This window comes from Drosophila ananassae, chromosome 3L (genome assembly GCF_017639315.1).
Source record: "Drosophila ananassae strain 14024-0371.13 chromosome 3L, ASM1763931v2, whole genome shotgun sequence".
Classification (NCBI taxonomy): domain Eukaryota; kingdom Metazoa; phylum Arthropoda; class Insecta; order Diptera; family Drosophilidae; genus Drosophila; species Drosophila ananassae.
The window spans coordinates 19196221-19317809 of NC_057929.1; the positions used below are offsets into that span (position 1 = coordinate 19196221).

The window sequence follows — 121589 nt, forward strand, 5'->3', positions numbered from 1 at the left end:
AAGGGAGCTGGCTACAGCTGGTGGTGGCTCCCACATAAATCCGCTTACGTTAAATGCTGATTAAACATCGACCGACAGCAAAGGCTGGCTGCAACCGACGTCTTTCCATCTGTGGCGTTCAATGGATTTAATTTCCTGCAAAAATTCACGCTGAAGTAGCAATGAAACGCACTCGATCCGACGGGGCCACACTTTAGTACCCCGATGCCCATGGCGACGCCCAATCCACTCGAGTGCAGACAAATGGAGATGCTGGAATACTGACAGCAAGACCCGGGATAGACAGCTGAAGTGGAGTGAAGAGCTCGGTTGGAGTGCTTCTGCTGATAATCAGGCTAACAATTGTTGCTGCTGGATCCCCGCCCAGTGCCTCGGATGATGTGTTCAATACTCCGGCGATCAGCATTGCTATAGATTCCATAATTGATATCTATCCCAGGCGGATTTCCCTAATTGTAAAGAGAAAAGGTGCACAGGTGTCTCCATAGTCTTAGTTTTTAACAAAACAGAATTAAAATATAGTCAAAATCTAACTTTTCTACATTTTATTCTATTCTATATATTTTATATGCATTTATTAATTAATAAAAAGTTGTCAAATTAGCTCCTCAAATTTTTGCTGGGTAGAAATCGTAAATTGCTTGTTTGTCTAGAACCTAAAATGTTCACCTTTTTCACTTAACGTACCAGATTATTATTCCCTGGAGCACAGCATATACGTATATTCCCTGATATGTATATTCCCTGCGGAGCACAGTACTCCTGGGTTTACTCTTTCGTCGCCATAAAGAAATAACAGTTAAATAAGCAAAAGTTTCCCAATACCCGCCGCCATGAGCCTTGATTTCGCTGAGAACCCATCTGGGCCCCCGCATTGCCGAAGAATCAGATGCAGGCACGCATTTTACCGTTTCGGCTGGAGAATGACCCGTTGCGTGTTCGGACCGGATTCTCGAACATTCTCATTTCAGTAGCAGTAGATCCGCGTGCGGAGTTTTGTATTCTGATGCCCTTACAAAGTGAGACGTAGATAGAGACACGATACTGATAGGTTCTGTGGTCGCATGGCCATGCTGGAGGGATTGCTGAGGATATATAAGAGGCAGTTAAATGAAGGGCATTGCAGTTTCGGCTCATTGGCTTCGCTTTCTGATTTCGGTTTTTTGTGCGGCGACCGTTGTTGCATATTTAACCGCAATCTCCTGAATGTAGCAGAACAGAAGCGCGGAGAGAGAAAGGAGCTGCGGTTAAGACCAGTTCGGAGTTCGGAGTATTGAAAAACTTTCGGTTTACGAAATGTGGGGGCAGGGGCTTGCTGCATCTGATTGGTGGAAACACACACATTGTAGCTAACATTTGGCAAGTAGCACGCAGGTAGAATTGGGCCATTCATTTTAATTGGAATATTTTTGAAATTAGAGCCAGATTACATCCCAAATTAATACGTACTTTGTTCAAGAGTTTCAACTCGAATTCGTTGGGTTGCTGGTGGCAACTTAGCAGATGATTTATGGCCCTCCCACCTCCCGACCGCCTTTGTTTGCCTTTCATGAATTAAGCGTTCAAATTTATTAGGCAAGCCACCAACAACCTACATAAATGCTAAAACAGTTGTCGGTGGTGGGCCTATAATTGTAATGATGGCCACTGGCAGGAGGCAGCACTGGCCACGCCAACAATGATCAATATCTTTTTAACCAATAAATCAAATTTGGCGTTAGCCTAATCTATAAATTAAATGCTACAAGCACAACGCAACGGCAGACACAACTAAAGCTGGTCAATAAAAGCCTGCAACAGCTAAATAATCGCTCGTAAATCCCCAGTGACAATAAAATTGTTTATTCACCGAATTAAATGCTCGAAATTTCCTTCATTTAGTTTTTATTGCGACAATTTAAAAAAAATGTTCGCATAATTATTAAATTGCTTCAAATAAATACTTATCTAACACACTTTGGACTTTTCTAAATAGTCGGAGGTGTAATGTGAAAAATTTATCCATCAAAGGAGTCCTACAACGTATTCAGAATCTTTTATTGCGCTTTTCAAATCCCCATTGAAAAAGTGGCGTAATTATATTAGAACAAGAACGAAAAGGAGCTTTGGGCGGTGTCGATGCTTATATACCCTTACAGGTGTTAATGGTGTTAATACCTATTAAGTATCGGATTTACATTGTAGGCCGATCCTGCAAAGAAAAAACTGTTTCGTAAATTGTAAATTTTGAAAAAAATGTCAAGCCTTTTATCAATGTGTCGGCATCTATCTCTCGGTGATTCTGGCTTATTAAAAACGGGTTCAAAAGTTATAATATAATATATAAAACATTTTTTTGTTTGTCTATCTGTTTATGGGTTTGGTGTATTTTCTCTTTAAAAATTTAGATTTGGAAATGTTTGTTACTAAAATTTAAGCAACTTTTGTTTTACAATTTCTATATTTTTTCTATATCTATTAAGATTTACATAAGACCAAACAGCTAAGTAGTAAGAAAAAAGAATTTTTTGCCGATTTCTTGCGCAAGCTACAAGGTAATATCCAGTTTATACCATTATATATATTTTAAATTCGATATAGTATGCCCACGCGTTAGAGAATTTCGATATTAAATCAATACAACGGCAGTTAAGATCGCGTTTCCCGATTGTTTGATACTCGGTTCTAATCTTTTCCACCCAAACTTTATTTAAACTTTCAAAGTATAAATCCTCAAACGTTTTTGTTAAATACTTTTTTATGTTTTGGAATAAAAAACTCAAATCCGTTTAGCTCCTTCGGTGGTTGCTTTATCACGATCCATATTTCTTTTCAAAATCCGTTCAGTTTCGGCGACACAGCACTGACTTTCCAAATATGTTTTTAATATTTCAAAACTCTCTTCAAGAGAAAACATGTTGTTTAGTACAGCGGATGGTATGATTAATGAAATGTCAAATTTTCGAAAACAATGATATTCAAAAACGTACGGATTATTACGTTTAGTAGCCTTTATGCAATTTACTATACTATACTACTAATACTATACTAATATCTCTATTGGTAATTCTTTGGATCCAAGTGCTCATACAGGTACGGCTCAGACGGATAGTCTTGAAGACGGATGGACAGACGGATTAAATGCTTAAAACGGACATGGCTGCGGATCAAGAAGATTTTTTCAAGGCATACTATGGTTTCGGAATAGGTCAGCATGAATGTGTAAATTTTACACTTAAAATGGAGTAAAATCCATCAGAATCAAGGAAAATTTTATTTGAAAATTTAACATATTTCGAAATTGCCGACCTATGATTTTATAAATATGAAAGAGATTTTTATTATATAAGCATAAAATAAAATAAAGAAAGAAAATTAAAGCAATTTGAATAAGCATTAAATGGTATTTCAAAATTTTCAATTAATTACAAATTTAAAAAAAAGAAATTGTTTTCAGCGGAAAATTCAAATGAAAATTCAGCGGAAAATAATAAATTTTCTTGAATGTAAACATAATTAAAAGAAATACCTTTTGGGATTTTAAGAAGTGTATAGATGATTACATATATTCTACATATACATATGTCGGAATGCAATAAATGCTTTTATTATTTGAAAACGGATATACACCTTTTAAATAACTACGCGACATTTATCCAACAATCCTATTGATTCAGTCTTATTCAAAAAATATTGGCACGTACACCCTGTGAACGTTTAGGGGACCACTAGAAGGTGGTAAAATCGATCTAAAAGCACCACTTAAAAATTCTTTGCTGTCAACTGCAATTATTTGGAAATGATCTAAAAGCACGGGGCTTAAACGGGGCAAGGCAAAACAAAGCAGTGAGTAGTGAGTAGCCCGGGCGCAGTCAAGCAGAGAAGTCGCTTCGCTGTCGAGCAGTATAACTAATAACAAGAAAGGAAAGCTAACTTCGGGCGGAGCCGAAGTTTATATACCCTTGCAGTTGAGTCGCAGTCCGCTAGGTGGCGCCACGCATCTTATATTATTAGATATATAGCGGATCGTATATAGTTGGCCGATCCTTATGAAACTTGGCAAATCGAATTATTTTGCCAAAAGAGGAATCCATTGAAACTCCCATCCTTCTAACTTGAAAAACAACGAAGTTATAGCATTTCCGATCAATCAGTTATATGGCAGCTATAGGATATAGTTGGCCGATCCTTATGAAATTCGACAAATCAGATTGTTTTTCCCAAAATAGAATCTCTACCAAATCCCATCTTTCTAACTTAAAAAACACCAAAGTTATGCCAATTTCGATCGTTCTATGACAGCTATAGGATATAGTCGGCCGATCCTTACGAAATTTTGTACATAAGATATTTTGGTCAAATATAACATGTGTAGAAACTCCCAACCCTCTAACTTAAAAAACACCAAAGTTATGGCATTTCCGATCAATCAGTTATATGGCAGCTATAGGATATAGTCGACCGATCCCGGCCGTTCCGACTTATATACTGCCTGCAAAGGAAAGAAGGGTGTGTGCAGAGTTTCAACTCGATAGCTTTAAAACTGAGAGACTAGTTTGCGTAGAAACAGACAGACGGACAGACGGACAGACGGACCGACGGACAGACGGACAGACGGACAGACGGACAGACGGACATGCTCATATCGACTCAGGAGGTGATCCTGATCAAGAATATATATACTTTATAGGGTCGGAGAGGTCTCCTTCACTGCGTTGCACACTTTTGACCAAAATTATAATATCCTCTGCAAGGGTATAAAAATCATAATTTCCTCTTGATAAAGTAAAGCGAAACGGAAAACTGTCCAACCGCTTGGCTTTTAAAAGACAGCTGAGCGGCGGACGTTGAAAGAACGTTGAAAGAACGTAGCGAGGCTGGGTAAACATGAATAAATAAAATTAAATGCAGCTGCCCACTTAAGAGATGAGCATGCAATTTTAAACAAGAATTAAAAGCATAGAACTGTAAAACGACACAAAAGACTGATTGTGAGCCGGAGTCTGGGCGAGGCAGGAGAAGGGCTTTACAGTTTCAAGTATTCCATTTGTCTATCGAACCGAAATTTTCGAAACGGTCACCGGTCACCGGTGACTGCAGCGGCTACAGTGACTGCTGCGAAGGCGGTGGAAACCTCTGAAGGAATCTTCAATTACAAAATTGATTACCATTGAAAATTGAGAATTAAGTTCAGTTTTGGGTTTTCAGCATAATTGCAACTGATTTATGTGGCAGGGCGGTCAAAAGTGCACTGTCATTAGGACGACCAGAGGGCGGGGGCGGTGTCAGTTGATTGTTCTGCTGTGTTTGCTGTGGGAATGATAAAGTAAAATAGACAAAGTCAGCCCGCTCTCAGCGCTGTTGCCCTGGTTTTGGCTTCCAGACTCTAGAGAATCAATCAAGCCAGACGTCAATTAAATTTACCTAACGTTCAAGTGGCATTATGCGCATTATGCAAGACTTGGGCAGTCAAAGTCAACAGGAAAAACAGCAATAACAAGTGGTATGAGGTGCGTCGGAGATGACAGAAAACTAGTCAGTTGAGTTGAGTTGAGTGTCTTGATTATGGATACGCTCATTTATTCAGAAGTTACTATTTCCGTTACGTAATTACTTCTTATAGGGGCAGGATGGTTTGAGACTTTAAAAAAAAATTTTTTCCAGAAATTGTTTATATAATAGAACATTATCTTAGGAATATCCTGTGAAAGTTTCATGTCGATCGGACTAAAACTTGCTGAGATACCGATTTTCTAGTTTCTTTCTCTCCATATACTTTCCATTGCTTTTAAACTTTAGACGCGTTTTTCTCAAAACAACTTTTTCAAGTCGGTGCGTAACGTAACTCAAAAAGTAATGCTCGGATCTAAATAAAATTTTGCACACATCTTTAATACAATAAATACTTGCGGATGAACGAACGCTTTTTTTTTTTAAATTTTTTTTTACCATTTTTACGGGCAATAATGTGCGGATTTTTACGTAAAAATGGTACTTCCGACTTTAGAACCGCGCCAAAAATTCAAAATCGCATATTTTTCAAAATGGTTTCGTTCATCCGCACAAGAAACTAATATTTTAAGTAAATCAATTCAATTTTTTGATTTCCGATAACACTGTAAGGCCTGACTTTACGCACCGCAAGAGACCAATTTTTGGAAGCGACTCCGGCCGACTGCTCGTCACGGGATAAATTATAATTATTTCTTAAAAATAAAAATTCCTAGATACTCTCCAAATATAGCCATTAATCGTGTAAAAAAATTGAATTGATACATTTACTCAGACATAAAAAAAACAAATCGCAAAAATCTGCTATTTTTCAGCCTCTGAAACCACCCTGCCCCCTTAAGGAGTTACTAAGGACAGCCTAGAATGGAGCCAAACTCTTGTTTATTTGCCAATCGCTTACTAATTGTGACAGATTAAATTATTCTCTGGAAGTCTAAGAAGTAAATAATCCCAAATAATTGTAAATACTTAGTCTTCCATATTGATGATACACGTTCAGAAAGCTCTTTTTGTAGAATTCAAGTACACATGTACCTTATCCACTTACCACAAGACCACAAATGTGTAGCCAATAGATTTCAACCGTATTAGTGAACCGTATTAGTTTACGGAGAAAACGATCTTACAATATGTAAATGAAATTATTTATATCAACTGAAACTCGTGTATATTTGTCAATTGATCGATATGCATGCCCCTGAGTATAGGGGATAAAATTCTCGATGCTTTAATTTTGAAACCTGAAATATTATATTGACATAAAAAACCTAATATTTTGAGTTAAAGGTGTACCAAAACTATTAATGAAAACTTAAAACCTGAAAAAAAAACATTTTAGCATGATCATCCATATATAGTTTGTGGTAAAGATTTCATGTATGTATGCCTTATCACGAAGTGTCAAGTCATCCAAATGATGAATCGTATATCTCTTGTGGGTTACTTCTATCCACGGCGTACTCGTAGTTCCCATTCAATGTGGACTTCTATCAGAACGCAGAAACCGAAGCCAAGTCGAAAGAGTGAAAAGTTAATTATTGCTAAAACCGTATCTGGTATTTTCAAAGGTTTGCTCTTTCATTGCGATTTTCTTTAAGTCAGCAAGCTCTATTCAATGGGCTACAGAAAGACAAGTCTATGAAAAATACATATCTTGACAAAGAAAGTCAGCGAAAACATAATAAATAAAGTGTTAAGCAGCTAACAAAGGCCCATAAAATACGGCTGGGCTTGTATTTCGGGCTTGTCTTTTTGCCAGTCCGGAGTCCGGGCAGTGGGACTTGCCTTCGCGTTTACAAAGCCAAGCTCAAGAGCGGAAAAAGTTTATTCTAGTCAAGCGGCTTCCGTCTGCGGAATTGACCCAGAAACACAATCCAAATTAATAAAAACGAGAAAGGAAAATTGTCTTTCGCGTGGAGCCGGACACCATATACTCTAGCAGTTTCGCTTGGAAAAATCTAAAAATATTGTAACCGGTATTGTATTGTAAAGTTACCCGTCCTTCCAAACTGCCTAAATATGATATGTGTTAATACCCTTGCTGAGGGTATTCAAATTTTATTTTATTTTTAGAAAATATGTCAGTTAACGATAATTATCTAACTTATATATTTATATATATTTATATTGGTACATCCCTACATATTTTTGTCTAATAGAAAAATTATTTTTGATCATTTCTAAGAATAATCCATTCTTAAGTAATCAGACTTAAAAGTCCAATGATGTATGAGGTAGTATTTCCGGTCTCTAATTTTAAGATACAAAACTAACACATAAGTTACACATTTTTTTAGAAATAAAGCTTGATTAATTTAATTATGTTTTGGTATAAATGTGCGGTTGGTGATTCTGGTTTCCAATTTAATGAACGAAAAATAATTAAATTTTGCCAAGCCGAATTATTGTTTCCGGGCTTACTTGGTGTTCGTTTTTGGCATAATAGAAATGCCGTGACGTTTTTACTGGGCCGTGTAATTATGTTTTCATTTGGAAATCAAATTTAATAGCGTCAGAAATAAAAAAAACTACTCTCGTTTTGTTGAATCGGCTGGTTTTGATTTGATGGAGTGGCACTTATAAAGCACTTTCCCCGCCACCTAGCCGCCTCACAGACACCCATCCCACACGCACTCCAATTTATTTGCACTTTGCGTGAGGACAGAGACACTAGCCCCCAACACCCACCCAGTAACCAAAATCCAGCCATCAACCGGGGGCAACAGTCAACGGCCAAGAGCAACAGCGGGTAGCCAGAAAAAAAATCAAGATGAGCGGAATGTCCGAGTGGCAGAGTCAAGTCCACGTAAATTGTCAATAATGCTGCTTCGGCATTGTTGTTTTCCACTTTGGCTGTGATTTGATTTTGACTCCCACCTCCACTTCCACTGCCACTGGCACTTCCACTGCCATTCCACCCGCACTACCCGCCCCGTTTATCGCCGGCGCTTGTTAACTTTTCCCTGGCTGAGTTTATGCCAATAGCTTTTGGCCAAAATGTCACTTTTTTATTGTCTTTTTATGAGCGCAGCGTGTCGTTTGGCTTTTTTCTGCCGCTTGTTTTGTTGGCCGCCGCTACGGTTTGGCCCCAGAAATGCCGTCAAACGTGCGTCGCAACTTTCGATTAACGAAAATTATTTTACTACTTTAGTGTCCAAATGCGAGTCTTTCCCCACGCTGCCCGCCTTAAATTTCGCCCTATCTAAAGGCCCTCACTGCCCTGCCATGAAAATTGACTGGAGCGATTTAGTTTTTCAGACGAGCTTTGAATTCCCCTGTGCGCACGATCCTCAAGTGACTCAATTGGCCAAGTTAGACGGTGGCATTTCATGTTTTGTGAGCGCCCAGCAGATTTCTAAGGTAGATGTGCGCCCGGCATTTCAATTGCAGCCTTTTGATAAATACCCAGCCAGTGGAGCATTGGCTTTCGTTGGCTTAACTTCATTTTTCGAACCTATGTAGTCGAGGCTGCCGTGGGTGAAAATGGCCCGAATGGCATTCAGCTTTCGCCCTTTTGAAAGCATTGCCACAAAGCAACCATCACCAGCAGGCTGCACCGCTCTGCTCCAAGTTCCTGCATTCAAAGAATTTCTAGCTGTGTTCAAAAAACAATTTCTGGCGCAAGGTCAGCCCACATTTTTTAGTCCTCACGGGTCTCGCATAATTCTAAGCCTCCCGGACCAGCGACACAAATTACGTGACGCCCCTATTTATCACGTCCGTTTCAACCTTCGGTAGGCAACGAGGCAGCTTCATTTTCAGGTGCATCCGAAATCAGCGTCCAATACCAATTGTCTCTTCCCTTTATAACTAATTAAATTTTAGTCCTAAAAAAAATTAGCATCTGTCAAGATACAAGAACAGTTTACTAGATCATTACAAGTACCAAGGGTATGTCGAGCATAGCTTACATTTCAAACATTAATAATATTCAAGAAATAAAAGTTTCATATAACACATATTCAAAAATATTCATAAAAAAAATGTAAAAAATTCATAAAAAATGTCATAAAAAAATTATTTCTCGTACTCGTAGAGTAACATACATAGTATTTGTGTATTTAACAGGGAGAAGGAATCTCCTCCGGTCCTATAAAGTAGATGTTTCTTGATCAGCACCAACAGCTGAGTCGATTTCCGAGTCTGTTGGTGCGTATGAAGAAGTGGATCTCGCCGATTTTCAGAGACAGAGCTACCCGATTTTGCATGAAGACTTTGCATGAGGTACGGGTTGTACATACGTCAGACACGGCTAAAACGGCTTGCTCGGATGCTTTTCATTAATTTCTTTTTGTTGCAGCATGGCTGCAAAATACCGAGAAGTTTTTTAAAATCCGCGTGCTTTTTAGAGATCTAGATATCTATATAGGAGGATTATAGAATTTTTTTAAAGAGTGAAATATAATTTTAAATTTTAAAGCGAAAAAAGTACCTGAAGTACCTCGTTGAGGAAAGGAAATGTCTTCAAGCAGCAGTGGGGCTCAGCTACTTTGTGGTTATACCTTATACTGTCATTATGTTGGGTCGGCTGCGCATGCGCCTCACGTAGCCCACTCACGTCCGAGTGCTTTGTTTGCTGGCAGCAGTCAGTCTGTGGTCTGTGAACTTTCGTGAAAGTTCTGCTTCGGCAGTGATAAATCTCCCAGATGGCTGATATAGTTGTATCTGGATCTGCATCTATAACTGGTTCCCTAACTATTTAGCGGCTATGTAGCTGAAAACGGGTCCCACGTTATCGTAGATACCTTCCCCTGTTCTGGGGCTTTCCATAATTATGATTGTAATTTAAATGCAAATTGCCCCAAAAAGATAGCGGGGTTCTTGAGTACTTGGATTCGGGGCTGCAATTTGACAACCGCTGACCCTAATGAACGCGCGGTGGAGCAATACTGTTAATATGAACTTATTGGCAAATGGCAGTGTGAAATCTCCGTCACTTCTTCCTTGTCTGTATTTTTTTCTATTTTATAACATCTGCAGCTGCGGCAACGGCGAGTGCTACACACTCATAATGGGAAATTATGAACGCGTCCGTCGTCACATTAAAACAAACATAACAACTACGTGACTAATTATGTTGATATTAAACTTATTCCCTCCCCCTGTGCCCCCATTAAAGTTCATTCTCTCGGTGTCTGTACGCCAATGCAGAAGAAAGTGAAATTAATGTTAAGTACGCGTGAAACATGTGAGTTTGCTTTCATATCCATAGTACGTGTTTCGGTTTTAGTTAAAGTATATTTAGAGACTGCTGACAAGATTAGCGGAAAAGTCATTTGTATCCAGCTATTCCCCATCTCGTGTCTGAACATTAGTTCTGAAATGGCTGATTGCGTTTGCAGTCTAATTAAAATGTTCGGGGGATGTATGTATGTGTATATGACTGTACCCTTGATACCCCTGATAAATTAATCGACGTGCTAAAACATCAACTTGGTCTCTTCGAAAATCGTTCTACATATCTCTTTTCTATTACCAAAAACTTAAATGATACGATACTTTCAAGTACTTAATAAAAGTTAGTGTATTTTTCGAAAAATTAAATTTTTAGATCCAAGTTCTGGTTAAAATTTATTAAATCGAAAGTTTTGGCAAATTCGATATCCATGCTTATGGCGGTTATGGGATATACTGGACCAATGCGACTTGAGTCTTCGTAAAAAGAATATAATTTTGACAACGTAAGACTAGGTTTGAAAAGAAAACGAATACCGGCAGTCGCGTGTGTTTGTATCACCTCGAGAAGTGAATCTAATCCAAATTTTGATAAACTATCGGTTTATTTTGAATGTATATCAACACTGTGACTATATTGCACCTTCTGTTGCCCGGGAGCTGTCACCGTCATGAGCTTCCATGAAAATACGCGGCCAAAATAGTAACGAGGTGTGGATACAGAAGCCCCGAAATGCACATAATAAATGTGTGCACGTGATTCGCAGAAACTGAAAGCGAAATTATACGGAGAAGCAACACTAAAACATTCAAGAAATGAAAAGTGCCTGAAAAAATGCATAATACCGAAACTTAGAAAGGAAAGCCGAGAGCGCGTGATTAATTTCGCTTTTCATTTTAGACAAATTAAAAATGCCAACCGGGTATCTGACCAGACCACTTGTTTGTGGTCGTACTCCCAGTGGGAGTTACTTCTTTTAAAATGAAATTTTTTCCATGGCAGCTGAGCTATAGCCGGACATTCAGTGAATATATATTTAATACCCTTAAAAACTGTTCTGATTCAATGGAATTTCAGAGTGTTGCGTTGGCGGGTAAGGACGCAAGAAGGGTAAGGCCAAATCTTTAAATCGGGTCCGAAACTATTGTTACTTCGTCGCAAAAGACTTCTTTAATAATTTATTTTTTAAGAGGAAACGGAATTGTTCCTAAAAGGCGTTGCGTCGCTTATTTACCAATACTTCCCAATTCAAATACCATAGCAACGTCCGATAAGGAACACAAGTGCGTGCGGTTTTGATTCCATGGCTTACGGTTTGATTGTTTACATATGTACATCGCTCAATAGATTGTCAGTAATACCATTGATTGGCAAACCATAAACCAAAATAAGAATTAAATGCACAGTTTTGGCCAAAAAAACTTAACCGGCCGCTAACCCGTTTTTTGCTTTAATATAAATGCAAGTGTCTGTTTCACTATACTATATATCTAACTATTCATGGATGGAGTAAAAATCTTGACACCCTTTAAAAATACTTTCAAATGTATATCTGGCTGAAGACCTAAGTTTTCCCATTTCTTAATTTTTCAAAACTTTTTTTTAAATAATGTTACATTATATCCTGTCGTCGACTTTGACTCCACGGCACTGCGAAATTATAATACCCCCTGAAAGACTTCAAATATCGTATTGATGGGAGTGAATGAAGAGCTTATGTATGTTTGTCATGAAATTAAATCGCATCGGAAATGGGGAAATATTTCACAGCAAACAATCAAACTAAAATAGGATTAGTATCGCTCTGTGCTTAATTTCTCAGTATAAACGCTGATTTCGAATTGGTTGTATTCGGACAAGCGCCAAGTGAAAACAAACAATAAAAGCGCTAAATTAAAGCAAAACAATTGTCAGTCCGTTGTACGAAAAGCGAAATTTTAAAATCTCTATAAAATACCCGTTTGTGAAAAGACTATTTTGTATTATTGTGGGTCAATAAGATTTTTTCAGATACAAGCATCTATCAGCATTTCGGGACAACTCTTCATCTATTTTACTGTAAAATTATATTGCTGGAATAAATTTATATTATCAAGAATAAATTCTTTTGACTTTTTGAGGAACTTAACTAATCAATTTTTTCCCAAGCTAGTTGTATTAGACAAAGCACTCGGCATTTTAAACTCGCCCAGGCCTTGCATCTTACAAAAATCATAAATATAACGCTTTAGTGGGAAACGAATAAAAGTTCCAAAAATGCCAAGAGCATTGTGTGAGGTTTGCTTTCCGATGTTGGACTCGGAATTATGAGAAACCATCTAATCAAAAACATATAATATGTGATTAGAACCTTGCAAGAATGAGCCAATTGGAGGAGCCAGAATTTTTTTAAGGTCTCTCGGTTAAAATGTGTAGGACCCAATTCGATTCAACTATATTTTTGGCTTTCATCCAATTTCTCCAAACATTTTTAGCTAAAAGCTAGGTTTTTCTAAAAATTTGACCCACTTTGCATTATTCTGCGTTGTTTTGTGTTAAAACATCAGAAAGCGCTAGTTGCACAAATTTGGAGTGCTTTAAACATTACAGTTGGGGGTAATGCTCTTAGTTGGTAGTTCGTATTAATAAATCCAATCTTTTTGAAGTCCCGGTTTTAATTGGCGATATGGGGCTGCCTCGGCTGGTGAGTGAACTTTGAACCGGAGGCTCTCCTGCTCCTTAGAATGCGCCCACGTCAGTCCAGCCGGGCTAACTTTAGACGGCATCCGCAGCCAATGCTCCGTATCAGTATTCTATTTGCCATGTAGAGCAGCGATAGGCAGCAGGAGCAGGAGCAGGACCTCGAGCTCAACTATCTGCGAAAATTTGCTCAGTTACTTTTGTGCAATCCCCAAATCCCAGTTCAATTTTATCTATGTACGTATGTATCTATCTGAAGCGGGAAGGGGAGGTCCCTTGCCACCACGCCCTTCCTGCCTCCGGCTCCGTGTGCGGCTTGAATGGAACTGTTGACGTAAATTGACAACAAAGCCAGGCACTCAGCTGCGCATTCTTATTCTTTGCCCTCGAAAAATGAAAGTGCATGCTTCGGGTAATGGCAAATGGCAACTGGACCCATTGCCATGTTTATTGCATTTCGCATCACTCTGTGCCAAATAAATACTGCCCGCGTCCCAAAAGGTAGCTGCAACTGCTTAATTTTTTGATTCCATCCTTCTATTTGTCTGCCAGATTCAAAGGACCTCACCACAAAGCTGCATTGCTTTAATATGCACCTTTACCTGGGTAAACAGAAACTTAATTGGCTCTCCCCAGCCTCCGCCCATCACACCCTTCCCTCATGTGCCCGCTCATTCATCCACTCTTACTGGGGCGTGTCTTTGAATGGCGGATGTGAGCAGGGTTCTTTGTTTGTCCAGATTGATGCTAACTACAAGCACTTCAATGTTGCTGTGATGTGTTCGGCTGTGCTGCTGGTCATCCATTCATGTTGCCTTTCTTCTTTAGTTTTCCAGACCGCAGAGTAATACGTGAGGGGTTCCAAGCCAAGCATCCTGAAATCGGGGCGTATACGCAATGCTGCCTCTCAATTAGGGAAGACTTGTACCTGTAATGCAGATCGCAGTCTTTCTGGGAATCGATTTGTATTTCTTTCCCTTCGCAGTTCGAGGCCAAAACTTATTCATATTCTTCTGGGTGGTACTGACGACATACCCCAGAGAAAATGCGAGAAATGGAAAATGGAAAATGAGAGACGGTGCATAAAGCAAGCATTTTTCGCACAGTTTACAAGGGTTCTAGTTTGACGGCAAATTTTGTTTGTGCTCACATAAAATTCCCAGCAATAATCCGGCTGCGTGCAACCCTGCTTCGTTACCGAGCCAACGAAATCATATTTTATTTTCGGCTTTAAAGCCAATTCTGACAGAGTCTGGATTTCGTATTACAATGCACCATCAGAGATGAACAATCCGCACAGGAAAGTGCACACACTACTCGTATACACACATGTGCACATGATGTGTGTAATAACTGGAGCATAAATGCGAGTATATTGCTGCTCAAAGCACTTCGAAATATTTGGCTCCAGGTTGCAAACACAAAGCTCGCTTTATGTGCCTTAACCAAATGTATTCCCAGACGATACGTCACTCACCTGCATCGCATACAGGTACGCATGCTGAAGTTTGGAATTTAAAATTCTGAACTTTTTGATTACATATGTAAATGGGGGACTCAATGCAGTCAGCTGGTTCCTTTTAATGGGACGAAGCATACCTAGGTGAGGAAGTTATCATTCTATTAACCGGTGTCCTCTCTCAAAGTAAATTAAACTGCTCGTTACTGTTTTCGCTTTTAATAATTTACCGAGGAGCCCGACAGGTCTGCATGAATTTTTAATTTTCCCCTTTTATTGAAGCTGCTGGCCGAAGTAAAAGAGTTGTCTGCGAAAAGCAATAAAGTAAACATTAATAATATCTGATGGAAAAGCAAATTAAGACAAAATCTTGAACGGAGTGTATGTTTCTACCCTGATGTCATCGGGAGAGAAATTTCTACAAGCATCCGAATAATTCGTAAGCCAATCAGGACAATAAAATTGGACATGATAGACAACCAGGGCCAGGATTTAATTTCTGTTTTATGATCATTATTTAGATTCTTCCTGGGATATCGAAGGACGGTAATTAATACGCTGCCAAGTCGAACGTCAAGTCAGGACCAAGTCAGGGACAAAGATTTTGGCATTGGCTGGAATACTTTCGAGCTGCTGGTACTTTGGCAGTATCTCAATTATTTCAATTTGGCATCGGTCAAGCATTTTTAATAATGGCCAAGAATCCTGGCAAATAAAGGATCTGCCAAGAATGGCAATTCCGAAACTTTCTCTGTTCACTTCTCTGGCTTTTATTACGGTGCATAAACTACCAAAAAATTTGCAAGCTAATTTCTTAGTCGGAAAGTCGGGAAGTCGGGGAAAAGTTAAAATTGTGGGGTCAAATGAAAAACGAGGGCCAGGAAGAGCAGAACGGGCTGCAGGAGCTAAGATAAAGTTGCGCCGCGCCAAGAAATAACTCAATAAAGGGTATTCAATGAATGAATTGACAAGAACTTGGCAAACTTTGGGATATAAATGCTTATAGATGCTGCTCCCCAGACAATAAATTAATGCCGTCGGAGCTGAACAAAAGGTGACAGCAGAAACAGGAACAGGAAACGAAGGAAGACAAAAGCGCAGCGCGGAATTTTTTTTCATTAAGGACATATGTGAGTGTGGGCAAGGGCCGACGACGATTCGGATGATGTCTAGTGTCCCTCGGCTTTCTCGCTCGCCTCTGAGATATTCTGAGCATATTCAATGAGCACTGGCCCTGCTCAAAAAGCGGCATTCAATCAGCTCCCGGTTGCGGACCAGCGGGCATTAAAAGTCAAATGGGACGTCAAGAGCCCGCAACAATGGAATGGGCGATTGAGCCGAAGTCTGGACTCCAAGACCGAGTCAAACTCGGAGTCCCACATCGAGTCCGATTCCGAGTCCCTAGCCCCTTTCCATGGTCGCCCTCACATCTCCGTTCGCGACCATTCCGCTCCACTCCATTCTCCGGCGGGTCCGTTGGGGAAATTTTACTAAATCGCTTGTAATCAATCAGTTGAAAATTAATTTCTCCAGCGCCAGTTTCGATTAAGAGTGACGCAGTGCTCCAGGATGAAAAGGAACGCAGTAAGAAAGTATCTGATTGCAACATTGATGTGCAACGCAGCACAATGAAAAATAAATCAAGAGGAAAAATCACATGTAAGTTAATTTTTTCTCTTATCCATTAAAAAGATACAAGGATTATGAGTATCATTTATCTTTAACCCAAGAACAACATAAAACTAAATAGTAGCTAACTGAAATTACAAATACCTTAAACTTCTTAATCATACATTCATACCTTATGAAAGTATGGTATATAATAAAAATAAATAAATTTTCCAGTACATTTTCAACCTAGAGTGTTCTTCCAAATAGGGCATCCATTTACCATCAACAGAACGTCACTTTGCGTTGCCAAATCCAGCTCCAAATTAATAACTCCCGCAAGAGCCAATGGCCCTTACCATCAGCTGGCCGTCATTTTTCCATCCTGGTCGTAGAAGTCGTCATGATGGCCGCCATTGAGGCACGCGTCCCTCAGTTGCTGTGCGTGAGTTGAAAAATTTTTATTGCATACATTTGGGCCGTCAGCGTAATTTCTCACTTTTGCAGAGAACGCGGGCCAGTGATGCTTGCGTGAAGTTTATATGGCGTCGGCACGCGCTGACAAATGGGCCCCTGCCCTTGGCCCCTTCTCCGTCCACTGTCTTCATTCGCAGCCTCCTACGGAAAACAGGCTACAATGAATGACGATTTGGGGCTAGAGCGATGGCTGAAGGCATCTCCATTACTGGGTATCACGGCGTCTAGTGAATAGTGCCATTTAGGCCAGCAAGTTTATGTCTCGCGACCCACTGGCGCTGCGGACAAAAATTTGCTTTCTTCCGCAGCTCGCACCAGTTTATTTTGACGCCTTCGGGCTCATAAATAAACTTCCAGAAACTCAAGATGATGAATTGTGTTGACGACTCTTTAGGGATTATGGTTTTCCCTACCTAATTTACCCCAAAACCTCTTATATTCTTACTGGGAGTATTTTAAATTTTTATACCCTTGCAGAGGGTATTATAATTTTGGTCAAAAGTGTGCAACGCAGTGAAGGAGACATCTCCGACCCTATAAAGTATATATATTCTTGATCAGGATTACCTCCTGAGTCGATATGAGCATGTCCGTCTGTCCGTCTGTCCGTCTGTCCGTCGGTCCGTCTGTCCGTCTGTCCGTCTGTCCGTCTGTCTGTTTCTACGCAAACTAGTCTCTCAGTTTTAAAGCTATCGAGTTGAAACTTTGCACACACCCTTCTTTCCTTTGCAGGCAGTATATAAGTCGGAACGGCCGGGATCGGTCGACTATATCCTATAGCTGCCATATAACTGATTGATCGGAAATGCCATAACTTTGGTGTTTTTTAAGTTAGAGGGTTGGGAGTTTCTACACATGTTATATTTGACCAAAATATCTTATGTACAAAATTTCGTAAGGATCGGCCGACTATATCCTATAGCTGTCATAGAACGATCGAAATTGGCATAACTTTGGTGTTTTTTAAGTTAGAAAGATGGGATTTGGTACAGATTCTATTTTGGGGAAAACAATCTGATCTGCCAATTTTCATAAGGATCGGCCGACTATAAACGATCCGCTATATATCTAATAAAATAAGATGGGTGGCGCCACCTAGCGGACTGCGACTGAACTGCAAGGGTATATCAACTTCGGCTCCGCCCGAAGTTAGCTTTCCTTTCTTGTTTTAGCTGCGTGTGCTGCCCACACTTGTGGGCCCGCAAAGAACAAGACTAAACCTTTGATTCCTGTTAATTCCAATTAGCTTATTGTACTCTTCCCGAGTCCTACTGCCACTAAACTTTAACTCACATTTTCGTGCCTTGTAAATCGATTCCCGACTTCAGTTAAGAGCGTATAAATTCGACGACCCATCTTCTGTAATCGTCGGCCACATTATGGGGTCTCAAATCCGACATTTAATTCCTTGACCACCCTCAGTTGATTGGTTAATTAGTCTCATTAGCGGGGCGCTTTCGAATGGCTTTGCAAAGTAATCGTCGCTGCGGTTCATTTTATGCTCCAAATAATGGAACCCCCGAAGCAGATGCAGAAAGGTGCATTGCCCTGAAAATTAAAGAATATTTTTATTTTCTTCGGGAGTAATAACAACCAATTTCTAAACAAAACTGTTTTGTGAAGATAAACTTAATAAGCGTATGACACCCTTTAAATTTTTCGAATTTTTTTTTTGATTTTTCGCTTTGTTAGTCACTTGAGAAGAAACTACGTTGAGGCCCTAGCAACTGTTTGGCCTCAAATCCTGGGTCAACCGCTTTATTTCCTATTCAAATAGTAGTTCGGGACCTGAACTGTGCTCGAGCAAATAGTCACTTGCTCAAGCTAATTCAACTTTTCTTTGGCTCGCACACCGACTTTCTCAGCCAGGTCGAGGCTAAATAAATAGAAAAAGAAGTCTGCTCAATGGTAGGGCACGGATTCTCTCGAAGTTATTACGTGAGGCAGTTGCCCTAAAAATTTATGCACTCCCGGCGCACAGGACGCAGAAGTACGACTCCTTGCACGCTGACGTGCACAGGTCGAGCGGAAGTAGTGGCCCATAATGGCTCAAATCTGAATTATGTGGCAAGAAACCGGAAGTCAAGGAGCAGAGGAGGCCGGGCCGCGGCAATAGGAATGACATGCGGACATCCGTCATAGGTCAGAAATCAGCATGCTAAGCACTTTACCCGACTCCGATGTCTCAGAAAGCCCTCGTCTTCAGCCATCGGTTTTATCAATTATGCAAATGGCAAATTTAACACCTCAGCAAAGTGGCATATACGAGAATGCAGTGTGAACGAGTCGGGTTGGGAGCTCTAGTTGGTGGGACTTACTAAGTCGGTGAGACGAGGAGCCGTCGGCCATAAATCTTGAGCGCAGTAAATGCAACGCGACGTTAGCAGGCCGGCAATGAATTTAAAATACTTTTTGTTCCTGGTGGACTTTTCAAGTGCTGCGGCAGACCAACGCTGCCGACCGCACTAAGTTGCTTAATTTTACGGTCGCGGTCTCGGTGCCGGATATCACGGCAAAGTGGAATTTTCCGTTAAACACACATAAATTCTGCAAGAATATTAAAGCATAACCAGGACGCAGTGAAAGGCACTGCCCGAAAGGCGGACGTGGAACTGCAGTGTTCATTGGACAGGGGAAATAATGAGACGCTGCTTGCCGTGATGAAGATGGAGTTGATTACGTGTGGAAATATTTTATGCGATTTCAAAAATGAAACACAAACGGCTCGAGGGCTATTAATTTGAATTCACGACAGGAGCGAAGCTCCCGGTTCCCGACTGCCGAGTCCTGAGCTCCAACTCCCGAGTTCCGAGTCGTAATATTCGTTTTCATAATTCGTTGTCGCTTTGCTTGCATAAGCATTTGTTTTATGCTCTCCCACATCCTTGCGTCTTGAATTCTTCGTCAGCTGCTGCTCCAGCCGGAGGACCTGCTTTTTCTTCTCCTGCTGAGCTCAGCACAAAATGCCTTCGCTTGTAATATTAAAATAGCCGGAAACGGAAATTCAAAACGCCATTGCATGCCCGGGTATTAGTAGGTGTATAGGTGAACCCAGAACACTGTAAACGTCCACGTCCAAACGTATTGCACATGTGTTGGTATTTTTGCATATTTCATTTTGCTGAAGAACCCTATGGGCACCCTTGCATGTCGCTAAGTATTTATAAAACCTGCATACAGGCATGCCAAAATAAACACCCCGGGGACTCCAGACGGACGTCCAGGTCCCGTGCTCATCCAGAATTCAGCTGTAATAAGGCTGGCACCCCGATTTTTCCTTCGGCGCTATTGATTATTTCCTCCGCAACAAATTATAAGTACAAAATGGTGAAGGCTTCCCGGCGAGTGGGTGCTTCAGTTACGGTGGCTTGTTGGCATAACAAGCACGTGTCAGGACAAAGAGGTTGGTCGGGGACGGGGGGCCAATTGGGAAAGCAGGAAATCTAAAATCCTGGCCTTTATATAATGAGTGTAGGGAAAGGCACTTGCCGCACCTGACAGATCAAGGATTACGGGGTTGTCAGACGCTTTTGGAGACTTTGTCCAATTCGTCGCTTATGTGCACTTTGACTCCATGCGTGCTATGCAAATTTAATTGGTACTCCAATGTATTTAATTGGCAAGCCTTGATCATTGAAAGTGACTACAATAACCGGTGCTAAGAAGAGGCACATGTCAGGTAGTTTCCTTGATATCCTTGACTCAACGTCTTGAAGTCACCAAATAAATAAGATTTGTGTACTTAGTTGTGTACAATGTACACAGTTTACTAAAATAATGGAATATTTTTGTACATAAATTAATCACCGGTTAAATAATTAACCAAACTTATGAACTTTAAACATTTTTTCGATCAAAATTTAACAAATTACTCAAGAAATAATGGTTTTTGCTTCATTTATAGACCAACGGTGGTTAAATGCAACAATTTTTACGTTGAAATTCTAAGTATTTTGCTATCGAAGTATTTTGCCATCCCCGACACGGGGGCAGAGGAGCGATAAAGGGCGAGAGCTTGACCGTGGCTAGGGTGAAATACCGCTTGGACGTGATGATGCACTCAGCATCGAACGGTGCGCAAGCCATCGATGATAATTTTTTTCAGCACTTGCACTCAATACACAAATGTGCTATAAAATATGTGAACAAATATTTCTTTTTTTACGGGATGGGCAGTGCTATAAATGGCTTGCGGTTGTACTTTATGTGGGGCGCAGACCCTGACTTTCTCCACCCTTCCCCTGCCGCTTGCACTTTCCCGCTTCTTGGGCTCCCGGCCCTATGTTGTGCAGTTTCTTCCCCCAATGCTCCGCACGGTTGCATCATCAATTATGCTTATCAAAACAGTGAAGGCTAAACTTTTGCTGACCAACTGATGCCCCTGTTGGACGATACGCTACAGCACATCCACTCTCTCACTTTAGCTCTTCCGACCGCCCTTTGCCATACTCCGCTTCGGTCTACTCCGGTCTGCCCTGTCCTGCCCGATGACCCCTCTACAACGACTGCATGTGATTTGAGTGCACTCGCCAGGTAATAAATATGAAGTGCTAAACACGAGATACGCGCATTTTTCTGCTCGCAAAACTTTTGCCACATTGTGGCCAACAATATTGCAAAAGCTTTTAAACAATTGCAGAGGGCTCGGGCGGGACTGATTTAGAGCCTTAGCAAGACACAGGGCCACAAAAGGCACCGATACGGACGCGGATGCGGATTTATTATAGATTCCGATGCCGTCAGAGAGCTGGCGGAGAGTGCTGGCAGGCCAAGGGCAAAGGCAAATGCAAAGGCACAGGCTAGGTGGCCTGGGCGGATCGAACTGTTCTCACCCCGTCGCTTTCCAATCAATTACAACTGGCACGAGTAAGTGCGGAACGCAGTGAGAACAGCACTCGCGGGTGGCTTGGATTTACACAAATGCACAATAATTTCTAACATCAGCGGAAAACATGACTGCTTAATGCCGGAGGGCCAGCGGCGGAGGAATACTCTGCCAGGTATGTGCACACTTGTATGCGCAATTTGAATGATTGTTTTGCGTTCTGTTTCGCCATTTTCCCATTCGTCGCTTTGCCGCTTTGCGCTTTGATTGTTTGTTCTTGCCACGGGAGAGTGGAACGTGTGTTGATTACAGTTATTGCAAGCTGTTACGCGGTATTCACGGAGTGTCTATGAGGGTGTTGTAATCGTACAAGGACGAGCTACGTAGAGAAGTAAAGATTCCCACGTTTACAAATTATTCCCATATTACCTCCAAAAGACACCACTATTTTGATCGATTTCTTTATTGTTCTATCCAGAAATGCTCAAATCTGTTACTAATTGTATCAGATTTAAGTAATAGGGAAAGAAGCGTTTGGTCGAAGCGTTGCTTTTGATTCTTTTAAAATCCATCAGATAAAATTAAAATTATACCTGGTACTCGTAGACTAGAGGCCCAGTCGATATTGGCATATCCGTCTGTATCATGCGATTAGAGATTATAGAAGAAGATATATGCATAAGATAGAAGTATAAGATTTTGCATGTAGGCTTCTATCGCACGCAGATCTAGTTTGTTTCAAATTTTTGCCATGTCCCCTACCGCCACAAAAAATGACATATTTTTTAGCGTTATTTTACTATTGAAGAAACAATTTTGAAAAATTTTGGTATATACTACTTTGATTCCAAACTAATTGTATGCCTAATTTATATCTGGAAATCCAATTTCATCCAAATCATCTGAAATTTAGAGGAGTTTTAGATATTTATATTGTGGTTCTGGCTGGCTTGTTCTATTTTTTAACCCGTGGGGATTTCAGAGACTTTATGAGATAGAGCTGACTACAGCCAAATCTTCTTGGTTTAAGATATGCCAATTACCATATAATTCACTTTTCAACCCATTGCAAAATTGCTACACAACTGAAGAATAATAATATTTGGATTATCTCCGATCTACAAACCATAATAATGATTCTGTTGAACTTTAGTTCCGTTGCTTGTGATTGTGTGCCGTACAGCATATATGTAGTGCCATAGATGTAATCCAAATTTTCAAGATTATTTTTGCTTTATACGCACATTATATGCATTTTATTTTTCTATGTGTCTATGACGTATATGACTGGTTCTGATCCTTTTATATATAGGGTATATATATGTATTAAAAGCAGTTTTTAATGTGTTTTGATGCCAAGCTATTCAGACTAATAGCTCTAATAGCAATAGCTAAATTCAGTCATCGATATCGGACCATTATTAAAGAAGTTATAGACATTTGATTCTGCTAACTTACTGGATTGTTTTAGTTGATCCCTCAAATATTCATAGGCGATATATTTTGAATAATTATTTTTTTTAATATGGCTAAATTCGACAAACAAAATCTTTATAAAAAGAACTTAATGGACATACTTGTTTTGAAAGCGCAAATCAAAATTTTGAAAAATAGAAAATTGTCCCGATCGATTCAACTTTTTTCAGACGGACATGCTTTATTTTTATTAACTCGATGTCTTGATCATAAATATATATACTTTCTGTGGTCGGGAATGATTCCTTTAATGTATTATCTAGAAAAATGAACAAAATTAATTTACCCCGCAAAAGAATAAAAAGTCCTAAACAATGAAAATTTTTAAATTTTGTTATGTTCTTAATTTGGTAAACGAGGAAAAATAGTTGTATAAAAGGTATTACCAAAAGCTTTACTTTACTCTATATTTCTGGCTCCTGCGACGGAATTGGAATGGGAGCCATTTGGGGTCGCTGTCATGTCATTAAAGTTAATGCGTTGAAAAATTCGATAATTTAAATGTTTATAACTCGGCTATAAATTGATTTTGAGCTTTTAAGCAAACAGGCCTCATGGAGGACCCGGCTTAACAGCTGTCATCCTGCGGCGCTGTGTGGTTATGGAAAGGATATGGGATGTGGGTAGGCAAGATACGAGTGTTTGCCAATTTCCATTCCAGCAGAGGTGACATTCCGGGGCTGAATTATACAGCGTTTTTGTGAGCGACCTGGATCTTGGAGTTTTCGCGTGAAACTTTTTAATCAAAACGGCAAATCGAAAATAAAAATAGCAAAGTTTTCACTCAGCAAACGTCGAAGTCTTTCGGCAACTCAACTTTGGCTGTCAACAGCCAATTTCGCCCATTTGACTGCCGCTCTGGCGAAGTGTGCAAAAAGGTTCCGGCTGCGACTCAATACATCTTGAGGGGCCTCGGCAGGGTCTCTCGCTTGTGTGTACACTATAATTTCTTGTTGAAAATTCTCCATTACTTTTGCAGTTCAATGTTTTACTTTTAAGCCACCCAATCGACCCACCGAGGCAACGAGCCACCGACCAAGCAACCCACCAAACCATTGGCCATGGGCTGCTCTGGCACTTGTGCATGGCAAATTTACTCGGGTTCATTTCATTTGGCAAAACTTTGGTGGCCACAAAAGTTTGCTGCTCGGGCCAGGCCTGGTGGCAGCATTCAATGCATTTGATTTCTCAAACACACTTAGCCAACTTCCAGCGTGGAATTTAAGGCAGGACGGGCATGGCTCCGAGGGCTTCTGTGTACTTAAGTGCAACATGTTCGCTGGCGAAACGGCAAAATGGCGAAATGAGAGGCGAAGGGCACTGAATGAAATGCTGACAGAAAGTAAACTGCCGGGCTTAAGGAAAATGTCGAAAAATAATTGGCGCGCCGTTTCGAAAAAGCTAGCAACTTTGGCAAATAGGCAGTCGATTCTGTACGGGGTGTGTGGTGTGTAGAGGTGGGGGTGGGGGTGGGGGTCCTGAGTTGTGCCAACAATGGGGTCTTATTATAGCGTGTTGACGCGCAGCCTTTACAATAGCAACGATTTGGCACTTTTCGAAAAGTTTTTTGGCCACCGGACGGAGCGGCCTTCTTGATTGGCAATGGCTCGATAACTTACCAACACTGCTTCTCGCCCACTCCCACCACCATACATAGTAAAAAGGATAAGCCGGGACAAAACATAGTTATTGTTTAAATTACATTTATTTTCCATGATAATCACTTGATTTATTCGAATGCATTCGTATTGGTTTCCATACTTTGCTGGTTTGGTTGTGTCTCCTGTCGCCTTTATTCCCCCTTTCCGGGTGTGAGTGGGTGTGTGTGTAAGCACAATGTTTTATTTGGTTTACTGGTAATTTTACTATTATTAAATTCATATTCGTCAAATGTTTGCAAGTTGAAATTGTACAATAATGCGCACGAGCATTTACATTGAAAACATTTTAATCATTTTAAATCGATTTTTCGTTAGGTTTCGCTATGGCCTTCGTCCATACAGAGAGTACAATACCTATTATAAGATTTCATTTGTCATATGTGACTTCATAATTAACAAACGGCCATTACCGGCCGTTCGATATACATATGGTAATATGGTAATACAAAATATTTACAGTGGAAATGCTTAACAGTGAGAACCAACTAAATGCTCAGAACATTGCATTTAATTCAATCCAATTAATTACTTATTCCAAAGGACCTGGGGCATTCGCATACACATACAACACATCAAGGAGACGAATCCACAGTTAGTATTTTGATATTTTCAATATTCTTATTACGTTTCACAATCAGTAAACTACATTTACTTAATTTTTGGTTTTATTTCCGGTTTACACTAAGGAATCTATTCAAACTTCAAGTGGTATTGTTTAACAGTTTGTTGCTTGTAAATTACGTACCGATTATGAACGAATGTTGGCTTAAATCTGACCATCCATAAGAGGCGGAGGTGATCTCCTATATTGTATTGTATTCTATCGTATGTGCCGACCACCCGGGCCAGCTCCCGGGGAGTCAACCGTGGAGTCGAGTTCCGTAAACAGTCGAAAAGTTGTACATAATTCATTACGTAGATGCTTTTTCTTGATTGAGGTGTTGCAGCCGCTGGCACAGGCACGAAAGAAATGCGATTTGCAGAGGAATGCGAAAAGAAGGTGTTGAAATTTCAACTTTCTTCCTTCCCCGCCCTGCCATGCCCTGCCAGGAATGACGAAGAAACGAATGGGAGCTCGACATGCGGAGGCTTTAAGGATTTCGTTGATTTAGACTCCTTTCAGAGCACAAGGGTCCTTTGCTGGCCAAGTGAAGTGCCGTCAGTAAAGCACATGGGGTGGTCAGTAAAACCCACTCGGCCGTGCTGGTCCGGCACTCACATCCGCCGAGTGTTCCAAATTAATTACTGAATGATTTTGACAGGTTGAAAGTCCATAAAGCATCCGCATGCTCGAAGCCCGCAACCTCTCATCCCGATTAATAATATTGCGCATTTTCAGTCGGTTGTGTGTCTTTTGGTTGCTGGTGTTGTAGTTGTAGCTGAATGATTTCCTTTTTATTTACAAAATTTGAATTACTATATTTTTGCTGCATGCGGCGTTTGTCCTTGTGTGCACGTATGCTTGCGCTGCCGTTTGCAGTAAAATGTATTTACAAACTTAATAACACAATTAATTAAAATGGGTTGATTTCGTCCTCTTACTCTCGTCAGGGAGTATAATTCGTGCTGCTTGCCCTGGGCTCTTCTTGCGCTTATGCAGCGGATGTCCTTTATACTATGAGTTTTCAATTAGCAACTAATAACAGTTATAACGGCTTTTTAATGAATGTTGCATTCGTTAAAGAACTCGTTTAATGGACTTTGATTGGCTACTTATGCAAAAGGCCATTTTCGGGGACGCAAAGCATTCAACTGGCTCAAAAAAGGATACATGTTTGATATTCATTGCACTTACACGTGTTATAAAGGCAAACCCAAACTTAAGCTTAAACTTAAACTAAAACTTAGACTTAATTCAACGCATTACCAAATAAAGAAACAGTTCACATATTTGTCTCCAACCTCCAATCTTCAACCTCAAACAGACTGTACACAATCAATGGGAAGTGATTTATAACTAAACTAGGTCTTATCTAAACGTCTGGATGTACGAGTGGATGCCAGGCATACATACGCTACACACATATGCGACTGTGATTGGATTACGTTGATTTTTACACTCCAGTGCTTAGCTTAGCAATTATCCTAGACTCGGGTTATTTAGTTATTAACTCTGTGTCTGGTTTGTTTAGGTCTAACACTGAAATAGCTTAAATAGGACTTCTTTGTCGCCAACTTCCGCTCATTGCTCGCCGCTCGCCGTTTAGGTCAGAAGGATGCGTCTGTTGCAAGATATATAGATAAAAATACAAGTTCTGTCACTCGGGATTAGTGTACGTCCTTCGACTTACCTCACAACAACCGTGTTCAGCAGCAGGCAGGGCGCCAGCATTGACCTAAATATATGCGTCAGACGATCGGCCGAGGAGGTCTTGCGTCGCGATATAGCCGCCATATTGTCGCCTGAAAGTGACAGCGGGTAAATTTGAATTTGAATTAGTGCCAGAATTAGTTGGGTGCGATTGCAATTATGCGCGCCAACAGCCAAGCCATCCCGTGCCGGGCCGTGCATCTTGCCCTCCCACTTTTATCCTCCCGTTTCCACATTTTCATTTTCAGCATCTGCAGGCGTCGTCTCATTTGCATATTTTCATTTACACGTCTTATCATCATTATAAAATTCGCACCATGTCCATTTAAATGCAAACATCACAAGAAACTCAATTTGTGTCACCCTTTTTGCAAAAAAATATAAAAACTTAAAGATGTAAGAGCTTTTAACCTATTTGTTTACATGGAAATAGGAGACAATTGGTGAAAAAACAACGGTAGAAAGAATATGGTCTTGAAATTGTCGACCTTTATCATTGAATTTGAATCTTAAAATTTTTCGAGTGTACTTCGTAATGTATTTTCCATATTTTCGTACCATATTTTTATTAACTCTTTACCTTTGTAATAAAAATCTGTATAAATGCAAAAATTATAATATTTGAGTACGTCCTTCTCACCTTTTGAGACAAAGACGTAAATGCTGGCCGGCTCCGTGTTACTGGCCGAACAGGTGTAGTTTCCAGAATCGGTGATCTGTGGCTCCCGGATGATCAGACGGCTCTGCGTTCGGGGCCCGGGTGTCGTCTCAATGGTGATGTCTCGTCGGGAGTCAACGTAGTTGATCAGACGGTCGTTCTTCTGCCAGTACACGTACTGGGGTGGTGTGGGGCTCTGAAAGGGGGCGGGAAATCGTCTGAGAGCCGAAAAAGGCGGCACGTGGACAACTTACCTTTTCAATAATGCAAACCAAATTGATTGTTGAGCCCATGTCGACATGCAGCTCGCCAGAGCCCAGAATGAAGGCCTCCGGCACAACCACTTGAAGATTCACAAAGTGCGAAATGATTCCAGTCGGGGTCGAAACCTGGGTGTTAAGTTTTATTTTGAGTGTAAGGTGAGAAAAGGAGAGGAGCCATGGAGCGGAAAGAGCAAGTACGGCAATTGAGTGCGATTGGTATACGTAATCAACTCGAGTCTTAATGCTTCAGTAAACTCAAAGCAAAAACCTTTCCCCGCCGGGCTGTGTTGGGAAATCGTTGCGAGTGCAAGAAATGTTGCACTCATTGAAATGCAAATCAAACAATTTCAATTTGGCACACAAAAATGAAACAAAAACGAACGGATTCTATATAAGTGGAGCGCTTCCTACACGTTCAGAATAGTTTCTATCTGAAGTGGGAGCCGGAGCGGGAGCAGGAGCAGGAGCTGACGACGCCCCTACTCACAAAAATAACCGGCAGGCAGCAGTTGCTATTGCAGCTTCTACGGTTCCGCTGCCCAATGGCAGCAATGGAGAAGGAAATAATCATTTCGGCATATTTGCATGCAGCTCTCGTTTGCTACGTAGTCCCGGGTCCAGAGACCGAAGACCGGAGTCCGGAGGGGACATGCCCGACCCACTGACTCTGAGCATGACTCGATGACTGACTGGTTTGCCCTGGCATGCGGCTTCTCATATTGAAATTGCATGCAAACAATTTTGAAATTGAAGCTACGTTTCCGAAATCGCTCCGCTCACCGCCCGACCCTGCCGTTCCCCCAGCCCTGTGTACATCCCCACCCGCCATCCTATCCATCCAGTCAAAGCAGCCCGAGTGGCACTTGCGCTGCTGCACAAACAGAGTTACTGTCAAGTGTCCATTTCAGCAGCGTCTAACTTTGTTGCTTTTCGGTTAGTTGTCTTCCCCGTCTCTGCCCCTCTCTATCCCTTCCGTTCCTCCGACCCTCTTAAGCTGTTTTCCTTTTCATTCCGTGCCGGGAACACGCCCCTTCCATATTTGCATCCGCATGACTTTCGGCTTCTTGTGCATTAGTTGGCAGGATGGAAGGAACGTCGCTCGAATTTGTTAGTGCCCGACTTATCTGCACCCGTGTGTCAGCCAGTCAACCGTGTTCCTGGGTGGACCCTGGGTCCAATGCTACACTATTTCGGCTGGCCGGGCTTGTCAGTGTCAGCCAGACGATTTCTGATTCGGACCTGGGCTCGGTCTCCTGCTCGGACTCGGATGCGGATGCGACAGTTCCTGATTGTGACAGCTGACCAAATAGTCGCGGGCAGTTACCTTAAATCGAACCTTTGCATATAAAACTTAATTTGCATATTACAATTAAATCATGCGCAGGTACGCGAACCGACGCGACGTGACGTGACGTGGCGCAAAATCAGCGTGGAGCACAGTGCCTCCCGTAAAAACCTCAATACTTTGTCCACATACGGTCGTTACGGGGTAGGAGCGGAAAACGAGAGCGTATGCAAATGCACTTTAGTTTATTTCAACTGCGCTGCATGCATAAAATATGGAGCCATCATCGCAGAGACTCGCATCCATCTGCGCCCGGTTCCTGTTCCCGACTTCCACCACATCCGCCCACTGGCCGAAGGGGAACCCGCTTCCTCCTGCCCCTTCCCGAGGACTTACCTGGCACTCGTACATGCCGTGATCCCGGCGCTGCACAAACTTTATCTGCAAGGTCCACATGTTGGATCCGGGCGTGTGCAGTATCGCGAAGCGCTCGTCGTTGGTGTAGAGTTGGGCCCCCGACGACAGGATGTGCCAGTCCCGGCGGCGGATCCAAGAAATTTGATTCTGTTGACGAGAGCCAATACCCAGCCGTGTTATTAACAAAGCGAACAAATTGGAAATCGAGTATTATGCGCACAGATAATTAATAGCACTACAAAGTAGGCAGCACAAAGCCGCTCATGCAATTAGCGAAACATGCGAATGCTTCTCGAAAAGTAATTAAAAAATGCTCACATGCGGCCCTCTTTGCCCTCTCTGTCGCTTGCCACCAAACCACCAAGCGTTGGCTGGGTGCAGCGGGGATTGAATTACAACTTGGGCTTACACGCGGATAAACTATTTTTAATGCCTAGCAGGTGCGCAGTCAGGAACGAATGAAGCTGCGGCTGGATAATGTGGGTCAAGGGATTTCGAGCTACTGATGAGTCTCGACGAAGGATACCCCGCACATTGTAGTGTATGAATGGCACTTCTGCGTTCGATTTATAAAGGATTAAATGTCAATTAATTGCCTCCATATTTAGTAAGCATTAGATATGAACTGCCAGGAATTTTATTTGAATGGGTATCGGGTGATTCAATTTAAATTCATATTATTCATAATTCATAAAAAGAGAAATAATAGTGATAGACATTTAAAAAAAATGTTTCAATATATCTGTTGGTGGAATATCATCATTTGATATCATCATTTATTTGTCAATGTTGTGAATGGGCATTTCATGAGACTTCAAACTGCATGTTCTGAAAAAAGCTCCTTACGCACATGGGATACGTTTCAGAAGAATGTTCGGGGGTATCCTTCTAATTAATTGACATTTTTTAGCCCATGTATTGAGAGTCCCATCAAGCATTGTGTGCCCGTTGTGGTGCTTAATTGCTTGTTAGCCAAACCGAATGTCAAACAGTGTGTCCTGAAATTGTCATTCTGCCGAACGTTTGCTTTCAACTACAAATTAAGCTCTTGTTCGGCTGTTGTTCGTACTTGGCTGCTCAACAAATTAGACTTTTGCGTGCCGCATTCGAGAAAACAATAAGCGAAATGAAAATGCCATATAATTAGACAGGAAAATGAAATGAAAACGAAAACGCAAACGGAAACGGAAATGGCAATGGAGAGGGAGTGGTAGTGTGAGTGAGAGTGGGAGCGGTGCGGGTGTGGGTGCGGGAAAAAGCAGAACAAGTTTTAAATAAAATATGCATGTTGCATTGCAGCAGCAGTTGTGCTCGCCAGCAGATCTGTCCCGTCCTATTTGGCGGTCTTGAACTGAATTGAATTTCGCGGCTCCGCCGGCTGGTGGGAACCAATGGGTCGGACCTGCAGGAGGAGGAGGTGCTAGCGTTCACCGTGAACTGCACTGAACTACTGCTAGAATGCGGGAGTGTCCTCGCGGTTCGACGAGGCACAATTAGAGAGACAAAAACAAACCCAATTTACACCCACTCTGTCCACGCCGGAGACCTTGCAGACCAGGAAGGCGGTGCCACCCAACTGGACGGTTGTGTTGTGCGCCATCAGCTGTTGCGAAAGAAGAAAAGAGGGAGGGGAAGAAAACACACAAGACAAAAAGTTAAAAGTTCATTGTAAGGTGTGGGGTGGGTGTGTAAACGGGGCTCCAAACGAAACTGGCTCCGAACCCAGCAAAACACCGCCACCCCGTCGCTCCAGTTCCTGATAAATCAGCGTCGGATTCGAGTCTTTCGCGCAGCAAAGAAGTGAGTGTTTGGGGGCCTGGTGAGCTTGCTATTTGGATAATTAGATTCGAAGCCAGTGCGAATGAATTATAAATAAGCACTAAAGATTAATTAGCCGCGGTTTAGATCCAGGCTCGTCCTTTACACTCTCTCTAGGGCGTAATTAGCGCCAAGCCGCTTGGGTGTTATTTCTGGATTCTTCCTCGCAGGGTGCATTCTCCTTCGGCATCATTAACATATTGATTGGGCTTGCGTCTTACCTTCACCCTCATACTATTCATCTGCGACTGCAATTGACTGAAGTTTAGAGCGGCACCGGGCGTGGCACTAGCTTATTGCATTTGGAACAGGGGGCTATGAAGGTCAATCTGTCATCGGGACTTACCTCGCTATCCTCGAACATTGGACTGTCACTTGAGTCAAGATTATTATCCAATTTTGAGTCTGCCCCCACTCCGCCGCGCATCCATAGCTTCTTCCAGTCGTTATCTGTTAGTATTGACTTTTGATCTGCAATCAGAAAAGAGTAGCCACGAGCGTAAGTCGCAAATTGTGTTAAAGTTCCGATTGTTCTGATTCGAGTGCAATCAGCAGAGTGTCTGGGTGTGCTGCTGGCAAGTGAATGAGATTGGCCCCGAGCTTGGTGAGGGCTAATCCCATCCCAAATAGCATACTACTCTTCCCCAGGATATCTCCAATCTGGGCCTGTTGAAATGATACATCAGGTACTTGATGGACCTCGCAATGCTTAGTCTTGTATCAGGTTATTGACTTCTGACTGCCTTTTGATAAAAAAAAACTGCCGAATCAATCCTACGCGGATATACCTCAATCTATTTCTCCGAAATACAATGCTAGAGGAGCTCCTTAATAGGTTTTGGAATTATAAACTGGTCGTTGCTGCCCTTTGAACGCAGAAGTGGGGCCGTCAGGCTCTCCTCAATGGCGATTGTGTGGAATCAGTCAGGTGAAAAAAGTTGTGTCTTAGAGACCTCCAATTTGCTGAGCGGAGAAGCGGGACGCAGTTCAAGTCAAAATGTGTAATAATGTTGTCTGCAGGATCTGCAGATGGAGGTGTGCGCCCACCTCTGGAATTCGACTATAAAACCCAGCGAAGCGAACTCGCAGTTTTATTGCCTCGTAAATTTTTATAGTTCATACTTTAGGCATGCGTATGCAGGACTCCAATCGGGAACATACGAGGACATGTGTATGTATTTTCGGGTTTCTTTTCCAGCGCCAATGTTATTTTTGTCGGCAGAGACCGCACTGACGTCAAATACTTTGGGCCACGATGCATTGATTTTAAAATGGGCCGTTCGCCTCAGAAGTGTTCTGTTTACGAGTGTCCTCGCTGGTGGTGTACACACACAGCCTCATGGCGTAGAAGGTCCTGCTAATGCCCCACTATTAATTATGTGGAATGAGCCAGGCAAAGCCAGCAGAGACGGGAGCAGCATGGAAGCGGCAGCACAAAGGCGAGTCCACTTGACTCGAGTCTTCTCGTGGCGGCTTTATGACAGGTCAGGTCGGCTTTGCCATCAAACATAAATTATTATACATACCCACACGCGTTATCTTTGCATTTGTATGCATGACAGTCGAACACACACAGCCGAGCTCTGGGCTAGGGGCAAGTGGAAATATATTGCGCATGTTTAAGGGAATGTAAATGCTCGGGCAGAGACTTTGGCTGAGGTCAAGTGTGGGTGGAATAGGCGGGGTGGAGAAAGTGGGTGATGGGCGGTGGGTGGTGGGCTGTGGGCGGCGGGCGGCGGGCGGCGGGCCGTGGTGAAGGCCAAACACGATAATAGTGAAAGAACACGCACTGCTAATAAAACGGCTAGAGCCGCGTATTTCAACGCATCCTGTACTCGGCGGTACGTGCGCATGTCAGCTGCCTTCGGCTTAGGCGTGTGAATTATATTATGCCTGAAAGTAGGCAACTGTAATAAAACTTGCGCAAAAAGCGATAGAAAAGGACACACCCCTCGCCCGCCGACTCCGAGCTAACCGGATGCCGCAACAAAAGTAGCAAAAACTGGCAATACATGAGACTCCCTTCGTTCCGTTTAGTTTCCTTTCGTTTGCCGAATTTTTCATTTCATTTACCCCCGCCTGCCAGCGCCCGCTGCTAAAAAGCGATAAATAATGAAGTCAGCAAGTGCGGCTGGCATGCTCGCATGTTTATTATTAATAATAAATATTTCTTGTCAATCTCTCGCCCCACGCCCTCAACCGCTTAAGTTATATGGCCAGCAGTCACGACACACTGGTTATTGTCCCTGTTGTCGCCAGTATTGGTTGTTGTTAGTGTTTCTATTGTTTTTTCTGAGCTTCTTCCTGCGACCTGTCGTGTTTTAAAATATTATTTATCTGTCTCCGTTGACTGAGGTCTACATGGCATATACCTAATATTTAATGCCTTGCCAATATGTCTGCGCTAAGCTCCAAATCTGCTTAGGCCGACGGAGCGCTTAGCACTTTTGAAGCAGCCTGCCAGGCGCTCCGTGACCTGGCGGTCGCAAAAGACACCCCCCGCCCGGTCCCCGTCTACAGGCCAGAGGTCGCACCTCCGCCCACCCCAGACGCTTAATTTGAAAACCGCTAAGCAAATTTGCAATACTGCTGACTGAGGCACACCCACACCCCACCACAAACCCTCACTTTTGTGCCCCACTCGGAGCCACCCACTCAGCACTTCCAACTCATTTGCACTTAAGACTTGAGTGCGAGGATACGCGAAATCGTGTTACGAGGTGAAACGCACGAGAAAAATGGAAAATCTCTGGAAAATGCTAGCTTTTGCCCCTTGTTTGTTTGCAGAGCAAAGAGTGTGTCTCTCCCTCTAGCGACCTTGGGCCCCAGCCAATGTGCCACGGCTATGCCCCTTGGAAGGGCTAAGCTCGCCTTGGTCGACATGGAGACTTATTTTTTCGACGACGCTCTGCGAAGAAGCCACAAAAGGCGTCTGAGAAAACTTTTGGCATGGTCGAATGGCGATGAGATATTTGGGAAATATAATACGAAGTGTTGGATGGAAAACATAAGCTTAAATAACAGATAACTTTCTAGAAAACAAAATAGTGGTACTGGAGCTCGTGCCTTCATGAATGCATTAGGTGTGTAGTTTGTACTGATATTCCCCAACAAGAAACTTAAAAATTCCGAGAGAGAGGTCGTGTGCTGGGGAACTTTCTGTTAGTGTCATGGACAAACTTTCAAATAAACTGCAGGTGCGAGTCCCTAAGGGAATTCGCTGTCTGGCAGCAGACAGCACAAGTTTTTGAGATTGATTAGTTTTCTTTAAATATCCGGCACTAAAATAATAAATTCGGTGTGATTCGACTCATTTTGACGTAAGTGACAGTCTTAAACATATCATTGGAGCCAAGGATAATTATTCGCTGGCAAAGTAAGCATGAAATCTTGTGGGGAATGAAAATAGGCGCTTCGTCACTGAAACTTGAAAGTTTAATTTTTCCGAAACCGCCAGTCTCTCCCAGCTGGTGAGCTTACATCCACGCGCCCTCTTTACACACTTTCCGCCCCAGCGCCTTCCGCACTTTAAAAGTCAATTTACAAAGTTTTTTCTGACAACGATTTTCAAGCCACAAGGCGTCGCAATAAATTTTCAATTTTTGCACTGTCACGCGAGCTTCGTTTGTTTTTCGACTACGGTTTTGACTGCGACCCTCTCACCCTCCCCCTTGCCGACGGCGTGGCCCTTGCAAAGTGCCCGCAGCCACCCACTTTCCTCAGGAGGCTGCGTAATGAGCGGACCTCTCGTTTCGATAAGGTGTCGCCTTTGCCGTGTCGGATAATTTATGCGCAACGCGTTTGGCGAGCTGCGAAAAAAGCAACAGAAAGCGGCAAGCTTAGGGGACAGGGGTGTGCCCCGCCGACGACCCAAGTTAAAACCAAAGCCGCAAGGGCAGCAACTACGACGACGGCCCCATCGCCCATTGCCCATCAACAAGGTGGGTCGCCCTCGGTGCTAATCTTTCCCCTGTGTATTTTTCATTATCCTTATTATTTGTGAATGTTACGTGTTGGCCATAACTTTGGAAGTCTAACGATGCGTATACGTGACGTACCAAGTGCTCTGGGCTTGGCTGCTTCGCTTCGCTGTTCGGCAGCGACGCCCATTTAAAGTAAATTAGCGAAAGGTCAAGCGATGCGGTGTGGATGAAAAATTAATAACTGTTTGCAAAGCAATCGCCGAAAGCCTAAAGTTACTTGGCTGCACTTTGGATTCGAGTGCCCAGTACCCACCCGACCTACCCCTCGTATTTACTTGGCATCGTTTGGCTGCATTCCATTTGCGAAATGAATGGCAAACAGTCAGATGTGCTAATTGTTCTTGCCACCAAGTCCTGCCGCCGTATTCAAAGTATTCCGTGCCAAAGTTTGGTCCGCAGGTGAAAGCTTTCGGATTGAGCCCGATGCCTTGGCCCATCCCTGATGATTAAAATTCGTGGCACAATAAATCCGTAAATTGGCCAAAGTTTTAGGCCGCTTTGGCCGTGCGTCTAGGCCTTAGACTTTAATTGTTGGCCTGCGGCCTTAGGGGTGTTTTTGCAACGATTTGTAGGCTCCGTGTTAATATTAAAATAAACTGCTGCATACTTTGAAGAACTGACTGAGCACTCGGCATAAATTTCGACTTAATTTACATAGTACTTCCCCGAATAAGCCTGCCGCTTCGACCGAGGAAGCCCCCTAATTAAATAGTGAGAGCGAAAGTGTGACAGGGAAACGGGTGCTCGAAAGGAAGGGTAATGGGATTTTCAACGCACCTGGCTCGAGAGTCGTGGCAAGAAGCAGGGTCGGCAGACACAGCAGCAGGATGCGCAGCTCCATGAGGTGCATGGGTCGCCGCAAGGGCAGCAGCAGTCGTGGCAGCACCATTGACGGTTCCTTTGGCTTCTTTCTCTTCCTTTCCGATCCGACTTTGCGACTACTCCCACCGTCTACGCCTATGGCCGCTGTACCGCCTAGAGCTTAAATCCCTGAATTGATGGGGCACATCGATGGGCGGCAGTGGAATTGTTCGACTCGTTGTTGTGGCTGCTTATTAGGGTTAATGGCTTTTTGAATGAACGTGCAACAATGTCGGCATCTCCGGCCCATATACGCCTCACTGGGCCAGCAAGGAAAAACTGTTGTTATTGTTGTTGTTGTCTGGGGTTGCTAGTTCCTAGTTGCCAGTTGCCAGTTTCCAGATGCTAGGTCCTTGTTAGATGCGATGCGCCGCTGATAAATGAAGCTGGTCCAATGTGAGCACTTTTTTCCTTTCCGCTGTCGCCTGTCAATGCGTTGTCTGCTGTCTAATGTCCTTCGCCCGCCTGTTGTCCTGTGCAACACAATGCGCCCTCCCCGCTTCACGGGCGCCTTATACTGCCGTATGCAATTCGTTGGGCGCAGAGCGCTCTTTCTTTAGGCTTTTCTTCTCTAGGGAGCTTCACACGAGGTCTCCATCATTTTTCATGTCAATGCGTGTTAGCACATTAAGCCTCGTCTGGCTGTATCTATCTTGTATTGTGTGGCTGGCAAAAAATTAACACCCGCTTTTTATGAAATTACATTCAATTTGCTATAGTGGCTGTTCGCGTTGCCATGAACAATGGTGTAGCGTTGTGGCAATGATGAATCGCTTCCAACGTAATGTCCATTGAGGACTCTTGTTTTCCCGCTTTCCGGTCTCCGCTTCCGCTTTTCCGGTCCTCCATTGGCTTTTCTTTCTCAGCGTGGTGCTCAGCGAGCTGAAACAAGATAAATATAGAAAAGTGCATGAGTGACGGAGTGGCAAAAAGTAACTAATTTCTGAAAATAAGTATGCGTTATAGAAACAAAAACTAACACTGGGGCTAATTAAAAGCGTAATTGACTTCATGGAAGGTCTCTGGTTCAATGACCCCAGCATGTGCCCCCCTTGCCATTCGTTTCCATTTTAAACAAATTTATTTATTGCCGAGGAAAATTCGTCACATTATGTATTTCTGGGTGGGTTTGGTTTTGGGGAGACGAGAGTGGTAGCAGGACAATTGGTTTGTTCAAGATTATGCAAAGTGGTCGCCGAAGACGCCACTGTAATGGCTCAGCAATTGGCTGGACGGACAGGATGCCAGGACCCAACGACCTTAGAACATAACCTCAGAGCGGGATTTTCCATAAATTTGTATTTATTTGCCCGCACGCGTGAGTGAGTTTATTTAAATTTTTATGCTGAGATGCATAAAAAGAGATGGCCACTGGCAACTTGGTCAAAGTTTTGTGGCCAGTCATAATTTTTATCTGCAGCTCGGCTCTTTGTTCTACGTCTGCTTTTTATTGTGACTTTACATTTTATAAGTTTTTATATTTATGTCGATATTTTGGGGGCTTGGGCCGGAGCCAGCTCTTCAATTGGATGGTATCGTGGGGACTGGCGGCGCGAGTGAGCGTGGGTTTGTTCAACTCGCTGTGCAAATAGCGCTAATGAATCCGAATTTTGCGAAGCGTTGTGCACATAAATTAAAATTGAAATTCGGCCGCAGGATTGCCAAAGCGTTCGTTCATTTTAATTACAAAACTATGTGGTTTTCTGAGCATGGCGATTTTCTGGTTTTGATTTCGCTCTGCAGCCCGCAAGAATGCGAGCTTTTTAATTAACACTGCTGGTCTGCTGCTTGCTCTCATGGCCAAACATTAGGAAATGTCATGCGGCCCGAATTTATGACACACTCGTGTACAATTCATTTAAATTGATAAGGGTGGCACAGCTCCAGCTTCCAGTTGCCAGTTGCCATTTGCTATTTTGCTATTTGCTGCCATTTTGCCTTTTTCGGACTCGCATATCGCATCGCAAGTGCAGCAGTTTAGAGTAATTCGCAGAGTAAATGTCATGCCAGAGGAATTCTTGTTTATGCATTTGTGTTCTCGGTGCGAGTGCGAGTGCGAGTCCTCGCCCAAGTGTAAGTGCAAGTGTAAGTGTATGTGTGAGTGCTGTTCAACACAACTATGCACTTAAATGCAGTCACGTACACACACAGAGACGTCCATATTATTATCTTGACACAATGGTGCCATAAAACTTAAAGACCCCCACAGCATTTTGCCTTTCCGAATGCCTTTGCCTTCGCTCTAGCGAGGGCAAGTGCTGAAGGACATGGCGTTTGCCTTGCCTCATGCTGCCTTTGCCTCTCTCTGTTTCTGTTTCTGTTACTGTTTTTGTGTCTCTTTCTGTTCGCCCTCTGTTACTGCCTTTGTCCGCCCTTTGCTCCCCATTCACACACTGCACACACATATGCGCACTTGTATGCAATCCGCGCACACAAATACACAGCCACCCAGTCGTCCTGCCCTGCGTCCTGTTTGTGCTCCCCTATCCCTGCGCTCTGGAGGTTATATGGAAATTGTAATAAGTTGGAAACCAAAAAGCTGATGTCATGAGGTTAGTTGCTGAGGCTCAAGTTTCAAGCGACAATCATGTGCTTTCTTTTGTGCTCGGCTCGGCTCGGCTCTGTTTTGTTTTTCTTTGCTCCTGCTTGGCTCCCGTCTGCTGACCTCATACTTCATTTTGTAGCTTTTGTTTGGCTTGTCATCCGACTTGCTCTGAGCTCTGAGCTCTGGCGCTCTGCTCCAGCCCCCCGAGTCCCAGGATCCCCGAGTCCTCTGGCCGTGCATTCTGCATAATGCACTGCGATGGCGCTATGATCCCGCCCGTATTGTTATTGCAGCCGCTTGGCCATTCTGTCGGAAATGTAACTGCGTGCCACCATGCGGGCACTTGCAACACCCGCTGCCGCTCCGCCACACTCCGCAGGAGCCATCGGAGCATGCATAATTAAGTATTGCCAAGGACCCTGTATTATTATTGAAGTCGAGTGCGGGCGGCAGCAAATTGTTCAAGTTTTTATTCGGCGGTTTCGCGAAGCCCTGACATCACTGCGACCTCAAGAGAGCCACCATGGCGTATGCTTGTTGTTGTTTCGGAGTCAGACCATATTCTATATCTGTTAATTGATTGATAATTTGACGGAATTCTCGAGCGTCTTAACTTCGATAAAGGCATATTTTCTCTATTTTTGGATGAACCTAAAATAAGAAGATTTTTGCTGATATACTGCAGCTCTTTGCGATGTTTCCTATGAAGATAAGGACTCGTGTGATTTCTTTGCCATGCGCCGAAGTTCTTCTTTACCTCAAAATAATTTTTTTAAAAAGAATTAATTTAAAAATTTCAATGCTGACAATAAAGAGAAAGGAAAAATAATTATTTACTATCAACAAATTAAACAATTTTTCCTCTATTCATATGTACATTAAATCATATTATTCAGCCAGTTTTCATATTGGCATTATCTCATGTAAGGCTGCAAAAAATCAAATTTCCCCACAGAGTGCTGAATAATCAACTAGATGAATAATTTATGATTCTTTATTCTGGACATTAGTGTCATCACAATGGAAAACTAAGTTTTTGGCAAGAACAACGTTTAGCGAATGATTTCACCTCGTTGGGATGCACAAATAAATTATTCAGGACATTCAATATAATTGAAATGTATACACAACGCTCGGGAGTTACGGATATACTAGAGGACCTCTTCACATATATTTGCCAAAAGTCTCCCAGAAGGGCTGCTATTCATGAATGTACCAAAAGTGGTTCGATTTTGGGAGGAAACTCTTAAACCATTATTGTGGTTGCACTAAATGGCGTGCGACCGCATTGGTCGGCTTTATAATTAGAGCATTCGAAATTAAGGCGATAAGTGTGGCAAGCGGGGAAATTGGAAAATTATTGCGACTTGGCTGGCCGATTGAAAATTAGTATTTGCCACAAGTACTGGGGAATTTATGTGGTATTGCAATACAAATGCGACTAAAATCCATAGCAACGTCCATGCTTGCAGCCAGATAAAGTACTGCTGGTCTCCTCGCTATCCCAATCCCAATCCCGATCCCAATCCCAGTCCGAGTCCCACACAACCACAAACTCATACCAATGGCAGCGCTTACCACTTCCTCCTTGCCGGCACATTCAAATGAAAATGCACGTTACGCATTTTGATTGCACTTGAGTGGCTGCATAAAAAAAACATTATATAAATTTCGCCCTTTAGATGACGACATTGTAGCCCCATTGCTATGGCCATGTATCTGCGCATACGAGTGGGTTGCATGCTCTCCCGCCTCCAGCCTCCCTTGGACTGGTAATTGTTTTGCGCACATTTCCGTTTCCGCTACGCCGCACTTCAATGGCCTTAATTTACACTATTTTTATTTACATTCTCTGCTCTTCACAAGTGGCCAATTGTCGGGTCCAATCCAAAAATCTGCATACTTTCGAAATTCATGTTTAATGACAAAGGAAGTATGTGAATTCACTATAAAAAGCTCATTTATTCTCTGGCTGCTTCCTGACCATGTCAATTTGCGTTATTATTTATTGCTAGTTATTAACAATTTAATATTTCAATGTCCAAAAAATATTTTAAAATTTTTCATGCGAACATATTAGGTGCTTAACAAGATACTTAAAGGGTTATAAGGGTTATTGGTTTAGGCCTCGCGAAAATGAAGACTTTGCGAATGCCAAGTATTATATGCCAAGTAACCAAGTGAAGGAGAAGACAGTCCTCTTAAGGGAAGCTCGGAAAGTGATATTTTTGAACCGCCGGTGTTAGCTCTCAATGGCAGTGCTTGCCGTCTGCGGGAAAACTTCGTTCTCTGCCCGGGGGTGCACTGAATCCTTTCCTGGAACTTGTTCACAACATTTAAAAGCGAAAGAAACTTGCAAGTTGCAAACTTTTTCAATTTAAGCCCGCTGCGCCCTCTGTCCCATTGTCCCGCCACCACCTGGCACACCGCCCCACTAAGCCCACTGCGAGACCATAACTGCAAGTTTTGTACTTGTTAATTTACCGTTGAAAAGTGCATTGGCCACATTCGCATTATTCCGTAACGTTGCGTGTTGCGAGGACAGTTGCTTCAATTTGTCTGGCGTGCCCCTTCCGCCGCGCCCGCCCGGTCGTCGCTCATTTGGCTTTAATTAAAACTACGCCAGCCGAGATAAACTCGTAAAACGCCAAATATCCGAGATGTCTTTTCCCAGCAGTTCGTGTCGGAAACGGAATCGATCATCCTCCCTGCACCACCGGCAGCCATCAGCCCCTAAAGTTGTGGCAAAGAAAGCGGGTGGCAGTCATAATAAAAACAAAACTATTCTCGGTGTTTATTTAAGTTTAGAAATCGTGCAAATTTTCATAAATTGTTTTGTGCTTTGCACGCTTGTTACAGGAAAGCGACGAAACTTTTCCCAGCCATGGCCCGGGTATTTCTGAATGTGTGTGCCACTACATTAAACTCTTCCCATCATTTTCCACCCCGTTGTTGTGTCCACCTCCATGCCATGCCTCGTGTAGCATTTGTTTCTATTTTTTTTATATTTTTTTTTTAGCTTTGTAGTTTCTGTCAGTGTGCCGTGACTGCAGCAAAGTTTTAGTTCGGCAATTTTGCCTTTCCGTTCGCTTCGTGGGTTATTTTTCTTTTCCATTTCCATTTTCATTTTCCGAATTTCTTTTTCGGTGGCGGGGCTTAGCTTTTTTCGTCGCCATTTTTGTTTCGTTTTGTGCTTTGTTAGTTCCGTTTCCGTTCCACGCTCGCCACCAGCACACACCCAGAACACACACAGCTCACAGAGGACTCACCCGACACGGCAGTGCTCTATTTTCGGGGCCGCCCGCTCGTTTTTATTTCATGTGGTGTTGTCAACTTATTCCTACGTTCGGTGATTTATTCTCTAAACAATTAAGGCAAAACAGAAATGCAAGTGCGCGGAGATAGCAGTGGGCTGCGGGAGTGGGGGTGGGTGTCTGGCACGGCTTTATGAATTTTTCAGTTGAAATATTTACAGGAAAAACGCAGGATAACGGTCGGCAGGGCTAGGCACGGGTCAATAAAAGCAACTGGCAGCGTTTTTCGCAAACAGCAAGCTGAGCAACAAAAACGTTGCATGTCACCTGCATGGGAACTGTATGCATGGAAACTACAAGGACGGGAAAACTAGTGGATAGATAGGGTATCAGGGATAATCTCCGCATTAGTCGCTAGACCAAAGACCTTTTGGAGCCATCCTGCTGGGCCAAAATCAATGCATCTCGGCAATTTCACCAGCCAGCTCGGATGCAGTTTAAAACAGCTTGATGTAGCTTAACTAACAAAACGTGACTGCACCATTTTCATACAAAATTAATTTCGCTTTCTGCTTTCACGTGTGCTGTGTGTACCCTGCGCCAGTCAACCGGCACATAAATCCTGACAGGTATTTCATTAAGTCAGCGTCGCAGCGCCTCGCTGCTCATAAATAAGAATGTGCAGGTGCCCCGCAGGTACGCCCAGCGTCCCGAGAGTGCATGCCCCACACGTACAGTCCACAGACACACCTATAAAGTCGTGTAATCGTCTTCATAATTCGCGCCAAGACAACTCGACTCGGCCCACCTGAACCGCCATTCCGCCCGAGAAAGCCAAGAACCAGCGCCAGCCAGCCGGCATAATATCCAGCGCTGCGCAGTGAACAATAAAGCGCAGCAGCGAGACTATTACATTCACAAACACACCGAACACACAACCCCTACCCCCCACGCCGACATCCAGTCCTGGGGGAAAGCCTGAACGAAAAGTTTCCTCGCAGCTCCTGGAGAAACTACAGAAATTATGCGCATTTATCAAAGCAACGCTGCAAAGAAGACTCCAGCACACACATCCAAAGGCGCAATTACGTATACGCCGTGGCGCGTGGGAAAAAGTGCATGTAATTTTGTGTCAGAAATTATAAACTCGACACACACACGCGGAGCATAAATGCATCCAGATCTCCAAAAGGTAGGGCTGCTCCGGAGTCGCTCGTTGGTGTTCCTTGTCAGGAGTGTCGGTTAGTGGAGCAGCAAAAAATGTCTACGCCCCAAAGCCTTTTTATTGTATCTGCGCCTGAATTCTTCCAGAAAAAACATTAAATTCTTATCACAAAATGGGTGAGGCGGTGATCTGTTTATTCTTCTAGCGAGGGGTTCCGAGCTGCAATCTATAAGAGTTAAAAATTCGAAATTAGGGGAAAATTGTATCAAATTTTCGTCTAAAGGATGAAAAAAGAAGGGGTGGTAACTGCTGTGACAATTGCCAATAGCCAATTTCAAATGGCAGATAAATAAATAACAGACAAATTTAGACTGTAGATTTGTAAGCGGATTTTCTTTATAAGCTTCATATATTTTACTTCTACCAGAGATGCAGAGGTGTTTCTAAGTCTCCTTTCAATAACTCCAAAATTTCAACTGGTAGTGAGTTATATTGTGGCTTTGAAGATCCTAAGGTACGAGAGTTATCTTCTTGATTAACGCGGAGTCCATAATGTTAGGGTTGACGAAACCCATTTTTCGTTTTCGCACCGGCCTAGGTCGCAGTTTAATGCAAATTGTCGTCCCGTGTATTTCATGAATGCATGAAATTAATTTCGGCCCCAAACCTTCCCACGTGCATGGCTGGATGGATGTGAGTGTGGGTATGCGTTTTGATTGATTGCTCTCACTTTGCGGTGAAAGCTTTGGGAAAAGTTTCGGGACCGCTCCTGCCAGGACTCTGCTGAGCGTGAGAAATGCATTTGAATTTACAATGTGTCAGCCCAAGCACCATTAATATGCCTTTCTCTGAGCCCTTGCGATTGTGGCAGGGCAGGGCAGGTCAGGGCAAGTGAAGCCTGATTTCGGGCCTTTATGAGCCCGGAGGCTCTGTGATATTTATGACGGCCGGGCCGCAACTTTGGCAATGCATAAATATTTCCACACGCCGACACCTCCCGGCCAGATAATAACGACTTGAATTTACGATAAACGTTTTCCAGGCCGGATTTCTTTTCCTTCTGTCTTTATTTCGGGCCTCCTTTTTGTTTTCGTTGTCCCCTTCGCTCCGCTCCATTCTGTTTCGTTCCACGCCGGAAAAGCGGAGTACTTTCAAGGACACGACGCAGGACGCAGGGCAGGCCGCATTATGTGAACCGGTTGCCATTAAAAAGGGTCCCGGCCCGGGTACGGGATCAGGGGCCGCGCCGCACAAAGGTTGTCCGGCAGAAAATGGTTCTCCTTCGCTTTCGATTAAGCGGCGGAAGTCCGCGGTTGGCTGATGTCCGTGGCCCTGGAGCTCTGGTTGCTGGTCTCCGGCCATTGCGTGGTGGACATCATTGCCGCCATTAAGCTCTAATGACCGTAATAAATAATAATTTATTTTACCTGCAGGCCACTAGCCCCACCCCGGCCATGCATGAGGATTTGAATTCGATTGTGTAATGGGGAAGGCAGAGGATCGACCCGGTCTGGAGGGCCACTAAATACAAAAGGTTATGGTTGCATTCGCAGTATTAATTGTTTTCCTCGGCCGGCGTCCCTTCTCACTGCGATTTAAGTGGCATTTTATACCCCCACTGTGCTAGCCAGGCGTCGGGAACGTGCCCAGATTTGGAAAAATCCCCTACCCGGAGCCGGACCCGATCCAAGCCGATCCGGATTCCGGACCCAGCCCGTTTAGATAACTTGGGCCGGCTTCCTGCTGTCTGAGCGGTAATTACAAACACACCAAACTTTTGGGTCTTCTTAATGCATGCTTATTAAAATTTCGTGTCATTATAATGGACGGAAAAGTGGCTAGACCAGGCGGGGCCATAATGGTGAAGGCAATGGAGGCCATTGCGTGACGGCGGCGCACCTAATTGTACACCTGCCTCGGCCGAAAGGAGACTGCTGGCCCGGGGGTCAAATCATTTAGTGAGCTGTTTATTGGTCCAACCACTCAGTTTCTGGTTGAATGCGAAATCGATGCATGGGCGCATGTGAACTACGACGGAGGAATTTAATTAGGTTCTTGCGAAACGAACTCCCAGCAAGACGTGCACCGCCAGCAACCAAAGCAACGGCTGAGCCGAGATGTGCCTGAAATAAAATCAATAGACGAGAAACATCCCCGACAATGGCAGCATATGCTGCATCGCAATAAACATGGGCGTGAAAACCACAAAATTTTATGCAAACTCATAAAATGATTTTTACAGCTAAGCAACAACGACCAAAAAATAATGCCCATTGTGGCACAGACAACCATAGCCCAGAGGCCACATCCCAGAGCCCCGGGCCTGGAGCCGTCTATAGATAGCCACATAAAACTCGCAACAAAAAGTGCAGTTAAACATGGGCCCCAAACGTGTTTGGTTTTGGGTTTTGTATAGCCCGGGGCGCCAAAGCCAAAGCCGATGCCGATGCCAGCGCCAATATTTTTCCTAAGGCGCTTTGCAGGAACTCGCCAACAACCGCAAAACAGCAAACGGATTTTTATACCCATCCGCGTTCAGATTGTGTTTGTGCTCATACGTTTTGCGGAAACCGATTGGAGCCGGAATATACGGGGTGTATGGAGTGGAGTTGGCATAAAATATGGAGGTTGAATCGGTAGAAACCCATATGTATAGAAACCGGCTCCCCATGCAAGCCAATCCCAAAGTTTGCCAATCGCGCCTACCAGTATGCGTCGAGTAATAGAAATAGGACGGACCACGCCTGGCCTGCGTCCCAGAAGCGCCATGCTAGTGCTTTGTGGGTGTGGTGGGCCTGCCTTGTCAGCTTCTGGCTGACCTCAGAGGATTTGGCGTTCAGTCGGACAGTCATGACTATTGAACTAATATCCGGGCCAATGGGGCAGGGATTTGGCAGGCCAGAGCCAAATGCTCCCCAAGCGAAACAAATTTTACCATTTTATGACAGGCATTATCCGGGGATGTTTCTTGGCATTTGCCAAGGGAAGACAAAGCCCTGCCAAAGATGTGTGACATCTACATCTGCGATCAAAGCAGCACTGCATCGGGACGCATGCAGGTTAATTGGCTATGCACAAAGGAGGATTATGCAAGCCCCGTATTACCCGCCTAGCCCCTCTGCCCTGAGAGCTCTGGCGGGTGACCGGGTGACCTACCCGGGTGAACAAACAAAGGTTGAGTTAGCAGAACATTGAGAGCGAAACTACCATCACCGCCATATGGGGGCGAACGTCAAACACATCTGCCGCACTCGCATCCTTGGTTGGATAGGTGCCACATAACTTGTGTCAGTACAATCAGCCTGGCAGCTGTTGCGCTCGTCGCCAGATTTGTCATTTAACTCAAAAAGAAAGTGAGGGAGTATACTTTCAAAATTTTTGAATTAAAAATAAGTTACAAATATTTACATTAACAGGTCCTTGCCGAGTTTTACCAGGAAAAAGATTGGAAGCAGTTCCCTTGGCAGCCATTACTAGGAATAAACTCGCTTCATTTTTTCTATTTCCGTTTCGCTTACCGTCTTAGTGCAGCGATGAATTGCTTTAAAGACAAAGCATTCATTTTTAGACAAAGCCTCTTGCGAAAATTGAATTATCTTTATGCGTGATGATCCTGGCCAGCGTTAAACTATCAGTAGTCACTTAAGACCACCCTTGATTCTCGCAGCCAAAGTAATATTACTTTATGAGAGCTGTTTACAAACATTATGTTTTTCAGGTTGGGGCACAAGATGGCCGGGCCCCATAAAAGTATTTTTTCATACAAGGAATAGTCCTGTCTCCAATGCCTTTGTTTTTATTCGCATCGTCATTGCAATTGCAACACGGCCAAGTTGGGATTCCTGAGGATGCCGGGACGGCGCTAAATTATTTTGTTTCCGCTTGTCGGCAAAATTATTCTCTTCAGTTAATTGCGACTGGGATCAGAGTCTGAACATGGACAAGCACACTATTAAAGGGGAACATAGCTCAGAAGTGGGAACGACACAAAGGATGAGTTCCATTTAAAAATAATGAGTTTCCGACTATTTCGCTGGAAAAAGCAACAAAATGGGGCTGGTGTCGAGTCGCACAACATTCCCAAAGCAAAAAATTAACTTTTCTCTTAATTATAAAGCTAGAACGCCGGAGAAAAATCCCGAACCAAGTCGAGCCAACTAATGGGAGATGAATTTTAGATAGCTGAAGGGATTCCGTATCCCAGGAGTCTCCTCCACAGATAAACTCGACGTCCAAAGGCCAGGTCAACGACAACAACTGCTTGGGCATTGAATATTTTAATTAATTACCAGGCGCCACCACTGAAATATAATGCGAAAGAAAGCTCGGTCCTGCCCAAAAGTGTCTAATTATTCAAATGCAAATGAAAGTGAAAAGCGAAAAATTAGTGCTCTACTTGGAGAACGTTATCATAAATATTAAATTCCCTAGCCCAGAACCGGCTGTAAATAACAGAAGATAATGCTGGAATGAAACTCAGAAAGTTAAAGCTATAATATCAGTTGGCGGAGCACTGTGACTAGGGTGTCCCGACTATAGATATACCCGTTATCCACTTGCAACATGCTAAATAATAACCACATTGCGGCATGCTAGCCAGAATGTAAAAAGTAAATAAAAATTATCTTCTGTTTAATGTGATTACGGAAACAGCATACTCTTACTCTATTTAACCACTCAGTACTATCAATAAAAGTTTGTTTGTTTGTATTTCTGAAATTATTTCTCTTCAAGAGAGGGTAAGGGTCAGGCCCAGACTCCAAAGCCCGGGTCAGCTCTTATTATTCTACTTGAGCTATTCCTTGGCATTTTATATCCACATTTGAATGCGAATGAGTTTCCGGTCGTATCTCCACTTATTTTTATGATATTTTGAATGTAATTGCCGCACATTATGCAGATGTATGCCGAATATGTGTGCTTTAGTTATTTTCCCAAACACTGCAGGATAACAAATGGATTGCCATTTAATTTTCAGTTACTTATGCTTAAGGTCTGCATGTAGATCGGCTAGTGTTCTAGCAGATAAATTCTGCAGCATCCTAATTTTTCTACCTTTTTAAACATTTTCATAGATTTATTTTTCCTATTAAAACTTTTTTCCTACTATCTTCATACAACTCGGAGATGCCCCACTCCGAGAAGTGGTAGGCGGCAGGTAAGCTCCACAAAGCGCAATCTATGCTAGGACTGTTCCGCCTCCAATTTGTGGGATTTTCGGCAATGGAAAGCAGACATGGGTCGAGTACCCTTTGCTGAAATTCAAATAGTTTTCGAAAAGCAGTCAATTTTATCGTGCTTTTCCTGAGAAATTAACATGCGGCCTGCCCTTCGTGGGCCTTAGAAAGCCCAACTAGCTCGTTTACGCTCCCATTCCCCAACACGGCTGTAAAAAAAGGCAGTCCGTCCGCCTGAATGCTCCTTTGTGTGCGTCCGGCTCAGCACTAAACTTTTATTTTAGATTAAGTCAATTTGCCCAACAACGTATCCTCACACAAGTATCCACCCGTGTTTAAATGTGTGTAAATGCGGGATTGGGTAAAAGTTTTTTTCATTTCTTGCTGCTCTTTTTATTAACAACGCCGCATCCGAAGATATTCGAAAGCAAACTATTTACACATTCTGCCGCACACACAACACCATGTGCTCCGCCTTGGCGGTCTGTCCATTATTATGTACGTTACGTATACGCACCGGGGTCTCCAAGGTGTAATCGACAAAGTTAAACTTTGCACTTTTGTCGGAAACTTCTTGGGCCAGGCCCAATTTTCGATTTATTCCCCTAGCCGTATTTCCCTGCCTCCTTTCGCATCGTTTCGCTTCCGTATGCCTCCGTAGAGCCTCGTTTTTAAACGAGTGCAAAAACTCCATAAATAATGCCGCGGGCTGCGTGCACAGTGCTCACTGTAGACGCACAGCCCTTTTTCTTTTTACGCGCCTGATGGCTTGATTTATCCACTGTCTTTAGGCTAAAGACTTTATTGGAAAAGTTTGATTGGAGCTCTCACGGCTCACAGCTGAGGGGATGCTCATTGGCGAGACTGTGGATGCGGATGGCGCTGTGGCGGCTCTGATTGCCTCATTTCGGAGGACGTTCGGCCAACTTTGTACATATATGCACAGCCTGATTGACGTCGACTCCCTGGACCCATAAATCATAGATGCACATGCCAATAAGGCACAATTTTGAAGTGTTTAAAAATTAATGGGCCCCCGCAACAGTAGTCCATCAATAAATAATAAGCACGCGAGAAAAAATTGCTATTAAAAATTCATTTTACCCACTATCCCATGAACCTGGATCCTGGGAGATTGATCATGTCGAATTTAATTGAGCTTTGGTTTAACACAATTTACTTCCTTTTAGGTCCGGAAATTGTGTCGTAATTCCCAGTGTTGATTCTGCATTAAATTACTAGTACATTTACCATTAATAAATTTTGAGCCAACAGAACAGAAGAATCCTTCAATTCCTATAGTTTGTATTGGAACTTCTTCTGACGCCCCCACAAATACCCTATTTTTACAGCCAAACTATTCCAATCCAAAAAACAAAATTCATCCAAACTGACGATTTTAGAAGAGTTTATACTTTTTCTCCTTTTCTTCTAGATTTTTTCAGTTTTTTGTTCAGAAAAACTCAAAAGTATGCAATAAAAATGTCAGTAAAACTAGTCTCTAACTGGTTTAAAACTATCGAGTTCAAACTTTCCACACGCGGTATTTAAGTCGGAATAGATGGGGTAGGGCGACTATATCTTTTAGCTTCCATATTACTGAACGATCGGAATGTCAAAGATTATAAACAATTGGTTTCATTATAAAATTCTCAAAAAGGGTTGGCCAACTATGTATTGAGTTCTAGCAAAATTGCCGAATCCGTTCTATTACCTAAGTATACGTATCTGTTATATCGTCAAAAAAAATCTTCGAGCAGTTGTGGGGCGATCAAAAAAAGATTTCTTTCCTAAGCGATAATAAAGCAATTTTTAAAACATTTTTTGAGGCGCAATAATACATATGTTATTTGTCTATCCGATAAACTAGCAAAGAAGGGGACATGATGAAGATTCTTCGAAAATTATGAAGTGATCGGTATGCAATATCGGCATACCTATCTAACAAATCCTTCTGGTTTACCACGATTCCAATGGTTATACATTTTAAATAACCACTGAAAAGTTTAAGTTTAAGGAACGAAGTTGTATCCAATTTTTGAAAGGTTTTACATTTTGAAAGAAGTCCTCCTTTGAAACAAACCGTAAGTATTTAAAAAAGGTAACAAGCGTTATTGAAACACAAAATGAATAAATAGCTTGAGTTTTATAAGTTTTTTCAAATAAAATGTATTGGTATAAAAAGAGGTGAATAGTTTATTAAAAATGTATCCCTTTTATTTAGGTGTATTAAAAGTAGAATACAAATATAAAAACAAGAAAGGAAAGCTAACTTCGGGCGGAGCCGAAGTTTATATACCCTTGCAGTTCAGTCGCAGTCCGATAGGTGGCGCCACGCATCTATATTATTAGATATACAGCGGATCGTATATAGTCGGCCGATCCTTATGAAATTTGGCATATCGAATTATTTTGACCAAAGAAGCATACATTGAAAATCCCATCCTTCTAACTTGAAAAACAACGAAGTTATGCCATTTCCGATCAATCAGTTATATGGCAGCTATAGGATATAGTCGACCGATCTTTATGAAATTTGGCAGATCGTATAAGTTGGACCAAATAAGAATCCATAGAAAGTCCCAACCTTCTAACTTGAAAAACAACGAAGTTATGCCATTTCCGATCAATCAGTTATATGGCAGCTATAGGATATAGTCGACCGATCCCGGCCGTTCCGACTTATGTACTACCTGCAAAGGAAAGAAGGGTGTGTGCAAAGTTTCAACTCGATAGCTTTAAAACTGAGAGACTAGTTTGCGTAGAAACAGACAGACAGACGGACAGACAGACAGACGGACAGACAGACAGACAGACAGACGGACAGACGGACAGACGGACAGACGGACATGCTTATATCGACTCAGGAGGTGATCCTGATCAAGAATATATATACTTTATAGGGTCGGAGATGTCTCCTTCACTGCGTTGCACACTTTTGACCAAAATTATAATACCCTCTGCAAGGGTATAATAAGTTGATTAGCCAACCCACTTTTTTACTTTCTGTTAATATGGCGGCTTTAGGAGCTTATTTGAAACGAATATGACCTGGCCCGACCATTTTTCACCCATTGTTTCCCACATCACTGAGGCTTTAATCGTGTGCCATTGCCCCCGGAATGTAACCTGCAATAAAAAGTATAATGCAAACTACCTTCTGCGTCCTCCAAGGGGCTTCTTTAATTACAATTGCCGGGTGGTGTCCCAAACTTATCTAGTCGAGGCAGAAAGCGGGCACATCCCCCAATCGTCACCTCGCCTGGCATATGCAATTGAATGTTCAATCCCCTCCTAAGGATACAGGCACTTGAGACTGCCATTTGGGCTTTCTTTGTGGCTAAATTCGGGCCGGGAAGGGGTTTTAAGGGCTGGGGCTTGCCTTTGTTTCGGCAGTGTTTGTTTATGACCTTTTGGTGCTAATGAATGCCGGCAAACACCCGACCAAGAACGTAAACCACCCACGTGCGTGCCAGTTGGCAAGTGTGTTTGCAAGAGCTTTGGGTCCTCGCCGTGTGGTTTTTATGCCAGATTTGCAAATTGTCTTTTATAATATTTAATATGCCATGTTGCCGCAAGCACTTGCTCCGCTCCAGCCAGCCTGCCAGAGCTCTACTTTTATTTTATGCCCTTGACAACATTTTTATTGCTTAATACGGCCAAGGCGAGAATTGTCGCCTTGCCGACCAGGTCCTGCCGCGCGTTGAATTGAGGCAAGCAGGCGGAAAGAGGCACTCTGGTTTCCCAAGGGTCTTTAATATGCAATTAATGTGCTAGCGGTCTCTAATGATACGGATTATTTATTTGTTTTAATAAATAATTTGGGCCACATAAATCATACGCTTGAACCGCACGGACAATGCAAATAAATCATAGTCAGTTCTCCGAGAACGGTGAGTCCCCGTGCACCCAAGAGTCCTTCACACGAGTCCCCGATCCCAAAGGGAGGCCGAGCTCCTGATTGAAGCCCCTCAAAGTAGTTCGAGTCTTTGACTTCTTTGTTCTCCACGGCCAAGTTGACATTTTGGCCCCTGGGATGCCTGACGGTTGTGCCAACCTCTGCGCTAAAAGATTTATGGCACACCCCTCTCCCTTCTTTCAGCATCGAGCTCAAAGTTATCCGTGCCACATCTGCTGCCCGGAACCTATCAATGGGAAATTGCAGTCGCTTAAAATATGCTCAAAGTTGAGGCAGCGAAAGGGGCTAGAAGGCACTTTACGGCTTGATTGTGCGCAGCCCCCGCCCAGCCAAGCCGGGCCAAATTAGGGTTCCTGAGCTGACCAGGGTATCGCCTAATGTCAACTCATTAGGAGCCAGCTTCTCTTTTTTCCCGGTTTTAAGTGTCTCCCGCTTTTGTGTAAAAATAAATTTAAAAACAGATACAAAGCCAGACCAGATCCAAGCGCGCCATCGCAGAATGTGCAACCATGCGTATAATTAATCTGTTGGCATTAATTGCGGCAATGGGTGAAAAACCGCATTGCCAGCAGTAAAAAAACCGCGGTAGAAGTACCATATAAGAGCGGGGAGGAGGCAAGAAGAGGCTTGGAAAATCCAGAAATTATTTTAACGCTCAGCTCTGCGAGATAAACTAAAGCAGGCACTTCTCATTCGAAGGCAGTCGAGCGTAAAAGCCAAATATAAATCTGCTGCCTAGCAGTGGGGGATTGGGAATCGAGCGCTTCAAGAGCCAGAGATGCCTTGTTTGTTGGAAAAAGCCAACTAATAGACTTAAAGTACCCTGGGTGAAAGCTTATTTTTTTTACATTATAATTCTTGGAAGTTTTGAGTTTTCCAGTTTTTATACAGGGTACTCGTTATTTATTATACCACATTAGTATACTACAGATCAGCATCAACAGCCGTGTGGATATAGTCACAAATAAAAGTCAAAAGTATACTCCCATATATTATGGTTATATTCTTTTATTTTTGTTTGTTACATATATACTTTTTTTACATACTTTGCTTTTATTCGCGATTATTTTAGGTAAACACCCTTGCAGGTCAATAGCGGACTCTATTGTACGATATTATATATATATATAAGGAATGCATACATGGATATCGGATGTAGGGCTGCATAGACCGACCCTAACGGGAATTTTTAAGACCATTTTAAAATAATAAGAGTGTTTGAATATGTCCTAGACTTTGGACACGCGTTATGGGAGAATCACGAAGCTTTTTCGTTTATGGTCGTTCAATTATATGGTCGCTCAAAAATATAGTCATGCCGTAGAAAGTGTCAATCTATATTAAAAAAAGAAAAAAAATTGACATTTCCAATCGTTTCAGCAGAACATAAATATGTATGTTTGACGGCTGATCTCGACCATTATACACTGAGAGCAAAGTTTGCAGTGAATAGATTGAAAACTGAAAACCGAATTCGCCCAAAAAAAAATAGACTGACAGAAATGCCCAAACTGACTCAGGATGTGATCCTGGTCAAGAATACAAGAGATTTCTGTATATTTTAATCGATGGGAGATACTTTCTTCATTGCGTGGAACACATTTGACCAAAACTAAAATCCCTGTCGGTATAAAAGTATTTTTGTTAAAAGTAGAATTGCAGAAAACAGAACCGCGAAATCTTTAACTGAGAAACCGAAAATACATATAATCTTTCTTGTTTTTGTATAAAAATAGAATACCTTCTCCAAAAACCTGGACGGTCCTAAAGTCTAAACCAACCCCAATAGTCAATAGATAAAAAGAAAATTTATTAAGGGGAAAATCCATGGGAGTTGAGTTTTGAGATTTATAAAAAACTTGGAGAGTAAACAGTATTCGGCCACGTCCTCCCTTCTTGTTTCGATGCCAGATGTACCGCTTAATGGTATTTAAAATGGCTTAAATTCAAACTGTGTGGCGTCCTTAATTGCTAGCCAGGTGAAGGTGGAACACACACCAAAACATTCGCACTTGGACGAGCTCAAGGTAGAACGTGCAAAATGAGAGCACAATTTATAAAAGTCAACACTTGAACACGTTTCAGCATTTCAGGAAAGAGGGTAGTGCTCGCCCACCAGGTCACTTCATTTTATTATCAAGCGTATTTCTGCTCGTAATTGTTTTGACGTCACTTTGCAAATTGTCCTTTTCGCCGCTTCGTCGTGTTGTCCTGTCACCGTGCTCGTTGCCTGCCTTTGCCCTGCTGTGACCTCAGTCGATGCTATCGGGTTTAGTTTACCTTGTTCATCAACTAAAAGTATCACAATTAATGTTCATATGTCAAGCCACCGTCTCGGGCTTACGCATGATTTAGATGGTTACCCGACACGCTAGCCTGGCTACAAACCGATCGAATAATGAGTCCGCCTCGGGCTTGATCCCATTTACTTACCTTCCAATCAGTCAGAAAGGGTCGTTACCTAAAACAGAAGAACAAATTAAATTGAGAAATGATTAAAAGTTGCCTCCTTAAATGTATTTGAAAATTAAAAAACACAATTTTAAAGAAATTTCTGCCCAGGATCTCAACCCCGCTGTCTACACATATTCAAAGAACTATAGAAGGACTCACACCCATATAGCAATACCCGTCGCGTTGCGCTGATTGCCGACTGATGAGTCAGGCATGACAGCTCCAACGTCAGCACTTTGCAGTCCATTGTCGGCAAAGGAGCCAAAGTACACGAATCCGACTCTAAATCCGAGTCGGCCTAAGGGGCCCGAGAGTGAGTCAGCTCCTGCATCCTGCCCTTGTCGAGCGATGTGCAATCAATCCGGCGTAAGGTCATAATCACTGGCTCAACTTCTGCATGCAAACCACTGGGCTACATTGAACACAGATACGTCTTGCGATGCTGCTCCAATTAATTATTGGAATCTTTCGCGAAAAAATAAATGAATTAAGTGGCTCCTCCGCTCATCTGGACGATGGAACCCAAAGCAACAAAGCTTTAGCCAAATAATTAAAAAAGGACACGACGGTCCAATCCGAAAAAGTAATTATTTGACTCGGCTCCCCTTCTCCAGGATTCTCCGCCTCTAAAGGAGTGGAGCCGAAAACTTTTACAGAAAATTAAAATTAATGAAAATAAATTTTCAGAATGATTTAAACCCCTTTTTTCAGTGGGCCCAGGACGCCGATGCCAGCTCTTGAACAATTTAAGTGTAATAAAGCAAAGCAAACCAAATCAAAGAAGGGCCCACTGAAGGGTCGAAGGGTTCGTTCCCCTCCTTTCAGCAGTCGCCACCCATCTGGGCTACCAGCCTGGGCCGTGAAAGCACTCAAGAAATTGAGTTCTTGTTCTCAGCCTTGTATTTGAGGTCGTTCTCGGGGTCGCGGCGACCTTTAACATACTTCGCCAACTGTGTGTTTGTTTAGCGATCAGAAATCTCGCAAATGCTTTTGACTTTGGCTTTCAGCCCGCCTTTGTTCTACCGACCGCGGGAACAATGCCCCTCGGACCTATGCTAATCTCCGAGCCGATTTGGGATGGCATAAAACTAATTAAATATTCGATTAACGGAAAGGCCAAGATGGACAGCGGACACGACTGACAAATTAAAGTCCATTAATTTGCCATCGCGAAGCGCTCGTCCCAGGTTTTCTAGATGTATTCATTTCACCAAGCATCCTTTCCCAATCCTGCCAAAAAATCCCTTAGCCCGTTTTGCTTTTCTCGCGTTACATACACTTATAATGCGGACACGGGCAAATGCGCGCTGCCATTTGTTTATTTAATTAGTCTCATTAAATGGCGGCTACTTTGAGCTCCAGCCCCTCCGGCTGGTGGGCTTAGGCTGTCCATATGCCGACCGGCCCTCCCGTTATTCACCGCCCCTCCATCCCATTGCAGAAGGCAAGCCGTACACACATGCATAATTAATGGGCGGCTTGGTGGCTTCATCTGATTATGAGCATATTGAGTTTTGTTTTGGCCATATTGTGCTTGGAACTGGAAGCCCGGACGCCTTTGGAAAATGTTGTGAAAAGATTTTGTTTTATCCCTTTTAAGCCGCCTCGACTGACATTTAAAACGCCTAATTAGCTGCGGGCCCTGCCCCTCTAAGTCCCAACCAACCACTTTACCCTTCATGCAGATCGCCCTTCCGGTCCTAATGAAATTATTGGAGCATGTCTGTCATGCCTCCGAGAATCCCTATATGTGCTAGCAGCAGACTGTCCATCCGCTCGTCCGCACTCCTGGTAAGGAGTGACCATTTATTAAGCCCGCCCAAGCACAGACAAATTAAATTTATTCAAAATGAGACACATGGCGAGGTCGTATGTCCTTACCGAAACTTTCAGTGGTCAAATGGCCCCATCCTTGTATGAGCCCAATTCCAGTCTGACCTTTGCCCGACCCGCCCGTATCCGTGGAAATTTTCGTGCATGAGCACACCTTGGAGTGGAGTGTTATTTAAAAAGAAACAGCATATACTTGGCCCCACAAAGACCCGGACCTCACGGGCAATTTCATTTGAATTGTGAACGAGCCCCTTTTAATGCCTGCGATTATTTTATTTCTATTTATTCGACCCTGTGGATGTGAAAGCCTCATAAGAGGAGCCCCATAAATAAGTGCATTTCGTGCCTGACAGACCCGTTGCCTATTTCCCCAAAGTTTATTGAACTTTATGAGGAGGGATTCCACGCGAGCGGGACCAGAGATATGGGATACAAATAGGAATAAGAAAGACTCTTGTAATTTACGAGCCTACGGTTGACTGACAAGTTTATGTTTTTCTTTTTATTCAACACCCAAATGTATACGAATGGGGGGTTTAAAAATAAGTGCTTGTGAATTATAACACACAATTTGATGTTATGGGGCTTATCCGCCAAATATACCTGCCCCAAATTATTGGTCGAAGACTTAGTCCTTCCAGGATTTATTCAAATATGAGGGAATTCATTACGTCCCCCACCAACTCCCCTCAACCAAGTCTATTTATAAACTTGTTTTCCAACCACGTTATAATATGTGAGTCGCTTCGAAAATTGCCTTTAATGGCATTATTCACACTTGGATGCATCATGGTCCATACATCGGTTTCCACTATTCGACTCGGTTTTGCTTTTCCGCCATCCTGTTCTCGAATTCATAAACTCAAAAAAAACTCGTTGTTTGTCCAGGTTTAATGTTTCTTTTTTCACAGGTTTCGAGCTGAATTCTTCTGCTTCGAGAGCTTAATATTGGTTTGTGTATTTAAGTCGGAAAGCTGTATCAAAGTATATTTCTACTAAAAAAATCCTTCCTTTTATAATCGAATATAAACACACACCTTAGGTTTATTATTTATTAAATGTAACAATTATCTGTTATTTTAAAATAAATTGTTATATATAAACATTTACTTATAACAGAGACCCATAAATATATTTTACAGGTATATGTTATATAGTGTATAATATATCTTCAGCTATATATAGAGTCTCCTCGCACCTCACGCCTCACGCCAAGGCATGCAGGTCGTCACCTCAAGGACTGCCGTTCACAGTCATATAGTTATATAATATAGTACATATAATATAGTATTACTGAGCTTTCAGGCAAATCTAGTTTAAATTTATTTAGAGCAGAACGTTTTGTCATATATCTTTACTTATCATATCTGTGTGGATATATAAAACTAAGCATTTATATCACTGTGGACGGAAGTCCACGAGGTGACGACCTGCATGCCTAGGCGTGCGCGAGGAAACTCTATATATAGCCGAAGAATTAAAAATTTTCTGTAGGCAACCAATCTAAATGAATGATATACCAATCGAAAGGTATTGTTTCAATTAGATAATTTTTGTCGAAACATATTCCAAAAGTTATTTGGTTTGGGAGAAATTAGGGTGAAAGTAAAAAAAATTTTTATCACTAAAGTGGAGCTGGTGGACACATTTTAGTCCCCAGATAGAATATTTTTATATATTCGCATTCTAGAGCTAAATACGCGTCGATTGGCACCTCAATCGACCCGATCCGACATTTTATTCAGAAGTTATTCGAAAAATTCGATTTTTTCTTCTTCTTCAAAATGAAGCCAGTTGTCGGTTTGTCGGTTTGTCTGTTTGCACTATTTTTTTCTTAAAAATCCTGAAAAAAATTGGAAAATGTTTGTTACTATCATATGAGCAACTATTGTTCTACAACTTTTTGAAATACCTTAAGCTTACGTCAAAAAATTAAAAAAACTTTGTTAATGAAAAAATTCATAACTTTATAATTAAGAAAGATATTAAAAAGAGCTTTACACCGTTGAAATGGTTTTTTAAATATCAATTTCACTTTCTTTGAGACCAAATGTCTATATGGTACACAAAAAAAAATACACTGAAAATAAACTTTTTTTTTAAGAAAAAAAATTATTTTTCAAAATTTGGTCGACTGATCCTTTTTATATTGCACGTGGAGATAGCTTTTGAGATGACGTAACTTTTGATATACCGCTCATATCTGGCAAAATCCGTTAACTCAAGATATAGTCCTGTAAGTGCAGCTACCCATTTTGTACAGCCTCCTGTGAAGCTTGCATTTACTTATACATGTGTGTGTATTTGATTGGCAACTTTGCTTTTTGGAGTCTGCATATATTTGGTCAATACCCTAAAAAATATGGAGTATATCTTTTCAGATTTTAGTTTATTTATTTAAAAACAAGAAAGGAAAGCTAACTTCGGGCGGAGCCGAAGTTGATATACCCTTGCAGTTCAGTCGCAGTCCGCTAGGTGGCGCCACGCATCTTATATTATTAGATATATAGAAGATCGTATATAGTCGGCCGATCCTTATGAAATTTGGCAAATCAGATTATTTTGTCCAAAATAGAATTTGTACCAAGTCCCATCTTTCTAACTTAAAAAACACCAAAGTTATGCCAATTCCGATCGTTGTATGACAGCTATAGGATATAGTCGGCCGATCCTTATGAAATTTTGTACACAAAATATTTTGGTCACATATAACATGTGTGGAAAGTCCCAACCCTCTAACTTAAAAAACACCAAAGTTATGGCATTTCCGATCAATCAGTTATATGGCAGCTATAGGATATAGTCGACCGATCCCGGCCGTTCCGACTTATATACTGCCTGCAAAGGAAAGAAGGGTGTGTGCAAAGTTTCAACTCGATAGCTTTAAAACTGAGAGACTAGTTTGCGTAGAAACGGACAGACGGACAGACGGACAGACGGACATGCTCATATCGACTCAGGAGGTGATCCTGATCAAGAATATATATACTTTATAGGGTCGGAGATGTCTCCTTCACTGCGTTGCACACTTTTGACCAAAATTATAATACCCTCTGCAAGGGTATAATAAAAAACAAATAAAAAAGGGTTAAAAAAGTAAAACATAAACATTGACTCAACTAGGACTCGAACCCAGGCCCTCCGTGTTAGGAACCACGACGCTCTCCACTCGGCTAACCTCGAACTTTGTTGCTTGATGGCAACTTTTGATGTAATTCTACTTTGTGTTTCAGTGTCTCATGTCTTAATGAGAAGACTCAGAAGATTGGTACTTCAACCGACCCGGTCCGACATTTCTTTCAGAAGTTACACAGGCCGACAATTTCCAACTTTTTTTTTCCTCCACGCATAATTTTACCTGCTCCATAATCTTTAGGCTCCCCTGAACCAAAGTCCAGAACAAACATAGGTTCTATCACCCACCGTTTCCGCGGTACACCTAAGAGAAGAAATTGATCAAATTTTACCATATATTGAATTATGTAGGCCGTGTAATGGCTATGACCATCATTGTTTCCAGTACATTTCATGTTTGAAATGTATGTGTACCAACTAAAATTAAAAAATGGTATCTAGCAGTTACCATATCTTTGGAATACTCATCCAAAGTTGAAATCTCAGATTTTCTACGTTAAGTTTTGGTCTTCTATGATTTTTCCCCAAACATTTTTCTATGGAAGATTTTTATTTTCTTATTGAAATCAGTAGATCATACCATGTTTTAATTTTGGATTTAAGGAAAAACTCGAAATAATTTTATTGAATTTAATATAGGTGGTTCAACAATATTTTCTTCAATTAAATTGGAGTTTTTAATCTCATATTTTCAAAAAGTCATGGCTATCTACAACTGTTTCTATATTCAAAACGTATCTATTGCAGGTTCAGCTTGTTTAGTAAAGCTTTACAGAAGTTGTAGATAGCCATGACTTTTTGAAAATATGAGATTAAAAACTCCAATTTAATTGAAGAAAATATTGTTGAACCACCTATATTAAATTCAATAAAATTATTTCGAGTTTTTCCTTAAATCCAAAATTAAAACATGGTATGATCTACTGATTTCAATAAGAAAATAAAAATCTTCCATAGAAAAATGTTTGGGGAAAAATCATAGAAGACCAAAACTTAACGTAGAAAATCTGAGATTTCAACTTTGGATGAGTATTCCAAAGATATGGTAACTGCTAGATACCATTTTTTAATTTTAGTTGGTACACATACATTTCAAACATGAAATGTACTGGAAACAATGATGGTCATAGCCATTTCACGGCCTACATAATTCAATATATGGTAAAATTTGATCAATTTCTTCTCTTAGGTGTACCGCGGAAACGGTGGGTGATAGAACCTATGTTTGTTCTGGACTTTGGTTCAGGGGAGCCTAAAGGTTATGGAGCAGGTAAAATTATGCGTGGAGATTTTTTGCTGTTGGCCTGTGTTATTCAAGAAATTCGATTTTTACAGTTTTTTCAAAATGAAGCCAGTGGGTCTGTTTGTCTATATTTTTTTCTTTGCAATACTGAATAAAATTGGAGATTTTTGTTAATGTCATATGACTCATATGATATAAGCAATTATTGTTCAACTTTTTGAAAAAGCTGTAAAAATCTAATTTCTGGAATAACTTCTGAAAGAAATGTCGGACGGGTCGGTTGAGGTACCAATCTTGAGGTCCCAAAGAAAAAAAAGAAAAGAAAGCTAACTTCGGGCGAAGCCGAAGTTGATATACCCTTGCAGTTGTGCCATTTCCGATCGTTCAGTTATATGGCGGCTATTGGATATAGTTGGCCGATCCCTATGAAATTTGGCCAATAAGATTATTTTTCCCAAAATGGAATCTGTACCAAGTCCCATCTTTCTAACTTAAAAAACACCAAAGTTATGCCAATTCCGATCGTTCTATGACAGCTATAGGATATAGTCGGCCCATCCTTATGAAAGTTTGTTCATAAGATATTTTTAAATATTTCAAAAATAAAATCCAAATAAAAAAGGGCTTAAAAAAGCAAAACATAAACATTGACTTAACTAGGATTAGATCACAGGCCCTCCCGTGTTAGAAACCACAACGCTCTCCCCTCGGCTAATTTCGAACTTCGTTGCTTGACGGCAAATTTTGATGTAATTCTGCTTTGTGTTTCAGTGTCTCATGTCTTAATGCGAAGAAAGCAAAATTTTATGAGTGGAACGCTTTATATGCATATGCCCCCACTGAGCATATAATGCATATAAATAAATGTAGCCACCACCGTTTTGGGCCAAACCATGAATTAAAAGCAAAAAAAAACCAGGCAAACCAACTCCGCCAATACTTTTCTAATATTCATTATATTATATCGCACACCCAAAATAAATTGTTACATTCAACAATTGGTTTAACTAGAAAAACTGGAAAAACGAAATTTCCATTTTTTTTTATTTTTTTATCTTTGCGCATTTATTTTAGATATAATACATGTTTATTATATGATTGAGCGGATATGCCATAACTTTGTTTTTTTTTTTATAAGTTAGAAGGATGGGACTTAGTACAGATTGCATTTTGGGAAATCTTATCCGATTTGCAAAATTTTATTAGGATAATTTTCTTAACCTTGTTGTTTTTGAAGCTAGAATGATGGGACTGTGTACGGTTTCCGTTTTGGGCAATCTAATCCTATGTTCATAAGAATCGGGCAACTATATCCTATACCTGCCATATAACTGAACGATCGGAAATGGCAAACCTTTCTGTTAATTTGTTAAAATAATTTGGTTTCCCACAACGACGAAACAATACATGGATTTGGATTTTAAATACATTTTTCGGCAAATTTTTAATTAAAATTTTTAAACTAACCAAATTCCAAAACCTTTGTAAATTAAAAATACGTGTAACTTCAGAGCCACTGAAGCTATCGAAAAATTATTTACGTCTTTGGAAAGGTTTTTAATTATTCCACCTTCTTGAATGTCAAAATCTATAGAGTTAAAAAAAAATGAGTTTTGAGGTTTATCCTTACAATTAAAGTATTGCTAACTGTGTGAATCGCCTGTCCAGAGGTTACTTCCATATATATATATATTCTATATATTATGCGTTCTGTTTTAAATAATTGAAGATCAATATATACAAAAAAACAACTGATATCATATAAAAAAACCTCTTGACGAGGTAAAGTACCGGTGACAAACCTGCATGCGAAACCCAAAATATCTGATATCAATTTTAGTGACGAAAATATGCTATATAGGTGTACAAAATTGCATATAAAAAATATTCTTGTTCGGCACGTGCAAGAAAAACAAAAAAAAAATCAGTCACGTGCCGAACAAGAATATTTTTTATATGCAATTTTGTACACCTATATAGCATATTTTCGTCACTAAAATTGATATCAGATATTTTGGGTTTCGCATGCAGGTTCGTCACCGGTACTTTACCTCGTCAAGAGGTTTTTTTATATGATTATAATATTATTAAATATTGTGCTGATATAGAAATTTTGGAAAATTCAATACTGCGGTACAATTTTTTAAGACTTGACTACCTAGAGTTCCATTTAATGGAAGAGTTTTTGGATGATGTACGATTTTGTTGAGGAACCACTTCGTATCGATTGAGATTTTGCCCACTGTGCTTCAAGCGACTTGGCTTTGGCCAGGTTCGACCAACTTTACTTTGCTTAACTTAACCCATCGCCTTGCGAAAAGGCTTTCAGCTTCAGCCCTTAAAGGAGCGGAATTGAATTTGCCAATCTCGTTGTTTTTTCCCTTCCTGCAAAGTGCATTTGGCCGCATTTATTGTAGCCGGGCGCTGCTGCTGCCAAGTTGCCCTGCTCATTGTGCCGGAATGACCAATTTTTGTGATTTTCAATTAAGTTAACGGTGAGAGGAGCGACTGCGCTCCGCCCTGACGGCTTGTGTTTTTGTAACAGTTTAAACAGCTGCCGGCAGCACTTCTTCCTTATTCCCAGCACATCTGAAGTCTCGGACCCAGCCCGTCAGCCTCCAGCCTTCAGCCTTCCCCGCTGCATATCCTCCGCGGTTCCATGCGGCTGTCCACGGCGCTCGGCACCATTAGTCTCGAAATTTATCTACATGCACTTGACAGGTGACCAGTCTCAGTGGCCGGGCGGAGCAGCAGCAGCGGCTACAGCTTGATTTAGTCGAGTCGGGTGAGCTGGCATATTAAATTGGTTCGCCAGTTGACGTGGCAGCTAGTCCAGCTCTCGAAGGCAGACCCGGACTCCGACCCCAACGGACAGACACATCAAGCTTACGGGCAATTGTGAGCTCTGGTTTTGGTGCCGTGGGTATGTACTCTGCTAAGTGCCGGCTGCAGAATTGGTTTAAATTCAATAAGTTAATGGCAAACCGCTCCTGCCACGCCTCTGACAGCTGCTAGCTGCTGCCCATTGCACCCAATTTAATTTTGCATGTGGCACATGTTTATTTTGGCAGCTGCCATCAGCTCTGATTGCATTAGGCATTAAAATGGTGTGTGCTCGGTGGTCAGCTCTCAACTTGTTGTCGGCCATAATTTCGGCCACCGCCTCTCATCCTGCCGCTGCTGCCAAGCTAACAAAAAATAAATCAAGCAAATGGCTTCACTTCATTTCCACAATCGCCAGCCAATAAAATCGACTTCCAATGCCATTTGTCCCTGTCAACTCACAATTTACGATTGACAAACGATGTACGCGCAAATAACCCGCTTCCAGAAGCCGAGGGCAACAAATAGCGCTCGGGCCTGAGTTTGCGTTCAAGTTTGAGCGAAAACGCAACAGTCCGCGTCAAAAATAATACAAATTATGGCACTCCACCCCGCCCCGTTGAAAGCTCCAGGTGTCATGAATGGGGCGTTGGCACACGTGATGGGAAAAGAAAAGGGAAGCGCAGGCGGGAGGTGAACCCTTTTAAGATGTCAGGTTGCGTTTCCCGCCCGCCTGCCGCTGCCGCCTAATGAATGCTGACGCGGCACTGACACTGATTTGAGGGGAATTCGCCGGCCCCTATGTGGGACGCTCTGCCTGTTTTCATACTCAATTAGCCTTGACATTGATTAATACTGACCGTAATTTCATTAAATCGCCTTTTGATACAGCCCCTGAGCTCCAGCGGCCGACGGCAATCGACATGGCAGCAGAGGAGGGACATTCACTCTTCTGCTAGGCTTTCGGTCAAGATCGCCGGTCTGGGCCGTGGCATAACTTCGTTACGGGTCCCAGCCGACTTGCAGTTCGCCATTAGTGTACGCCCACACCTGCGGATGAGCCCGATTGGGTGAGGCAATCATTAATTTTGCAAACGTCGACAGCCACAAGGCCATCGTTATCGGCAAAGTTACACACGAACTCTATTTTTTCGGAAAAAGAGACTCCTCTTAGGGCCATAGTTCGTTCCGAACGGCAAATAAATTAATAAGGCCACGACCTTAACGATAAATGCTCCTTTGATTTTATTTGACGCCCGGTGCCCATTGCCCATTGCTCATGTCCGTTGAGCCCTGCGTTAAATGTGAGATAATAATGTCGACCTGGCCGCATATTTGCGCTTGTTAGCTGTCAAAATAATTGACATAAAGTGGCATGTGTCTTCGGCGTCGTTATTTACGAGCCATACACATATAGGAGGCCGCAACAAAGGACCTGCTACAAAGGACTCACCCTCACACTGACCCACTCGCACTCCGAGCCACGCCCCGAACTATAAATAAATGTAAAGGTGCCGAAGTCCTTCAAGGAAGCAAAAAAGTCGACAACCTGGTTTTACTGCTCATTCCGGCGAGCCAAGAATTTATTTCCGTTGGGGCTCTGCGAGCTACAAGGCTCCGGGACTTCGAGGGTACTTGATATGCTTTGTTCATTTCTCACAGCACGCATAATAAAGCTGAGCAGGACTAATTTATCAGAAATTTCCCTAATTCCGATAGAAATTACTTTAATTTTGTGCCTCAATGACGAAGACAGGAGACCTAAATCATTCCCGTCCGCATGCCACCTACCCGGCCGTGGAAATTGCGTTTGAATATATTATTCATCGGACCGAATGAAATATTTATTAATAAAATTGCTCGGCGCTGTTAAATATTTAGCTCCTGTGTATAAACAACTCTCCAAAATATGTCCAAATATTTTCGACTGCCACCGTTGCCGCCGCCACCGCTGACTTCTCGCCACGACCTTATCCTTTGCTGGAAATTCACACAGTTCACTGTCATCGGCAATTTTGGGTTCATCAAAAATTTAGCAGGAGCTCTGAACCAGCTCAGGGCCAGCACGGAGAAGGAGACCGCCACAGAGGCAGCAAAAAGATGTCAAAAATTCTTGGCACAAAGTTGGTTAATGGGCATAAATGTGGCAACAGACGCTGGCAACGACTGAAGAATGAACTTTAATGCGCAAACCGTATTCCACTATGTGTGTATACCCGATGCGTGTCTGCCATTGATATTTTCCCTGCTCAAGTTGCCCCCTGGCGCTCCTCCGCCTCCGTCCCTCGTGCTCCACTCACTTCGCAGGTGCTTGGGGCCTTGCCGCATTATTAATAAGTCGTACAGCGTTGAGTATACGTGACATTTACGGAAATTTGATTGAAAAATATCGAACATACTTTTCGCCGCTTTCCCGGGGCTGCATAACAATTTCATTTGATGCGAAAGAAAATATGAGTTGATATGCCAATTTCAGCTCCCCGGACGCAGTGGGAGCAGAACCGAAAGACTCGCAGAAGACACGTTGTTTGGGTGTCAGGCTCCGACCGTGTTATGCCATGTTTCCGCTTCGCTTCGCCCGCCCTCTTACCGCCCAGCCTGTTACTGATATCCGAGTGCGTGTGCGAAATTACGTGTCCCCGGCAAAAGGATAAACGTCCCCTTCCCCTCACCTTCCTTCTCCACGATTTTCCCATTACCATCCGCCGGACCCAAGGGCTCAAGGACCCACACATCGAATCATCCTTGGTAGCGGACTCAAAAGGGCGTGGCTCCGGCGAGGTGCAGCCTGCTGGCAGTTTATAGATTTGCAGCAGTAGTTGACATTGATTCATCAAAAATTAATCGAATTCCCGGTCTGCGGGCCAGCGTTGAGATGTCAGTTGTCATGCGAGATGCCCGGCGAATCTAACTTCACTCATTGCGTAATCCGCTTAAAAAAAATATCCGACATTCGCCTCCGTCTGACGGTTGACGCACGGTATTGAAGTGGTCGCGGTCACGGCCTCCATGCGGCTCACAGCACATTATTATGCGGCTGCAAAACTAAAAGACTCTCATAATTGGAATTCCGGTGCAGGTTTAGGGTTCCGCTCCCAGTAGGTGTGGTTCTGATTCCATGGCCCACACCTGCGCCTGTTTGTGTGCTCTCCAGAAGAGTCATTAATCGCGAATTTGTATCGCTGCATCTGCGCTTGCAACCGCATCTGCCTGCGGCTTGCAGCCTTTGCTTTTGTCACCAAGTGACAGTTGGCAATGCGACATCGCTGTTATTAAATGTGGCTTTTTAATTTCACTTTCATCGTACCGCGTTCTTCCAGACCTTTGGCACGCTCTCCTACTGTGGTTGGAAATCTGCCGACTTGCCATTATTGCGAACACATTATTCAAGTGTCCAGTACATAATAAAATCACTGGAGTATAAAATCATTTTTTTACTTGGATTGAGAATACCATGAGTATACCATGAGTATACTGGCATGATTAAGGAAATAAATAATAAAGAATTTTGAGCGTATTGTAATTTTTCTACACTCTTAGGCGTTATAATACATTGAATTGAGTTTTTTTAATTTCATTTTAAGCTATAAAACGACACCACCACCCCAAATAAATGGTGTCAAACGATGTCTTGGTCAAATCAAATTCATAAGAAGATTAGGACACTCAAACCTAATACACAACTGCCTTTCGGCCAACCAACAAGTCCAGCATAAAATTCTTAAAATCCTTAAACCATGGAATATTTATCATACCCATCCATAACAATTATTGATCTCTTTAAATAAACAAATCTGTGTAATTTTATATAAGTCCCTTGTACGATCTTTATCTAGAATACAATTTTCAATCGAGACACCTTCAACTATTCTATTTTTCGATACACCATTATCAGACTAAGGCTAAAAAAATTAAGAAAGTCAATATTTAAAATTAAAATAGATACAATTGGGTTCAACCCGAAAAGTGTACTGTTCAAAATTAATATTACAAAATTATTTAAAGGCTCTGATTATATTTCACTAATACATTTTTGGTAACAATTTTAACCTCGATTTCAAGAAACAAAATTTAGCCATTTTTTTAATTTTTTAAAGTGCCCTCTTCTAATTAATCGCAATGAAGTACTGCATCAATCAATCCCGGCGCAGAGAGCTAAAAGACAAGAAACTTTTTCCACAACTACCCTAATTAGTCCCCCAATAGCGGTTCTACAATTTTGGGCTTTCACCGTTCAAATTGATACGCATAAGGTGGGTCTCGGTTCGTCAATATTTATCAATCGCAGCCGCGGCCCACATGACGGATGAGTGTTGATGTCGCCTGTTTAGTCCCCGCCTTTGCCTACATAAATCAGCTCAGGTAGGTCATTCTCCTGCCAATGATCAGGAGCCCCGAGCTCCTCGCAAAATTGGCAAATGCAAAAGTTTAGGCCAGCACGAGCAGCCCGAAGCCGGCCAAGGCCCGCCTGCCAAATGGCGCGTCCTTTGTGCGTGTCAATAAATGAAGCGTGATTGATTATGGGGAAAAGTTTTGGAAAAATCTTCACGTTTATGACAGCCTTAAAGGGGCCGTGGCGGGGCGCAGCGACTGGACCAGGCAGGACCAGGGCGTGTCCAAAAGTGTAAAAGTGTGTGCTGCGGGCTGTGGGTATTTGTTAGTGTTTATTGTTTGAATTTCGTGTATCTTTGTTCAGCTGGCACTTCCTGCTCTTTTACCTGGCTGCCGACTGCCCGGCTATACGGACACCACCGTTCCCGACACCAACCCGAACCCCGACCCTCTTGGGTGTGTCGGCTGGGAAAATATTTTGTCAGCCATTTTTATGCAAATGAAATAAATTTTGCATAAAAAGTCAAACATCAACACAGATTTATGACTTGTTGAAACTTTATCATAATTTCATAAATATTTAAACATTTTCGTGTCTGCTGCAGAAAGGCTCCCAAAATTATGCACAAGTACGAGTATGCCGAACAAAGGCAAAGGATGATTATGTGCAAATATTTACGCTTATTATGCGCAGCTCTTGGTCCTGACCTAAATTGTAATGCTATCGAGTGGCCAGTTTCCAGGCAAGGGTGAGAAAATATCCTTTTCGATGCTTTTGCCTCTAGTATCTACCCAGCAGTCGCGGTAATCAATTTCCGCATTGTTTTTATCGAAAATTATGATTTGCTTTTTGTATTCCCTCACCAAAAGCTTAGAAAATTAGGAGGTATATGTATATTCAGCCATACGCCGCCCATAGTGAAATCAATTTCAATCATGTCAATAATATCATGGTATATCAGGCAGCTGGAAGTACCGAGTGGTTATACCTGCTGAGACGGAACATGCAGAGCTTCGACTCAGAACTAAACAGCCTTTGTACGCATTAATTCGGATTTCTCCACCGCATGCCTGCCATGGCTTTTGGTTTCTGCAAGCACTTTGATAAACATTCACTTTGGCCCCATAAACACAATGAATAATGCAGGCAGCGGCTCTGCACGGAATCGCATACAGCACAGGTTGTGGGTCAGTTTTGAATGGCGCTGTTTTGTCAGGACTGCCCGTGACAGTCGCAGGCACTTCAATTAATGAGCGCTGGGCTAATTGCAGGACGCGCAAACATGCGGAATTAGCGGTGGCATGCAATAATTCAATTGCACGGGCGATGGGGTAAACTTCTACGTAGGGTGAGCGTCGGGCGTTGGACTATTTTCCTGCAGCTCCATATTATAACATGCCACGCAAATCGCCATGCCGAATCGGGGCTCTGGCGTCGGGAGTATAGAGCAGCAGTTACCCAAAGGAACCATGAAAGTTGCTCCAAAGTGGCCGACGGTGACCCTCTTATCGGCTGTGTTTTATCGCTTCCAACATTTCATGTTAATTTATTTCAGTTCTTTGATCTTAAAGAAACCACCGCAACCACCAATCCTGCACAAGTGGGTGGCAGGCGAATAAGTTTTCATATAAATTTCGCATTTTGAGCGACAACATGCCAGGAGCCGGGCTAGGGCGGGTGATTTTATCTGCTCGATAAATTGCGCATCCTGCGACTCAAAATATTTTCGAAAAAGGTCCGTCAGTCGGGCCTCCCCAAGTAGACAAAGGACGCGACCAGCATTTGTTGTATGTGAGCAGCACATGGTAATGGCAAAAACAGCTGAATGTTTACAAATAAGCAAACCATGAAGTGGGCTGGGGCTGCAATGGCTAGAGCTTTGCCTCCGACAAGTGATTACACGGCTCCTGCCGGGGATGTTGTTGTCCTTTTCGCTGATGTTGATGTTGATGTGGACGTGGCTGTGGATGCTAGGGTATCGGGTACCAGGTACCACGATATTAGAAACAGCATAACAACGTTGTTTCTACGGAAACTTTTGCCGGAATATGGGATGGCGTATCTGCTTCCATTGCTTCCAGGATGGCTTTCAACTAGGACTCTGCTTGTCTTGATTAGTTTGGCGCGGTGCCGAGTTCTGAATTCAACAAAGGGAAGATAAGCGTGTAGGCAGCTACGCAAAGCATTCTGAGGTTATTGAAATGATCGCGAAATCGAAAACAATGAAGCAGCTGAAACTTTCTATCTGAGCAAGGTATTATTAAGGAATCTCCAAAATCATGCACTACAAGGTTTCTAACAACAATACAGGTTGGTAGTATTATATCTAGAAATTCGAAAGAAAAACACAGTTCGACTGAAAGCCTGTGTAACCCCTTTTCTGAGTTTGTCTGCGTTTCTGAAAAAGACTATCACGAGAAGCATTTAAATGCATAGAATAAAAACTTATTTCAGTACTGTATCCGAATCGAAGCATCCATTTAGTTTCCTTCACAATGTGCACTTACTAATTTCCCATTTACACTTTTACTGCCTGCGCGGAAAGGCTCTCCGGCGTGCTCCGCGGAATTGTTTGTACAGTTTAACGACACAACGCTGCCCTGCATGGGTGGGTGAGCGTGGGGTGGTGTCTTTGGCATTGGCACTCGCTGCTCCGCTTATGCTGTAAATATAAATAAGCAGCTCCAGCCCCTACCCGTCGACGATCCAGAGGCGCCCTTTGGCATTGCGCTTTGTTGAGATTTTATAGCATGCATTTGTTTCACGCTCACTTGACGGCTACGGCATTGACACACATGAACACATGCACACATTCGCCAGTTCACTTGAACGAAAATGCCAACATTTACACTGCACACAACCAAGCCCCCACCCGTCCACACCCCGATGCGCACTGTACTTTTGGCCGGGCTCGTACCCTTAGTGCGAATGGAATTGGGATTTTTTTGTTTGTCAACATTTTGAACTTTCGCTTTGGCCTCATTGTTGCAGCAACTGCAGTTGCTCGCATTTGTCGGTCCTTCGAGCCACTTTGTAGATTCGAGAATCTTCAAAACGCGTTGGTGAGAAAGAGTCGTCTAATGCGATTTTATGGCTCCAGCAAGTTGGGCGAAAGCAAAAATTATGCGATGAATAAGAAGAAAATGTAAAGAAAATCAAACTTGCTCCAACATTTTTTGCATTCAACCGATCTTTTTCTTGGTTCTTGCGAGTGGAGTAATGATATATGTCTTCCCCCATGCCAAGTTCCACATTTAATTTATCGGAAATATGTATGCGTATACGTACAAAAAGCCACATTAGTCCAAACTTTGGAAACACAGTTTGTGAACGGGCATGTGTATGCGCCTTTCCTTGTGAACACTTCATGGCGAATATTGTCGGCCTTCTGCGTATCTTGCTTCCTTCCTGTGGTTGGCGTTTTTATTGCAACAACCCGAGCGGCAGTCAAATATGACAATTTACGCAGGTTCTTTGCCAGGAGTACCAAATACGAAAGACATGAATAAATTTATTTATTTATCTGCTACACAGAGAGAAACTTGTTTATTGGAAGGGCTTTCTTTTTATGAAGCCAGAAACACATATTTATGTGTACTTAATTGTATTTTCAAGACTCTCCTCCAAGGTATCTTATTGACATGTGTGGGAAATTGAAGAGGAGCTACATTTTCCGTGGGGGAAAATCCGTTCTGAAGGATGTGGCTGAGCGTCTTCGCCTAGGATGTGGGCGCTGTTTCATCAGTCGGTTTAGTGTCGCGTCGCATAGGTTGCCGCGCCGCATGGCGTCATAATTTATGCCGTTGCCACTCCCAAGCCTTAATGTGAAATAAAGGAGGTAAGCCGGGCCTCCGGCCTCGAGCCTGGCACATTTGTCGCTTAATTTACGGGATGTCTTGGTGTACTTTAACCCACTAACTGCTTTGCGGGCAGAGCCGGCTAATTCCATAACAGTTTAAGGTTCCTCAGCCTCATATTTTTCAGTAGCACTGCGGCTAGTAAATGAAGTGGCCACACCAGTGACGAAAGCGAAGTGAGTCCACGAACAAGGCATAAGGTTCTACATATTCTTTAAAACAAAATATTAAAAAGATTCCCATATTTTAAGTTTCATTATAAAAAGCCACTTTTGCCTTTTATTTTGTGATGATTAAAAGAATTGTTCAAAGAAAGAGTGAATAACTTCGAAGCATTTGTCCTGATAACCCAAAATTTAATCATTTCTATCATACCTTAACATAAAAAAAAACGTATTTATGCAGATATATACTTTACTTCATCGCAATTTTTAAGATCACAAGCCTAAAGAAATTACTAATAAGTTCGAGATTACTTGGTATTGGTTATTGTTGGCAAAAATGAAGAAAATTTTAATTTTGACACTGCTTTGAAGCGTCGAAATGGAATAAACAACGATGCGCGGGCAGATCTCGTCTTCGGAAATCGCGATATAATAGTGTGTTTACGCAATGGCTCGCGAACCATAATCCTGGAGCTTCCCGACCTTAAAGTTGATCAAGGGAATTTTCTTGACATCATAGCTTCCAAATTTTCTAGCCAATCATTAAACACACTGTCTTCTTCCTTGTTCTCGGCAGCCCCAGGACCACCACGTCCAGTGAGGTGAATTACTACGGCCCAGTCCGATGTCACACATTCAATGCCGCAAATAACTTCCAGCCCAGCTGAAAAGCACGACCGTAAAATTTTAAATCACAACAAACACGTATTCAGGGGGCTTCTGGGCGTGACTGACTTTTATTTATACCCAAGGCTATTTTTATTGAAATTGTATGCTTTGCATCCGACCCACAGAAGGTGGAGCTGGACGGGCACTGGAATTTAATTTGGGTCCCGCAATATTTCTACGAAATTTCAAGTGCGCTCGCAGCTCCCTCTGCAGAGCCTCCTGGGGCATATTCCCCATATTTCAGCTGTCAAATTGGGCAGACAAAACAACTGAAGAAGAAGCCCGTTGGTCAGACACTTCCGAGCCCGAACCCAAAGCGACAGTCACGACCATGTTTGTTCGTATCGATGGCTACATTAAGAATTAAAATCTGATTTTGTGTGAGCGGTAGCTGGACGACACACGCTCGCCAGAAATCCACAAATCCAGAAATGACTGCATTTAATTCAAGTCCATTTAAATTTTTTATGACCACAGAGTGCTCTGCGTGGAGAATAAAAAATGTCATCGAAAACGAAACCCATAAATAATACTTTATTGTTCAATTTTTTGTTTTCCTCGACATTCCGCGGCACCTGCTCGGCACAATCCGACCAAATCCAATCCACTAATGACTAGTCAGTCGGCTGGTGGTTTGCAGTTTGTCCTGGTACCAACCAGTGCCATCCTGCTCGAATTCAGTGCGGAGTGCCTCCGGGGCTGGGCAGGCCAGCAAAACTGCTTAATAAGCAGCGCAGCTGTCAACGCTTCAGTATCAATTCTGTTCCCATTGACTCTCGACTGTCGGTTTCTGGTTTTTGGTCGAGGTTTTCCTTTTTCCTCGTGACGTCCCCCCACAAAATGTCGGCTATCAAAAGTTATTGCGATGTGCTCAGCCGCTATCAATTTCTAGTGGGGAGATCTGCGGGCTCCGTAGGCGAAAATGCTTAGCGCGATTGGGAAAATGTCCGCAATTGGGCGCAACAAAAGCAAAAAAAGCGCCCGAGCTTAACGCAGCTGGAGCCTTCGAGTCCAGGTACGGATTTATTTTGCGCTGCAGGCGGAAAGAAAATTAATTTTAAGCGGCCCGCCCTGTTCTGAACGTGAGCCTGCTATCTGGAATCTTGCTGTTCTGGACGTGGCCGTGGAAATTATCGTCCGCACAACTTGAGCCTGGTGGAAATGGAATGGCGCTGCGGCCAGGACAGCCACAAGCTACGCAGTTGAGCCCGTTTATGTGCCGAAAATTGCAGCTGTTTCCCAACGTTTTGACAATAATCAAAACATCAACAAGGGGAAGCGGCGGCATCCTCGCAGAAGGCCCCATTCCATCGCAGCACCCCACGCTCCTCCTTCCACACTAATTGCTTTCAATTAAATGAAAATTTTAATAGAACAGCCCCTCGCCAGGAACTGTTAACATTTCTTGGGTCCTAAGCTGCAGCTGTGCAGGGCATAGAATACTTAAAGGACCCAGAGCCAGCCCCAGGCAACCAGAAAATTGCGCCAAAACAATTTGCACTTTATATTGTGCAGGGGAATTTATTTGGCACACACTCGCTCGCACACGCACTCGGGACTTAATAAACACAAGTTTGCATTTTCGGCTGGCTCTGCACTGCTCCAAACTTTGCCAAGCCCAAGGTGGCGTCTAAATACTGTCGTTCCACCAGCGATTGCGATTTTGGTCCTTCTAGCGATTACAATATATATACACATATCTCTTTTAGTTTCGATTAGAATTCCGATCCGCGGATTACTGTTGAACTCTGCGAGTCTTGCAACTTGTCATGCTGGTTCTTGTAGATTAGATTTTCTTCGTGCCAGAAGTGGGAGTATGTATATGTTTTTATGATGCGTTTACTAAGGTATTTTTTAATTCCACTTATAAACTCATGTTTTCCGATGAACGGCCATATTTATAGCACCAGTTATAAGCCACAATTGTATATGAATATGTATGAATAAGCCAGTGTATGAATAAGCCTTTAACTATAGGACTTCATGGGTAAAATTAAATGTATTTTGAAGGCAGACTTTTTTTTATTAAGGCATATATTATATTATTAAGGCAGTAGGAATCTAAGCTCTTGAGTCTCGAATCTTTTAAGGATGGGGATTATCTATTCCAGTAAAAACGTTCAATGCCGTGCCCTGTCTCACATCAGGCCGGTTCGACAGGCACCTGCCGAAATCACTCTCCAGTGATTTCGAAAAAAGATAGACCGGCGGGCGCCAACAAAGAGCAGTCTGCTCGATAAACGTTTGGTAATGAAGACCCCGAGGCGCGGCTGACACCGTTGGGCAATGGCCTGCCGAAATTGTTGGCCATAATTCCTGGCCACGGTTCGGTTACTGGCTGTTTGCGGATCGATGGAGCCAATAAACAATGATGAATCACTTATAAATTGTGGCCATATTTCGAGGACCCATTTCAGGAAGCACCGCGCCTGCTTATTGGGTGCCGAAGGCACCCCCCGAGTAAAGTGGAAATTGAAATTGATGAAGTTGTTCGCGCGGAGCTTTTGACTTGTCGCCGCTTAAATGTTGGTCGTAAGAAACTGGAACTGGCTTCTTGTCCCAGCCAGCCATGCCAGCCGCTGGCCCCTCCCCCTATTGCGGTTGTTTATTTACGAACATTAAGAAAATAAATGACATGCAAATAAAAAGGCAAATGCGAACGCGAATGCGAAGCGACGTTACCACGAAAAAGTTTGAACAGACAAATTACTGCGATGCCACGGTCCTGGCATACGAGGAGGGGTAATCACTAATGGTAACTGCCACCCGCTAAACCCAATTCATTCAAATTTTCCCCGACTGAAAAAAAGGCTGCGGAAACGACAGTTGGCTTGTGGGGCATTTTTAATCTTTCCGCCCCCCTTAACTTGTGATTCTTTCTCATTGATTGGCTTTGACCGGGCAGGAATTTTGTCACTTGGGCACGTAATTAAGAGCAAACTTATTAATCACCATTTGGTGACTCCCCCAGTAGGCTAATTAAGTCAAATTCCTACAAATCGAAATTTTATTTAATTGTTTTTCCGGATGACTTTTCTGCTCCTCCGACTTTCTTTTTTGAAACTTTTACATTGTAGCTCGGCCTCCACGAGAATCTCGCGGTTGTGTTTTACGAGGCAAAGTGAAAATTTGGCAACTTCGAAGGGTTCCCAATGAGAAAACCCACCAGCAGGGAGACAAGGGTCCTTGGCGCGTTGCCGGATGTTGTTTTCGGCTTGGCAGGCATTTCACAAATTTCATAATAATTATAATTGTGTGTGTATTCTCATTTTTGGGGTGCCAAAGCTATGGCAGGGGTTTCGTGGGAATAGGGAATTTCGTAGCGGCTGTATTTGGCAGCTGTGGGCTTAGCTTGGCCAACCATTTTATGCGGCAACTTGTCAGCTTAATGAAATATTTTCGGCTTGTTGCATATCAGGTACCATGTGGGTTTTTACAATGTGTTTGTTTAACAATGAAATGCGATCAGGGACAATATTGACCGGCCGAAAGGGACACTTGTATCAGGAAATATTCCGACACAGCGTACACATTCTCAGTTGTCAGGTGGGCTCCACTCCTTTCAAACATTTACCCCAAAAGTCGAATTAAATATTGAAGATAGTCTTAAAGACACTATACTTAAAGATACTCGTGTAGGTTGGACCAATATTAGTTTCAAAAAATACGTTAGCCTTTTTAAATATCAAGTTTCTTGTTCGATGAGGAGATTTATTACATGCCTGGCCTTATCTTTACTCATATTTATTACTTTTGTATGCAAATGAATGCTATTCCGAAAATTAAATTCCAATCCAAGCTTAACTTTGGCCCCCGACCCATTGATACCATCAATTGCATTCGAAAGTAATTCAATACATCAGAAGCTGGCAACGCATCCTATGGCCATTTCTTGCTTAAATTGTAGTTTTCAGTAGGTTGGCGTCACAATTGACATTTTATCAAATGGTAAGTAATACAATGTGATTCCACCCTTTGGCTCCCCAATAGGCACCCCATTCCCCTCATCTCCGCCAATCATCGACTTAGGAAGCACATGCGACTCGGGCAACAGTCGTATCTTGGCCGGCGTGCTTGTGTCTGTAAAGCAGGTTTTAATGTTGCGTAGTAAATTGAAAAGTAAGCAAGCATATAAAACATACCCAGGCCCAGACCCAGACCCTGTGCCAGACCCACTTCCAGAGCGAGAGCCAGAGCCCCCAGCAACATTGTAGGCAATGACTACAGCTGGGGTGTGGCATTGGCCAGGCGACTATCATTTTCAGACAGTCATAAAAGTGGGTTTACAATGCCAGCTGCTGCTGTTCCTGCTTACGGGATGACTGCTACTAATGCAATTCAATACAAATCGCAAGGATACCTATTGAGTCGAGCAGTTTAGCTGAAGAACTCAGAACTGTGATGGACCAATTCCCCGGCTACGTTTGATTTGAGGCTGGGATTTCGGTTAAATGTCAAAAGGCCAATGCCGAATAGTCGGCCAGTCGCGTTTCCATTCAATTTTCAACATGGCTGCGATTTGTTACCCGACATCCCCTAAGCCTCATCCGGCCATATTTAACGTCACGTATTTGATCAGAAAATGAAGGATCAAAAAAGCATTTGTGTAAGCATCTGAAAATGTTGTGATTTATTGCGGCACAACCGGTTGGCCCACAAGCGTTCCTCCTAGCCAAGTTCTGGGGACATTGCCACACATATCCACATCTCTCATCCCGCATCCACTTCCACTTCTACATCCATATCCACCATCCATATGACATACGAGCCAAGCAGCTGCCAGACCAGGGCTCCGACTTAGACTGCTTAGTTTTAAACAGGGACATGTACAATTTAATTTAATCTTTGGATTTTCTCCTGGCAAGCTGCTCTGCCTTCCCCTCGCTCTTCTGTTGGCTTTTCCGGGCTTCTCTGCTCGGCCCCACATACATTTCGTACATGACTGACGCAGAATAATGCAGGAGCAGGAAAATATGGAAAATCTTTTCATTTTGCAGGACCTTTTGTGTGTGCGATTAGAGATGAAGCTGGAGGTCGAGGTGAAGGGGCCGTTGTTTGCCGGCTGGTGGAATTCTGTTTTCTTAATTATTTGAGTTGCGTTCTCCCATTGTCCTCGACGTTCCCGACAAGTGATAAATCAGTTACCTGCACAGATATCCTTTGAGCTTGACAGGGGTTATCGCACCGAGATGACTGTGGCAAACCAAAATGCGAATGTCACTACCATTAGCAAATGTGGCAAATATTTGAAATATTAATTAAATTTACGGAATTTTCATCCGATAATAATCTAAAAGAGCGCGTCACTCCTGTTCACCCCACTCTCCTGCACTCCAGGCCACTTCAATCGCTGTCAGCCTTCCCACATCCGCGCAGTCAATTTAATTTGCTGAGAGCTATTGCTTTCCACGGCACGTAAAGCAATTTGAAATGAGCAACTGACGGAAAATTTAATAAATTTTTAATGCTTTAAGGACCCGGTGTGTGGCGGTCTGTGTGGGGCTCTGTCATCGCGGGCGGCCCGATGAAACTGATAGCCCCACATAATTATGTCGCCTTCTCTGATGATTTTTGCACATTGCATCAATTATTGTGTGTTTATGCTAATTAAAAATCAATAAAAGACGCCAACGGCATTGCATTTTTCACAGCTCATATTAATTGGGATAACCTGCTTATTTACTTTTTAATCTCAACTCCCTCAAACATTTACACTCGGAATTAAATCCAACTGCAGGTGCGGCAACTAACTCTGGGCCACAGACAAATTAGCAGCAACTTTGCCGCCAAAACTTTCACCACTCCGGGTTTTACATAAAAAAAAAGTGGAACACAGCTAGCAAACAGTCGAACCGCACCAGCCACGGTAACCCAACTTACCTTTCACCATTTTTAAATTTTGCTTGGATCTGACCATCCAGCAGACAAATTCGATTGCCGCTACTGATTTCGGGTTTCTATAAATAAAAGCACACACACAGGGCGTATACTCGATTAGTCGGAGGCAAGGACACAGTGCCAGCGGTTATTTTCGGTCTTTAAGGCAAATGAAGCGTGCAAATGCCACACCGCCCCCGGATCCAGACCATTAAATGAGCAGCTCCGACATGCACTGCAAACTCTCCTCCTCACTTCCAGTTCAGGGCAAACGGTGAATATTCGGCACTTTGTGTATTTGCTGAATAAATGGATGGGCGACTGTCACTCCAAGAGGCGCCTCCTATTGAGCCGTGATGCAAAATCGATGAAGATCGTGATAAGATCTATTGCAAAACTCTTTTCCAAATGATTACAATGTTGTTTGGAGCATTTCTATGAGGTTTTCAGTTACTGGTGCCTCATCATACATTATACATCATGTATAGTTTAATATTCATGTTGTATTCTACTATGCGAAGCTATTTTTCCAAAGCTACACCCAAAGTTTTTTAAAAATTTTTTTTTTATTTTTACTAAACAAGGGTAATAGATGCCATTTCTCTTTAAAACAAGTTTCCGTCGTGTCATTTTATTTCAAATGATGGTTCAAATCTGCATGGAGCATCAAGGACAAGAAAAAGGACTTGTCAGGTACTGAATTCAGGCATCCAGGCTCATGGAGCGAAAAAACATAATGCAGCAATAAATTAAATTAGTGCGCAATATTTAAAAACAAATAATCGGCGGGTGCGGCGCATGCTAACAAACAATGGCAGCAATTCCCGCGTCATAAATTATGCATAAACATTCATGCAAATCAACAATGTCAGCAAATACCGACGCATTTGTACGTGTGAGCCTGTATGTGCCGATGTTAGCCCAGTGGGGGGCTTGTGAGCGGAGCTCAACGGTGGCTACAAGGGGGCGCTGCGAGTGCGACTCATAATCGAATTAGTTGCAATAAAGCACGAAATTAATTTCCGCTCTCCAAGCCACAAAATATGATCCCAGGGCTGGGCGAGGATTTACATGGAATTGTTCGCCAACAGAAACTGGAATGGTTTTTTGGCCCTAAAGGTCCAAATATCCTGAAAAGTCCTCATGGTTGTGTTTAAGATAATTTAAAATTTAATTTTAATGCATCACTTCTCTAATCACTTATCACTTATTAAGACCATAGGCAACTCTATTTTCTTTTTCAAAGCAAGTAAGTAAGCCTGTAAGAAAATCTAAGAATTCTGAAATAATGGTGTCTATGAAACCAAGGCTTAACGATTTTCTAAGGACATAAGTTGAAAAAAATATCTCAATATTCTGTGTTTAAAAAGCGTTCAATACAAACATGTTTCTAATGTACCGATGAGAAAAAAGAAAATCATAGACTCTCCATCTACACACTCTATGTCGATACATGAAAATTGGGCCATCATAATTTACGCAATATTTAAAAATAATATAAAATATTTGCATTTTTTTTTGTTTGCTATATGCCTGCGCCTCGCCAATTCCCAAACTTTGATAAAAAAAAAGATATTAATCTAACGAGTGGAGTAAAAATATGTAATAAAATATAGTCGTTTCGTAGTGGCCAAAGGAAATACACCTATCAGAACTCATCCACAGCACTCCCGGCTCCAAATCGTGTTACAGCTCATAACGCAAAGTTTCGATAGTAGTTTCCAATAAAGCGCAGCATAAAAGGATAATGGCATAAGAAAACCACATGCGAAGGCTGTTAGGTCAGCAAATATGGGCGGAGTGGCAGGAGAAACGAGCCGCTTACTGTGGAGATAAAAATGATGGCTGCGATTCGAGCAGTAAATAAAGCGACCGACCGGGAGTCCCCAGACCAGATCTAGAACCAGGACATTCTGCATGCCTGCACAGGGGGCCAAGCTGCATACTTAAGATTACCCCACATTCAAATTCAATTTACTTTTTTCTTAGGCGGCACCCTTGTTTGACCAACCCAAACACAATTCTCTCTGGTCTGCTTGTGGGCTTTGTAGCATCATTCATATTTACGCCAAGAGCCTCGGATACTTCCAACTCAGTTTTGTTTCAACGCTCCCTGGTACTTAAAGGTATCAATGAAAAGTTCCTTTTCAGTCTTTAAGGATAAACAAAAATTCATTCAGAGCTGGATCTTTCGTTCCGGACGAAATTTTAAGTTGCCGATATATGTACAGATGCAGTCACCCGTATGTTTAGATGCGTTACTATTAAAGGGAACTTCATTTTCATTTCTTTCAATAAGTAACTCGTACATACATCCATAAATTTGAAACCCAAGGGTTAAATGGAACTTTACAGACCAAAAACCTTCAATAATAAATTTCGTCCTACCATTTTTATCCACAAAGTTGTGCTCGGGCATCCTGAACTGGAGCTGGGATACTTTTCTGGGTGCCCTGAGTAGCACTAGATTCTGCATAGGAAAATTCCTTAGCCCTCCCGCCCTTAACCTACCTCGGCCCGGAGCCTGCAGGCACTCAACATGTATTGACTCTAACATTCTTGTGCGTTGATGTCTTAATGGGAACGGCCCCTACGGAAAGCCATATGCAATTTTTCTCAAGCCATTCAGGGGTGGTCTTTCTCGGACTGCGCCGATATGATCGATACTCTGACTGGCAGAGTGGCAGGCTGGCAATTCACTTTAAAATCCACACCAGCCACCAGTTAAAACTTTTGGCCAAAGGAGTCGCTTTCGGGACCGACGGACTCCCTCAGGCCCCGAAGTGCTATTACTGAAATTGAAGACATCTATAAGTTGCTTTCCCATTGACGGCTCGCAGACACACACTGACACGAGGCACGGTCTGTTTTTGCATAAACTCTCACTTATGTGTGTGTACATGGCAGTGCTTTTATGGTAATGAGCTCGCATTACATGGGGCATGCGGCAAGTGGCAAGCGGCAAGCGAAAAGGAGAGCTACGAAAGTGTTTCGACACAACGCACACATTTGATAGAGGCTCAGCAGAACTTCGCACGTATGTACCCGCCGCATCTCAGGCCTTATCACATGACAGTGAATGGCCCGAAGTACTTGCCCTTTCCTCTTTCACCCACTCCATCAAGCCTCGCTTCCTATTATTTCCGAAATATTACTAAGGATCGCTAAAACGACTACGCAGCTGCCTTTGTGAAATTTCAAGCAAAAGTCACAACTCATTTGGCTCATCTGTACCATCGGAGACCTGATATCGTAGTACTGGAGAACATTTTTCAACATAACTTCCTGCCGTTCTCATTAAACTTCATAGTTCTTTTTACTGTCATGCTTACATGCTTTATTTGTTTCCACACTTAGAAAATACGAAAAGAGCCCAATGGACCAAGAGAGCCGGAAGCAGGTTAGGTAGGCCAGATTTATTATTCAAAATTCAAGCTTCTGTAGTGAATGCGCCAATGAGTTTTGTGTCACAGAACCCATTTTAAGACAAAAAAGTGTATCAAATTTATATATATAATATATATAAAAATGTAAATTTTTTTACTATTCCTCATTTCTTCCACAAATATTGTCATTTCATGCATGAAGCGTGGAAGAATCCGACTTTGTAGGCAATTGTTTCCACGACATTCGGTATAATTCCGCAAAATCTATTTATGGAAATGGTTCTGACGTCCAGTACAACAATTGGATGAGCGGAAAACAAACGAAACAAACAGGCACAAGGACATGTTGAAAAAATTGAGCCAACGAATAGATTCGGAAGTTACTCAAACGAATCCGGACTACGAATTTTCATTAGGTTGTTTCCCGTCGCAGAGCGATAGTATTTTGGTGTCAGTGGCAGGGCCAAAACAAAATCAAGTGAGGATACACATACTACATCCAGTGATTCTAAGGACACGGAGGACACAGGGTAATTCTTAGTTAACGAGCAGCCAGCCAGTGGTCGGACACATCCTAATCCCCAAGGTGCCCAAAATAGGATCCTGATTCACTCTCTTTGCTTAGGGCTAAAGTATATGGTGGCCAGGACGTGAACCATTCGGGTGTGTGCTTAGGACCCGGGGCAGTACCAGGCAGCACTAGTGGCTCTGGGTGGTCGTGCTATTAGAGGCCTAATTGTGGGCAATTACTTGCTGCTCGACTAATAAAAACGTTAGAAATATTTGCGCATTTAAACAAATGGTATTTTCCATTGCTTGAGCAAGCTCCGGCCTTAGCAAATGTAAGTGTCAAGATGAGTTGCCCTGGTCATCGACAGCCAAATTATCGTAGACCCGAAAAGAGAGGCAAATAACATCTCATTAGCAGGCCAGCTTACACAGTTATTAATAATTCATTTCGAAGTAATTGAATGCCCATAGCTCGTCCCAGTCCCCATCCGAGACACATAAGGCCAAATCACTGACAACACGACATGGCACACAAGCTCTTTCCATAATTAGCCGATAGCTTCAATAATTTAGAAAGACTTCGGAACCGATCGAACTGAAACTTGGATGGGTGGTCATCAATCAAAATTTTTGGCCCGAAATGCTTATGTTATATTATCTTTATTTTATTAAGACCTCATAATAGAATATAATTAAATGTATATTGAATACGATACCCAACCTCATTTTATATAGCCACACTTAATACGTAGCATCTGATCGCCTAAGCGGCTTTTTAATTGACTAAGGATCTCGGGCATGCTTCACCAATTCGCAATTTAAGGCTTTGCATTTGACACACAATGGGCTCTGCCGCAAATTCGGCTTGCAAGTCGCAATCAAACTGAATATACTAAACATGCCATCCAATATTTATCTGCAAAATGTTGCACAATGCGGGCTGCACACAATGGGAAGCAGATAAGCCGCCTTGCCAGTCACAAAAATAAATGGAAATTAAAAGTTCTTTCCGTTCTGATTGCGATGCAAGCATCCAATAATACTTTAATAAAATATTAAACGGCGCACGTTCAATTTTGAGCGGGGGTCTATGCAAATGCCAAACGACCCTGTCGAAGGAGCATCTGAGTTTTGCGAAGGAGGACAACTGGGCGAATGTACGTGCGAGGCTGACTTACTAACAATGACATCATCGAATGAACGGGCCAATGAACGGGGCCTAATGAATACAAATGATTTGAGAGTAAGAAGAAAGCTTGTAGAAAGAACTCCATGGCGATTTGGAATTAAAGTACGCATCGAAAATAATATTCTCTGGCTACAGTCTACAGTCATTGTGCTGGCTGTTCAATTGGCGCAGTGCCTTTAAGTTGTGCTCCTAGAAATTGAATCACATTGGGTTACCCAATTTTCTTTCATAATAATTTGTGTAAAATGTTTGCCAAAAACAAGATTCATATCTCCCCAGAACACGGTGTTCGTCCGACTGTTTAACAATCGCAAGAGGAGCAGCAGAGCAGAGCGGGAGCAAGAGCTGAAGCAGGCTGCCAGCCAGTCTGCCCTAAACCAGTGAATCGGGGAACCCTCGGCCAAGAATCATAACTAAATGGCGAACTTACATGACGTCCAACGGGGCATGTTCCAATTTCCTTTTTCAGTCTTCATTTTTGCTGCGGCAGCATCAGCATCAGCACAAGCCTCGGTTCAGCTCATATTGTGCTTGTTGACTTGTAATCCGTTATTTAAATAAGGCTTGTTTTTTATTTGCCACTGCTTTTATGCTTGAGGATATTTTGCATAAATAACTAAGAGCCAAGCCGAACTAAGCCGAACAGGAGCTTTGAAAGTGCGGATACAGATACTCACATGCGCACAATAATATAAAATCAAGCTGGAGAAGACAAAAATCTTTCGAGTAAGATGGCTTGTTCTAAGTAACACAGTGTAGTGCTGCACCAGTTTTAAATATTTGCCCAGGCTTGTTTGCTGTGCCAATTCGACTTTTCGACCAGAATAAGGCAGGCATTTGGCCGAGGGTTAAGGGCCAGAGCGTATGGAACTCACATTACGCATACTCTCCGACTGAAATACTCATTAGCCGCCACACGGAGCTGCCAATTGGAGGCCACGCAACAGGAATGGATGGCATGTCAGCAGCAGTTAATGTCAACAGCCGGCTAGAGTCAACAGGAGGGGCGATACTCCCACGGCACTCCGCATGTCAGGCCCGGAGGTAATGAAGCGCTCCTGATACTATCTCCTGCACCTGGTTCCGCCTCTCTGCCCGGTAACAGTTCGACATTGAGCTAGACTTGCCATGCCCAAAGTTCTGCCACCTAAACACGATTGTGTTCTGGTCCATATTTACATGCTTGCTGGTACGATTTCGAAACTCGAATATAAAATTCACATTAATTTGACGTCTAGGTGGAAATACATTTAATTGATTTCTGACCGGCGCTCCCTTCAAGCGAACTTGATCCGGTGACCGGTGCTCCCACCAGTAACCAGGGAACCAAGTCCCCAAGGAATTCATATTGAAATATATGATAATTTTTACAGGATATTTATTCTGTATCTATTTTATATCTATTTTGGTGTCTCCATAAGATACATCCATTTCCATTCATTTCTATCCATAAGAGTTGCCCTCATGTTTTAATTATAATAAATGTGAAATTAAAGATCTTTTCAGGTTGTTTTTAAAATTAATCAAATTTTTGGATCTTGATTTATCTAAACTTTTATTTACACTTTAAACTTTTTAAATGTTACGAATGTCTAAAACCAAATGCATCTTACATATTTAGCGCATCCAGCGCACTATATCTTAAAAAGTATTATATTTTTAATATTTGAACATATTATATATTTTACTATAACTATTTTAATAAAAAATATATAAATAATTAAACCTTTTCCTTTTGTTTTATATATACAAAAATACTAATGTCAGATAAGATCCAAAGATTGAATTTTGAGGAATTAAAAAATTCTAATTTAATCCTAAATTCATACATAAATAATAATAATAATTTTTATGGGTACCATCTAAAAATGCAAGTGCCTCCATGAAGTAGAATAATAGAAAAAGAACATTTTTTGAGCTTTTGACTGATGTCCAAATGCGTAAAATAAATCCTCAATGATGTGATACCCGGTACTTTTGTAGTACCCTTCCACGCTAGACTTTCTTAAATATATTTGTAAAATTTCATTATCAAATTAAGAAATATAAAGGCTGTTCTTAATGTAAAATCCATGACAAAAGTAAAATAAATTAATAAATTTCCATTAAAAACCTTGTTGCAAATTTATTGACATCGAGTCTAGCTTAATGACAAACTATACCATTCTTGGAAATCTTCTTAACTAACTTTGTTTAAGTTTGATGCTTAAACTCGAATTTCACTTCGCCCCGGGCTGCTAGGCTACCTGTGCTACTTTCATTTAACTGACGTAAATGATGTGTTTTGAAGCAAAGCTCGACTGTGTGTTTGACAGCAGCAAAGTTTGTGTTTGCCGCAGGACATAAACCAAAGCCCGGACTTCCAAATCCCTTAGAAACAACTTACAGGCCGAGTGGCACAAGGCGGCGGAAAGTGAAATTCAGAAATCCAGTTAAGTACGTGTCATACTCACATGCAAGGAGCGACCAACGAGAATTCCCTTCAAAGAACAGATGACGGAGTTGATCTGAGTTGGCTTATGCCCTATGTATTTATCAGACCGCCGGCACCCGCGATTTTCACTTGGCACTGACAACAACTGGCTTATCGGTCATGCATGCCACGCCGTTGCATGGGCCACTGCCAGACATAAGCCGCACACCTCGGATGCGATGCGATCTGGGTCAAAGTGCTAACAAAACGACAATGCAGCCGCACATTTCACAGTTGTCACTGCCGCTGCCAGTTCTTCGTTCCTTGGCGCTCTGCCTTTCTGTTTCCGTTTCCGTTTCCGCTTTCACTTTTTATCACTGTTGACTTTTTAGTTGCGTTCACATTTGCCCCACCGCGGGATGGAGAAGATGAGACGTTATACGCTGCACGGACACTGGCGGATTTTCCGTCGTCCACACTATAATTCTCACGCGCACAATTGCGTTCACCCAGAGGAGCGAGGAACACTCAACGTGGTGCTCGTTTCGGCCGGTCTTGAACTTGGTACTCGCGCGCCCTCCCAGCACCCCGGGGCATATCTCAAAAAAATTTGAAACGCACTTGCCGCCGGCAGACTTGTCCTGAGCCCTAGCACACACTTGGCCTTGGCTTGGTCTTCGCTGGTTATTGTTGTACCACGGTGTCTCCCTGCTTTGTTTTAGCGGGCCTGTTTTTTTGTGGTATGGGCCAAGAGCGTTCCGTGAAGTAAGGAGCGATACCGTCGCTTCCGCAACGTGCACAGCTTTCAAGGAGCAAACGAAGTGGACTGTCGACAGGACGACCCGTAACGACAGCGTGGCCACCCTTCCAGTGGGCCAGGACCCAGTCGTCCCCGGCGGCTTACGTTGGAAGAGAGCGCCCGCACTTGCGCGGTGCCCGGCTGAGTGAAAGCTCCCGCCAGCTTTCAGGTCAGTCGCTCGACTCCGCCTCCGGGACCGCCTTCGTACGCCGATGCATTTGCCGCGTCAGCGTTCGGGTCCCGCTTCCAACGCGCAGCCATCCTAAGAGCGCTCTCTTCTACGAAGCTGCTCTTTGTCCTCTTGTTGCTCTTCGAGCGACTGCGACTTCAGCGACTTCGCTCAAAGACTCCAGAGTTGTGACACATTTTAGGATGGACGGAGTTTGCTTTCCCAAAAGTCACGTGCCAGGGATCCTGCCCCCAAAAAGGGGTGGCTGGCGGATGGTACATGGGCGGAGGGCTACGAGGGACGCGCCTTCTTCAGGCCGCAATGACCATGCCACTAATGCCACTTGCAAGTCGCAGGTGAGCGCGTGAGAAAAATCAGTGCCACGGCATCGTCACCGGAAGCAGCGGGCAGATGAGCAGGCAGGCGGACCATCGAACCGGACTGTCGGTCGGACCGCCGCAGGCAGAGCCGCAACTTGCAACTAAACTTTTGCGGTAACCAAACCCCGACGTGCAGCAAACTCCGACCACAGACCTGACATCTACAACGACAACGCGACAACAACTATCGCTCGTCAACATCTGGGAGGGTAGGTGGGAGTTGTTGGAGCGTCCTTTGGGGAATGGGGCAATGGGGGCGGAAGATAGACCCAGAACGTTGCCCACATGCCGCTTGTCGCTTTCCATTAGTGTGCCGACCAACCTCAATGATTTCTTACTTACAGCGCGCAATTTGAGCGGCGATAGGGTATGTGGGCTTGCGGTGTGTGCCACTGTGTGGGGAAAACGAATTGGTATTGGTTTTAGACTGCTGAGGATGCCGTGAGTCACCCAATGCGTGTCGAGTCGTCCGCCGTCTTAATCTGTGAGTGAGTGGGTGTGTGTACGCATGTATTTCTGTCCTTGTATCTGTGACTGTGTCCGTCGGTTAAGAGTTCAGGAAATTGCTTTTGCATGGATGCGTTGGGGACAGTCAGGTGGAGGGTGAGTAAAGCGGGTAGCGGAAGAGTACCGGACGTTCACCGTGGTCGCTAAAAGGAAGCTTCGCCGATTGCAAAAAAAATGGCAAATCGGCTGAAAGCGCAATTGTGCCAAGTGGCATAGGCGACTGGCAACCGTAATTAGGGAGCGGCCATCCCAAAGAGATAATTATGTCGCCGAAATTGAATTAATGTCAGTCGCGCTCTCTATGAACATCGCGAACATTTGTTTTTCTCCTTTTTCTGGCTCGCGTGTTTTTCAGCCACTTGGTTAACGGTCAAATATCTCGATTTATACTTTCTGACCCTTTCAACGGTTGTTGTCGGCCCGTCACTGTTGTCGTCAGCATCGGTCGGGAGATTCCCTATTAACACTTTATGGGTGATGGGCCGCCGAACAACACTTTTTTTCGGACAAGTTCGGACATGTTTTTTGGGCAGCGCGTAAAATAAAAACATTTCAAAAATAACAATAACAAAAGGAAAAAAATAATAATTCTTATACTAGTACATACTAGCTTAAAAAACAAGAAAGTTATGGCATTTCCGATCAATCAGTTATAGGATACAGTCGACCGATCCCGGCCGTTCCGACTTACATATATATACTGCCTTTACCCAAAATTTAACCTGTACCAAGTCCCATTACTCTAGCTGCAAAAACACCAAAGATATGCCAATTCCGATTTGCCAAATTTCATATGGATCGGCCGACTATATCCTATTACTGTCATATGACTACTGTCATATGACTGGACGATCGGAATTGGAATAACTTTGTTATTATACCCTTGCAGAGGGTATTATAATATTGGTAAAAAGTGTGCAACGCCGTGAAGGAGACATCTCCGACCCTATAAAATATATATATTCTTAATCAGGATTACCTGAGTCGATATAAGCATGTCCGTCTGTCTGTTGGTTTCTACGCAAACTAGTCTCTCAGTTTTAAAGCTATCGAATGGAAACTTTGGACACATCCTTCTTTTTCTTGCAGGTAGTACATAAGAACGGCCCGGATCGGTCGACTATATCCTATAGCTGCCATATAACTGATTGATCGGAAATGCCATAACTTTGGTGTTTTTTAAATTAGAGGGTTGGGACACACACATGTTTATATTTGACCAAAATATCTTATAACATGTAAGATATTAAGAAAAGATATAAGAAAAGAAAAATAGAAAGATGGGACTTGGTACAGATTCTATTATGGACAAAATAATCTTATTTGCCAAATTTCATAGGGATAGGCCAACTATAGCCGCCATATAACTGAACGATCGGAAATGGCACAACTACAAGGGTATATCAACTTCGGCTCCGCCCGAAGTAAGCTTTCCTTTCTTGTTTTTTTAAAAAGTCCGCTTTTAAGACTTCAAAATAATGTTTTTAAAACATTTCAGAAATATATCAAAATAAAGCTATTAGGAACCATTTTTTTTTAAATTTCAATCGTACCGTTATCTGTTATGTTTATTTGAGAAATTTGTTATATGAAAGCTATAAGTATTATTTCAAAAAATGTTTAAAAAATGTATTCGAATTAAAGTTTAAAAAATCACATAAATTGGAAAATGCAGATTATGTTAATTAATTCACATAAATTTAAAAATTCAGACTATATTAAATAGTAAATACATAAGTCAGGTTCCGAATCCGACTTCCGATCACGAAAAGAATCGGTTGTTACATAATCAAGTATGTACTATATCTACCGATAAACTCAACATTAAACATGAAACTGTTTTCTGTCGTGTTTAAATGTACAGAAATAACCTCATTTGTACTCCAAATGCACTTTAACGAATGCCGGGCTTAATGTAAAAGGTATCAGGCTATTTAAAATACAGAGATTAACTAATTAAAGTAAAAAAATTCTCCAGCCGATTTCTTCCATATATATGTATTTACTCGTTTATATGTATGTATATATTTTTTATTGTTTTCCATGTGTCTTCAAGCTTCATAATTATGCCCAAATTGTTTTGAGTAATTTAAAAATTTATTGACAGTTTACTTTGGAACTAGGCAAAATAGAAGCTAAAGAAGTGACGTTCTGATTTGTTGACATCAAAGCCCTTAATCATAAGAAATAGAAATACCTAGCGGTCTGGAAAGAAGTATGGATTGAGGGCGACCATGCGGACTAAAATACGAAATGTAGGACTATTAAATCAATTTAGGTCTTTGCTCTTTGCACTACTCTCACTTGCTGTCAGCCAGTCAAGCAGCCAAAGTAAGCTGACTATTTGAATGACAGGCAACAACAGGAGGGCGTTGGGGGACCGGCCGGGTCTGGGCCAAGTTAATGTCTAGGCTGGCTGAGCATGCAATATTTAAAGAACAAACAACCAGACCGCGTCCCAAGGCAAATCAATGCCTTCCACTCCGGGGGATCCCTGATTCATAGCAGGCGCCGAGCTCTGTTGTCCTGCGTCCTATGTTGGATATATGGGGGCATGCGGAGAGTATGTGAGTGCAATAACTCAGCAAATCATTATTAAGTTCAAATATGCGTGGCAGCCGTATAAATATTGACATCACAAAACAAATTACCTGATTACATTTGGGTCAAGCCATTTTTAGCACCAAGGCGACACTAAATGTTTGTGTTATTCCTGTTTGTGTGCGCCGATAGGGACTTCCGCTCCCTCATTCTGCACCCGCAGCCCGCCCCTCGCTCATAAACACACAAGATACAAATAAACAAAGCGCTCGCCCCCTGACCTGTAACCGTATCATGGCAATCAGTTAAACGTATGTATGTTAACGTATGTATGTACTATGTGTCCATACACTCCCGGGTCGCACAGACAGAAATTAATTAAAAGTTTGTGTGTTGCTGCACTAGGGTGTCTAGCTTGTTTATTTGTCTTTTTGTCCGTATGTGAGAGTCCGCCGTTTCGTTAGTGCTGCCTGTTGTTTTTTCATACGCGGATGTTATCCCATTTTTTATGTATTTTCACGACCTTGTCAGCGAACAATTTGGAGCACTCGCTCAGTCGCAATGTTTACAAAATAATAATGGCGTTTACGACCCGGGTCGGCTCTCGTCCCTGTGTGTGATTCCGTATGTATGTTGCTCCATGTCGACGCGAGCTGGGAATCGTCCTTTGTTCCTTCCGCCGCCGCTTCGGGAATTCTTTTCTTTATAATTTCATTTTCCATTGCAAGCAGAAGTAACTCATCAAAATGCATTTTTAGGGCCCCGAATAGAAGAAAATAATGATGGAATTTATTTAATCCTAAATGGCTTGTTACCATTTTTATATTCAGGCCTTATTTTTTTGTTATATACACGTTTTTATGCTCATAACGCCCCATATATTTGTCACAAACTAAGAAGTTTATTTAACATATGCATTTCCAGAATGCCGAACGGTAAATTCGAAGGGTATAAAGTGAAAAAATGGCATATATTAGTATTTTATAAAATTTTGTTTTGCTTGATCATTCCATTTAACCAGTTTTATTTTTATTTTAAAATTTACTCTTTTTTTTGAAAAGGGGACAAAAATATAAGCCTTCCAGACAGATTTCATCATAGAGGCGCAACAATAAATGAATAAACTTGAATATGTATTAGGTGTCTTTGAAGGAGTATTCAAAAGAAAAAACAAGAAAGGAAAGCTAACTTCGGACGGAGCCGAAGTTTATATACCCTTGCAGTTGAGTCGCAGTCCGCAAGGTGGCGCCACGCATCTTATATTATTAGATATATAGCGGATCGTATATAGTCGGCCGATCCTTATGAAAATTGGCAAATCCGATTGTTTTTCCCAAAATAGAATCTGTACCAAATCCCATCTTTCTAAGTTAAAAAACACCAAAGTTATGCCAATTTCGATTGTTCTATGACAGCTATAGGATATAGTCGGCCCATCCTTATGAAATTTTGAACATAAGATATTTTGGTCAAACATAACATGTGTGGAAAATCCCAACCCTCTAACTTAAAAAACACCAAAGTTATGGCATTTCCGATCAATCAGTTATATGGCAGCTATAGGATATAGTCGACCGATCCCGGCCGTTCCGACTTATATACTGCCTGCAAAGGAAATAAGGATGTGTGCAAAGTTTGAACTTGATAGCTTTAAAACTGAGAGACTAGTTTGCGTAGAAATAGACAGACGGACAGACGAACAGACGGACATGCTCATATCAACTCAGGAGGTGATCCTGATCAAGAATATATATACTTTATAGGGTCGGAGATGTCTCCTTCACTGCGTTGCACACTTTTGACCAAAATTATAATATCCTCTGGAAGGGTATAACAAGAAAGGAAAGGATCTTATAGCCATATAATTGAAAGATAGAAAATGGGGCAGTTTCCAAAATTTTCATTTGAAAATTGATTTGATGGTAAAATTCTCATATGCATCGGCCAACTATATACGATCAGATATATATATAATTATATAAGCTGCTAAGGGTATATATACTTCGGCTCCGCCTGAAGTAAACTTTCCTTTCTTGTTTTAATATTAGAATTATCTAATTTTTTGGAAAAGAAATTGAAAGGTGTAAATATAAAGAGATAGGAGGGTTTAAATGACCGGGGAATTTACTTTTTTATTTCCATTAATTAGGTGTGTATCAAAAACAGATTGGTGCTCGGTAATGATGCTGCAGAATGTGCGAGCCGCCTACTTCTACGTGCGTTACTTCCGAGAGGACTGACAGACTGAAAAGGTACGTCGTGTTTAATCGGGAAAAGGGATGTCGGGAGCAGGGATATACGGAGATGTGCCACTCGGGGCTCTACTCGACAGGTGCTTGCTGTGCTGGCAGCGAAAAGCCCGAAAACGAGTGTAAGCAACTGCAAACATATTCGCACAGCTGCGCAGCGTGGCATTAATTTCCGTTAATTAAAATAAATACGTCAAGCGATAATAAATGACATGGCGTGTAATTTAAGCACGAGACGGGGGATTGGGTTCGAAAATGACCCAAAAGTCGCAAACCGCACATCAAATTAGTGGTCCCTACCAAAATTTGCATATATTTTCGAGGGCAGAGTCTAGAAAAGTATTGCAATTAATGGCGTAATTGATTTGGCAGGACCTCTACCGTAGGACGCATAAATTTCTGCCACGGACACGTCACCATATCAAATTGACGGCTTCAGAAAAATTCATCAGAAGGTCCTGTGGCTCACTCGTGGCTTATTGCAGCGCATAAATTCTATTCAAATTCTACGGCGTGTCAGCATACATATAAGCCGGCCATGTCAGCAGAACGATGTAAAATCTCACCTTGACGGGAAGGTGGGAGAGTGGCCAGTGGGGCGGAGTGTTTTGTACAAATAGCTGGGGCGATGTACAAATGACTTTCGGGGAGGCGACAATGGCGGACCCGAAGAGCCAGCCTTCTCAAGTGTGAGAGCCGTGTCGGAGCAAACAAAAGATTATCCTTGCCCTTGCTCAAGCGCAGCAACACAAACTCGCCATGGACACAGCGCACACATCCTGCACACAAAGGTACTTTTTAGCAGTAGCAGGAGCAGCTGCTTGGCAGGACTCTTTGTTGCGCCCTGATGTCGCTTCCATGGGTGAGGCTGCGGATGCTCCTGCTATTGAAATGTTTCTGTAATGAAAAAATGTCAACTTACACGTAGCCAGAGTTTCAGCTCCAGATCCTACTCCAACTCCCACTCGCACTCCGTAGCCTTTGATGTATCTGAAACGGAGGCCACAGTTGAAGCAATACCAAAAGGTATGAGCAGCTAAAGCGACAGTGGCAACAAAACATGTGTCAAACGCCAGACATTTTGAGCAATATTAATAACACTCTGCGAACATATTTTTCATTAAAGCTGCAAGTAGATGTCACGAGACGATATAACATACAATATACCATGTGGCATCCCCAGTAGCATTCGCTTTAAGGCTGATTATGCATACCTTTGCGCCCACCCGCTTAGCAATCCGACAGGAGTAAACTTTATGAACGTAACGACGATTAGTGGCCATTTGGGCTCCCTTCATGTCTTGGGCCTGGGTTCCTTTGTGGTAACCTCGATCTTTTGTATCGACTACAGTCAAGTAACAGACTAATGTTTATTCTACTTGCGAACAAACAAAAAAAAACAAAAAAGGACAGGTGACCGTCGCCGGAGCTGTATGTATAATATTTTGGATCTGATACATAGCACAAATAAGAAGTCAGTTGACGATCCCTATGTCAATTTCAGTAACGTACCATTTTTATATCCATCACTACTAAATAAAAATATGTAAAGTAAAAACAAGAAAGGAAAGCTAACTGATATAACTTATAAAACTTATATACCCTTGCAGTTAGGTAGCAGCTTATATTTTAACATTTGTATATATATAGTTTGTCGATCCTTATAGGAAGTTTCAATCAGATTAATTTTCTAAAAAAAATGTTGGAAACAGCTCCAAACATCTTTAATATATATAGCAAGGCTACGCCATTTTTGATCGTTCTGTTACATGATCTCCAATTTTGCAAACCTATGCATCAGCAAATTCAAAGATTTATGGGTTTTGGAGTGCATTTCTATATGACATTATATTCTAGGCGCCCATAATGTTTTGTGTTTAACACAAAGTTTTCATTAATGTATGTTTTATGAAATAATCTTATATTATTATACCCTTGCAGAGGGTATTATACTTTTGGTCAAATGTTTGCAACGCAATGAAGGAAAAATTTTCATCCCTATAAAGTATATTTCTTTTGTTATACACAAGACCATTTCATATGATACATGCCTATTAGCCAATACTTCTGTTAACTTTCTGATTCACTTACCAAAGAGTTTTATAATTATGTGTGTCTCCAAACTTAAAAACTTAAAAACGTATTCAATAAGTCACATATTCAGCTGGTATCAAGTAAAAACATGGTCAAGCCAATGATAGATATAATAAAAACAAGAAAGGAAAGCTAACTTCGGGCGGAGCCAAAGTTGAAATATCCTTGCAGTTAAGGTTGTTCCATTTCCGAATAAGATTTGGCCAAATATAACATGTGTGGAAAGTCCCAACCCTCTAACTGAAAAAACACCAAAGTTATTGCATTTCCGATCAATCAGTTATATGGCAGCTATAGGATATATTCAACCGATCCCGGCCGTACCGACTTATATACTGCAAACAAAAGAAGGATGTATGCAAAATTTTAATTCGATAGCTTTAAAACCGAGAGACTAGTTTGCTTAGAAACAGACAGACGGACATGCTCATATCGACTCAGGAGGTGATCCTGATCAAGAATATATATACTTTATAAGGTCGGAGATGTCTCTTTCACAGCGTTATATACTTTTGACCAAAATTATAATACCCTCTGCAAGAGTAAAAATATGTCTTTGCACTCGCAAACTCACACTCTATTTTGAAAGCTTTGTGCAAAAATCCTGGATTGTATTCAAGAGCCATGTGACAATCTGGCACAATTTTGGCATTATTTATGCAAACAGGAAAGACATCATATGGAGGAACGCCCGACCCAGGGTGCAATTTGGCATTCAGAAGCGGTGTATCATAATTCGGAGACCAAGACCTCTAAAATCGTCGGTTCGCCTTGAGCGCCCGCACTTCGTGCCTCGACTTTGTTAATTAAACATAACGGAGCGCAGCAGAGAAATTCTCAAGTGAATAATTAAACAATATCAAGTTCCTCAAACTTAGTAAAAACTTTGAGAATTTGTTGAAACTTTATCTATGAAAATGTCACAAATTCGACTCGCCGCTGGTCTATATAAGCGCGACGGAGCCGACAGTACAAGCCAAAGCAACAATTTCAATCGGACTATCCAAACCATCCAATAAAGACCAGAATGGTCTTCAAGCTCATTCATCCCGCTCCGCTCACGGAGAAAATGCGATCTCGAGACGGGTGCATATACTTGTACAGGGCCATGAAGTTCATCGGCTGGCGACCCCCCAAGGAAGGCGTGCTGCGGTACCTGTACCTCTTCTGGACACTAATGACGTTTGTGTGGTCCACAACCTACTTGCCTCTGGGCTTTTTGGGTAGTTACATGACGCAGATCAAGTCCTTCTCGCCGGGCGAGTTCCTCACCTCGCTGCAGGTGTGCATCAACGCGTATGGATCCTCAGTAAAGGTGGCAATAACCTACTCCATGTTGTGGCGATTGGTTAAAGCAAAGGACCTTCTTGACCAGCTAGACTTGCGCTGCACTTCTATGGAAGAGCGCGAAAAGATCCACCGCGTGGTGGCGCGCAGCAATCACGCCTTTCTAATCTTCACCTTCGTTTACTGTGGCTATGCCGGTTCCACTTACCTCAGCTCGGTACTCAGCGGAAGGCCTCCGTGGCAGCTCTACAACCCGTTCATTGATTGGCACGATGGCACAGCGAAGCTTTGGATGGCCTCCACGCTGGAGTACATCGTGATGTCAGGGGCAGTGCTGCAGGACCAGCTTTCAGACACCTACCCGCTGATCTACACTCTTATCCTGCGTGCTCACATGGACATGTTGAAGGAGCGCATCCGCCGTCTCCGCACCGACGAGACTCTCAGTGAAAGTGAGAACTACGAGGAGCTGGTCAAATGTGTCATGGACCACAAGCTGATCCTAAAGTAAGTTGTCCCACTTTGAGGCTTTAAGGTCAAATCTTCCAAACGTCACTATGTAATTGCAGGTACTGTGCCCTCATCAAGCCCGTCATATCCGGCACCATATTCACGCAGTTCCTGCTTATAGGACTCGTGCTGGGCCTCACGCTGATCAACGTATTCTTCTTTTCGGACATTTGGACAGGCATTGCCTCCTTCATGTTCATAATCACCATTCTTTTGCAGACATTTCCCTTTTGCTACACTTGCAACATGATCATGGAGGACTGTGAGGCTTTGACCCACGCAATATTTCAGTCTAATTGGGTGGACGCCAACCGACCATATAAGACTACGCTGCTGTATTTCCTCCAGAACGTTCAGCAACCCATCGTCTTCATAGCCGGAGGCATATTCCAGATATCAATGAGCAGCAACATCAGCGTAAGAAAACACTCAAGACTTTTTACTTTTCTTTAAATTTAGTAACCATTAAATACAATCAGAAGTAGGCAACTTTTATTGCAATGTTATTTACCTTTAGAGTAAAGCTAACAACGCTAAAACTTGGCACAAATATGGCTTAAATAAGGTCTTAAATAGAAGAATAACACAGGCCGAAAATTTTCATCTTTTTCCTCCACAAAAAATTTCAAATGCTCCACACCTTTAGGCTCACCAGAACCAAAGTCCAAAACAAACATGGGTTCCATCACCCACAGTTTTCTCGCTACACCTAAGAGAAGAAAGCGATCAAATTTGACCATATATTGAATTATGTAGGCCGTGTAATTGCGTTGACCATCATTGTTTTCAGTACATAGCATTTTAGAAATATATGTGCACCACACTAAAAATGGCATTGGCATACTCATTCCATACTTTTGGAATACTTATCCGAAGTTGAAATCCACATTTAGTGCTTCAATGACTTATACTCAAACGTTTTCCCGTGGAAGATTTTTTTTCTTATTGATATCAGAAGATTATACCATGTTTTGATTTTGGATTTAAGGGTTAAGACGTTTTCAGGTACATTTATTCGTGCATACAGGCAATGCGTACAATGAAAAGGATGAAAAATCGAAATTCAATAGATATAAAACTGAGGAACCAGGTTGCGTAAACCAAACAGACGGACATTCTTATATCGGTGAAGTCATCCTGATCAAAAATATAGATCAAATGAAAAAACCAATTGACGAGTTAATATAACCCATGGCGAACCCACATGCCACGCCCAAAATAGTGCAAACTGGCGTTTTGCACATGCGGCCAGTGAATTGCTTGGGATTATTTTTTTCAAAGTGCGGTCGCGGCCTTTACACTTGAATGTATGTCAGAGTCGATATAACCATGTCCGTCTGTGTATCTAACCTTCTATCTTTATGAACGCGTGGATCTATATAGAGGCTATAAGAGATAGAGCTATGCGATTTTACATGTAGACTTCTATAATCCCACGTAGATCAAGTCTGATCAAATTTTTTTTTTCAAAAGTTTTGATGAAAAGATATTTCTGGAATTTATTTCTGGAAAACAAATTTCAGCTAAATTCGCCGATTTTTAGAGAAGTTATAGGTTTTTTCATTCTGCTTCCCCACTGGATTTTATTGTTGAGTTGTGCATGATTGTTGTATTTCAAAACGCACCAAAGAATGCAATACAAAATTGTTTTGAGGAATCTATACTTTGAAAGGTTAAATAGAGTTCGGGTGGAAAAGATAAGTACCGGGTATCATATAGTCGGAAAACTCGACCAAAACCTTGTGTTATTGTTTTATTTAATATTTTAACATTTGATCAAAATTTAAAAATAAATAATAATTATCAATGTACGACTTATACCAGTCGTATTATACATTAAATGGCATTCCTTCTAAGACTAAAAGTGATAGATGTGTAGGAATATTTATCAGAACTAGAATGTGCTTGCAAAAACTCGTTGTATAAAAGTTTTGCATCCGCCCTAAGCGTTGAATGATTATAAGACCATTTGCTGTAGCACCAATTATTTTGATATTTTTTTGAGATGCCCAACTCTTGCTCATTCAAACCAGGCACAACAAATCCTATTTGCGAGATTTTGATTTGCTCTAAAATCTTTTTAGAATCAGTTTGGCGTTAAATTATTTATTTTCTTATTTTCAGGTGGCCAAGTTCGCCTTTTCAGTAATAACTATCACCAGGCAAATGAACATAGCTGACAAATTTAAGGAAGAATAATCATATATTTATATATGTAATAGTAAATAAATAATTTTTTTTTTTTTAAATAATAATTTTTGTGGGAATGGGAAAAATTCGTGTGCACTTTGTCACATTCTCGTAACGTAATCGTATTAAATGGCATAACTTTGGTGTTTTTATACGATGAGTTTTTGTAAGAAAGTGCCAAACAGCACATTTTTTGTTTTGGTCACTTTGTTGAACAGTGCATAAAAGAAAGTGTTATTAAGACCTGAATGGCTATCGATTCATTAGTCGGATCTCCGTGTGTCCCCCGGGAATCCTGGATCCTGGAAAGGTGCTCAAAAAACTTCGCCGCATTCTCGAATCAGACAAAGAAAAAAAAATTTCCCGTGTCATCAGCACACGCTTCAACGCCAGCTTTACCTTGTTATAAAAAGCTTCCTAACTGACATGACCTTTCATATTATTTAATATTAGGTATCGTATGCCTCCAGACATATTGCAAGCAGGTATTGGTCAAGTCAGTTTCCTTCTGGCATCCCTGTACTGCCTTAAACTTAAAAAACACAAAAGTTAAGCCAATTCCGATCGTTTTATGACAGCTAAAGGATATAGTCGACCGATCCTTATGAAATTTGGTGGATAAGATATTTTGGCCAAATATAACATGTGGAAAGTTCTAACCTTCTTAAAAGACACCAAAGTTATGGCATTTCCGATCAATCATTTATATGTATATATTTGGCTTTAGGATATAGTCGGCCGATCCCGAAAGAACAAAAGAAAGTTTCAACTCGATAGCATTAAAACTGAGAGACTAGTTTGCGTAGAAACAGACAGACAGACGGACATGCTTATATCGATATAAGCTACAAGAAGTTGGGTCGGGTAAAATGATATTTTTTGGAAAAAAAGGGTGCAATCGATTGCCCATCAAATGACCACCTATATCGACGAGGAGGTGATCCTGACCCAAAATATATATACTTTATAGGGTCGGAGATGTCTCCTTCACTGCGTTGCACACTTATGACAAAAAATTATAATACCCAAAAATATTATATAAAATTTTATATTAATAATAATAATTATATAATTTACATTAATAATAATAATATAATATTTTATATTATAGTAAAAAATAAGCATTTGTTAATTATTATAAAGGGAATGGGCGTAGAGTGTATGAGGGCGAACCAAACTACTAAAAGAAGTTGAAAACAAATTATGATAATGATAATATACGGGGTCTACATGCAAATTGACATTGTTATATTTCTTATAGTCTCCGAGGTCCACATGTTTATACGGATAGATGGCAGAACAGACGAACATTTCTTACCATACATATAAACGCAGTATTATTTATTAAAAAAAGATATTAGATTATTAAAAAATTAGAAAAGATATTAGAAAAGATAGAAAACTTTCACAGAGAATATGACGGAATTTTTTGACAATATTTATCTTACAAAACCAGGAAAGTGTAGTGAAGTACAGTAAATGAAGGACTGTAATATTACTTTTCGTCTATTCATCCTCCTCTGACTTGGAAAGCTTCTCAGCAATATTCATCTGCTTCACAAGCGTAAAGACGGAGAATGAAAACTTTGTGACCTGCAAAGAACATGCAATTAAATTAACGGCGGCTTGAAAAACGAAAACTTACGCTGATGTTTGTTCCAACGGATATCGGAAACACGTTCATGGCCATGAAGGTGATAGGCTGCTGCAGATTCTGTAGGAAATACATGAGCGTCTTCTTGTACCGCATTTCGCCGTCTATCCAATGAGACTGAAACAAAGCATTCGCCAAGTTGTGGCAGTCCTCCGTGAGGTAATTGCAAAGGATACAGAACGGCGTTGTCTCTAGCAATACAGCGGCCATGAAGGAGAGAGCGGCAATGGCAGAGCCCAAATTGGCAAAAAGCACGATGTTAATCAGGGTGAAGCCCAGCACCAGACCCACTACTAGGAATTGCACGAAGATAGTCCCTGATATTACGGGACGTAGGCAGTCAACAAAGCTGAAAAACAAGCAACAAAGGTTATTTTCCGTATACGTTATAAGGTATTTAATGCTCTTTACACACCGCAGGATAACCTTGTGATCTTGAATGCACTGAACTAGTTTTTCGTAGCGCTGCTCCTGGTTTTCCATAGGATCCGTGCCAAGGTGACGCAAGCGGTCGGCAAAGATGGACATGTGGGCCCGCAGGACTAGGATGAAGTTTACGGGGTAGCAGTCGACGCAAACGTCCTGAAAGCAGGCGCCTGCCATGGCAAAGTACTCCAAGCCGGCCTGCAGTCCCAGATGCCAGTAGCTGGAACGCCAGTCTAGGTAGGGATAGTAGTTCTGATATGGTGGCCGGCCGATCGCAATCGCCGAGAGGAACGTGTTCGTTGCATAAACCATGTACACGGTCATGAAGAAGAAGAATATGCGGTTGCTGTTTGAGACGGCGCGATGAACCTGCAGCCGCTCGGAGGCCTTCGTCAGTCGCTTATCCATCTCGTCAAGAATGGTGTTGGCCTCATCGAATCTCTTTACCAGTACCCACACAATCAGCACCTTTGTGGAGCAAGACCAAGCATTGAAGGCCACTTGCAGGGAGGTTAGGAACTCTCCCGGTGAGAATTCCGACAAATGGCTGATGTAGCCTGTTAAAAAGCCAATGGGCTGGTAGAAAGTGGAGCAAAGGTTCAGTGCGAAGGACCAAGCCAAGTAGGCCAGGAAGAACCGTGCCGGAGGCTTACGCACGCCCATCAGAAAGATGCATCGCAGCAAGTAAAGAGTTGCGTCCCGGGAGCGTGCCGGAATGTCGGCGGACCGCGTATACATAGCCGGAAAGATTGTGCGTAGCCTTCGCATGGTTCAGTTATAAGTTGAAACTATGGGTCCTTGATTATCTATAGAGCCTTTTATAGGGGCATTGTAGCGTGATTATAAACTCATCAATAGAAGAATTTGATAATTTATAAACCACAGAAGCAGGTTGGTATAAATCAATTAGGGCCAAGTTACCATGGCCTACCACTCCTGGCACAGTCTGTCAACAGGATTTTCCGACTCTCTTTGCCGTTTAGGGCTAAAGCAGTGCAGGGATCTTAGCGAAGCCACGAGGCCGACCCCAATTCGGCTTACAAAACTACCAACGCGTAATGCTTTCCAAAAGTGTAAAAGTTTACACTTCCACATAAATAACTAATGATCCATCGGGCAACAGTCTGAAACAGTTCACAGATAGTGAGAAAAGTATTTAATTTTTTAATAATGCAGTAATTGGATAAGCAATCAAAGGTATATCATTGCATAATAATTCCTAAAAACTGATACAATTTGTGATTATTTGCATTTAAATAAACACCTCTTAGATGGGATCTTTCGAAGGTATCATAATGTTGTCCTTCAAAAAGGGTCTCAGCTGCTACATGGCCTTTTAATTAGCAAACTCTGACAGTCTTAAACGCAATCTTAAAGGCGAAGTGACCCACACTTAAATAACTTTTTAATTAAATGCTTAAAGTCTGCTAGCATCAGCTGAAATAAATGGTTATAAATTTTGAAGTCTAAAAATCATATAAAAAAACCTCTTGACGAGGTAAAGTACCGGTGACGAACCTGCATGCGAAACCCAAAATATCTGATATCAATTTTAGTGACGAAAATATGCTATATAGGTGTATAAAAATGCATATAAAAAATATTCTTGTTCGGCACGTGACTGATTTTTTTTTGTTTTTCTTGCACGTGCCGAACAAGAATATTTTTTATATGCATTTTTATACACCTATATAGCATATTTTCGTCACTAAAATTGATATCAGATATTTTGGGTTTCGCATGCAGGTTCGTCACCGGTACTTTACCTCGTCAAGAGGTTTTTTTATATGATATCAGTTGTTTTTTTGTATATATTGATCTTCAAATTTTTAAAATAGAACGCATAACATATAGAATATATATACATATATGGAAGTAACCTCTGGACAGGCGATTTACACAGTTAGCAATCCTTTAATTGTAAGGATAAACATCAAAACTATTTTTTTTTAACTCTATAGATTTTGACATTCAAGAAGGTGGAATAATTAAAAAACTTTCCAAAGACGTAAAGAATTTTTCAATAGATTCAGTGGCTCTGAAGTTATACGTATTTTTAATTTACAAAGGTTTTGGAATTTGGTTAGTTTAAAAATTTTAATTAAAAATTTGCCCAAAAATGTATTTAAAATCCAAAATTGTTTCGTAGTTGTGGGAAACCAAATTATTTTAACAAATTAACAGATGAGAGGCCTATCATTATGAGAGCTCCACTATATAATAAATTATTAAAAAACAAGAAAGGAAAGCTAACTTCGGGCGGAGCCGAAGTTTATATACCCTTGCAGTTCAGTCGCAGTCCGCTAGGTGGCGCCACGCATCCTTTATTATTAGATATATAGCGGATCGTATATAGTCGCCCGATCCTTATGAAATTTGGCATATCGAATTATTTTGCCCAAAAAGTAATCTGTACCAAGTCCCATCTTTCTAACTTAAAAAACACCAAAGTTATGCCAATTCCGATCGTTCCATGACAGCTATAGGATATAGTCGGCCGATCCTTATGAAATTTTGTACGTAAGATATATTGGTCAAACATAACAAGTGTGGAAAGTCCCAACCCTCTAACTTAAACAACACCAAAGTTATGGCATTTCCGATCAATCAGTTATATGGCAGCTATAGGATATAGTCGACCGATCCCGGCCGTTCCGACTTATATACCTGCAAGGAAAAAAAGGATGTGTCCAAAGTTTCAACTCGATAGCTCCAAAACTGAGAGACTAGTTTGCGTAGAAACCGACAGACAGACGGACAGACGGACATGCTCATATCGACTCAGGAGATGATCCTGATCAAGAATATATATACTTTATAGGGTCGGAGATGTCTCCTTCACTGCGTTGCACACTTTTGACCAAAATTATAATATCCTCTGCAAGGGTATAAAAAACAAGAAAGGAAAGCTAACTTCAAGCGGAGCCGAAGTTGATATACCCTTGCAGTTAAGCAGAAGCTTATGTTTTTATTATATATATCGGATCCTATAGTGGTCCGATCCTTATGAGAATTTCACCATCAACAAAATTTCTAATAAAAATATTGGAAACAGCCCCAAGCATCTTTAAAAATAGAAAGGTTGTGCCATTTCCGATCATTCAGTTATACGGCAATTATAGGATATAGTTGGCCGATTCTTATGAAACATAGGATTAGATTGCCCAAAACGGAAACCATAGAAACGGTGCCATCATTCTAGCTTCAAAAACAACAAAGTTAAGCCAATTATCCTAATAAAATTTTGCAAATCGGATAAGATTTCCCAAAATGCAATCTGTACTAAGTCCCATCCTTCTAACTTATAAAAAAAAAAAAAAGTTATGGCATATCCGATCAATCATATAATAAACATGTATTATATCTAAAATAAATGCGCAAAGATAAAAAATTAAAAAAAATGGAAATTTCGTTTTTCCAGTTTTTCTACTTAAACCAATTGTTGAATGTAACAATTTATTTTGGGTGTGCGATATAAAATAATAAATATTAAAAAAGTATTGGCGGAGTTGGTTTGCCTGGTTTTTTTTTTAGCTTTTAATCCATGATTTGGCCCAAAACGGAGGTGGCTGCATTTATTTATATGCATTATATGCTCAGTGCATATAAAGCGTTCTACTCATAAAATTTGGCATTCTTCTCATTAAGACATGAGACACTAAAACATAAAGCAGAATTACATCAAAATTTGCCGTCAAGCAACAAAGTTCGAGATTAGCCGAGTGGAGAGCGTTGTGGTTTCTAACACGGGAGGGCCTGAGTTCTAATCCTAGTTTGAGTCAATGTTTACGTTTTACTTTTTAAGCCCTTTTTTATTTGGATTTTATTTTTGAAATATTTAAAAATATCTTATGTACAAAAATTCATAAGGATAGGCCGACTATATCCTATAGCTGTCATAGAAGATCGGAATTGGCATAACTTTGGTGATTTTTAAGTTAGAAAGATGGGACTTGGTACAGATTCCATTTTGGGCAAAATAATCTTATTGGCCAAATTTCATAGGGATCGGCCAACTATATCCAATAGCCGCCATATAACTGAACGATCGGAAATGGCACAACTGCAAGGGTATATCAACTTCGGCTTCGCCCGAAGTTAGCTTTCTTTTCTTGTTTTTCTTTGAGACCTCAAGATTGGTACCTCAACCGACCCGTCCGACATTTCTTTCAGAAGTTATTCAAGAAATTAGATTTTTACAGCTTTTTCAAAAAGTTGTAGAACAATAATTGCTCATATCATATGAGTCATATGACATTAACAAAAATATCCAATTTTATTCAGTATTGCAAAGAAAAAAATATAGACAAACAGACCCACTGGCTTCATTTTGAAAAAACTGTAAAAATCGAACTGAATCGACTGAAACACAAAGTAGAATTACATCAAAAGTTTCCATCAAGCATTAGCCGAGTGGAGAGTGTCGTGGTTCCTAACACGGAGGGCCTGGGTTCGAGTCCAACTTGAGTCAATGTTTACGTTTTACTTTTTAAGCCCTTTTTTATTTGGATTTTATTTTTAAATAAATAAACTAAAATCTGAAAAAATATACTCCATATTTTTTAGGGTATTGACCAAATATATGCAGACTCCAAAAAGGAAAGTTGCCAATCAAATACACACACATGTATAAGTAAATGCAAGCTTCACAGGAGGCTGCACAAAATGGGTAGCTGCTTTAAAGGGCTATATCTTGAGTTAACGGATTTTGCCAGATATGAGCGATATATCAAAAGTTGCGTCATCTCAAAATCTATCTCCACGTGCAATATAAAAAGGATCAATCGACCAAATTTTGAACAATAATTTTTTTTCTTAAAAAAAAAGTTTATTTTCAGTGTATTTTTTTTTGTGTACTATATAGGCGTTTGGTCCCAAAGAAAGTGAAATAGATATTTAAAAACCCCTTTCAACGGTGTAAAGCTCTTTTTAATATCTTTCTTAATTATAAAGTTATGAATTTTTTCATTAACAAAGTTTTTTTAATTTTTTGACGTAAGCTTAAGGTATTTCAAAAAGTTGTAGAAAAAAAGTTGCTCATGTGATAGTAACAAACATTTTCCAATTTTTTCAGGATTTTTAAGATAAAAATAGTGCAAACAGACAAACCGACAAACCGACAACTGGCTTCATTTTGAAGAAGAAGAAAAAATCGAATTTTTCGAATAACTTCTGAATGAAATGTTGGATCGGGTCGATTGAGGTACCAATCGACGCGTATTTAGCTCTAGAATGCGAATATATAAAAATATTCTATCTGCGGACTAAAATGTGTCCACCAGCCTCATTTTAGTGATAAAAAAATTTTTTACTTTCACCCTAATTTCTCCCAAACCAAATAACTTTTGGAATATGTTTCGACAAAAATTATCTAATTGAAACAATACCTTTCGATTGGTATATCATTCATTTAGATCGGTTGCCTACAGAAAATTTTTCATTCTTCGGCTATATATAGAGTTTCCTCGCGCACGCCTAGGCATGCAGGTCGTCATCTAAAAATATATTTTCAAACGGCTTTTGTTGCTGTGACTTTTATATGAGTCCCTACATGTTTAATTATACCCTTGCAGAGGGCTTTATAATTTTGGTCAAAAGTGTGCAACACAGTGAAGGAGACATCTCCGACCCTATAAAGTATATATATTCTTGATCAGGATCACCTCCTGAGTCAATATAAGCATGTCCGTCTGTCCGTTTCTACGCAAACTAGTCTCGTCTCTCAGTTTTAAAGCTATCGAGTTGAAACTTTGCACACACCCTTCTTTCCTTTGCAGGCAGTATATGAGTCGGAACGGGATCGGTCGACTATATCCTATAGCCGCCATATAACTGATTGATCGGAAATTCCATAACTTCGTTGTTGTTCAAGTTAGAAGGATGGGACTTTCTATGCATTCTAATTTGGGCAAACTTATCCGATGTTAAATTTCATAAGGATCGGCCGTCTATATCCTATAGCTACCATATACATAACTGATTGATCGGAAATGCCATACCTTCGTTGTTTTCAAGTTAGAAGGATGGGAGTTTCAATGGATTCCTCTTTTGGCAAAATAATTGGATATGCCAATTTTCATAAGGATCGGCCGACTATATACAATCCGCTATATATCTAATAATATATGATGCGTGTCGCCACCTGGCGGACTGCGACTCAACTGCAAGGGTATATAAACTTCGGCTCCGCCCGAAGTTAGCTTTCCTTTCTTGTTTTTTTTTGCAAACAAATTTTTTCGTACTTAAGTATTCATTTACAAGAAAGTTTCCAAAATATAATGAAAAAAAATGTGTGTTAAAAAAATATTAAGCAAGGTTCTCATATAATTGACTCGTAGTGACCTCATACTTAAGCTTACTCGTAGTTAGAGTTATTTTAAATAATTTAATATTATTTACCTTCCAAATGTGTCACAACACTAACAAATTAGGACTCTGGGTCACATAATACGAATATATAAAGTCGGACAACTTTAACTAAGCTATGCTTTGCGCGAAGGTGGGAGGCAATAGAAACGGTTTTTATACCCTTGCAGGGGTACAAATTTTAATATTTAGGTCAAAAATTGTGCACCGCAGTAAAGGAGAAATCTCCGACGATTCTATCTGTGGTTTTCTAATACAAAAGGAAAATTACAGGCTTGGGACTTTTATCAAAATTCTTATTCAAATTTTTTTGATACAAAAATTCCCATTAGGTTCCGCGAACTACTTCCAATATTTGAGATATATATCCGATCCGTATTTAACTCTTAAAATAAGCTTCCATTTAAATGGAACTACTGTCTTATTATTACTGCGGCTAGCATCTACCCCCGTCTAGTCGCGATGGGAAGCTCTACTCGCAAGAGGTGCCAAATTTCATTTCCATGGGAAGTAAACTCATTTACATTTGAAGCCCTGGCAACCAGCCGTAGGGCGGCCGAAAAAGGGCGGTCACGTTCTATTATCCACCTGAGCTTTGCCAAATCACTCATCAAAACAATCAACAAACAGTCAGACCTGTGACTTTGGTCGACTTCAACTTCAATAGAATCTCTTGTCGTTTGGAGTCGTTTTACTTCAAAGCAAACAATCTGGGAATCCAATTTTTCACCGCTCCCTCAGCAGGATGGCAAAGCGGTGCCGCTGGTGCCGGGTGTCGCGCGACTGCGTCCTGCACATTAATGTGGTGCTAATTGTGATAGGGCTGATCTTTATGTTAGACGTGTTCAGCCACCTCTACCTGAGGTCGACAATGTTCCCCGACATTCGTTTATATCCAGTGGTGATTCGTGGTTGGCTGTTCTGGATTCGCGGACTGACGATGCTTTCCTACATAGCAGAAGCTATCCTTGGCATTTGGATGGCCAAGCTACCTAGCCTCATTAAGTATGGAGGGTATATACTGATCGGCCTTGCCGTGCTCCTTTACACTGTGAGTATAGCGGTGACCCGCTTCATGTACCGCGACAGATTCGAGTACTTCGCCCAGTTGCTCGTCTACCAAATGTGGCTGAAGAGAACCCTGGGAACGATCGAGGCCGAATTCAGTTGCTGTGGCATGGTGGGAGTGATCGACTACCAGACCCCGTCTGCCAATCGCACTTGGAGCAGTGGCTCTTGTTGCAGCGAGCCGAATTGCCCCGGCTGCAATCCGAAGGTGGAGGAGTATCTTTGGACCATTGAGATGGATGTGGCGCGCGACAACATCATAGAGTCAGTATTCTTGGCGTTGGGCATGATCGTCATGCTAATGCATTTCCATGGCGTCAATTTCTACGAGGACCTGTTAGAGGATGATTCCGATGATACTACTAAAGCTACTGAGGAGGAAAATTCCAAGAATATTTCGTTCGGGGAAGAGTCCTCACAACCTTCGGACCGTAACAGTGATTATTTGAGAAAGTAACGACCATTGCCTGTTCTGGTCAATTGAACTTTAATTCATTATTGACCCCATTCCCCTATTTCTAACTCTTGTTTAATCTTGTATATGTGGGGTTGTCGACTAACTTGTTGTGGCCCATTAATTAAGATGCTAGAACGACCACGGAATCCTCTACTTCCCATCCTCCATGCCACCCAGTGGCCACTCTTACTTCCCGCACTAACAAAATGCCATGAAATACAATTTAATGACTTCGATTTCAGTCTTGGGAGCAACAATTAAATATGCTTTTATAGCTTTAGCTGGATTTATATGACACTCCAAAGCCTACAAAATTTGAAGCACTTCATTAAATACCATTAAAATTTTTCCCATAACTTCCTTTAATCCTTGACTCCTTGAACTAAATAAATAAAGTACGCTTGACGTCGTCAATCTTACCGCTTTGACTTTATCAAAAAAGTCGTGATCTTATTCTGTCGTGAAAAATTATATGAGTAATTTATATTTCTAATGAATGAGAAATTTTATTCTTATATCCAAATCCTCATAAACCTTTACTTAAAAAGATATTTTTTTCTGATAAGTTGAAAGATTTTAAGTTACGGCTACTGACAAATAAACTGTATAATGTAATTTTATCATTGTCATCCTTATTCTTCCCCGTTAACGCTTTCACGAAGTCAGTCAACGAAGCTCAAAAACCTTCGCAACCTAAAGAATCAATCCTCTAAAACTTACGATCCTTCACAAGGAGCATAGTACCAAAAAAAACTGTTTTAGGGACAAATAAAATCAAATTTTTATGAACTACATTCTTCTTTAACGCAGACAAACGATTTTAGCCATTCACTTTAACATTTGCTTTTTACTCGAACTTGGGTGGAATGTGCAGTTACGGCATGGGAAATATAAAAAGTGCCTTGAACTGGGAGGTAGGACCGGAAAAGTGCACGGCAGTGCTTCCGTTGCGGTTTGTCTAAAGGAAGCTCCACCGAAAAATAAACAGCCAGAAAGGATGCGAAATGTAACGGAAGTGCGCGAAATTTTTGCACATTTTACCAACGTCTCCTACCCCGCCCTGTCCAGCTATTAAGGCTGCTGTACATTTGGCGGAAGAGTTGGTGGAGGGGAGGAACGGCGGGTTGCTGAATGGTTGGGTGAATTGACAGTTCGGGGCTAGAGTGCTCTCGCGGGTGGATGGACGTTGTAAGAAGGTTTAATGATGTCAACGTTTATGACAGTTGGCTTGAAGATTTTTCAATAGTTTGACAGTTGGCCTTTTCGTGACCAAGATCCCACCAACTCAGTGGAATGAAGGAAGTTTAATCTGAAGATATCCAAATCGTAATTCAGGGATGGAAAATACCAATAAAGTTTTATTCCCCTCTGTGTTAAGAGAAGAGCGAAGGAAAATCCAATGAGGTAATTTTAAAAACTGTTTTATTGTTAAAGGTTTTATTGATACAAAAACATAAGAGACATAAACTTGAACCTAAAACTACTTATCAGCAAGACCAATGACTTGGGTGACAACACTCTATTTAAGTTCAATACATCAAAGCATCACAAAACTTGACCAATAGTGCGGATAATACCTATTTATTGGAATTATGTGAGTCTCAGCCGCTATATTTGCACAACTATAACCTTTATATATATAGCTTCGAATACTTTAAAATCAAACAAAAAAATCATACTTTCTCACTCTTGTAGATGGATTTTCCAACAGCCAAATCTGCAAACAAAAAACAGTAAGGTTCAATTTCCCTGAAGCCAATCCAAATACATTTGTGCCGTCTAATTTCATTAGATTTCATATGGCTCTATGTCAAGTCGCAGAGACGTCAAAAGTAATTGAGCTGACTATGTCCAGGCCATTGTCCCAAATTATAGTCATAAATCAGCAATTGTTCGGCAGGTCCGCTTCAAAATACGTATTTTGAAAATCAAATGCAAATGGCTGTAGCCCACATTTATACATTTTTTGACGGAATCCACGTCATCGATTCAGTGGTACATGTTTTGTGTGCTGATTAAGTTGCCAGAAGGTCAGATTTTGTCATTAAATGCTGGAACCTTTATATTGCCCAAATACTGTTTGTGGTAATGGTTGCCTTGATGCATCCTTCTATTTGGTTTACGAAATCCAATTCGTTGGCGTATTGGGGACATTTAAAATGCTTTTACCCAAAAAAATCAAAGGCTACCATAAATAATAACGAATTCATAGAGAATTGATGACAAGGACCCACAAAATCGAAGTTTTTTTTATTCTTTGCATAGTTGTGTCTGCTCCATTACTATTAGGCTTCCCAAAACCAAAGTCTAGAACAAATATAGGCTTTATTACCCGCAGGTTCCGCGTTGTAAATGAAAAGTATTTGAACAAATTTTGCGTTTTTCGGTATTTTGAATACTAATTTTTTCTAGCTTATAATAATTTTGACATATACATGTATATGTACCAAATAAAATTAAAACAAGGAAGGACGCTACATTCAAATTTCCCGATGAAAGATAAATAAATTTCGCAATGTTTCAACTATATAGAGAACTATAGGTTTATTTGGTTTTGGTTTAAATTTTGGTTTATGTAAACTTTTTTATACCCATGCAGAGGGTATTATAATTTTGGTCAAAAGTGTGCAACGCAGTGAAGGAGACATCTCCGAGCCTATAAAGTATATATATTCTTGATCAGGATCACCTCATGTTTTTGGAACCAACGTGTACAAACACTCTTCTCCCTTTTCAGGAGCGGTATATAAGTAGGTGCGAAAAGAGACTCTATATATAACCGACAAATTTTCTGTATGCATCCGATCTAAATGAATTATATACCAATCGAAAGGTTTTGTTTTAATTAGATAATTTTTGTCCAAACATTTTCCAAAAGTTATTTGGTTTGGGGGGAGGCTAAAAGTAAAAAAAATATTTTATTAGCATTGATTGGTACCTCAACTGATCCGATCCGAACTTATTCCAGTTTTTCGGTCCGAAGTTATTCAAGAAATTCGATTTTTACAGCTCTTTCCAAGTGAAGCTCTTGTCCCTCTATTTGCATTATTTTATTCAATGAGGATATCAAAACGTTCCTTACACCGCTGAAAAGGTTTTTTAAATATAAATTTCATTTTCTTTGAGACCAAACGCCTTAATAGTAGACAAAAAAATACATTGAAGGGGATTTTTTTTTTTCAAAATAAAAAATTGTGTTTTAAAATTGGCTTATTCATTCGTGAAGATAGACCATGAGATGAAGAAACTTTTGATATATCGCTTATATCTGGCACAATTCGTTAACTCAAGATATAGTCCTATAAGCTACCAATTTTTTTCAGCCACCTGTGAAGCTTTGTTAAATACACATCCATATGTACATACATGGATTTGTATATTTGACAAGGAATTTTTTTTGTTGAGCTTGTGCATTTGCAATGAACTTGAAAATATGGAGTATGTAAATCCTATCAACTTTTACTTTAATTATAAATAAAATCGAAATTTGGCGGAGAATTTTTATATATTTTTACTTTTTCTCCCATATTGACTTGCAGTATTTTTGAACGCTCGGATTTTTTTAAGATAGATAGAAATGCCACAACTTTGGCATTTCTGTAGATGGAAATGTATTGCACCAACCAACATTTTGTTTTTTGAAAATTATTTCGGCCCCTCATCTGTTTATTTGTTTTAACAATTTGGTTTCACAATACCACGAATTAATCTTGATTGACTTGCAGTTTTCTACATTCCCTACATTCAGTCTTCAAAACATACATACATTTCATATCTATACAATATTCAATATGCTAAAAATATATTCGGCTTATATAAACATTCTTCTATATATAAATATACAGAAGGAAAAATATAAAATTTATATGTGTAAAATCCGAAACTCGCTTGGGTCCAATAAGATCCGATAATCATCGTATAACATGACCAAATATATAGCCTCGCAAAGAAATATTTTTGTTTACCTGCAGAATTTAATCACAGTTCTGAGAGGGCAAGAAATTGTCAAACGTGCCTCTTCAATTAACTTGTTTGCTAAGTGAGGAATAGAGCTTTAGTCAAAGATAACAAGATCTTCAGTCTGTCCGCCATTCAAAATATCTTCAATCGAGTTAATTAATTAATAGCCATTGGAGCAAAAGCAAGCACAATCTAATAGATTCAATCTATCTGACACTCGTCGTAAACTTGCCTGGAATCAAAGCAACCCCCCAGATAGTGTCCAGTGAACGCGTATCTTATCTTTACCACGATAGACCCCGACGGATCCCCCCCATAACGTCTACCTCGTCATACCTTGCCATTTTCAATCACAAATAAATCATCTTGCCAAGCCGCTCTCGATGACGTCCATAGATTTTTTTAGTTTCTCTAGGCTCTGCCCTATAAAAAGCACATCCAAGTGATACCTTGATTCAGAGTAAAACTTGAGCCATGAGGGGTCTGACCAAGAGCCTTGTATGCCTCGCCCTCCTGGCGGTGGCCAACGCCCAATTCAATACCAACTATGCGTCAGGCCGCAGCGGTATGGTGCACCTCTTCGAGTGGAAGTGGGATGATATTGCATCTGAATGCGAAAACTTCTTGGGCCCGAACGGATTTGCCGGTGTCCAGGTACATAAGATATATTTTTTAAAAGGCTTCCCTGAAGTTTAACAAATTTATTTGGTTTCCAGGTATCACCCGTTAATGAAAATGCCGTAAAGGATAGTCGTCCCTGGTGGGAACGTTACCAACCCATCTCATACAAACTTGTTACTCGTTCCGGAAATGAAGAACAATTCGCCTCTATGGTCAGACGTTGTAACAACGCTGGAGTCCGCATCTACGTGGACGTCGTTTTTAACCACATGGCGGCCGATGGTGGCACTTATGGCACTGGTGGCAGCACTGCCAGTCCCAGCAGCAAGAGCTACCCCGGTGTGCCCTACTCTTCGCTAGACTTCAATCCGACCTGTGCCATCTCCAACTATAACGACGCTAACCAAGTGCGTAACTGCGAGCTGGTGGGTCTCCGCGATTTGAACCAAGGAAATTCGTATGTTCAAGAGAAGGTTGCCGAATTCCTGAACCACCTTATCGACCTCGGTGTGGCTGGATTCCGTGTGGATGCCGCCAAACACATGTGGCCTGCGGACTTGGGCACCATATACGGCCGCCTCAAGACCCTGAACACGGATCATGGTTTCCAGTCTGGTGCCAAGGCCTACATTGTCCAGGAAGTGATCGATATGGGTGGCGAAGCCATTAGCAAGTCTGAGTACACCGGCTTGGGAGCCATTACCGAGTTCCGCCATTCCGACTCTATCGGTAAAGTTTTCCGCGGCAAGAACCAGCTGAAGTATCTGACCAACTGGGGAACCGCCTGGGGCTTCGCAGCCTCCGACCGATCGCTCGTCTTTGTTGACAATCATGACAACCAGCGCGGTCACGGGGCCGGTGGTGCCGATGTGCTCACCTACAAGGTGGCCAAGCAATACAAGATGGCCTCTGCGTTTATGTTGGCCCATCCCTTTGGCACTCCTCGTGTCATGTCGTCGTTCTCATTTTCAGACACAGACCAGGGTCCACCCACTACCGACGGCCACAACATCGCGTCTCCGGTTTTCAACAGCGACAATTCTTGCAGCGGTGGCTGGGTGTGCGAGCACCGTTGGCGCCAGATCTACAACATGGTTGCCTTCCGAAACACCGTTGGCTCTGACGAAATCCAGAACTGGTGGGACAATGGCAGCAACCAGATCGCATTCAGCCGTGGTGGCAAGGGCTTCGTAGCCTTCAACAACGATAACTACGACCTCAATAGCTCCCTTCAGACGGGTCTCCCCGCCGGTACCTACTGTGACGTTATTTCAGGCATGAAAAACGGTTCCTCCTGCACCGGCAAAACCGTTACAGTCGGATCTGACGGCAGAGCTAATATCTCGATCGGCAGCTCAGAAGACGATGGTGTACTGGCCATTCATGTCAGCGCCAAGTTGTAAAAAACCAGCTTAGGTCAAAAAAGGTCAATTTGAATGAGATTATAATTTTAAAATAAAAAATGAGATTATTAACACACAAACTAGTAACTTTCTGGTCATCATAAAAATAGTATATTATACAAGCAAGCTGCTTTCGGGTCATCTGAAGAAAGACGATTTTAACTATGAAAGGATTATGAAAAAGGAACTTATGAAGGGATTATAAAACGCAGACTATATCCTATAGCTGCCATATAACTGAACGATCGAAAATGGCACAATCTTTCTATTTTTTAAGAATTTTTAACATTTTTATTGGAAAATTGATTTGATGGTGAAACTCTCAAAGGGTCGGCCACCTATATACGATCCGATACATATATTATTATATAATTATATAAATTTAATTTAGCTTTCCTTTCTTGTTATACCCTTGCAGAGGGTATTATAATTTTGGTCAAAAGTGTGCAACGCAGTGAAGGAGACATCTCCGACCCTATAAAGTATATATATTCTTGATCAGGATCACCTCCTGAGTCGATATGAGCATGTCCGTCTGTCCGTTTCTACGCAAACTAGTCTCTCAGTTTTAAAGCTATCGAGTTGAAACTTTGCACACACCTTCTTTCCCTTGCAGGCAGTATATAAGTCGGAACGGCCGGGATCGGTCGACTATATCCTATAGCTGCCATATAACTGATTGATCGGAAATGCCATAACTTTGGTGTTTTTTAAGTTAGAGGGTTGGGACTTTCCACACATGTTATATTTGACCAAAATATCTTGTGTACAAAATTTCATAAGGATCGGCCGACTATATCCTTTAGCTGTCATAGAACGATCGAAATTGGCATAACTTTGGTGTTTTTTAAGTTAGAAAGATGGGATTTGGTACAGATTCTATTTTGGGAAAAATAATTCAATATGCCAAATTTCATAAGAATCGGCCGACTATATACGATCCGCTACATATCTAATAATATAAGATGCGTGGCGCCACCTAGCGGACTGCGACTGAACTGCAAGGTTATATAAACTTCGCCTCCGCCCGAAGTTAGCTTTCCTTTCTTGTTTTTTTTTATTTTTAAGAAATAGGTTGTTCCGAATATTACGAAGCCATTAAAAGAAGCTGAAGAACTTTCGAAATTTTGGTGTAAAAGAGTACACGGTACACGGTCATACAGTCGGAAAACTCGACTACAGCGTTTCTTTCTTGTTTAGACTTTTTACAATTGTAAATTATTTCTTACTATACCCGTTACTCGTTGAGTACAATGGTATATTGGATTCGTGTGAATGTATGTAACAGGGAGAAATAATTATCTATTAATCTATTATTAATTAAATATTAATTAATTATAATTACTATAATTATAATTATAGTATAAAATCTTATAAAAATTCTTGATCAGCATCAACAGCCGATTAGATATAGCCATGTCCATTTCAGAAAAGTTTGTCAAAAAAAAGGTTATCTAAAAATATCATAATACCTTATTTATATCTACAAAAATTCAGCAAAATCACACAACTTTTAAAGATATTATAAACATTTTATTCTGATTCTCTTTTGCATTATTTGGGTTCTTTATTCCAAAACATACAAAAGTATGCAACAAAATTGTTATTTTCAACGCTAATTTATTTATCTAATAGATTATATTTATATATTCTCATATCTTTGTATATACATTTAAAAAATTACAGAAATACCCCCATTAGTTGAAATTTGTATTGTAAAGTTTTTTTAACAAAGCAAATACTTATTATTAAATTGTTACCAGTATTATTAGAATATGTTACTTTTTTAAAATACTTTAAAAAAATATATTACACATTGATTTATTTATTCTTTTCAGCGGATGATAAGAATGCATTTTAGAGCCCCACGTATCAAATACTTTTTAGGTATCAGATAAGATTGGTTGCTTATATCCTATACTAGCCATATAATTGCAAATCGAAAATGCCACAACTTTGGCATTTCTGTAGATGGAAATGTATTGCACCAACCAACATTTTGTTTTTTGAAAATTATTTCGGCCCCTCATCTGTTTATTTGTTTTAACAATTTGGTTTCACAATACCACGAATTAATCTTGATTGGCTTGCAGTTTTCTACATTCCCTACATTCAGTCTTCAAAACATACATACATTTCATATCTATACAATATTCAATATGCTAAAAATATATTCGGCTTATATAAACATTCTTCTATATATAAATATACAGAAGGAAAAATATAAAATTTATATGTGTAAAATCCGAAACTCGCTTGGGTCCAATAAGATCCGATAATCATCGTATAACATGACCAAATATATAGCCTCGCAAAGAAATATTTTTGTTTACCTGCAGAATTTAATCACAGTTCTGAGAGGGCAAGAAATTGTCAAACGTGCCTCTTCAATTAACTTGTTTGCTAAGTGAGGAATAGAGCTTTAGTCAAAGATAACAAGATCTTCAGTCTGTCCGCCATTCAAAATATCTTCAATCGAGTTAATTAATTAATAGCCATTGGAGCAAAAGCAAGCACAATCTAATAGATTCAATCTATCTGACACTCGTCGTAAACTTGCCTGGAATCAAAGCAACCCCCCAGATAGTGTCCAGTGAACGCGTATCTTATCTTTACCACGATAGACCCCGACGGATCCCCCCCATAACGTCTACCTCGTCATACCTTGCCATTTTCAATCACAAATAAATCATCTTGCCAAGCCGCTCTCGATGACGTCCATAGATTTTTTTAGTTTCTCTAGGCTCTGCCCTATAAAAAGCACATCCAAGTGATACCTTGATTCAGAGTAAAACTTGAGCCATGAGGGGTCTGACCAAGAGCCTTGTATGCCTCGCCCTCCTGGCGGTGGCCAACGCCCAATTCAATACCAACTATGCGTCAGGCCGCAGCGGTATGGTGCACCTCTTCGAGTGGAAGTGGGATGATATTGCATCTGAATGCGAAAACTTCTTGGGCCCGAACGGATTTGCCGGTGTCCAGGTACATAAGATATATTTTTTAAAAGGCTTCCCTGAAGTTTAACAAATTTATTTGGTTTCCAGGTATCACCCGTTAATGAAAATGCCGTAAAGGATAGTCGTCCCTGGTGGGAACGTTACCAACCCATCTCATACAAACTTGTTACTCGTTCCGGAAATGAAGAACAATTCGCCTCTATGGTCAGACGTTGTAACAACGCTGGAGTCCGCATCTACGTGGACGTCGTTTTTAACCACATGGCGGCCGATGGTGGCACTTATGGCACTGGTGGCAGCACTGCCAGTCCCAGCAGCAAGAGCTACCCCGGTGTGCCCTACTCTTCGCTAGACTTCAATCCGACCTGTGCCATCTCCAACTATAACGACGCTAACCAAGTGCGTAACTGCGAGCTGGTGGGTCTCCGCGATTTGAACCAAGGAAATTCGTATGTTCAAGAGAAGGTTGCCGAATTCCTGAACCACCTTATCGACCTCGGTGTGGCTGGATTCCGTGTGGATGCCGCCAAACACATGTGGCCTGCGGACTTGGGCACCATATACGGCCGCCTCAAGACCCTGAACACGGATCATGGTTTCCAGTCTGGTGCCAAGGCCTACATTGTCCAGGAAGTGATCGATATGGGTGGCGAAGCCATTAGCAAGTCTGAGTACACCGGCTTGGGAGCCATTACCGAGTTCCGCCATTCCGACTCTATCGGTAAAGTTTTCCGCGGCAAGAACCAGCTGAAGTATCTGACCAACTGGGGAACCGCCTGGGGCTTCGCAGCCTCCGACCGATCGCTCGTCTTTGTTGACAATCATGACAACCAGCGCGGTCACGGGGCCGGTGGTGCCGATGTGCTCACCTACAAGGTGGCCAAGCAATACAAGATGGCCTCTGCGTTTATGTTGGCCCATCCCTTTGGCACTCCTCGTGTCATGTCGTCGTTCTCATTTTCAGACACAGACCAGGGTCCACCCACTACCGACGGCCACAACATCGCGTCTCCGGTTTTCAACAGCGACAATTCTTGCAGCGGTGGCTGGGTGTGCGAGCACCGTTGGCGCCAGATCTACAACATGGTTGCCTTCCGAAACACCGTTGGCTCTGACGAAATCCAGAACTGGTGGGACAATGGCAGCAACCAGATCGCATTCAGCCGTGGTGGCAAGGGCTTCGTAGCCTTCAACAACGATAACTACGACCTCAATAGCTCCCTTCAGACGGGTCTCCCCGCCGGTACCTACTGTGACGTTATTTCAGGCATGAAAAACGGTTCCTCCTGCACCGGCAAAACCGTTACAGTCGGATCTGACGGCAGAGCTAATATCTCGATCGGCAGCTCAGAAGACGATGGTGTACTGGCCATTCATGTCAGCGCCAAGTTGTAAAAAACCAGCTTAGGTCAAAAAAGGTCAATTTGAATGAGATTATAATTTTAAAATAAAAAATGAGATTATTAACACACAAACTAGTAACTTTCTGGTCATCATAAAAATAGTATATTATACAAGCAAGCTGCTTTCGGGTCATCTGAAGAAAGACGATTTTAACTATGAAAGGATTATGAAAAAGGAACTTATGAAGGGATTATAAAACGCAGACTATATCCTATAGCTGCCATATAACTGAACGATCGAAAATGGCACAATCTTTCTATTTTTTAAGAATTTTTAACATTTTTATTGGAAAATTGATTTGATGGTGAAACTCTCAAAGGGTCGGCCACCTATATACGATCCGATACATATATTATTATATAATTATATAAATTTAATTTAGCTTTCCTTTCTTGTTATACCCTTGCAGAGGGTATTATAATTTTGGTCAAAAGTGTGCAACGCAGTGAAGGAGACATCTCCGACCCTATAAAGTATATATATTCTTGATCAGGATCACCTCCTGAGTCGATATGAGCATGTCCGTCTGTCCGTTTCTACGCAAACTAGTCTCTCAGTTTTAAAGCTATCGAGTTGAAACTTTGCACACACCTTCTTTCCCTTGCAGGCAGTATATAAGTCGGAACGGCCGGGATCGGTCGACTATATCCTATAGCTGCCATATAACTGATTGATCGGAAATGCCATAACTTTGGTGTTTTTTAAGTTAGAGGGTTGGGACTTTCCACACATGTTATATTTGACCAAAATATCTTGTGTACAAAATTTCATAAGGATCGGCCGACTATATCCTTTAGCTGTCATAGAACGATCGAAATTGGCATAACTTTGGTGTTTTTTAAGTTAGAAAGATGGGATTTGGTACAGATTCTATTTTGGGAAAAATAATTCAATATGCCAAATTTCATAAGAATCGGCCGACTATATACGATCCGCTACATATCTAATAATATAAGATGCGTGGCGCCACCTAGCGGACTGCGACTGAACTGCAAGGTTATATAAACTTCGCCTCCGCCCGAAGTTAGCTTTCCTTTCTTGTTTTTTTTTATTTTTAAGAAATAGGTTGTTCCGAATATTACGAAGCCATTAAAAGAAGCTGAAGAACTTTCGAAATTTTGGTGTAAAAGAGTACACGGTACACGGTCATACAGTCGGAAAACTCGACTACAGCGTTTCTTTCTTGTTTAGACTTTTTACAATTGTAAATTATTTCTTACTATACCCGTTACTCGTTGAGTACAATGGTATATTGGATTCGTGTGAATGTATGTAACAGGGAGAAATAATTATCTATTAATCTATTATTAATTAAATATTAATTAATTATAATTACTATAATTATAATTATAGTATAAAATCTTATAAAAATTCTTGATCAGCATCAACAGCCGATTAGATATAGCCATGTCCATTTCAGAAAAGTTTGTCAAAAAAAAGGTTATCTAAAAATATCATAATACCTTATTTATATCTACAAAAATTCAGCAAAATCACACAACTTTTAAAGATATTATAAACATTTTATTCTGATTCTCTTTTGCATTATTTGGGTTCTTTATTCCAAAACATACAAAAGTATGCAACAAAATTGTTATTTTCAACGCTAATTTATTTATCTAATAGATTATATTTATATATTCTCATATCTTTGTATATACATTTAAAAAATTACAGAAATACCCCCATTAGTTGAAATTTGTATTGTAAAGTTTTTTTAACAAAGCAAATACTTATTATTAAATTGTTACCAGTATTATTAGAATATGTTACTTTTTTAAAATACTTTAAAAAAATATATTACACATTGATTTATTTATTCTTTTCAGCGGATGATAAGAATGCATTTTAGAGCCCCACGTATCAAATACTTTTTAGGTATCAGATAAGATTGGTTGCTTATATCCTATACTAGCCATATAATTGCAAATCGAAAATGCCACAACTTTGGCATTTCTGTAGATGGAAATGTATTGCACCAACCAACATTTTGTTTTTTGAAAATTATTTCGGCCCCTCATCTGTTTATTTGTTTTAACAATTTGGTTTCACAATACCACGAATTAATCTTGATTGGCTTGCAGTTTTCTACATTCCCTACATTCAGTCTTCAAAACATACATACATTTCATATCTATACAATATTCAATATGC

The 121589-nt window shown here is 41.5% G+C and overlaps 7 protein-coding genes across 11 annotated transcripts; 5 read left to right on the forward strand and 2 right to left on the reverse strand.

The window, feature by feature from the left end:
* The first annotated feature begins 11969 nt into the window (after positions 1–11969).
* On the forward strand, positions 11970–12607 carry LOC116656201. Its single transcript, XM_032455650.1, is given in 2 exon segments — positions 11970–12077; positions 12548–12607. Coding segments are annotated over 2 exon segments (168 nt in total).
* Positions 12608–24876: 12269 nt separating this feature from the next.
* On the reverse strand, positions 24877–87251 carry LOC6493901 (zwei Ig domain protein zig-8). Of its 5 annotated transcripts, none has more exons than XM_044715250.1 (10): positions 86434–87251; positions 54941–54968; positions 36364–37329; positions 31950–32074; positions 31314–31385; positions 29765–29932; positions 28075–28209; positions 27803–28016; positions 27143–27254; positions 24877–27073 (listed from the first exon to the last, which is right to left on the reverse strand). In XM_044715250.1, exons 3-10 carry the CDS (start codon positions 36473–36475, stop codon positions 27055–27057), a joined length of 957 nt encoding a protein of 318 aa, XP_044571185.1. In that variant the 5' UTR covers positions 36476–37329; positions 54941–54968; positions 86434–87251; the 3' UTR covers positions 24877–27054. The 5 variants fall into 5 exon arrangements, with proteins under 5 accessions (XP_044571185.1, XP_044571183.1, XP_044571184.1 ...); XM_044715248.1 differs by having other exon boundaries at positions 31299–31385; XM_044715249.1 differs by having other exon boundaries at positions 31314–31388.
* An 8840-nt stretch (positions 87252–96091) lies between these two features.
* On the forward strand, positions 96092–99128 carry LOC6496668 (odorant receptor 42b). Its single transcript, XM_001961331.2, has 3 exons — positions 96092–96926; positions 96989–97346; positions 99054–99128. Exons 1-3 carry the CDS (start codon positions 96160–96162, stop codon positions 99126–99128), a joined length of 1200 nt encoding a protein of 399 aa, XP_001961367.1. The 5' UTR covers positions 96092–96159.
* Positions 99129–100228: 1100 nt separating this feature from the next.
* Positions 100229–102320, reverse strand: LOC6493898 (odorant receptor 42a). Its single transcript, XM_001961332.4, has 3 exons — positions 101189–102320; positions 100765–101122; positions 100229–100712 (listed from the first exon to the last, which is right to left on the reverse strand). The coding sequence occupies exons 1-3, from the start codon at positions 101965–101967 to the stop codon at positions 100626–100628; spliced, it is 1224 nt and encodes a 407-aa protein (XP_001961368.1). The 5' UTR covers positions 101968–102320; the 3' UTR covers positions 100229–100625.
* A 5843-nt stretch (positions 102321–108163) lies between these two features.
* On the forward strand, positions 108164–109509 carry LOC6496669. Its single transcript, XM_001961333.4, has one exon. It carries the CDS (start codon positions 108311–108313, stop codon positions 109088–109090), a length of 780 nt encoding a protein of 259 aa, XP_001961369.1. The 5' UTR covers positions 108164–108310; the 3' UTR covers positions 109091–109509.
* A 3988-nt stretch (positions 109510–113497) lies between these two features.
* On the forward strand, positions 113498–115154 carry LOC26515084 (alpha-amylase 4N). The gene is made up of 2 exons (XM_014908600.3): positions 113498–113704; positions 113767–115154. The coding sequence occupies exons 1-2, from the start codon at positions 113525–113527 to the stop codon at positions 115072–115074; spliced, it is 1488 nt and encodes a 495-aa protein (XP_014764086.1). The 5' UTR covers positions 113498–113524; the 3' UTR covers positions 115075–115154.
* Positions 115155–117849: 2695 nt separating this feature from the next.
* Positions 117850–119506, forward strand: LOC116656193 (alpha-amylase 4N). Its single transcript, XM_032455642.2, has 2 exons — positions 117850–118056; positions 118119–119506. Exons 1-2 carry the CDS (start codon positions 117877–117879, stop codon positions 119424–119426), a joined length of 1488 nt encoding a protein of 495 aa, XP_032311533.1. The 5' UTR covers positions 117850–117876; the 3' UTR covers positions 119427–119506.
* Positions 119507–121589: the final 2083 nt, after the last annotated feature.

What these genes read in the sequence shown, in the direction of transcription:
- LOC6496668 (XM_001961331.2), top strand. Translation starts at nt 96,160, where the DNA reads ATGGTCTTCAAGCTCATTCATCCCGCTCCGCTCACGGAGAAAATGCGA. An exon ending in GACCACAAGCTGATCCTAAA is followed by an intron (nt 96,927 to 96,988) that starts GTAAGTTGTCCC and finishes ATGTAATTGCAG; the next exon opens with GTACTGTGCCCTCATCAAGC. An exon ending in CAATGAGCAGCAACATCAGC is followed by an intron (nt 97,347 to 99,053) that starts GTAAGAAAACAC and finishes TCTTATTTTCAG; the next exon opens with GTGGCCAAGTTCGCCTTTTC.
- LOC26515084 (XM_014908600.3), top strand. Translation starts at nt 113,525, where the DNA reads ATGAGGGGTCTGACCAAGAGCCTTGTATGCCTCGCCCTCCTGGCGGTG. An exon ending in ACGGATTTGCCGGTGTCCAG is followed by an intron (nt 113,705 to 113,766) that starts GTACATAAGATA and finishes TTTGGTTTCCAG; the next exon opens with GTATCACCCGTTAATGAAAA.
- LOC6496669 (XM_001961333.4), top strand. Translation starts at nt 108,311, where the DNA reads ATGGCAAAGCGGTGCCGCTGGTGCCGGGTGTCGCGCGACTGCGTCCTG.
- LOC6493901 (XM_044715247.1), bottom strand. Translation starts at nt 36,475, where the DNA reads ATGGTGCTGCCACGACTGCTGCTGCCCTTGCGGCGACCCATGCACCTC. An exon ending in TGCCACGACTCTCGAGCCAG is followed by an intron (nt 32,075 to 36,363) that starts GTGCGTTGAAAA and finishes TTCTGATTGCAG; the next exon opens with ATCAAAAGTCAATACTAACA. An exon ending in ACGGCATGTACGAGTGCCAG is followed by an intron (nt 28,210 to 29,764) that starts GTAAGTCCTCGG and finishes CTTAACACCCAG; the next exon opens with GTTTCGACCCCGACTGGAAT.
- LOC6493898 (XM_001961332.4), bottom strand. Translation starts at nt 101,967, where the DNA reads ATGCGAAGGCTACGCACAATCTTTCCGGCTATGTATACGCGGTCCGCC. An exon ending in GATCACAAGGTTATCCTGCG is followed by an intron (nt 101,123 to 101,188) that starts GTGTGTAAAGAG and finishes CTTGTTTTTCAG; the next exon opens with CTTTGTTGACTGCCTACGTC. An exon ending in CCGTTGGAACAAACATCAGC is followed by an intron (nt 100,713 to 100,764) that starts GTAAGTTTTCGT and finishes TGTTCTTTGCAG; the next exon opens with GTCACAAAGTTTTCATTCTC.
- LOC116656193 (XM_032455642.2), top strand. Translation starts at nt 117,877, where the DNA reads ATGAGGGGTCTGACCAAGAGCCTTGTATGCCTCGCCCTCCTGGCGGTG. An exon ending in ACGGATTTGCCGGTGTCCAG is followed by an intron (nt 118,057 to 118,118) that starts GTACATAAGATA and finishes TTTGGTTTCCAG; the next exon opens with GTATCACCCGTTAATGAAAA.